This window comes from Urocitellus parryii, chromosome 10 (assembly GCF_045843805.1).
Source record: "Urocitellus parryii isolate mUroPar1 chromosome 10, mUroPar1.hap1, whole genome shotgun sequence".
Classification (NCBI taxonomy): Eukaryota; Metazoa; Chordata; class Mammalia; order Rodentia; family Sciuridae; genus Urocitellus; species Urocitellus parryii.
In genome coordinates, this window is record NC_135540.1 from 106,796,801 (window position 1) to 106,903,422 (window position 106,622).

At 39.3% G+C, this 106,622-nt stretch overlaps 1 protein-coding gene across 3 annotated transcripts; it reads right to left on the reverse strand.

Moving 5' to 3' along the window:
- Window positions 1-12,074: 12,074 nt before the first annotated feature.
- On the reverse strand, window positions 12,075-82,840 carry Dcun1d4 (defective in cullin neddylation 1 domain containing 4). Of its 3 annotated transcripts, XM_026386623.2 has the most exons (12): window positions 82,748-82,840; window positions 60,109-60,179; window positions 59,768-59,807; window positions 51,220-51,334; window positions 47,713-47,804; window positions 40,997-41,067; window positions 36,876-36,967; window positions 29,383-29,491; window positions 17,648-17,752; window positions 15,455-15,557; window positions 15,228-15,322; window positions 12,075-14,241 (listed from the first exon to the last, which is right to left on the reverse strand). In XM_026386623.2, exons 1-11 carry the CDS (start codon window positions 82,770-82,772, stop codon window positions 15,267-15,269), a joined length of 879 nt encoding a protein of 292 aa, XP_026242408.1. In that variant the 5' UTR covers window positions 82,773-82,840; the 3' UTR covers window positions 12,075-14,241; window positions 15,228-15,266. The 3 variants fall into 3 exon arrangements, with proteins under 3 accessions (XP_026242408.1, XP_026242398.1, XP_026242418.1); XM_026386613.2 differs by having other exon boundaries at window positions 12,075-15,322; XM_026386633.2 differs by lacking the exon at window positions 17,648-17,752 and having other exon boundaries at window positions 12,075-15,322.
- Between the last annotated feature and the right edge of the window lie 23,782 nt (window positions 82,841-106,622).

Genomic DNA, 106,622 nt, shown 5'->3' on the forward strand with positions numbered 1-106,622 from the left:
TTCTGTATTGAATAAAATTCCTCCAACGACTATTGATCAGTTTGCTTGGATTCAAATGGTAAACCTTGTCTATTGAGTAGCAACTCAAAATTCACTTCTGTAGATTTAACTTCACTTGCAATCTGCCCTGTACGTGTATAGTTCTGGGATCAGCTGAAGATTTGGGCAGAATTTATACTCAGAATTTGGGGCTTTCTGGGACTCTTCCTCTGTTTCTAGAGGCTGTGGTTTCCCTGAAATCTGTCCTCTGATTCTCTGAAATACTCTGAAGTTTCTATCAAAGTTTCAGTCATTGTGTAGTGCTAGGGCATGCCCTAGACTAAAAACTATATTAAAAAAAAAAAAAAAAAAAAACACGGGGACTTGAGTTGTGCCATGCACTTGATTCAAGTGCAGACTTTCCTTTGGACTCTGGCTGGTTTGATTACTTACTTTCCAGTGTCTTAAGCTACTAGTTTGTAGTTTGTCTACAGTTTACAATTGCTATCTATGGTATGGTTGCTTTAAGATAGTGTCTCTGTTTTCCAGAAATTTTACTTATATGTGCCTAAGTTTGGTTTCTTTATTTTTAACGTACTTAGAGCTTTGTAGCAATTCTAAACTGGGTCTTTTTTAAAAAACAGTTTTTGAAAATTCTTGGGACATTATCTCTTTAAATTTTGCCTCTGTCACTTTCTCTTTTTTCTTTTCTCAAGACTTCAATCACACATAGTTTAGACCTTTACACTGTGCCATGAATTTCTTGGCTCTTCTCTGTATTTTCTACTTTACTTCTTCTGTCTCTTTGCTTCAGTGTACATTTTTTTTTCTGACCTATTTTCTTCTCATTAATTCTATGTTGTGTCCAATCTTCTGTTAAATCCAGTTCACAGGGTTATTAATTGCATATATTAGGTTTTTTTCAGTTCTAGGATTTCCATTTGATTATTTTTTTATAGTTTCCAGTTTGCTAAAATTCTGCCTCATAAATTTTTCTACATATTAAGCTATAGTAATTTAAATTCCACATTTAATAACCATAATATCTGAGTCTCCTATGAATCTTTTTTTCTATAAATTTTCCTCCTTTTAAAATAATTATTTTTTGTTTTGCGGACCTGGTTAATTTTTTATGGATTGCCAACATTGTGTATAAGAAAATATAAAGTTTTTTTAACTATTGAAAAAATGTTTATTTTAAGCCTTCAATATTATTACAGATAAACATCCAAAACAAAAACAAAAACTAATACCAACAAGCAGGCCAAAAACAGCTGGAAAAATAGGTTCTAAGACCTAGAACTTTGGAGACTAAAACTGCCCCATCAATTTCTCAAGAAAAAATGTTAATCTACGATATATCTTCAGGACATTATAGATCTTCCACCTACCTACTACTATCTGAATGATTCACTGTATCTTAGTTCAAATTCCTGAGAGAGTATGAAAGATTCAGTCAATCCTATGTACAGATGCTCTTTGACTTATTATCACTCATGGATGATATATTTTTCCACAATTTACTTCTGGTTCTGGTAAGCAGTTAAGCTAGTGATGTCCTCCTTAATCCCATCCAGGATTGAACTAATTTAAAAGTGAGTTTTGGCCCTTCGAGTACTGGTCTATTTCTAGCTCATCCTTACACTCCGACCCCTCAAGGTTTTTCAGGATCCTAATCTTAAGTTTGGGAGTTTACCAAATATTATCCTCTTTGAAGTCTGTAAACCCCAGCTTCTGTTAATTTTTTAGTCACTCCACTCCACTAAGACCTTCACTTTCACAATTAACAACTGCTTTATAGGAGAAAAAGTGATCTCAACACTGGGCTCATTTATTTTGGCTTCTTTTTCAAATATTTGCTCCACAACTTTTCACTTCCTTAGTAACTTTTCAATTCCTTCAAACATTTTAAAAAACATTTTGCCTAAATTTTCCAGTTATTCTTAGCAGGAGGTTGTCTAAGATAACAGCCATTTTGGAAAGCAAAAGTATGTAATCCACACATTTTCAAAATGTCATCATTTTTAGAATAACAATCGTTCTTGGGCTGAGGATATAGCTCAGTTGGTAGAGTGCTTGTCTCACATACACAAGGCCCTGTGTTCAGTTCCCAGCACCACTACCACCAAAAAAAAAAAAAAAAAAAAAGAAAGAAAGAAAGAACAATTGTTCTTATTTCCTAGGTCTTTGGTCCCTCCCTATTATGGAGGATCTTATAGCTAACTTTCATATTAACAGTCACACCTAGTGGGTTATTTTTTAAGAGCTTTCTGGAAACACAGGCCAATGAAGCATATTATCTGCTTCTGCCATAAGGTGAGACTCCAAGATCAGCCTGAGCAACTTGTGACTATAATGAGAAACTGTCTAGTGTAATACATAGATCTTCCCCCATCCTAACCATCCCTTGTTTCTTTGATGAGGGTTGGGATTTCCTCTAATTTTCCTGGGACATGTGTAACACAAGTTAATTCCATTAAACTAATGGGATACATTGGGCAAACTGAGAAGTTTTGAGTTGATCCTGTCTGCTGTCATGATGTGGGTCTTACCTAAGAGAAGAAACCGTCATCCCTCCTGCCGTTTCCTTATATGCCCCACCCCACAATGCATTAAGGCTGGTCTCCCATAATCACAGTAAGAGAGATGATGTTTGTGTTTGTTTCACGTGGATTCTCTGGTTCTTACCTCAGGTGTTCTTTGAAATTACTCATTATTTCAATTAGTTTTTTAACATTTTGAACAAAATACCCAACAAGAACAGTTTTGGGCAGGCTCACAGTAAGAGAGGTCTCAGTCCATAGACGGCCATCTCCATTGCTCTGGGACCAAGGTGAGGCGGAACATTATGGGAGAAAGGTGTGGTGGGGAGAAACTGCTCTCTTCATGGCAACAAGGAAACTGAGAGAAGGAGTGGGTAAGGGGCCAACGGGAAGGTGAACCATTAAAGGGAAGTGAAAAACATGAGATCAAGCTGGAACAGATCCTGTTACATATGTTACATGAAGTAGCCCAAAGGGCATCTGGCTCCTGTCTTTTCTCTCCTGACCTGTGCCTATGGTGAGACATGGCCAGATATGTGATTACATATGAATTTGTGGGCTATGGCCAGTATCTTGTCTTGGTGTTCAGACTTGGAACGTGATTGTAAAATTGATGACATGGAAGTATGTCATCCTTATGAATGGGCAAACACTGTAAAGTTATCTGTGTCCTATGCAGATGCTCACTAAAGGATGACCTCAGCAGAGTTTGATTTTAATAATCAAATGGATAGGATGACCTTTTCTGTGGATTCTAGTCAGCCTCTCCCTGGTCACTCTGTTTTCCCCAATTGCCTCATAAATAAAGTGGCCATGGTAACAAAGATGGAGTTTATGTATGGGTTCAGCAACTAAGGCTGACCTGTCTGTGGCTGTGGAGGGCCAAGTTCACCATCAGCAAGGCCAACACTGGGCCCCTGATGTGGAATCATTCCTTGGGTTGGTCATCCAGTGATCCGGTGACAGGTTGATTACACTGGGCTGCTTCCATTAGGGATGAGGCAATATTTTGTCCTTATTGGAACAGACACTCTGAATATGGATTTGCCTTCCCTGTGTGCAATACTTATACCAAAATCTACTGTGTGTGGATTTATAGAATGCTGTGCTTCATGGTATTACACACAGCATTCTTTCTGAGCAGAAACTCACTTCACAGCAAGAGAAGTACAGCACTGGGCCATGCTCATGGAATTTACTGCTTGTACCATGTTCCTTGCCATCCTCAAATCGTGGCTCAACAGAATTGTGCAATGGCCTTTTGAAAACTCAGAGGGTGGAAATACTTTAAAAAGCTGGGGAAAGGTTCTCCAGAGGGCTGTCCCTGTTCTGAATCAGCATCTAAACTACCCTGCTATTCCCCTGACAGCCAGTACTCATGGGTCCAGAATTAAGGAACAGAAACGGGAGTGGCACCACTCACTATTATCCCTAGTGACTCACTAGCAAAATATTTGCCTCTAGTTCTGGTGACCTTTTACTCTGTTGGCCTAGAGGTCTTAGTGCCAAAGAGGAGAATGTTGACACCAGAAGACAGAACAATGATTCCACTGAGCTGGAAATTAGGCAGTCACTGGCCACTTGGGACTCTCCATGTCCCTGAATTGATGAGCAAAGAAAGAAGTCACAGTCGGTCCAAGCGGAACTCCTCCTCCTCCACAGTGGAGGTAAGGAAGGGACTGTCTGGAATATGGCAGATCCTTCTCTATTATTATGCTGTTAACGAGGTCAATAGAAAGGTACAACAGCTCAATCTAGGCCAGACTACTAATGGCCAAGACACTTCAGGAATGAAGGTTTGGTTACCCGGCCAGGTAAATCACCATGGCCAGCTGAGGTGCCTTCTGAAGGCAAAATAAATGAAGACTGGGTAGGAGAAGAAGGTAATTATACACACCACCTACAACCACACCAGTCACAGGAATGAGAACTGTAATTAACATGAGTATTTACTCCTCATTTTGTCACAAATATGTGTGTGTGTGTGTGTGTGTGCGTAAGTTTTAATGCTGCTATAACAAAGTTCCACAGACTGGGTATCTTATTTGTCACAGTTCTGGAGGCTTGAAGTCCAAGATCAGGATGATGGCATGGTTGGATTCTGATGAGTGCCCTCTTCTAGTCTGCAGACTCTTGACTTTTCCTTGTATCCTCCGGCAGCAGAGAGCTCTCCGAGGTTGCTTTTTGTAAAAGCACCAACCCCATTCATGTAGCCTCCCTCCTCGTTACCTAGTTACCTACTAAAGGCCACACCACCTAACGCCATCACACTGGGGGTTAGGATTTCAACACATAACTTTTGGGGAGGTCACAAGCATTCAGTCCATAACTTATTCTATGTATTTATAATCTGTTTTTTTCTTTCTGTAATTTCCTTATAAGATAAATTGAATTTACATCAGATATTTAAGTACTGTTCACGTTATATCACCATATACATCAAGAAGAGAAAACAAAATATTTGTTCTCTTCTGAAGGTGTGTATGCAGAATAGTTGTATCATGGTAAGTGTCACAATGGCCTACTATCTTTACTTGGAGCCTATGGTTTAAGGTGTACAAGTGACTGGCTTGTGATGACTAATTTTATGTGTCAACTTGACTGGGTCAAAGTGTCCAGTCAAACTTTCTGGGTGTGTCTGTAGGGTGTTTCTGATTGAGATTAACCTTTGAAATTGTAGACTAAGGAAAGAGGATTGCACTCCCTAATGTGGGTGGGCCTCATCAATGCAACTGAAGACTAGAACAGAACACACATGCCATTGAGAGTGGACTCTTCCTGCCCAACTACATGGAATAGAACATCTGTCTTGTTTGACCTTCAGACTCATACCAGAACCTCAACCTTTCTTGGGGCTTTGTTGGCCTTTGGGCTAGAGTTTATACCATTGGCTTCCCTAGTGCTCATGCCTTTAGACTCAGGTTCGAACTATACATTGGCTCTCCAGCTTGCTGACAGCAGTGCTGAGGACTTCTCAGCCTATGCAGCTGCATAAGACAATTCCTAAATAAATGAATAAATGTGTGTACATGCATACATGTGCATGCGTACACACACACACACACACACACACACACATGGTTTTTCTGGAGACTCCTCACACACCCACCCTCCCCCCATAGCTTTGAATGGTCTGAAGTGTCACTTAACAGTGTACATTCACAGGGCTCTTCCACAGTCTGAGCTTTAGGGTGGGGACCAGGTGTTATCCCTGGACCCCAACACCACGCTTAGTACATAGACAGACATGATTAACTATATGCCTGACTGTCCATCTCTTTAGCACCCATGTTCTGCTTTTGGGTTCATGGCTGATGTGATTCTGTGCTGGCATTGGACAGCTTTGGCTGGACTATACTGTGGGCTACCTTGTGCATATCCTCTGATCCTTTGTGCAGTACTTTTTAAGTCTCCCCGGGCCAGCAATGAGGGTGCGCAGGCTCTAGCATGATATGGCCTAGTGGAGCCATGGCAGCTGCAGGGATGTCAGGACTGGGTCCAGCCATCCTCACTTGCCCCTCAATTTGACTTGACCTGTGGCTTTCAGCACTAAACACAGAGCAGAACAGCGCAAGCACACCAGGCAGGGTGGGATGGGAGAAAGAACACACGGTTTAGGTAGAAGATGGAGGTCCCAGTCGTTGCCCTTTCAATTACTAAGTGTGAATTGAGTAGTAAATATATTAACGAAACTCTATGAGCCATTAGTTTTTTTGTTTTCATCTGTTAAGTGAAAAATTTAAAAAAATTTTACTTCATGGGGGTGGTAGTGTGACTCAAATGAAAGACTGTGGAAGAAAAAGCACTTTGTAAACTGTGGAATGTAATTATATGTCTTTCAAACTTGGATCCACCTGTAAATAAGTTACCCAAAACTCGAGAGAAAATCATCTCATTGGTGCTTTTTCCACACACACACACACATACACACACACACACACACACTCACTTTCTGATGACCAAATGTGATATAAAATCTTATTTATATTGGAATCGACACAGGCAGTCTCCAGTTATAAAGTTATAGTTCCTGTTCAGAGTGTCACAAAGGAGCAAGAAGCAGCCCCAAATACTGTCCTCCATAGGAAATGACCACCTTAACCCTTGATCCAGGAAACATGGTGACCACAGATCCTGTAAAGCTCCTTGGGGGATATATTCTACTTATTCAATCTGTAGGAAATATTTGTTAGAGAAAAATGAATTTACTCAAAAAGTATAAATGAATTCACCAAACCTGGGTTAATGAAAGCACCACTATAACATTTGATGTGTTTTCAAGTCAGAAAGTATGTATAGTACATACCTACTAGATAAAATTTTAAAAATTGGAATTAAAAACTTCAAAAGTGCTAAATGCTGATCAGGATATGAGGAGCCCCTAGAACTCTCATATACTGCTAGGAATGCCAAATAGCATAACGATTGTGTAAAAGTTTGGCAATTTCTTTTAAAGTTAAATATTCACTTGTTATAAGGCCTAGTAGTTACACTAAATTCCAAAAGAGCCAAGAGAAAAAATACACATCTACAAAAAGATCTATATGTGGATATTTATAGCAGTTTAATTCGCAATTGCCCAGAGTTGGGAACTCAAATGTCCATCAACACGTCGTGACACAATCATTCAACAAAACACTGCTCAGTAATAAAAAGGAATGAACCAAGAGTGTGAGACCAAATCTCAAACACATTAAAAATGAAAGTAGGAAAAAATAAAAAGCTATATACTGTAGGATTCTGTTGGTATGACATTCTGGCAAAATTGTGTGAAAGAGAGAAATACATCGGTGGTTGCAGGGCTTGAGGATGGAGGGAGGGGATTTCCTGCAAAAGGGCCCTGCGAGATCCTTGAATGAGTCAAGCAGCCCAGAGCTTACATACCTCAATTTTCCTAGTTCCTGGAAGACTTCTGTTATATCTTGTGGTCTCCCCACCAAATTGCTGGGGTGGAGACAGAACCTGGGTTTAAATATCAGCTTCCCAACTTTCTAGCTAAGTGACTTTAAAGCAGTCACTTAACCTCTGTTGGAAAAACAAACCTATCAGTTTCACCTACTATACACTCAAAACAGATCACTTCTGACATGAGATGCATAGGTGTTTCCCCACAAGCAAACAATTCTGTAGCAGTGGACACCAGCTGGGTGTCCTCGAATTTGATTCAATTCTGACACTATCTACTGGGAGTTAGCATCAGATCCCACAGGTTGGGGGCTCAGTCCCTAAAACTGCTCTTTCCTCTATCTCCCTTTAGATGCCAGTCACAAAGTCTCAGGTGGCTTCACCTGTTCTTCTCATTGACTGGTTATAAAATCAATGTCTCTACACCCACCTTCCTTAGGCTCCACTAATTACTTTGAATGGCTCTCAGAACTCAGGGAAAAACTTGTGCTTAACAGTTTATTATAAAGGATGTTACAAAGGATGGAGGTGAAAGATGCACAGGATAAGGTACCAGAAAAGGGCTTGGACTCCCGGGCCCTCTCCTGGCCTGCCACCCTCCAGGAACCTCTACATGTTCCATCACCCAGAAGCTGCCTGAACTCCTTTGGGTTTTTATAGTTTTAAAAGATTGTGTTGAGAACCAAGCAAGGCCTAAATGTTTAGATTCTTCCTGGCTTCTGTGTAGCATTCCTCTCTCCAGGGTTTGGGGCAGGACCCTCCAGGACGGAGATCTTGTGACTACCAAGGTAATTAAGAATTTTTTGTTTTGTGTACCAGAGATTGAACTCAGGGGCATTCACCCACTGAGCCACATCCCTAGCCCTATTCTGTGTTTTATTTAGAGACAGGGTCTCACTTTTTACTTGCTTAGCCATGTCGCCATTGCTGAGGCTAGTATTGAACTCATGGTCCTCCTGTCTCAGCCTCTTGAGCCGCTGGAATTATAGGTGTGTGCCACTGCACCCAGCATGAGCATTTCTTTAAGCCAGCTCCAAGACAAAAGGGCAGGGGAAGATTAGTTTCTATAACTTACCTTGGTAAGAGAAATTCTAGATACAATTTCACAGATTGTGTGACCATCCTTGGGGTGGGAGTTATAAGGAATAGAAAACCAAAAAATATTTACCATCATACTCTTCAAACCTCATCTTCCCTCTAGATCCTTCACATGAATGTTGAAGAGTGTTTAATGAGATTAGTATAAAGCATGTTGTCTGGCTGACCACTTTCCCTGATAAAAGAGTTAAATAATGTCAATAAACCACCAAATGACCTTCTTGACTATAGCTCTAAATGCATTACAGTTTGCTGGTGCATCCAGACTCTAGAGAAACAACCCTCAAGATGATCCATGAATGTGTACCTGACCTCTAAAGAAAGCTCTTCACTCATTCCTTATTTAATTCCTATAATACCCTGGGCTCCAGAAGGAACTCTCAGCTCCAACCTAGTCAATGTCTTTCTAATCTATCCTTTATAAATGGCTGATGCCAATGGATTTAAGACCTCCCATTCAAGAAGGCCTGCTTAATTCTTCAACCTGTTTTTCATTTCCCTAGTCTTCTCTGTACATTCTTACAAACTTAAATGCCTGTTACCAATCCCATACAGGAATTCTGCCTAACACCATGAAAGTTTTTGATGTCACAATTACATTCAAACCTGAAAATCAACCTTAATGTGGGAGAAATAAGGACCAGGAAAGACTTCTGAGCACTTTGTGAGACATGCAGAATAAGTTGCTAAAAGACATGTATTTATTTATCCAATGATTTCATGAGCATCTGTGATAGGATTACTTCCCTGTTCAAGCTGTTCTCAAGATGAAATAAAAAGGAGCCACCACAGATAGGGGAGCAAAAACGAATGACCAAGCAGAGACAGAAAAAAAAAAAAAAAAAAAAAAAAAAGCAAAGCCTTTCAATATGCTTTCCAAGTTGGCCCCCAACTTTTTAGTGACTTAGTTCACTGGTAATGAGTACAGCTGCAGCTCTTTTTGTCCTCACACATTTATCCTAAGATTCTAGAGAACACTGGTTTGTAATTTTAGATATTCAAATTAAGGCAATTCTGAGATGTCACTGCTGGAAAGTGTCAAAGGGAAAAAAAACCAAGCCTCTTGAGCCTCCTCCTTTCCCACAGCTAGGATTCTTCACAGTCCACTTTCCTCAGAGAATGATTGCAAAGGAATTTCTTTCAAAGTACTGAACTTCTTTGGAAGAAGAGATTTACATTTTAAATGTTTTTTTCCCCTTTAAAAATTCCATTTAGTTACTATTGTCAATTTTTGTTTTTCAATTTCTAATTCCTGGCACAGCCTATTCACAATGATTTCTAAGCAAGTACTTCTATACATGGGATCATTTTTATTTCTTCTTAAGGCGATTGGAGATAAATGCCGGGAACAAATTCAGGCAGGGGAAAAGCCGCACATTATTCTGCTGAATGTGCCAAAAGCAGCAAACGTGCCCAATGTTGGATTATCTTCTGCCAACGAACTCAGATAAGTAAACAGGGCCAGAAAGCTTGATGTGCTATTCCCCCACGGGGATAGTTTTTCTTTCTGGCTGTAACAGTTCCAAAGATAATTCTTTTGTAACGGAATCATAAGAACTTTTCTCTAATCTGCATAAAAGTTACTCTTCAAAGGAGGATTTGAAGATCCTACTCCAGTGAGTTTGGTCTGATGTGACCCATTACAGCAAGTATGGAAAGCAGGTTGGGCCTTTATGTAGGAGCAAATGAAGAAAGATGCTGTCCAGAAATAGCACATTTTCCTCCCTCTTCTATAGTCCCAGGGTTGATCCAATGAGCTTCAGTTATTTTTCTATGAGTAACGTTCTCCATTTTTCTTTCAGTTCACTTTCCTCCGTATCCCCCATTGTTTTAAAGGGCTTAAAAAAGGTCCATTAGAGTAATCTTCCTGTATCTCCTTCCTTCACAGTCATTATCTGCAGTGCATCTCCGCTGGGCTGTCTGAGTAGACATTAGTTAGTATTCTCTCACCAGTCCTTTGTATTCCAATTGCATTGCTGGAAAACATTCATTTCCTGTCGATTTCCCTGTGAACTAGTATCGTCCAGGAGAGCTCACCTTTTGTTGTTTTCCAGCACTAGATGATGTAACACATTCTATTTCTGTTTATCACACTCCAGGTAGAGAATTGCCTGTTCTAAGGCTTGTCACCTCCCCTCCTTTGGATCAGTTTGGGATTAAGTTTTTTCCATTATCTCCACTATCCTATTTCTGGATATCTTGAAGAGCTTTTCTTGTTGTTTTGGTACCGGGGACTGAACCTAGGCAAACTTAACCACTGAGCCACATCCCCAGCCCTTTTTTATATTTTATTTAGGGACAGGGTCTCACTGAGTTGCTTGGTGCCTCGCCTTTGCTGAGGCTGGCTTTATACTCTCGAAACTCTCGTTTTAGCCTTCTGAGCTGCTGGGAATACAGGAATGTGCGATTTTCTTGGTTTGAACCTTAGCTTTTGGTCTAACAACAACTGGAGGAACATCTGTATCACCAACCCAAACAGTATGCAATAGTATGCAAACAGTAGCAATCTTGTTTGCTACCTCCTCTTTCTTGCATTCAAACTTCTTAAACTCTTTAAATATGTGTTAGTTCTTTCAGGATTTTCTTGGGTGCTGACTAGTGTTTGCCCAGACTGGGAACTCTGTTAACTTGCTTCCTTGTACAATGACCATACAGTATGTGCCAGAGGTCCTGCCCTCAGGAAGCTAATCTTCTAGTGTAAGACCTTGTGGTATGTAGCCAGATTGATAAACATAGTTTAACTGGGTGGCAGCTCTGGGCATGGTAAAAACGGTCATTTCTGCCTTGCTCATGGTCCACGCCAAAGCACTCTATTATTAGCTCAGTGTACAGCACATGGTACCAAATTTTCTAAAAATCACTATTTGTCTGAGAAGTGTTATTTTTGGTGAGACCAGGGATTGAATCCAGGACTCTGTGTATGCTAGGTGAGTGCTCCTCCACTGAGCTGCATCCCTAGCCTGTTTACACTACAAAACATTTAAAATATTGTATCTGAAAGTGTTTGGGTTAAAAGAGACTAAAGAGGCTTGACAACTAAATACAATACTTTTATCCTTGGATATAAAATAAAATACAGTACTTTTATCCTTGGATATAAAATAAAATAGCTATCAAGGCCATTATTGGGAATTTTGATCAGATAATATCAGTGTTAAACTTCTTGAGTGTGATAATTTTATCATGGGAACAGAATATTATTTCAAAATATCAGGTATGACATGCCATAATGTAACTTACTCTCAAATAATTCAGAAAGAAATATTTACCTACAGAGAAAGAAGTCCACACACACACACTCAGGAATAGGTCAAGGGAATGTGGTAGAATGTTAAATTTGAAGTGACAGGAATACAGGTTGGTGTTCAGTGTGTAATTCTTGCATTGTTTTTTCTGTAGCTTTGACATTTTTCAACAGAAAAAGTTGAGGGGGAAAAAAGGATTAAAAAAAATTATACTTTAAAAACTACCCCACTCTTTGAAGAGAGAGAGAATAACTCACAAATCAGTTCAGAAACCAAACACAAATACTTCTTTATTTATGGGATATCATTTTACATCAATTCCATTAAAACCTAAAACCAGTTTGCTGTACTCAAGTTAGGTGGCATAACAGTATTTTAGTTAAGCTGGGAGTCACAGGACTTGCACACTTTTATGAATGTAATGCAAATACTGACGACAAGAAGCATTCACAGTTATAGGTTAGCTGCTGTTCATTTAACAGTAACCCCCAATAGAAATTATTTTATGAAAAAAGCAACCCACATTTTGGTCTCATTTACAGATACCCAACATTTCAGTTGGTCAATGAATTCTATACATTTATTATACAACATATGAAAGAATAAAGGATAAGGCGTACAGAGGTATTTTAGCAGTTGTAAGAATAAAAACCAAGGGCAAAAACTAACTTTTAAAGCTTTCTGTATAAACTTCAAAAGCACTGCTAGAATGGAGACTGAGAGGCAACAGAAATCTGTTGTTAAACCAGAAATCTAGAGGTCTGTCTAGTCAGATTATAAAAACTTCAGAGAGTCATGCTTCAAAAAGATGCACGTAACATTATAGTGGATGTTTGTAACAAATTAAACAATGAAATTTCTGACCTACTGCAGCAGTAAACAGGTAAAAGTTGTATTCCCCAACAACAGAGTATTGCAATATGGAGTTGAGTTCAAAACACAAGGGAAGAGAGAAAGGGTGTAGACTCAGGTACTAAAGAAAACCCAGAAGAAGGCACCCTAATTTATTTAACATTAGCCCATGCATAAGTGCTTGATGACTGTTCAATTCTGTGTGACTGAGGCAAATTTTTAAGAAGTGTCTGACCCCCTTTTCTCCCCTTCAAAGTAACTACATAAAAATCAAGAAAACAAGGGCAAGCACTCTGGACCAGCAGTCACAGAGGTGTTTTTTTTTTTTTTTTCCCCAAGAAAGTTTATAGATGATTTGGAGTTTTCTAACTGCAAGATTATCCCTTTGGAATACTTAGTTTAGTATCACATGAGATACTTGTTTTTACTTGAGAGTTCTTCTTATCACCAAAATGTTCACTGTGGATGAAATGAAAAATCTTCCCTTCATAACAACTTTTTTATTTTGGAATAACTGTGCTTAGTGTTTAAAAAAAACTCTAGATGCTAGCACGTTTAAAATAATTTCATCTATGATTTAGATATGTTTTGCACAAAACAACAGGGGATCAAATTTAAAAATTGTGGCCTTTAAAGTGTGATTTTTATGCTTCATTGGGGTACATCTGAAAATGAATCAATTCTCTATAGATCCAAACCTGCCTATGGCCAGTCAACACTGTACAACACATGCATGAACCCTTTTCAACATGTCAGTCTGAATAGCTGTTGTTTGCCATCAACATTTTCTATTCTTTCCAGATATTAATGTATGCAAATATTCATTTGTAAAGTTAAAAGTGAGACTACAAACAAGGAATGGTTAAGTATGCTTAGTCACTACTGAGTTTTTTAAACTTGTGGTTTATTTCACAGCAAACCAAACCTTATTATTTGGTAGAAAAAGGAAGTAGTTGCATTCTACCACATCATGATTTTGTATATGCACACACACTGTATATACATACAAAATTTCTGTCTTTGGTGGTTTAGTTAGGGAAAAAGAAATATGAAAATCTGAACACCGTTTGCAAAGAAACTGTAAAACTGGTCAAGAGTAGCATTGTCTGTGTGCTTTACTCATTTAATGCCATTGAAAAGTTCACATTTAATTGAAAAGATTTTTTTGGCCAATAATCCAAACATCTTCCAATCATTACATGCTCATGCCTGGATCTTTCTTACAACTACGGCATCACTTGTTCAAATGCACCATTAGCTCTTCACTTGGTTAAATCATTAGACTTTTGTGTTTTCACAAAACTTTAGGGACCGAGTTAGTCACTCAATAGCACCAAATAGTTGGGGTGAAAACATGTTATCTATACATTTCCTCAAGAAGGCAAGGTAAAAAGAAAAGGAAAGAAAGAAAGAAAAAAGACATAAAATACAAACCTAAAAATACCATCCCACTTACTCATTTCCTCATCCACATAAATAATGGCTATCACCCTTCAGTACAAATGACTCAGGTAATGACAAGTGGCCCCTCCAGGAAAGGTCCTACTGTATGATAGGATTAGCTCAATGCTGGTGGTCTGTTGTCCACTGCCTGCAATGGACACGCTGCCAGGAAAAGCCTAGCATGAAAGAAACAAAGAAAACAAAAGGAAACAGCACTCACTTATAGTATACCTTTTCCCAAAAAACGAGGAAATTAGACACCATGAAAGCTTAACTAAAAATTCAAGCCACAACTAAAAAGTGCTCTGCAGTTATAAATTGCCAGCAAACCAGTAGGTTTTCATGGGGGAGGCAAAATAAATTTGACTTTGAGTGGCACAGAAAGCATCAGCAGACCAACACTGGCTACAAGAATGCAAAGGGCGGGGTAGGGGGACCACTGAAGAAAGTTCATGAGAATTTAAGCCCCAAATTTCAAAAAAGGTGCATGTTAATTTGTTCCTTTGTACCTATATTCAACCTACTATAGTTTTAACATTAAAAAACAAAAATACTATACCTTGCATGGTGGAAATGATCTGTGGCATGTTACCTGTCTAAGTAGTCAAATAATTATAACTTTTGTCATTTTAAAAAGCTAATATTGTCAAGTAAACCAAATGATATTTGGCATATGCCATGGAAAAATTATGACTCCTACCTCCTTCCAGAAGTTGGCCTCTTAAAACAGTACGGTTAATTCTGGCAATGTTTGCTTATGGTAACAGTTGTTTTGTCTTGTTTTCTGAAATGCTACATTTGAGACCAAATAAAGTATAACTGGTTCATTTGAAAAAAGGGACTAGAAATATGCCACAAAATTATTTTTACAATACATTTTTGCAGAAATAATCTCTAGGTGAAGCTTTTTCTTTTTATACACATATACAAAATTTAAACAGCAATATACACATAATCACAGTGAGGACGTTGGCAAATTCACCAATCTGTAGTGTAAATAACAAACTGCAAAGCAGCCTTCCAAGAGAACAATGCTACACAGCAAGCAGAGCTGGCCCATCAATAGCAAACACCAAAACATCCCTGCGAAAGGGAGACAGTGCAAGAAAAGCAGCATGCGCTTTGATACAAACAGCAATTTATGGCTAATGGGTGACATAACTGTGGTAACAGTGACTCTCTCGCTGCTATGCATAAAGTCCTAGGACATCTGTTTGTCTTTATACCACTCCACGAACTCGTCCAATAAAACTGGCCCTGGAAGAGAGAGGGGAAAAAAAAAAAAAAAAGAAACCACAGTGGCTCTAAGGCTTTTCTCCGGGAGGCAGGCAGGCTATGTCCAAGGATGTGGGAGAGGGAGGGAGGGGACATTCCGCACCCAGTACTCACATGCTCCATCTTCATCATAGTTGCTGAGGTCAAGATTAATTGTTCTGCTGAATTCCAGCACATTGCACCACTGGTCTTTGTTAATCACTTTATATTTTGATTGCTGATGGAGGGAAAAGGAATATGATTACACTTAAAATGAACAAGTGAGACAGTTTCAATTCCTGTATGAACATAATAAACTTCATGTAGAGCTAATCCTTTACATTCAAACACTGATGCAGGAGGAAGCAAGGGAGAGCAAGAGTAGAATTTAAGATGACAATTTTCCTTACAAAATATGGGGCTGGGGGGTGGGGGGTGGGGAGTGGCAATTCAAGGTGACAAGAACATCAAAGAAACACAATTTCATATTCCTAGAAGTGAAATTTCTATACTGTGGAAGCCCTTTTATGTAAAATGGCAATGCCACAAGATTTAAGAGAGAACGTATAAATTTATGCAAAGCACTCTATCCAGTCCTTGGCACAAAGTGTTACATAAAGAGTAGCTCCCCTTAATAATCCTCAACATGACCAGCACAGCTCACTGCCAAGCTGCTGGCTTGAAGCACATGCAGCGGTGGGTCACTTGATGAGAACTTGTTATCAGTGCTACAAGTGACCTCAGAACTGGGGGCTTTTGCCACTGAAGAAAATTACTATTCAAATAATTAAGAACTTGAATCTGATCATAAAAGAAACTGGAATAGCTGTGAAGTAGTTCCTCAAATCCTCTTAGACAACAAATATGCTATATAGGCTTTTTAAAAAATATAGTATTCCTAAACACAGATTTTAAAATAAAATCCACAACCAATAATTTTTAACTCCTCACCACTAAAACATAGGAAAATACAAATGCATAAAAAACAAAGAGAATTAATTAAGTCAATAGTTTTGAGGATATAAACATAAGAAAAGCTAGAATCAAAGGATCACTGTCTCCTTTTAAAAGAAAATGCAAATCTGTATAAGAGCAAAGCACAGACTACAAGTTTACCTTTCTAAGCAAGTGGAATCAAAGAATAGTTTGAAAGAGCTGGTAATGATCCTGGGATTGTGCAACATCAAGTTTCCTCACAGCCAGGTCTTTCAGTAAGGACCCTTCACACTCAGCTCAACTCCTGCTCAGTAAACTAAAAGCGAGAACCTAGTTCCGTCTTTGTTCCAATAGTGAGCTTGTATCTCACAGGGTTGTCAGAGAAATGACAACAGATCGGACATGGAGGGGACCATCATATAAACAAATACTTACATTAAAACCAGCTTTTACAACTTTCTTGAGTCCCAGAGATAACAGTCCTCAAAGAATTCTATCAATTGTTAGGTTCTTCTGGACCGTTGTCCAGTTGTCAGAAAGGTTATTAGTGCAAGAAGGAAGCTGGAGTCAGGGAAGATCTAGGATTTTCTCCAAGACCCAACAACGTCTATGGTGTTCTTGCAGCAAGGGGCATTTTTAAAAGGGCTTGGGGCAAGAGGGCAAGGAGAATGCCGTAGACAGCCCAAGTAACTCAAATATTTCAGACACTTCCAGGTGCAGCAGCAGGACATTTCAACAAACCAGCTCCTCATAACTAGCAGCTCAAAAATTCTGATCATCAATACTTAAAGCAAACAAAGATTGATGGAGTAGTGCTGGTTGTTTCTAATACACATCTGAAGAAAATTTAAACTGAAGGCGACACTGTCAGTTTTCTCAATACAGTACTTAAGTTGATCTAAATTCCCCAAGTGACTTGGAGATAAGAGTAAATAAGAACAGATTACAAACTAATTTTGGTAAGAAGGCAGATGGCTGTTTTTTTAACTTTTGCTTATAATCAAAGCTGGAAATTTATCTAAAGCCATTAAATAAAGAAAACCTTGTTTTTCTATTGTTATAAAGAGCAGGCAACTAAGCAGCCATGAAGCTTTTAAAACTGGGCTCATACAAAATAAATTTAAAAAAAGAAAAAACTGGACTGAGAGGGGCTAGGCAAGGACAGAGCTGCAGCCACAGGTGATGCACCGTAAGGCAGAATGAGGCTCCACCAAGCAACGAGGACGGACGAGCTCCAGAAGACAGGGAGTGCTGACTGACAGCAGTTATGGCACCATGTTTACTATGAGTGATAAAGTACGACAAACAAAAATTACACAGAATGGTTAAGGAAAGTATACTTGGTAGTTCTAAGCAAGCAAATATACATTTCATAAAATAACAATTTGGTACCTCTAAGAATTGGTGAAAAACTGGAAAAAGGGGCCAGATTTTTCCTAATAACAGTCCCAACATGCACTTGGCAGTGTTTATGTCTAGGCTGCGCTGGTCCTTTTCCTGTTTAACAAACAAAAACAAGGATGAGCCAGATGCCTCCAAATAATAACTTCCAATAATCCAAATTTGTATTTCACTTCAACAAGAAAATTTCAAACAACTCATTTACCATACACCATAAAAAACCAAATAGAGACTAAGGCAGGGAGAAGGAGAGTAAGTAATATACAACAGAAGTCTTGATTATTTTGATATTATATAAATTTATTGTAAGAAAGATTCATGTCAATTGAATGATTACCCTAATGCAAAATTAATTATGTAGCAGTATCTACAATCATTTCATTGAATAAATAAAAATCTATTACTAACTTGCTTGTTTGACTTACGATAATTATAAAAATCATAATTGTTGATCCTGAAGCCTATACTTAACTAAATGGAGTGTAAAGGTTTGATTGCCATGCTTAGGAATCAGGTTTCCTTAATAAAAATCATTTTCCCAACAATTTTATTTCATGGGGTAAATATTTTTCTTGTACCTAAACATGCTGGAATTAAATTCCACTTAAAATAAATGCTGAGCCCTGGAGATTCTCTCCTCATCAGAGGATGTATTCAGCCACCTGTGCTGGGGGAAAGCAGGATGTCTATCATTATAATCCTTCTTACCTTGGATTTCTTAGCAGACTGTCCCTAACGAGTAACCAAGTGAAAGACATTTCATAAGGAAACGACAAAAGAAACAAATAAAGGTAGATTATGTTCACTTTCTTTTGCAATTAAAGATCCTAATGTCTCATTTCATGTTTCTTAGAAGTTTCCATTCTAGAACTACAAATAGGCAGTTCACATGAAAGGAATCGAGAGGGTCTGGGACCACAATAATACCTTACACATCCAAAGCTAGCCTCCATGTAGTACCTGAACTGTTGAAGAAATTTACAAGAGTATTACAAAGGAAGGATGTGCTCGGCTACCCCAAATGTGCAATTTAAATGCTCACCACATTAAGGGAGGATGCTGTGACCACCCTTATCTGTCACGTATGCAGCCACACATACTTTCCAACTCCACCAGTGAAGTGCTCTTTGGTACACAGTAAATTTCTACATAGGGTACTGACTTTAAAAGAGAACTTAATCAGCGAATGTTAAGAGCCTCACACAATAGCAAATGAGGGAGATGAAGATACAGAAACATGCTGTTAAGGAAAATGTCTAATAGGTCTGTTTTGCTCTCAGTCATATAGTATAATGGTCAATTCAAATGGCACTATGTCACCCTTCTCTGTTAGAGGCCACCCAACTCAAATCTGATGATGGCAGGGGCATCCCAATTCCACAATTCTACACAAACAGGAGGCCTCTTTCTCACAGCCTTCTCTGCCTGTCCCTTGGCCATGCAGATGGTCCTGCTAGGGCTGCAGTACTCACAAAGGAGAAGAGGACAGTAGAAGAGGTGACTTAGAGATTGTCTTTTACCAAACAAGCCTCATTGGCTTGTTGCATTTGTGCTTATGCTTCTGTGAAACACTGTGAAAGCAAATGGGAAAAGAAACATCCCTTAGCCTGTAACAGGTGTGGCAGACAGCAACAGCACACCACACCATGAAGCAATCCACAAGAAAAATGAGTAAATTGTTGAGAAGCACACGCGGCACCATAGGACCAGGCCAAAGTCCATTTGTCAAACAAAAGTTCACGAAGCACTGGGCTGATGACAGTGGTGCTCTAAAGAGCTTTCCTTTGTAGAGTTTGTCATCATTCACCAAATCCCCAAATCTCTAGTCTGGCTGTGAAATATACCGTGCCTTCTTCCATCATCATCAGTGCCTATGCCCCCATCACAACAGACATACACTAAGGTGACAAAAAAGAAAAGAGATACAAAAGGACCTGGACAGACTCTTTGCAACAATATAATCATCCGACAAACTGATGATCATGAAGGATTTCAACGCGTGTTTGGCAGTGATGCCAGAACATGGAGGAGAGGCATCAGACTCACAGGACCGGAGAGCTGAACAGCACTCACTCACTCCTGCTCTGCAGGGTGCCAGCCAGCAGCTCATCACTAACACCATCTTCTGCCTAGCAAATAAGAGAGAGATATTATGGATGCACTCACAGTCTGAACAGTGGCATCTCACTGACAACCAACAGTGCCTGTGTAGGGACTTGTACCTAAGTGCAAATGACCATAACTGGAAACACTCAAAAATTCCTGGGAACAACACAGTTGAGAGAGCCCACAGCAAATGCCAACTAAACATCAAAATGGAGATACTCCCCAGGGTTCTCTGACTACAATGATCCCTAAGGGCATTCTCTGCAAAGAGGTTCCAAATTTAAAAGTGAAATGAACTTCCCAGGATGCTATCAGGCAGCCATCAACATTATGGGCATCAAAAAGAAAAAGAAAAAAAATCACCTTAACCATTTCAAGGAGAGTACAGCAAAGGAATCCAAAAAACTCTTTGCAAGAAATTAAAATAGTACACTGTGCACATCAATCCTGTAACCTTCTGTTCATGCAGCACCAAGAAGTAAGGGACAGACCAACAGATTTCTGCATCCCAAGGTCGGTATCCAAGCAGAAAGTACCTTGAGAAAGCCTGCCAAGAGCCAGCCAGCATTTCCAGAAGACCCATCCAGGTTAAAGGAGAGGGAAATGAAGACTTTTCTTCCTACCTATCTCTTAACACAAAATTTATATGTGTGTTTACTAAAACTTAATTTTTTAAGATAAATAGAAAAAATAATTTTTAGTCATTTCTCAAATAATAATAGAAAATGAACTATTTTGGACAAACCAATCCTGTACAATACACAACCAGATTCTCACTGTCCTCCTTAAACATGGATTAAAGGCACAGCAGGATGGAAGGGATCAGGCCTTTAACAGTGCAGCTAAAAATCAAAGGATCCCATTAGAAATAGTGGAAGAAGTTACATTTTATATGTGGAATAAATGCACCCCTGAAGCTGAAGACTAACAACAAACAATGTATGATAGAGAATAAAGAGGTTTTATTAAGGTCTGATTTAGAACTCTAATTTTTCAAAAAGTGCCTTTGTTTACATAAGACTGTTCCAGTGCAGTTCTTTCCTAAAATGGAACAAATGAATTAAAAAATAAAAATGAAAATGAAATTTAAAAAGTTAATTATAAATGTTAAATGTAAAGTATGTCACAAAAATGGATCTTTAAATATTTAGGCATCTGTATCTGCTCTAGAGACCCCTAATTGTTCCAGGTGATCTACTTCCAATTTTCATTAAGTTTTAACAGCTTGAAAATTATCTGCAAAAAGAAGAACCTTTTATTAAAATTATAATTTAAAAAAAACTTAGCAGAAATAAAGTCCTGCAGCTTTTTAAGAGATACTAATTGGACTCAAGAAAGTATATATTAGTTATTGTGATTCCAAAAATAAATGGTGAAGACAAAGTTGGAAATTGCATGTGAAATCAAAAGGCCTCAAAAGCCTTATGGCATGCATCACATGAGAACACAGAGAAAATGCAGTCCTTCTTAATACAGCTACCTGCATCAACAAACATTAGGTAAAATAGGCTCTCAAGGCTTCAATCTTAAACACTGTGGTTCAGTTTTAGAAACTAAAAATACAGCAAAGTAGCTTTTGCATGGGTTAAAAACAAAAAGTAAAAAAGCAAAAAGTCATAAAATCCAAAAGTACCCGCCCTCCTGTTGGTGGAAAAAACATATCTAAAATAATTATGCTCTTAGAACTAAGCCAACAATATTTTATGAATAACAATATTTGCAAGGCAATTTACTAAGCTCAATTTTTTTTTTGGTACTGGGAATTGAACCCAGGGGCACTTAAAAACTGAGCCAATCCCCAGCACCCACCCGCCTTATTAATATTTTATTTAGAGACAGGGTTCTGCTGAGTTGCTTAGTATCCCACTAAATTGCTGAGGCTGGCTTTGAACTCATGATCCTCCTATCTCAGCCTCCCAAGCAGTTAGGATCACAAGCGTGTACCACTATACCCAGCTAAACTCAACTCTTGACACTTCCTTTAAAACAGAAGAGAAGTCTGTCGAAAGGCACTTTGCTTATTATTTTGTTTGGTACAATCATATTCTACTATATTTAATAAGCACTACTCTCAAAAAACAAGTCATTATTGAAACTTGAGGTTTGCAACTCCCTTACTCTAATTATATGGTTAACTTTTACCTTGAGCCAGTGAGTGTACAGTTTCTTAAACTCTTTTAATACCATCAGGATAGGAGCAATTATTATTATTACTGATTTATAAATAAAGAAACTGAGGCAGAAGAACTTAAATAATCATCAATAAATGGTAGAGATGGAATTTAAGCCAGGAATTCTGATTCCAAGCCTGAGCTCTTTCATATAATACCATCTTGCTTGCTGGGGTGGTAAAAAAGGAAGAACAATTGAAATATTAAGAGATAAACAGAGGCCAATTAGTTTAACTGCTGAGCAAATCTGAGTGGCTCTGCAACAGCCAAAGAGGAATCTTAAAACTAACAAGATTGTTAGGGGTAATGGGCCTGCAATTAGATTACTACTTCATATTACTTTTATTCCTGACCTCATCTGTTTTCCTTTATAATTTTTCCCTTTCTGTTTTCCTTATAATTACAATGAAATGTGAGGAGAAAGGGGTGGGGGGAGAAAGAGACACAGAGAAGCACAGAAAAAGAGAGAGAGGTGGGTGGGGGGAGGGAGGGAGGGAGAGGGAGAGAACGTATGCACACAGGCCTGTGCTGGGTGTTGTAGAGAAAGGGAAACTAGACAGTTAGTAAGTGAAAAAATGCTTCAAATTAGAAGAGAAAGTAATTCCAAATGTTCACAGACAAAAGTGAATGGCAGGAAGAATTTTCTTGATATACCAGGAATTGCTGAACACAAGACCTAGCAAGTTTCCTTAGCAAATTCTGTCAATAACATCCTTAATCATTTCTAGTTCAACTGTTATTTTTCTTGGAAGAGGAAGGTACTTTATGTGTCCTCTTACTTAAATCTTAAAGGTGGCTTTATGTGTCCTCTTAAATCTTCCTGAATCATCCTCAGAGACAATGAATAGAAGCCATTTGCACCTTCTGTTGGAATAGTGAGAACATCAAGAAACTAGTTTGATTTGGTAACAAACTCACTTGTCAAAAAAGCATTAGGAAAATGAGTTCCCCCAGGTGTCTCCTGCGTCCACAAGACCCCTCCACATCTGACTGCTCTAAAATGCTTTGAAAAAACAAAGATGCTACCCCCCACCCCATCTCTCATTGTTGGGCTCACTATCCTTTGCCCAGGCCTCTCCTTTGCATCCAGCAGCTTCACCTGACCCACCCTGGTCCTGTCTTGGTTCACCTTAATCACTCCATCAGGGGTCCTCTCAACTTCTGTACTCATTCTGAATGAACAAACTTCTCATTCTGAATCTGTTCCTTTTGGTATCAGGGAAGAATTACACTGCCGGGGGGGGGGCGGGGGGAGCCCTACTGTTATGTGAACTCATGGACTCTGCTCTTATCTGGTCCTTGATGCTGCTAGTCAGCACCTCACTCCACCCAACCAACATTCACCCTTCTCAAAATGCCAAGTGCCAACCTCCCCCAGACTCTCACAGTAGCTTGGCTCCACCACTGAGTATGTAAAAGAAAATCAACTGTGCTGGTATTGATTTGACTATTCCCAATCACAATGAAAAATAACTGAATTTAGTCTTTCATCTCATTCTCTTTATTCAATCTTCTTATTCTCATTAGGTCCTTTTCAAAAAATGAACCAAGGCTGGAGTGGTGGCATGTCTGCAGTACCAGGTACTTAGGAGGCTGAGTAGGGATGATCGCTTCACCCCAGAGATCCAGACCAGCGTGGGTAACCCCATCTCAAAAAAGAAAAAGAACCAAAGTGCACACGTGTGTGTGTCTGTCTGTCTGTTATTTAAAGGACTCCATGCAACAGTTTATATAATAAATATAATTTACATTGAGGGAAAAAAATCCCTATGCATAAAAACACTGAGAAAAAATCCAATTGTATGAGAGAACTGACTTTTTGGCTCTTCACATTTTTATCTCACCATCTTTCTCTAACAAGACACAACGGGGTGGTGACAGTTTTGAGTTGAGGAAGACAGCATGGCTCTAGGAGGACTCTGGCCTACATATCAAGGGCTGACCTCATGCCATTAGCTGTTCCCTTCTCTCTGGCTCTGTTTCATCATCTGAATATTGACAAGACTAGACCAGGTTTCTTTCTGCTTGGAAGTTTCATGATTCTGTGATAGTTATAAAACTATAAATAAGTACAGTTCAAAGAAAAAATTGGGGGAAAGTAATACAAGTTTATAGCCAATTACCAGTTTTAATTGGCTACAAGGTTCAGAGGTGAGGAAAGAAAGGAATACCCACTTGGGACTGTAATTTTGGTGGAGAGGTATTACAAGGTCCATTTCATTTTCTGATATTACATTAGTTTCTTTTCTGATATATTAAAGTGTAATTTAGAATACTTGACATGTTATTTTGTTGTTTGCAATATAGTATTTAGGATACAAAATGGTCAAGAAGTTCAATCTTCATTAACATTCTGATTTTTAAAAGACCTGCTGTGTTGATTATAACATATTACCTTCAGTAGTCATTTTTCTATTAGAAAAAAAAATATATTGGGGGTGGAGTTGAGCTCTGCTTCCAACCAAGACCAGATTTCCCTTTTCATTTAAAACAAGCAAAAAGCTGGACAAAAGATATGAATGAAGTGCCAGCTTTCACTCTCTGCAAGAGGCAGCAAGGGACCATGACCCCTGAGAAAAATGAAACAAGGTAAGTCCTACAGGATACCAGTTTACCCTGTGTAGGCGGTTTCCAGGTTGTAAAAAAGGAAAAGGGAAACCCAAACTGAGCCCAGTGGTCTTGTTGAGTTGGAGAAAACAGAGGTTGGAGGTCAGGGAGGCAAAGGGAACTATACTGTGTGAGGAAAAATATCAGTGAGATGGGAGGCATCAGAGAGATCTGGAGGTTTCCAGAGCAGTCTCCTTCAGTCTTGGGCTGAGGACTCATGTGCACACAAACAAGGGGAAGGAACCTGACGCTGGAGAAGGATACACCACAAACAATGAGGCAGGTACTCCCAGGGCTTACAGGGGGTGGGAGATAGTTTGTATTTCCACTAGCCAGCATGGAAGAATCTCAGGATACTCAGGGCATATATACAGAATAAAAGCTGCTCTGGCTCAGCCCTTTCAAAAGATCCAATTAATTCCAAGTAAGTTAACTATGCACCAGGGGGGAAAAAAAAGAAATTCAACACTGTTTAAAGGACTATCAAAATCTAGTAACCAGCAATGTAAAATCCATAATAGCTAAAAAAACTAGAAAAGCAAAGAAATCGAACAGTAGGACTCATAATGAAAAAAAAAAAAAATCAACCAACCGAAAGAGACCCAGGAATGACAGATTATGAAACCAAAAGGCAAAGCTGTTAAACACTCCCTAATGAACATACTCTAGATATTCAGGGAGGTACAAGGAAACATCATGATGAAGAAAGAAATGGAAGATATAAAAAGACCCAAGTAGAACCTCTGGAGATGAAAAGCATAGTATCTAAAATGAAAAATACACTGTCTGGGATAAATAGGAAATTAGATACTGCAAAATAAAAAAATTAATCCTGGAAGACACAGTAGTAAAAATTAACCAAAATGAACAAAGAGAAAACAATAAAAAGTGAACAGAGTATCAGTGCCTTGTGAAACAGTATCAAGCAATCTAACAAAAATATTTGTTGTTGTTGTTCAAGAAGAAGAAAAACAACAACAACAAAAAACTTTTGAAGAAATAACAGCTGAAAGATTTCTCAACTTAATATAAATTTTAAAACTCACAGATCAAAGAGTTCAATAAATCCCATAAGGAAAATAACAATGCCCGGAACATCACAACTACATGCTGAAAAGCAGTGAATAAATGCAGTCAGAAAACAAACAAAAAAGACATTATGTTCAAAGGAACAAAGATAAGAACAATAGGCTTATCATGAAAAACTAGTATACAATACAGAAGACAATGAGGAAATATCACTGAAATAATAAAATGTCAACCTAGAATACTTCTCTGAGAAGTATCAGACTAAATTGAAGGCAAAAATAAAAGCTTAGAAAATTCATCACTGGTAGATTTGCACTGTGAGAAATGTTATTTTAGGCAAAAGGAAAATGATACCAGATAGAATTTAGATCTATACAAAAGGAATAAAGAGCACAGAAATGGCATAAAGTTGAGTACCTGTAACAGAAATGTTTGACTATTTAATACAAAAAAGATAACATCTTGTGAGATTTATAGCAGTAAAATGTGTTATAAAAGCTTTAAGTATGGGAGGGCAAATGAACATGTTCTCGTGTTCTTACATGAAGATGTATAATAAATATTCTTTGAAGATAGATGGTAAAACTTTAAAGATGAATACTGCAAAGCCTAGAGTAACTACCAAAATAATAAAATGGAGACACAGCTAATAAGGCAATAGGGGAAATAAAGTGGAATCAATGAAACTAAATACCTTTCATCCCCCCAAAACACATAAATAGGAATGAAAAAACAAAAACAGATGGACAGATAGAGGGAACATAGCAAGATAGGAAACAGAAACTTAACCATCCTAATCATTACATTAAATGTACATGATTTGTATATCTCAATTAAGAAAGATATTTGTAAGACCCAACTACATGCCATTTATTAAAAAAAAAAAAAATCCACCTTAAATATAGAGAAACCAGTAAGTTAATAGTAAAAGGAAGGAAAAAAGATGAATCATGCAAACATAATGAAAAGAAAGCTGGAGGGGGTGTATTTGTATTTGACAAAGCAGACTTCAGAACAAGGAATACTACAAGAGATAAAGAGAGATCCTTCACAATGCTAAATGGTCATTTCATCCACAGGGAACAATACTAAGTAAACTGAAGCCTAACATCTAAGCTTCAAAATACCCAAAGAAACAAACTAACAAAAGAAATGCAGAAGAGATCATTAGAAATTATAATTGGGAAATTCAACATTCCTTCCTTAGTTACTGAAAAGAACCAGTACACAGAAATCAACAAGGACAGAAGACCTGAACAACATATCAACCAACCTGACCTAATAGTCATTTATAGAGCACTCCACTTAACAACAGCAAAATATTCTTTTCAAGTACATATCAAACATACATCACAGCAGACCATATTCTGGATCATAAATTAAATAGATTGAAATCCCAAAGGGTACATGTTCTTTGACCACCACTGAATTAAATTAGATATCCACAATGGAAAGATTATCTAAAAAATCCTAAATACTAGGAAAATAAGCAACACACTTCTAAATACCCAATGGGTCAGGAAATAAATCACAAGGTAAAATGGAAAATATTTCTAACTGAATGCAAATGAAAATTCAACATCTCAAAAACTGTGGGATACAACTAAACAAAACAAGATTCATTAACAAACCAATCTTAGAACATCCTGAAGCTGAACTGAAGTGCTATGGTAATCAAACAAAGATTCAATATGGGTGGCTGTTTTCAGCATTACATAAAAGGGCTTAATTCACAAAATTTTTTTAATGAAATCCTCCTTAAAAGCAAAGAATTGTGCTGGCTGTTGTTGGTAAATGAAAGAAGAAAACGCACAGTTTCTCAACCAATCAGGAAAAATGAAGGCCTGTACCAAACTCCAAAGCCATGCAGAGGAGACATTAGGGTAACATAACGGAAGACAATAGAGCCTTCCAAGACAGGAAGATCTGGGAGGCTGCCTAAGAGCAAAAGCATGTGGCTGGGACCCAGACAGACTGGAGATAGAGCAAGTCATGACAGTGCAAACAGGGCTCTAGGCAAGGACCCTGGATAAGCAATGGCAGAAAGCAAAAAGGCTGAGAGGCCAGGGGGCAGGCTCAGTGATCAGGCTCTAATACAATTTCCCCATGACACAGGCAATGCAAGGTGAAGCAGCTTGGGACTCGACTGGGAGGCCCAGGAAGAAGCCACAGACTAGACCTGAAGTCAAAAGACCTTGGTTTAAGTTGTGGATCTACTGTCTACCAACAAGGTAACCAGCATCAAATTCTTCCACTTTTCTACGGCCCACTTCCCTCCCTTGTGAAGTGCATGAAACCATCTCTGGCTGTCCCTGAGAGCTGCCATGAGGATAACTGGACTGTAAATACCAGTCTAGTCACATAAAGGCAATGGGAAGTTATTGAAGTCTCTGGGGAACAGGATGAGTGAAGGAAGAGTATTGACACCCTACTGATGTGAATGCTGGATGAAAAGTGAAAGAACATGGAAACAGGAGAAATACAAGAGTGCGGGTTAGGAGTAACGAGGGCCTCAACAGGGGAGGCTGCAGTGGCATCAAGAAAGAGTAGGCCAAGAGCTCCTGTAAGATGAGCCACCATGGGGTGAAGTCAGAAAAGAGTAAAACAACGTGAATCTTAAAGCATAGCAGCTATCCGGGAGAATTTTGACCCACCCTCCAAACAAAGTATTCAGAAAACAGCTGACTTAGGTGTAGGAAATATGATGCTTCTAAACGGACTTCTACCCACACCATAAACAACAGCTGACTATGGAAGGGGAGGAAAACCAATCTTCTTGTAATGAACTATTTAATCCTAGAAACTAGTATCTATTCTAAAAACATACAGCAACTAACTTCTATATACAATCAGGTACCATTTAGTCAAACACTACATCTGAATTTCACCTTATTTCTAGCATCAATGTATTTCCATGCATGTTGTGATTTTATTAGAAGGCTGCAATAAAGGAAAAATGCACCGAGGGTACCACAGAGAGCTACTAATGTGTTACTACAGAAGCATCAGCATTCACCATGGATTAAACCTTTGGTACTAAATTGGCAGAGCCAGAAAGAGTAAAAAGTGGAAAAAAAAATGATGATGCTGAAGAAAGAATAACTCATCACCAAGTTCTCTGCATTAAAGAAGAAGAAGAAGAAGAAGAAGAATGCAATCAATCAAGAAAGTCTAGTCACTCAAATCCACTAAACACACAGACTACAGAAAACATCACTATAGAAAAAATTTTAATTGTAAGGGCTTGTGTCTGAATGACAATGCCAACTGGTGCCTGAGGATTCACTACCTATGGTGACCAGGCCAAATCATAAGCCTTACTTCACACCAAAGAACCACTGCTATCACATACGTGGACTTGACTCACTATGTAGTAAACAGGAAAAAAGCTGTTTGAAATTCACACAATTTCTAAATAATATGATAGCACCAAGTGAAACTAGATTAGATGTGGTTAGCTGATTCTATCTAGTACCGTGAGGGGCAAAGGTTTATCATTCTATGAGAAGAGCTTTTTCAAGTTTACCTAAGAGACATTTAAAACAGTTTATCACATGCTGTATGTTACCTTTATCACAAGAGCTAGTAAAGGTCAAGGTCTGCCACTATAGCTTTTTGCTTATATACCAAAATCTTTACCCACATCAGTTATTTTTTTAAAATTGTACATGTATAAAGAAATACTAACTAGCATCCTGGGAGTAACTTTTTCATGATCTTTGCTGTGGTATGGAAAAACAAACCTCAAAAGGCAATAAAAAGTGGGGGGGGGGGAGTAGAAGGAAACATCTGGATAGGCTCCAGAGAACTCACCCGTGCAAAGTCAAATGCGTATCTGTAAATAAGCTTAAAGTTTGTGGAATCATTTAATAATGATCGTAAATAATCCAAAGTATTTCTGAGTTTTTCTGTTGTATCACATCTACGGAAAAAAGAAAACAGCAAATTACAATCTTTGTTTTGAAACTGGGACAACATAAAACACAACACCAAAGGAAGGAAAAAAAAAAAAAACCTTAAGTTGGAACATACCCAAAAATGATTTTTTAAAAATAAATTTCATATTTATAGACAAGTTGATAGAATAGTAAATAAGCACCTCCTTACCACACCCATTTCTGGCACATTTATGTTTTCCTCTGCACTATTTTCTATATGTGTGGAAGCTGCAAACATAATGCCACTGCCCCACTAAACACTTGGATAGTACCACCCCTCTTCAGTCTATCACTTTCACTTTCTCAGCTAACATATAGTTCACATGCACATTAACCAACTGTTCTCCAAACTTCCTTTACAGTGACTGTCATTTTTTAAGAGACCAGACCAGTTATTTTTATAGCACATCAATTTGTCAGGTAATTTCTCCACAATTCTGTGTAGGCTCAACACTTGACAGGACCACTCCATGTCGCACTGTGTCCTTCCAGGATACCCCAGGGGGAGGCTCATCTTGTCGCCTTTCTCATTACTGCTGATATTAAGTTGATGGTTAAGGTGATGTCTACCGGGTTCTTCATTTAAAGGTACTTGTCTCCCTTTGGAGTGTTAAGTACTCTGTGGGTTGACACCTTGAGACTAAATGTCTTGTTCCCCAACATTTTGCTCAATGTGTAAATTTTTTAAACTTCAATTTTCTTGATGCCCCGACATGCCCACAAAAAGACTGTTAATAGTCTGCCCAGGAGACCAGGTGCATGATGTGACACAGATGGTCCCTGCCACAAGTTCCCCTTCCTGGTCTCCTCAACTGACCTAGTGATATTGAAATGCACCAATGAAGTTCCCTCTTCCTTTCTGCTTGTGTTTTGCCTTCGCCCCCAATGAAGGCACTTGCGCATGGATCCAAGCCCACTCCCTGAGAGCACCTCCCCTATGGCCCCTTTGTGGTGCGCCTATCTCCTCTCCAGATGGGGAAGTATAATGAATCATGCCTCTCCCAGTAGTTTCTGAAGCAGTGTTGGAATGATCCTTAAAGACCCCACGAGGGAGACTTACTCCTCTATTTACAATACATGTGGTTTTAGCATTCACTGCTGGTACCTGCTTCAATCAATTAGTACATCCTTAGATACAAGATGGGCGGCTTTCTAATCTATCATCCTTCTACCTTTATTGGCTACAATTCTATAAAGAGCTCTATGCCTCACTGTTCCTATTTTCTACATTTAAATTGTTTTCCTTTTAATTCACTATGTAATGATCTGCCCCCCCCCTCACTTTTTTTCTTTGTTGATGTATAAACTGTCCCCATTTGGGCAGTGGCCCCTTAAAACTGGCTCCAGTGCTCCCCTAACATGTCACAACCACTCTCTGAGCACTTCTTTGCTTTGTGGAACAAGATGTTCCAGCTTTGTTCTTTGCCTGCCCCAGACTTAAAACCAGCCATTCTCCAGGAAACCCTGGTGACCATAACCTATTTTTACCAGTAGGTAACAGTGTCTACTTTTTGTGGGGGTTGGGGGGATTGAACTCAGGGGCACTCGACCACTGAGCCACATCCCCAGCCCTATTTTGTATTTTATTTAGAGACAGGGTCTGAGTGGTTGACCACCTCGATTTTTGCTGAAGTGCCTTGGAACTCGTGATCCTCCTGCCTCAGCCTCAGGAACTGCTGGTATTACAGGTGTGCGCCACTGCGACGGGCTTGGTGTCCACTTTTCATAAGTAGGGAGACTAATTGGTTATTTTTACAAATTAACTATTTGCAATATGCAGCCCTTAAAAATGAGAACCAAGAATCACCATTTTCACTAGCAACATTAAAGCTTTTTAATACTGCATATAGTTGCTTGTGTTTTTCTATAGAACTTTTACCTACTTGTAAAAGTAGATAATACATTTAGGAAGTATTATCAAAATAAGTAATTTGCCTACCTTATGCACTAAAATATGTTTAATAATAGGGCACATTCGATTTTTAGCAATAAATTTGTCAAAGGTTTTTTTGTAGCTAACTACCAAGTCCTCACGATTACTATATTAACAGGATAAACTCCCAGGCAAGGTGGCACACACCTGTAATCCCAGCAGATCAGGAGGCTAAGGCAGCCTCAGCAAAAATTGAGATGCTAAGCAACTCAGCAAGAACCTGTCTCTAAATAAAATACTAAATAGGGCTGGGGATGTGGCTCAGTGGTCAAGTGTCCCTGAGTTCTATCCCTGGGACCCCTCCCCGCCAAAAGAGGATTAACTGTCTAAAGGCCCAAAATTAAATATTTTAATTTCAATGGAACAGAATAATTTAGAATGTCCTTTATTTCCTTTTGATGTTGGAAAACAAACATTAGAGTATTTTAGAAGATATCAGGAAAGGTTTCTTCAAGGGGTTGACATATAAGCTCAGAGGTAAAACACACACACAGGTCCTAAGTGTTTGGGGGGAGATGGTAAGGGCTCTCTAGATATTAGGAAAAGCATGTGCAAAGGCCCAGCGGCAGAACAGGTCTCAAGGAAAACCATTGTGGCTGGAGTGGAAAGAATAGGAGGAAAAGTAGTACAACAAGAAACTGCAAGGGAGGTAGGGGGTAAGACTATAAAGAGCTTCTGTGATCCAACGTGAAGGCTTTTTTATAAATCCTAGAAACCATGGAGGCTACCTCCAATCATGGGAGATCAGGCTTGCAATCCTGAGGGGCTACTCTAGACCCTTGTGGAAGAGGATTTGGGAAAGAAAAAGAAGAGATACTGAAAGCCTAGTAAAAGACCTGGTGCAAGAATCCAAATGAGGACCAAAAGGGACTAGGAAAAACATACAAGAAAGCAGGGAGCAGGAGAAAGTCATGGAGGTGGAGCAGTAGCAGGGATTACTTAGCAGCAAATACTCAATGTTATATATAAATTATAATATTTATTACTAATAATGAAGGAAGGTCAAAGAGGAAAGAAGCTAGGCAACACTAAGCCCCTGCTCTTCACTAGAAAGGTCAAGGACCAGAGCCATAGGCCACAGGCCACTGGGCTGACAGTTTAGTTTGGTCCTGTGCAATGAGCAGCTGCTTGTTTTCATAGGTTGAAGAGCAGGGACCTCTCATGGAGGTAACTACTAAATGGCAAAAAGAAAATAAAATAGCTGCAGGTTTTGGGGCACTGCTGCAAGGTGAATCATGAAGTTAGTTCTGCAGCTAAGTCTGGGACCAAACCCCAATCCTGGGAAGAGATGTCCCTGTGCAGAGTGCAGGCAATGAAGAGATTTCATGTTTTAAACATAAAATGCACAGGGTTCCACTTCAGTACCCAGTAAGGGTGGTTACATGGCGTTAGAGTGCACACTGCCATTAAAGAGTTTAATCTGCTCTCAGTGGGCCTTGTCCATGTCTTTAGAGAGCCTCTGGATTCACCCCCCACGATGGAGAAAAGGCTGCTGAGTCAACTGTCCAGAACTAGAGGCTGCCATCTAGTGGCCATGCAACAAGGACACCTTCGACAGACTTTATTCTAGCTAACAGCCGATGAAGAAATGACGGTGAAGTTCAAGTAAGAGCCCTAGACCTGACCTTTGGAAAGTAGCTATCTCTTCAACCCCAGTTTTCTTCCCTGTGTGCTTCAGTGTACCCTACAGAATAACAGTCACAGAAGTCAGAGTGACTGTGCCACACTTTGAAGGAGTATCATTTCCCATAACAAAACATACACACATATGGGGTCATTTCTTCCATGAATGATGCTGCTGTAACAGGTTCAGAAATGACACATCAGCACAATGATCCTCAAAGGTTATAAAATCAAAAGTGGTCTCCCCTATTACCCAGGAAAAGGCCTCCCACCCCTTGACTTAGCCCAAAGGTACTTCTCCAGCCCACCATCAGTTTTACCCCAAGTCGGCTACACTTCTCCCACTCTTCCTTAAATTTAAACCCCACCCTCCACAGCAGCTTAATTCATATGGTAAACCTGCATGCTGGGACACAGTGGTAAATAAAACGGTCAGTGCTGTGCCTTCTTGGGCCAAGAGGAATGGATGTGCCCGCCAGCCAGGTGCTGTTACTTCCCCATCCTCTCTTAGCACCACCTGCTCCACACCGACAGGCCTGGGGGCAGGGGTAGTGTTGGGGAGCAGCAGGCAATTCTTGCGGATAGCATCAAGGAGACTGTTTTGAGCACCCAGGTGTAAGCCACATGTTGTCACTTTCCCCTCCCAATTTGGAAATGTTAGCAGAAACACCCAAGAAGTGACAAAATTGACTTAAGCTCCAGTTCCAAAATACATGGCCTTTCTATTCCTATCATGCCCCCTGTACAATAACCACCTCCTTTTTAAACTCAGCATTTGAAGCAAATGTACTACTATGGTCTGAATCTTTGCCCTTCCCCCCACCATTAATATGTGGAAATCTTTATCCCCAAGGTGATGGTACTAAGAGGTGGAGCCTCTGGGAGGTGACTGGGTCATGAGGGAAGAGCCCTCGTGAGTGGGAGAACTGAGGGAACTCATCTACCTCTTCACTGTGTGAGGATACACCTAGAAGACACCAACTATGAACCAAAACATGGCCCTTCACCAGATACCAGAATGCTGGTGCCTTGACCTAGGCTCTCTAGCCTCCAAATCTGGGAGAAATAAAATTCTGTTGTTTATAAGTCACCCAGTCTAAAGCACTTTTTTTCTTGGTTATTGTTGTTGTTGTTATTTGTTTTGTGTTGCTGGGCAAGTGCTCTACCACTGAGTTAACATCCTCATCCCCTTGAAAATACTGTGTTATAGTAATCCAAATCATCTAAGACATATACTAATGTATATAAATACAGGTTTATCATATATACATTAATTCTAGCTTTGAGCAAAATCAGAAAATCTAAAATGGCAGACAAAACAGATGATTCAAAAGATGAACTACTTTCCATTTAGTGTAAATCACCTGAGTTTGCTTATCTATTAGATACACATACCTTAAATATACAGGCTGATTTAATTAGCATAATTAAATAGTTAATTTAATTAGCGTAAGAAAAACAAGCCTATTCCTTATGGATCTTTTACCTGAACACTGCTTCTATGTCCCTGCCCTTAACAGACTTTGTCTTGTTCATAGGTTGTTTCCCCAGGTCTAGAATACTCTGCTTGGCATATCACTGCCTTTCAAATATTTTCTGAGCAAGTGAATAATCTAGGGAGGATTGGGGGGGGGGGGTTCTTGAAATTGTTTAAACTACAAAGAACCTTAAAGGTCATTCTAAGTAATTATCTCCACCTCATTGATAAGGAAACAGTCTCAGAGTTTCATATCACAAACAGAAAGCAGATTCCTGTATGTCTATATATAATGGATCAGGCTAAATTAAAAAGACCAGGTAGCAGCCACTTGTGAGAATCCACCTACTACCACCTGCATCACACATCATAACAAGAATTCCTGACAAAGAGCCTGTGGGAGAGTCTTGTGCCTTCAGAATAGAGCCGCAGACTTCCTCCAGGAAACTGCCTCTTTTGTGAAAGAAGCCCAATAAAAATGTGGCCCTTAAAACACAGGCAAGTCCTGACACCCAATAATATTCTTTTGTAAAGACAAAGGTAAAAAAGAGCTTAAAACTATTAAAAAATGGATATCAGACCCTCTTAAAACAAATGAAAATGGACCTGAAAAATGTTGATGGTGCTGCCTCTGAAGGCTTAAAATAAAATCCTAATATGGCCAAGCGTTTGTCGTCACAAAGACATGCAATAAAGAGCAGCCACTGGATGTTCTAGCCAGAAAGGCAGTGAGGAAAACAATCCTAAGGCTTCAAATCATAACGTGATGTTTTCTCCAATGTGACAAACATAATTACAAAGAGATTTCAGAGAATTTAATCCTACAATCCTCGAGCATGCTGACAGGAACTACTATTTAGGGCTTTTACCTAAAAATCATCTGCTGTCAAACAGTATTGTAAGAAGAAGAATGTGATTTAAGAATCAGAAGTCTTGGGTTTTCAGCTGGGCGTGGTGGCACATGCCTGTAATCCTAGTGGCTCAGAAGGCTGAGGCAGGAGGATCACAAGTTCAAAGCCAGTCTCAGCAATAGCAAGATGCTAAGCAACTCAGTGAGACCCTGTCTTTAAATAAAAAACAGGGCTGGGGATGTGGTTTAGTGGTCAAGTACCCCCGAGTTCAATCTCCAGTACAAAAAAAAAAAGTCTTTGAGTTTTCTTCCCATCTCTGTTACCTTTATGTCACTAGCCTCCCTATGCTCAGTTTCCTAATTTGTAAAAAAAATTCTGGATGAAGCCTGACCTGTCTTTTTCACAAAGTAGCCCTGAGGCTTAAATGGAAAACAGTAAAAAGGTTTCATGAACTACTCAAGTGCAATGCAAGTAAAGCACTACCAACATTAACAAGACAATATCGATATTAAAAGCTGACAAACTCAGGGCTGGGAATATAGCTCAGTTGGTAGAGTGCTTGCCTTGCATGTATAAGGCCCTGGGTTCAATCCCCAGCACTACAAGGAAAAAAAAAAAAAAGCTGACAAACTCAAACATTATTTAAATAAAATCATAAAGCCATTTCAACTCCAACTTTACTCAAGTAAAAATCAAGGTCTGTTATTCCTAGTTAAAGTAAAAAGAAAAGTCATTCCAAGTATTTTAGGTGAAAGTTACTAGGTTAAAAATTAGCATTTGATCTTCAATACCATCTGAAATGTTCAGCCTTCACCCCAATTGCATCCTTCAAGACATAATATATCAGAACAGTTAGTTTCTTGAATGAAAACCTTCACACACACATACAAGTACACACATAGATAAGCACAGATGAATACATAGAACCACTAATTTTTTTTTCTTCTTTTTCTGGGCCAAGTAACACAAACAAAAATATTATTTTTTAATCACTAGAGTAATGAAGTTCTAATTTTGCCTAGAACTAAAATGAGTATTTTTACCCAGAAAGTTATACTTCACTCAACTTAAACTAAAAACCAGAGACATGCTTATATAATAAGCCTTTTCTTTTTAAGCTCCAAACATGCACCATCTAATATAGTAGTCAACAGACACATGTGACTACTGAGGGCTTGGAATGTGGCTAATACAAACCGACCAGGTGGACCATAAACATATCATATGAGTATATTTTGACATTATACTCTAAATAAATAATGTAAAATATCTCATTGATTTATAAATGTTGGAATGATAATATTTTGGATATTCTGGGTTAAGTACGATATATTAAAGCTATTTTTATCTGTTTCTTTCTACATTTTTAATGGGGCCATTGGGAAATTTTAAATTATATACACTCAACTATCCCCTGAAGTCCCAGGGAAGAGGCAACCTCCTGGGGATGGCAGGGTCCCCACTAGGGCACCCTCAGAACTTACTGTAGAGAAGTCATTCCTTTTAACCATTCCTGTAGAGTAAAATAACCCATGTTTTGTGCATCCAATTTCCAAGCTAGGACCAGCATAACTACCTATTAAAACAAAAGACAAATTTAAATTTCAGCAATTAAGTACATCAGCATCCTGCCAAATGCTGCTAGTCCCAAAGGTTTAGTCATTGAAATTGAACAGAAAAACTTCAAAACTGAGTTCTAGTTTGGCAAACATCTAAAAATCTTGATAAAATATTTTGTGACAAGAGCCTAGGAGAAACATGTACTCTCGTGATGCCTTACAGTACAAGTAGAAAGTGCTCAACCTCACCAGAGGGCAATTCCTCAGGATCTACCCAAATTAAACCCAGCTTCTCCTCAGTATTCCACAGATATACCTGCACAGGTACACACAGATACATATTTAATGATACTTACTACAGCGCTGTTTGTAGTGACAAAAGGTTGAAACAGCCAAGTGTTGATTGATGAGGGGCTGGTTAAACACTTCTTCATTAAATATATTCCAATCAAAGGAATAATATAACACCATTAAAATGAATGAGGTAGAGCTAACTGTTCAAATATGGAATAAATTTCAAGCTTTATTAAGTGAAATAGCAAGGTCCAAAATACTGTTAAAAAAAATTAAAAGGTAGATGGCTGCTTGGAGATGTACACTGTACCACACATACTTATTAAGTCTGTGAATTGGGCCATATACACTGGGGAAAACCATCTTCAAATAGCAAGATACTCCACTGAAAGAGCATTATGCCTGGAATAAGCCCAGGATGAGTGGGATGGCCCAATTACTCCCCAGTGGGAACTAATCCCTCAGTGCCATTCTTGCTTCTATTGAGTTTTCCAAAATTCTGCAGATATCAAGAACTGTGACAACTCAGCTTATGTTACTCACTGCTTAGCAATATCTCATGCAGCTACTTAAGAGAAAGATGGCACAGAGAACAAAGGTAAGTTATACCAGACACCTGCAGTGTAAAAACAAGCCTGTATTTCAAAAGAGCACCCAGTTTCAAGTTATCCAGAGCCCTGCACAGGAACAGAGTTGAAGCCAACCATGACGGGCAGGAGCAGGAAGTCTTCTTTCTCATCCACCTCAAGGAAAGGTAAGGAACAACTAAGCAAGCATATCATTCCTAAAAAGGTAAACAAGAGGGACAAGGCCTTCTTAGGACCATCCTGCCACTCTACTGGGATGGCCATCTCTGGACAGTCATTTATACACCCAATTCCTAGACCGGAGCCAGGTATACATAGTTGGTGGACACTCAGTTGTTGCAGAAAAAGGCGCTGGGTAGAAATACATGTTTCTAAGGTGCAGTTAGCCAGGAACCAAGATACTTGCAATTTCTTAATGTGCTTTCTTTACACAGACTCTAAGGGGTCACTTCCGGAACTGGAAAAAGAACCCCAAACCACCACACCATCATCCATGTGTCCAACTGAATCAGATGACAGTGGTGGTGAAAGGAATTCGAGTGATATAAAAACATGAAATAATGAGGCAAGAAGTCATTTAGAAAATCAATTTTAGATGATTTAATGAGCCTCTGAAAGCCTACATGTACATTAAAAACTCCAGGTTAGGGAGTATTCAGAAGATGCAAAAGATCTGCCCTTTTATCTGTTGGCCACAGGCTAGTCCTCAAGCTGCAAATCCCCAGCTGTGTCTGATGCCTGAGGGATTAAGAAAAAGCCTTCAACTAGTGTTGACTCCAGGGTTCTCCACTTGGGAAATTTTATCAGTAAGAACCTACTGTATTTCTAGGACCTTTCATCAAGTAAATGACTACATTACAGTTTTTCTTAAGTCACTAGGGTTTTTTGACTTAAAAAAAAATCTAGATTATTAGGCAGATAATAGTAATGACTGTTAAAAAGATTCTTTAAAAAGTCACTTAGAGACCAATCAGCACTAAGAAGAATTTCCCCTAAAAAAGGGGTTATGAGTCCTTTAAATTATTCACAAAGCAATGGATTTTCTCCTCAGCCCTCACATTTCTTAGAATTCTGACTCCTATACATCAATTTACCCATGTGAACTAGCCCACATTTCCTAACACATACTATGTAAGTTCATGAGCTTTATCACTACTCAGCCCTTCATTAGAAAGATTAAAAATTTCATTTTAAAACTTAAGTTAAAAAACAATAAGTGTGAGGGTGAAGAAGCAAAAACAGCAAGTCTGCATGAAGCAAGGCCAACCAGCCAAGGCAGGCATTCACACAGGGAAACCGCCTTTCACCAAGCAGACTTCCTCAAGCTCACAGACAAGAAAGCCAAGTCCTTAAATAAAGGATTTTGCCCTTAGCTTCATAAATCAAAGTAGATAAGAATTTTATAGGCCTGCTTAAATTTCATAAGCTATGAAGAAGGCGAAGTGAGGGTTTTAAATATTTTTAAAGTGCTTGCTCTTCAGTGAAGACAAGGCATCGTCTGTCACCTCATTTTTCAAATGTTAACGTCTCTGAAATTGGGATGTATCCACAATTAACAGCGTATCAAAATTTATTTAGCCACACTTTTTCTTTCTTAGGAATGATATAAAATAATCTAACTTCTATCGGTGTCATCTTGGAACTAAAGTACAATAATATATACTTAGAACAATATTCTGAATTTGGTCTTTTAGTCGTCAACATGAATTTACATTTCAAGGCTTTCTTCTTACTGAAACAGAATTCTAAAGAGTTCCAAATCAAATTACCAAAAAACAAAAAAACCCCAATGGCAATAATAACTTTTTTGAGTAGTTATTACTCCCTCGAAGCACGCTTTCTTGCCTCTGAGATTAAATGCTCAGATAATCTTACACATACCTACAAACTGACTCTGGTCTCCATCTCATCTTACTTCAGGCCTGGGCCTGCTGTGGGTTCCTCTGATCACCAGGCCCATTTCTGTTTTCTGGATAGGACCCCTAGATCCCCAGCCAGGCCCAACTCATTCCCTGATAACACTGTTAGAAAATAATCAAGCTTAGCCCACCTTCCAGCAGAAAATCTACTTCTGAAAGTTGGTGAAATGGTCTTTTTTTTTTTTTATGTCCATGGACTAGATCAGGGAAAATACTATTGATCCAGTCAGTGGTCCCCAAACCTTTATGCCAAAGTGAATAATTTATCAAGTTACCTGAACTGGAACCCACTAAAATACAAGACAAAAATCCACATGAACGAGTAAAAAGATATCCCAAAGGCACTTCGGAAAATTTAAATGTTATTTGAGGCAAGACAGTGAGAGGCAGAGGACAACAGAGGCACAAAAATGGTAAAGGTACAAAAAAATCTAAAGAAAGAGTCAAGTCTCATTCCCAGTTTTAAGAGCACAACAAATATGCATGGGACCGACACCTCTTGTAAAGTCTGAATGAAGGGATGACCTCTTGAAGGCTTTTCTAGATAATACATTTATTTAGAATACATTTATTAAACTAGGGGCGTGTTTAAAACTGAACTGCATTGTTTATGAACCAGAGCACGTGTATGAGCACAATTTTTCATTTTAGTGTTAAAAGATATTTTGTGGAAACATAAAAAAAATTCAAAGATTACAAGATGCTAAGAATTAGGCAAAAATAATTAAGCATATAAAATAACTCCGATCTTTGTAAAGAAAATATTCTAGTGCATTAATACTAAAAAAAGAGTCACCTTCTGAGCTAAATTCGACTGGAAGTAAAAGATCTGTGAAAAATTCATGGTAATTACAACCTACTCAAAACCTTTATGAATAATTATTCAAAGTTTAAGACTAACTCTACATTAGATAGAAAAAACTATTGAGGGGGACCAAGGTACACAGCATGCAGTGACTTGGTTCCCCGGTTGCTCTGTCATTATAGGTACACATGCCCACACATTTTTAAAATATCCAATTACTTAATCACTGTACCTTTTAGATACAAGAAGTTAAACTAGAGGGGAAAAAAAAAAATCACCATCATTACACCATGCCACTTACAAATCAAACTACATTTTCTTAAGTGACCTCATAAAAAACTAACCTATCATTATTTCTGTATTTTTGTTTTATTTGTAAAGGAACAAAAAATTTAAGTAATAAAAATTACTGAGTCACACAACTCAGTAAGTTAGACTTACATTTTCTGGTTCAACCCCAATGTCTTCACAAAATTTTTCCATGCCTTCAGGACCCACAACATCATCAGTACCTGCAATGAATACAATCTTACATAAATTAAATCTGACCATGCACATGATTACTACTGTAGAAATATTACATCATCATTGAATAAGACTAACAGGCCCTAACTCCTTTTGGAAGAAAGAAATCAAGTATAAAATGAAAAATATTCTGGAATCCTTTATATCTTTGAGATTCTACAGAGTCTATTTGCCCAGGCTGGCCTTAAACTTATGATCCTCCCATCTCAGACTTCTAAGCAGCTGGGATTATAAGCACATACCACTATGCCCAGAAGACTGATTTCTGTTACGTTATTTCTGTTAGATTATGTTTCTGCAGTGCTGGGGATGGAACCCAGGGCCTCATGCATGTTTGGCAAGTGCTCTACCACTGAGCAATACTCCCAGCCCTTGGTATAACCACAGTCTATCACTATGTCCTTTATAGAATATGCTTAAAAAAGTTCCACTCTTACTTTGGTAATAATTTCAATATATACAATAATTATTAGGAACACAGCAAATAACCACATAGTAATCTCTACAAAATTAACTGGAAAACAAATGTTTCTTTAACACAGAAATAAACAATCAAGTACAGTTGGTTTTCTATATTTGTTCTACATTTGTGGATTCAACCAACTGGGGATCAAAAATATTAAAACAAAAAAACTCCCCTTGTGTCTAACTAAACACTTAATAGACTTTTTTATTATCATTATTCCCTAAATAATACAGCATAACTACTAATAATATAGCATTTACACTGTATTAGGTATTATAAGTAATCTACAGATGACTTAGGAGTATACAGGAGGAAGCACATGGATTACATGCAAACACTGTGTCATTTTTATATAAGGGACTTCAGCACTGTGATTTCTGGTACCTCCAGGGGTCCTGGAACCAATCCCCATCAAGTAAGAGATGTCTGTAGTTATTTTGATCTTGATACAGGCAACAAGCTACTTTAGCTTTAGCTCTATTTCCCTCTAGAAGAACTGCTCATATGTTGCATCTCTACTTTCTCCCCCATTCATTTTTTGAGTCTTGCAATTTGCTTTCTTCTACTTCTGTCTTTTCACTGACACTCCTCTAAGATCACCAATAACCCCCTAATTGTCAAGTCTAATAAATACATTCATTCATTCTTTATTTAACCTCTTTACAATCTCTGAAAATCTGAAGTGGTTCTTTAACCACAAAACTGTCTCCTCCCATGGCTTTTTAAGTGCCTTCTCATCTGGTGTTCCTCCTTCCTCTTTTGGCTTCTTCTGCTTCTCCTAACTTGATAAATTTGATGTGCAGAGTTCCATCCTCAAACTTTTTCTAGTCCATTCTAGTACACTCTCTCTAGGAAATTTCAACCATTCTTGAGATTTTTAAGTACCACCTACGTCTCTTTCTAGCCCGCACTGCCCCCCTTACTTTTGAGCTGTATGCCGGCTGATTACCCCCACCTCCTGTTTAACTGCCATAACTAGACCTCTCTTCTGCCCCAATCCCACTTCTACTGCATTTCACTTTCAAACACCACCTCACACAATGGAGCCCATCACCTATCCATATAAAATACAGCCAAGCCTGCTTATCCTGATGTAGTCTGTCCCAACTGGTGGCACCAACAGAAGTGAGAACCTGGGAGTCATCCTATATTCCTCTTCTCCCACACTGTCCATAGCCAATTGATTACTAGTTGAACTTTCAATTTAACTGCTCAATATTCTTAATGGTATCTCTCCTGTACCCCCCTGGTGGGGGCTTATTCTTTCTCTTAAAATCCCTGATCCATTCTGTAAACAGGAGATCTTCTTTCCCAAACGAAATCCCATGCATCAGTGGCTCCCCATTGCCTAAGATAAAGTCCAAGTCTTTGGCACATCAAGTAAGGTTCTCTATGATCTAGAAAACCTTCCTCTTCAGCCTCCTTTTTTCCTACCTGAAAAGCAAGTTTTCTAGCCAAATAGTAATTGCTGAATGAATAAAAATTAAGGTCCAGAAACACCCACTGACCTGCAGTTCACCATACTGTACTTTGTACCCTGGCCTGTCTCCCTCTTATCCTCTTCCTCACCTCTCCTCATCTTCCCTGGTTACCTCATTCAACCTTTAAGACTGGACCCAAACAGGCAGTCCTCTGTGATCCCATACAATGATGTGAATGGTCTCTCATGTTTAGCATCCTGCATTCAAAAAGTGCCAGCCCTCAGTATTTATCTTAGAATTCCTCAAGAGCAACTGCTGTTTTACTCCTTCCACAACCTCAACATCTGGCATTGCTCAATAAAAGTTTACTGAATGATGAAACCAAAACCAAGATCACACTCTACAATCCTTCCTTAGCCTCTAGATCTAGCAAGTTGTCAAGTCCAAGAAAATGTACCATCTTACTGTTTTATTTAGTTAACTTTAACTAGACACATCCTGGAGTGTGCACTGTGGTAATTGCCTAGAGGACAAAGAGGGAAAAACATGGCTCCTGCTCTCCATGGAGCTTAAAGCATGGAATTACTTTCAATACAGAGAAGTAAGTGGACTGCAATAAAATGTTAAGGCAGCTGTTCTCAATGAAGGATAAACATAAAAATCACCTTGAGCACTTGCTGGAAAGTCTTGTGTCACCTTCTTTTCAGAAATTTTTGCTTACTTTAAAATGAAATTGGGCATTATGTTCATGTATTAATATACCAAAAAAATCCTAAATTAAACAAACTTTTAATTGATTCTTCCCTAATGGTTGAGGTAAGAAAACTAAGAATATATAGAAAAAAATATATAAAAAATAAAGAGGAAGTTGGGCACAGTGGCACACACCTGTAATCCCAGCAGCTTAGGAGGCTAAGGCAAGAGGATGGCAAATTCAAAACCAGCCTCAGCAACTTTGCGAAGCCCTAAGCAACTTAGTGAGACCCTGTCTCTAAACAAAATATAAAAAAGGTTCAGTGGTTAAGTGCACCTGGGTGCAATCCCAGTATCAAAAAAGTAAATAAAGTGGAAAAAACAAAAATCCCAGAAAAAGGTAACAGAACTGAATATGTACAACAAAACTTTTTTTTTTTTTTGGTATCAAAATAACAAATTTGTGATAAAAAGGAACATAATGGCATGGAGAAGAAGATATGTGCTTTGACCATATTACGAAGAACTGAGTTTATACTACCAAAAGTATATTTTATCCTAAATATATTAAAACAAACATTATTTTAAATATCAATAAACATTATTTAAAATCTACCCATAATCTTGCCACCTATCACTTCTCTCTCTTTATTTTTTTTATTTATCTTTTCCATACATTTAAATCTAGTTGTGATGATACTGGTCATTGGGATCTTAATTCTATTTTATAGCAAATTTATAGCAATATATCAATTCACCTGTAGAATTAAGATGATAATTTTATCAAGCTAATGAATGCTATTGGATAACATAAAGTGGTCAAAAAATGGAGTATGAGAGACAAAAAAAAAAGTATATTTAAAGCAAGGAGCTATGGAATGCCTTGAGTGACAAGACAGTAGAGATACATTTGGAAAGGCAGACATACTAACAAAAATCTGGAAAAAAATCAATAACACTCCCACTTTCCTGCCACTGTAAGTAGGTATTAACGTAACTTTCTCATAATAGTCCAGCAAGACCTTTATGCTGAAGTTCCCATTATTACACAAGGCTGCGTCACTGAGGCAAAAGGGTCTTCTTTGGTAGTTTTTTAAAAAAATATATTCAAAATGATGTTTATTGTACCATTTATAACATGTTTATATTTATTAATTATACTATAATTATATATGTGATATATACATCTCTTCCTTCATTATCAGACCATTTTGGCACTTTTTGCAACTGTCAATGCCTAACTTTAGCACCTGTTCCTAGTCTCTGATCTCATTTTTGTAAACCAAAAGAGAATTCTGCTATAGAACTTAATCTAAAATGGATGGAGGGACTACAGTCAGGGCTTGCAGAACTAATATGACCTATGTATGTGGGTGTTAGTGTAACTTTAAAAATCAATGTTGGCACTTGTGTATTTGGCTTAACTTCTTTTTCTTAAGATGTATTTCAGAGTGGAAATTACTTGATAAATAATTTATGTAAAACTGGCTATTTTCATTCTAACGAAAATAAATGGGTTTCCTTTTTCACATGGAGGTCTAAACAACACAGATCCTGACCTCCCAGACAATCCTATCTCAAATTACAGAGAAGTGAAGTACCAAGATAGAAAAGGGAGTAAAACATACAATCAGAGAGAGCAGGTAGAGGCCCCACAAAGGGGTAGGAGGGCTTTATTTATCAATCTTCTGAGAATCCACAATTGAATTGATAGGGATTCTGAAAGGTGAGAAGCTACATTCCAGAATATGCAAAGCAGTGCTGGGGTGAACCAGCTAACTTGAAGCTGAGGCAGGCTGGGCGCAGGCTGCAAGAGCCAAGGAAATCAGGAGGCAGGATGACAAATAGAACTGAGAACTCTGGAAAGAACTGAGTGATGGACCCCAGGCTCCACATCCCTGCCCCCCAGTAAAAGCATAACGAAGTCACCCTTTATTCTCAGCTCAAACCAGCTGGCTCTCTCCTAGAGACAGTACACAGCCAGGGCACCTGGGCCTTCCTCAGGTAACCAAACAGCCAGCAGATCACAGCTACAGCTACAGCACATTCTGTCAGTTATCCTGGTTTTTCTCACAGTTCATTACTCTTAAATAATACTGACCCACACTTTCAACTCATGTGCTTGAGATATTCAAAGTAAAAGTAAGTAATTGGAGCTTTCAGTGATTCCCAATTTGAAGCAAATTTCCCTAGTAATAAGATAAAAGGAAAAAAAATGAAAGAAAATCAAGGGTAGGTATAAAACTCAGGAACAGCCATATCCATAGAAACGTTTTGCTGAGATGAATTACAAGGAGTCACTCAGCAAGAATCCCAAGGAAACTAAAAAATGTGGCTTAATTTTTACTTTCAAAATGTCACCTTTCTTCAGTCAGAAAAAAGCAAAAGGAAAATTCCACTCTATTCCCTTTTTAAAGAAAACAGTTTATACTTGCCTATAAAGGAAGACACAAAAAGTCAAAATAGCTGTGCTACTATGGTGGGGTTCTATCAAAAATTTCCTTTTTATACTATATTTTCATACAAATAAATGTGAATCAATATTGGAAAGCAAAAAATCTTCATAATTTTCCTTCAGTGGAAAAATGCTCCACTTATTCAGGACCCATTTCCTGAACCCTTGGCAAAGTGTCAAGTACTTTTTACTAGGATTACAAAATGTCTTCAAGAGACTCATGACCTAAGGAAGTACACATGAAAAGATAAATTCTAATACAATGTAAGTGTATGTACAGTGTCCATGCCCTAACAAACAAAATCCAGTTGAATCTAATTAATGAGGAGAATTTACTAGAAAGATACTGGGAAGAACTTCCCAAAATCCAAAGAAAATTAGAGGAATCAGGGATGTAGCTTTTCAAGTTCATCAGTTGGGGGGGGGGGGGACATTTGTTTCCCAGCTTAAATCTAAAAATCCCCTCCCAGAAAATATGGTCCCTCTGGACCAACCCCTGTAACCAAAGGGGAAAGGCTCATCAGAAAAAGGATAGTGAGGGTAGGAAAAAATTGCCAGATAAGATCAAGGAGAAAAATCTTCATTTTTATACTCAATAAAAAGGGATCAAAATAAGTTATAAACAAAGTCCTAATTTTTGGAAAAAGAGGGTTATTAATATAATTAAGGGGCTTAAAAGATATACAATACTAAGAATTAAATAAGAACTCAATGCAGGTTTTTCAGAACTAAACAGAACTACTACTGTTGGATAGAAAAGTGGAGAAAAATCTTCCAGCAAGAGGACAGAATTGTCTTTTATCCTGTAGGTAGCAGGAATTTCTAAACAGAGGGCAGGAGGGTTTCAGGGCAGATATTGTTAGAGAATGACATGAATGTTCTGTTCTGTTTATTTATTTTTAAGTAAGACAAGAGACCTGGTCTAGAACAGAGACTGATAACAGGAAAATTGGTTTGAAGGTTGCTGGAACTGTTATGAAAAGGGAATGAAAAACATGAGGAAGAAAAAAGGTTAAAGAGCTTACAATTCAACTTCATCTGAAAATGTTTCCTTTTCTCTTTTTTACACCATTCACACAATACAAGTCCTAGATTACAATATTAAAATATCCAACCAATTATAGTAAGTTGCAAAACTAAATTTAAGACATTCTAAATGAAAAAACAAATATTTTATGCCAAATGATCTTTCAAAATAGAGACATTTTAATATAAAGAAATTCCATTGTACTACAAAAGGAATCAACATGGCAAAGCTTATTTTAACTTCAGTGCTTAAATCAAATAATTACCCATTATCAGAATTCTAAATAGGTCTCCTAGCAATCCAAAGTATTTCTCCCAAGTGCATTTCATCTTTTCAGTTCCCTTCTAATGTTCTGAATTCTTTGGCTTAGCTGCTGACTATAAATAGGACATTTAGTGATTTGTTTCAACTACATCCCTCCCTTCCGTTCTCCCTCTCTTCAACAGGGACACAAACACAATACACAACATACAAGCACTGAATTTAAAAATTGTTAAATTCTTTAACCTCCTCTAAGGCACTTCTTTATTTTCCTAAGGGCAGTCTTCCATGATATAAATGATTACCCACCTGCGTATTCATAGAACCACTCTAAGCACCTCTTATTTGAGAAGGCTTCCTCTTCAGTCTTTATTCTAGTTGAATCATATTTTCTATACATGCTAGAAATTGAAAAGGTAGTTGTAAGTTATTTAAAGATACTGAGTTCTTTTAAGTAGCAGATAATTTTTACTTTTATATAAACAAGACATTCACTCAATCAGTATTTTAAGTATTTTAAACAGATTACTCCCTGGATTTGCAAACAGCAGCTTTTCTAACTACGGTGTTAAAATATGGTCATACACCTTAACACAAAATGAGATTTTTTTGCTGAGGAACAAGTAATCAGTAAGAAGTACATTTATGTGATATACTCTCTTCTCATGAGCTAGAACTTACTAAAGAATGATAATAAGGGGCTGGGGATGTGGCTCAAGTGGTAGTGCGCTCGCCTGGCATGCGTGCGGCTCAGGTTCGATACTCAGCACCACATACAAACAAAGATGTTGTGTCCGCCGAAAACTAAAAAATAAATATTAAAAAAATTCTTTCTCAAAAAAAAAAAAAAGCCACAGCAACAAATGTCTAAGGCGTTTTCTTCAATTAATGATCCTAAAAATCACTTGTGTCTCTCCATTAACTCTCCATTAAGTTCTGACTTCTGTCTTACAAGTCAGGCTGAGCACAGAGCATGATGTAAGAAAGACCTGTCAATAAGAGACAACTCAAGAGCACACTTAACAAGTACAAAGAAACATTAATTCATGTTCAAGCTTCCAAGGGGGAAAAAAAATTCAATCATAAGGTTGACAAGAAAAAGTTATCTTGGATGAGTCCTTGATTAGTGTTAAGTCTTAAAGCCTCAGAAGAGAGAAGCATAGCTCCCACATTCCACACTGTGGCCACATAGCCTAAGCTGGAGAACTGAATCAGGAAGCACAGCCAATGCTCCTGCTACTCCTTACCAGGGATGGAGGACCTAGAGCTTCCTCACTAGAGAGGGGAGAGTAAGTAGGCAGTGGTTTTAAAATCATGACTTGCATATAAAAAGTATAAGTATAGACATTTGAATCTATTATTTGTATATAAATTACCTAGAGAGTTATGGTTAAAAACACTTATAAATAACTTTTATTTATATAAGAATATAGAAGATGAAATTCTTTTTTTAGTGCACATTTACTCCTGACCTACACAATCAGATTATCTGTATAAACCTCTGAATAGAAATTCCTGGTTTTTATTAAAAAAAGAAACAAAAAAGGAACACAGCTATAAGGATATTTAGTAATTGAAACTGTAAACCATAGCCACATGCAGTACTGTACACCCGTAATCCCAAGGATTCAGAAGGCTGAGGCAAGAGGATCATAAGTTCAAGGCCCATCTCAGCAACTCAGCAAAAGGGCTAGGTATATAGCTCAGTGGTAAAGTACTAAGTTCAATCCCTAGTACCAAAAATCAACCAAACAAAAAAACCTGCAAACCACAATTTATAACTTTTCCTATAAAACATGGGAATACTACCTGGAAATAAAGGTAGATACTGGTCAAGGGTTAAGACAGATCTTTAATCCCGGGCTCAGACATTCCTGTCATAGCTCAAAGCCTATAAGCAGTCAAAACCTGGAGTCCTTTGTATGGCACTATAATATTTGATTCTGAATTACTTAAAAATGTTCTACATAAAAAATGGACCAAGATCATATAGTGGAATATCATTCGGCAAATGAATAAAATATGGATAACTGCTATTATTACACTGTCATGCCTAAAAAACGTAAGTGAAAAGAAGTGAGATACAAAACATCATTTACACAAAATGTCCATTAAAGCACATGTATCTGCAGGGATAGAAGGTAGATCAAAGGCATTGCATGGGGCAGTGAATAGAATCGGGAGTGGCTGTGACTAGGCATCAGGGATGTTTCTGGGTTGATGGGAATGTTCCAAGCTGGACTACAGTAATGATGTTCACAACTCAGCTAAGAAGAAACCACTTTTGTAGACTTAAAATGTATGAACTTTAAGGTATATAAATAAATTGGCTTAAAAAAAAAAAAAAGACTAAAAATTCAGAAATTTCAACTGCCAGTTTTTAATCTGATTTTATCATATTAAATTATATTAGACTGTGGTGAAAAAAATAACAAGGATTACAAAGGCACAAAATGCTAAGTGGTTATTAGAATTAAATAATTCCCTGATAATAACATTTCATACTGACAAGAAGACATCAAGTAACCTGGTTTAACAAAACTAAAAAACACTGTCCTAAAGATTATGAGTGATCCCAGCAACAAGATGCTAAGACAGAAGGACCCCATGTTGGGGGCCAGCCTGGGCAACTTAGTGAGACCCTGCCTCAAATTTTAAAAAAATTTAAAAGGTCTGGGGACATAGCTCAGTGGTAGAGTGCCCCTGGTTTTAATCCCAGTACTGCCACGCGCACACACACACAAAAACAAAACAAACAAACAAACAAACAAAAAACCCACACATTGCTACTGATTATCTTCTAAATTGTCTTCTTTTTTACATAATATTTTCTATTCATTTGAAATATGAATAGTGACATTATTTTCACATTTTCAGAGTCCTCTGTATTCCTCCAACTGAGTTGTAGCAAATATATCACAGCAAGGAAGAAACAGAAAAATCTCATCTAAATCCCCTCAATTTAAGATGTGAAAATTCTAGGCTGAATGAAGTGACCCACAGAGCCAGAATGGGGAAAGACGAGAAAAGACAGAAAAGATTAGACTACGATGTTTTACATTGTTTAAAAAAAAGAGAGATAAGGGTTTGGTGGCATGTGCTGGTAGCTCCAGCTACTTGGCAGACTAAGGCAGGAGGATCACTTAAGTTCAGACATTTAAGACCACTCTGGGCAACACTGTGAGACCCCGTCTCAAAAAGAAAAACACAGGAAAAAAATTGCTTATTAAAATCAAGGTGAGACAATAAAGATTAAACATTTAACAGGCCTAAAATAAACATTTAACAGGCCTTTGGAGTCACCAAAATTAACAGTTCACTTGTGTAAAAGGGAAGTGGTTTGAACAGTCTAGTTTTTCATGGTTTTTGTCAAATCCTCAACCATCTGAGAATAAACCTCCATGTGGCTAACATTCTGGGTAAGTGTAGAACACACAGTACAGGCGCATTGCTCCAGCCCTGTGGCTGTAGTCAGAGGGTGAGACACTATAAAAGAACAGACAATTTTGTGGTCCTCATGAGACACCAACAGTAAGGCTTTCAAAGGAAAGAAACTACTGCTACTCCAGTTTTAATGGATCCACGAATTGAGATAAAACTTTAATCTCTAAAAACTCAAATTATCTATTTTGTTTCTGTTTTATAAAACCAGACATAAAAATACATAAAAATAAGCATCATTAAATAATTTCACTTTGAAAGATCATCTGGCAGAATCAAAACAATGTTCCAGGTGGCATCTACACACTAAGAAGACCCTATCAGTATTTTCAACATGCATGTCATTAATATGAATCTACAGTCTCTGAACCATACCTATCATGTCTACTTTTCTTGGCAGATAAATCATCTCCAGAGGCAGGTCTTCTCTTTTTCCTTGGGGGCATCACTTTACTAAAGCAGTCTGAAGAACTGCAAGACCGCAGGCTTCCTATAAAGAAAATTCAGAATATAAATTAAAACATGCTGCACAGGAACTCCTACAAACTGTAGGATTGCTAAATTTAAAAACAGCCATGGCTTGTATTGTGAAGGGTTTGATGTTATCAGTAAATACTATAGAGAAAATGGTTTGTAAATCCTCTTTGAAACAATGTTAGTCAAGGAAAAAACCTAGCAATGACACAAAACAAGTGATTACTTCTCACCACCCAAATCATACCAGAAATAGAAGCAAGCTCAATTTTAATTTACTCTCCAGAAATACTAATGGAAATCACCTAAACTTTTGGTTTCTCTTACACGTCAATGTTCCTTCAAGAGAAATGCACTGCTATTGCATTTATCTATTTCATTAGGCAAGGTCAGTTCAATCAGGAACCATGACTCTAAAATACATATAAGCACATCAATCCTAACGCTCACAAGCTACAAGGGAAATGATTGGCAGAGGGGAGAGATTGGGGTATTGTGGCTCGGGGGAGGGGGGGGCGAGTCGTGCAGAATCTGATGTGACCCTGAACAAAATTTTCACAATAACTTTTCTTGTTTCTGCCACCTGAAGAAAACTCTGCCATTTTTCAGTCAGGGTTTACAGTCAGAAAAGCAAAGCTTTCGTTTGGTAAAAAGGTATTAAAATTTAATAATAGACAATAAGAATTGCAAAGAACACTCAGTGAGCACTCACTGGGAGTCTGTCCTCCTCTTAACTTTTGCAGATACTAACTCAGGTAAGTTCGTAACAAGCTGCTGAGGAAAGGACCACTGTTGCCTCACACAGGGAAGAAAACAGAGAAAGCTAAAGTGGTAAAACTGGGATTCAAACTCAAGCGGTCTTGCTTCAGATTGTCCTAAACCATTATAAATTGCAAGACAATTATAAGATAATTAAATATCCCATTTTGGCACAAGTGCCATCAGATATGTCATATGGTACCCACAATAACCCTGAATGACAGGCAGGGCAAAGATAATTATCTACTTAAGAGATGGGAAAAAAATCAAGGCTGAGGCATTCAAGTGACTTTTCAAGATTTGTGAAGCAAAAAATGGTGAATTCTGGTCCCCACATCCCTCCCCCTTTCTTTGGCTCTTGGTTGAGGGACCTGGACTCTCAGGGAGCCATGAAAACAAGAGAGCATGTGAATGCTGCTGGAGTTTGGCAACCTGCACTCAATGAACTATTGCCAGCTCTTTGCTAATGATGCAGCAATTGCTAACTTACTCTGGGTCCCTTGATTGTAATCTGAAGAATGGGACAGTGATATTTCTCAGGATATTCATGAAGAAAAATATCCTTCAGTAAATACATAGGTACCAAAGCAAGCACTGTGTTTAGGTACCTGCAGCAGAAGTGTAAGGGAACCCAAGAAGCCCTACAGCAAAGCCAGCTCTCAGCTACTATCTGCTACCACTCCTTCAAAGACAGTTATAGTTTGGATCTTTAAAGTTCCCTGGAAAAATCACATGTTAGACAATGCAGGAATGTTCAGAGGTGATATGATTAAATTATGAAAGCTGTAACCTCATCAGTGGATTAATACATTTGAGATTAATAATGTGAATGAACTACTGGGTGGTAATTGTAACCATGTGGGTGTGGTTGAAGGAAGTAGGTCACTGGGGATGTGACGCTGGACTGTATCTTGTCCCTGGCTCTTCTCTCACTCTTCCGCTTCCTGCTGCCATGAGCTAAGCAGTTTCCTCTGCCACACTTTTCTGTCATGATGTTCTGTCTCATCTCAGGCCCAAAGTAATGGAGCTGACTGACCATGGACTGAACTTCTGAAATCCTGAGCCTCAAATAAGCTTTCTTTTTACATTATTTTGGTCCCACTAATGAAAAGATGGGTAGCAAGAAAGTAGAGACTGAGAAGCAGAGAACTAAGAGCAAAGCCATGGGTAATATGAATACTAAAGGGGCTTAGAAAAGAAGGTGACAACCTGGGCAGGGAGAAAACCCAGGCTCTCCTCTCCTCTATGATGTCCTGGAAGCCCAAAGAAAGAGTTTCAAGGTGGGACTGTTCAAATACTGCACAGAGGTCCATCAGGTAAGGAGTGAAGGCACACACTGCATTTAACAATGAAGTACAACAGAGATGGACCTGGAGAGAGCAGGCTAGATGAAGGTGGTTGGGGAGGGATGTGAGGTGAGGAAGTGGACAGGGTATGTGTGCAGCGTTCTCTAAGGACACCTGCTCTGAAGACAAGGAGAGGGCTCTCAGTAGCTGAAGTTATAAGGCTGCTAAGAGCAATGATCAGGGCTATACCTGAATCCCAGGTCACATTTAGGCTTCTACCACTATGCTAAGTTTCTTTGGTGATAGCCTTTAGGGACATACCAGGGGAAAACACCCTTTCTGTTATGAGGCGAGATGACCACCCAAGTGGGCTACAGCCCAGAGCCTGTTTCTACCAGCCCCTGAGCTCAAGAAGCTTGCTCTCTCAGCCCAGATTCCATGTAAGTAAAACAAGATGACCTCCAGCTACCTTTCCCGGGGGCCTAACAAGACCTATCCTTTCAGAAAAAAAGTACCCTAATATGTCTCTCTCCCCAACAGGGGAAAAAACTGGAAAAAAAAAAGAATAACCAGACATAGAGTGCTACCCCCACACCGATACTCCATTCATCTTCCCTGGAAAACAGTGTCCTGTTTATAAACAACACCAAAATACCAAAAGGTCCAAAGAACTGCAGTGACCCAAGTTTTCACAGATCACCAATATTTAAGAAAAAGATTTATCCTTGTCTATTAATGCCTCATGACAGAGTTTACAGGAAGAAAAAGTCTACACTGCCTGACTGTGAAGCCAGTAGCACTGCCTAGAAATGAAAGAGCAGGCACAACACTGGAAGGCTTGCTTCTCCCTGGATGTGGACTTGTGAAGGAAAGCCATCTTCTTCCAAGAGCAGGCATGATTTGGTTCTGGGTGTCTAGCCTGGCGGTAACCTATTCTACCTGCAAGTACTTGCAAAACACTGAAGAAAAGGCATGCATCTCATCTCGTCAGTCCACAGGAAGTGTACATTCCAAAATAATGTCTTCTCCAAGAAACACTTCATACTAGCTTTTCTACCATCTGCTTCTTCGTGAACACTGGTATCACCTAGCTTTTGCTTACTCTTACCTTTCAAGAGTAGTACGTTTCTGGTAAACATTGTAAGTTAATTCACTTTTCCAACTTTTTCTTATTGATGAACGCTTTCTGTTAAAAGATTCACAAATCATTGTGTCTGTGTAAAACTTATTCATATTAAAGTCTCAAACCATCCCGAGTTCAGCAATATACTCTTCTATTTATTCAAAACATTATCTCCTAGCTAAGAAGCATGACTTCCTTTTTTGTCTTTCCACTCTAAGCATCAGCATAAGTGAGTGGTTGTTGTAGAGCCATTTTTACAAAGAACCCATGCCTCTTCCCCCCCCCCCCCAAGTCACCACAGCCCAGGCACTCTCTGACTTACTGCCCTGCTCACAGCCACCTCACAGCGGGGATGCAACCAACTGGAACTTGGGAAGGAAGTTCCCAAGGACCACACACAGTTCAGCCCTTCCAGGCATAACCACCTAGAACCCAGGATGACAGGAAAGTTTCAGGCTACAGAAGAAGCAATGTTTTAATGCCATGGAAAACAAGTTTACTTAAAATAATAATTTACCAAAATGAACTAAATCAACCAAATACACAGATAGCACAATTAAGGCTATTTCTTCCAGATCAGATCCCTGTCCCCACTCTACCCTCACTGGCAGATCCTAACCATGCAAGAGCAAAAACCAGAAATTTTAAAGTTATGCTGATGCATAATAATATACTAAGGTACCTCTTGGTTTGTGGGTCCTGTCTAGCTCATTTATACATACAGAGCAAGCAGCTAATGCAGTATCTTGTTACGATAAAAACATATATATGTTATTGAATCATTTGATAGTCTCTCAATAAATATTTGTTGAGTGTGTTCTCATGACACACATAAATCAAATTCTGCTTAAAAATCAGTACACGTACAAAGACTTAAAATACCAATGAGTAGATAATATGCCATCATTTCTGATTTTTTCACCATTTGTCAGCAAAACAAAGACTTGACTTTACGTTTCCTGGCAGGCAGAATTTAAAAAAAAAAAAAAAAAAAAAAAAAACACAAATATTAGCAGAGTATTTGCTCCTTGAAGTAACTCAGTGGTAATTCTTTTTATAAAAGAAATACTTAAATCTAAGTAGATATGTTGCAAAAATTTGTTTTTATTTGTATCATTAAATTTAGACTTAACCAATAACTTGTATTACTTCATCTACTTCAATTAAACTTTATCTTTCAACTACAAAAAAATTCAAAAGTAAATAATGTACACAGAATATTATGGAGTATTTATTTGCTTCAAATATCAAGACTGATGTTTTAACACATCGACAATAATTACGACACCCTCCCCTGACAACCCTGTGCTAGGATTCTTAACTCAGGGCCTCATGCAAGCACTCTACCACTGAGCAATGTCCCCAGCACAACTTTTAGAGTATTTACCTTCACAAATCTGAGAGGTGTTTCTAACATTTCTGTACTAATGGGGGGTAGATCTGAAAACAATCCTCTCACTGCTAGAGGCTCTTTCTTAATGCTGTGATATTTGTATGATCCTTAGGGATGCAATAAAAATTGTGTATAGTTTTCAACCCAAGATTATGATTGGAGTTCAGGTTCATTCTTTTTGGTTCAGTATTTCAAAAGAACAAATTAAGTATCTTATAAGTGACCATTTTTTTCCTAAATCAATCAATCAATCAATGAATATATACATAGGCTACTTCCCAAATCAAACAATTAGAAATACTGCCAACACTCTTCAACAGGTCTATCCTAGTATTTGCCCCAGAAAGGCAACCTGAGTTACCTGGATCAGTCCTTTAATGTCTATCCAGCTTGCTCTTTTGATTACAGTTTAATTAAACACATTATTCCTTAAAAAATAATGCTTCAGTAGTTGCTTCACTGATTTTACATATTTGTAAAATATGGTCTTGCTTTATGGGCCTCTGTAAAGTGAGCTCCTATCAGAATTGATTTTCTATACGACGTATCAACTCTTGTGTCCATTTTCCAATCATCCCCAAACAAATGATTTACCAAATTAAAAAGTGTTTGACTCTTCCAAACTTATATAATAAATGCATATTCCAATACAAACCTCACTGCCAAAGGGGAATAAAGGGAAGGAAGGGGGATGGAAATAGGGAAGACAGTAGAATGAATCAGACCTATCTTTCCCTTGCTCATAAATGAATACACGAACAATATAACTTCACATTATGTAAACCTACAAAAATGGGATCCTAATTGGAATGGGTGGCTCTCCATGTATGTGTAATACTCTCTACTGTCATGCATATCTAAAAGCAATTTTTTAAAAACTCACTACCTAATTTTTCATTTTAGTGAACTTGATGTATCGCAGGTTTGGTTCACTTAATGATGTTTTACAGGGCTCATTCTGCCACTTCAGTTATTTTTACATAGCTAGTTCGCCTCACTACTCACTGAACAATGCCATAAAGATTTAATAATTTAAGTAGATAAAAAGATAGCATTTTAAGATCTTTCCAGTAGCTGTTTTATTTCAATTTTTTTAACAGATCACTGCACTACTTACCTGCTTGAGTATAAAATTAATTTCTAAATGAACAATTTTTATCCTATTTAAAAAGTTTTCCTTTTCCTTTCTTTCTAAATAATACTGACTTCTGACACCTAGAATCAACTTCCTTACACATTTCTTTGTCCCGTTTTTTTTTTTTTTTCCTTTTTTTATTCATTCATTCTATTTTGGGTCACTTCTCCAAGAGTAACTACTAATTCTCTCTCTTACTTGGGAGGAAGATTAAGAACACCAAAGAAAAGTGTTAGAGAAGCCTTTTCTGACTTGGGTTTGGCTCTTCCACATGCAATTTTTATAGATGTGGCTCAGACTCTTGTGATGGGATAAGATAGTCAAAGAAGCATCTGAGCAACTAAAGCTTCTCAGATTCCAATCATCATAGTTTTACATTGTTAAGTTTTTAAGTCCATTTTGTTGGGTATGAAAATCACAAGTGATGCTTCGTATAACCAGAAAGAAAAATGCCAGACATTCACAAGTCATCAGATACTGTACCCGCCGTATGCAATATACCAACCATCAGACACAGCTGCCGTTCCCAAGGGCAAAAGAGGGGCATGAGGCCAAATGCTTTTTCCAATTTCCTTTTCCTTAAATATGACTTACAGTGATTAAATTGTCACATATCAGGTTAAATATATAATGTGAAATTACTATAATTACTCATTTAAATCAAACCTTCAAATTAACAATATAATGTGTAGAATTCAGAACTTAAGAAGATATATTACCATATCTTAAAGAAATACAACTTTAGAGCTTTACAAATGCAAAATTGTTTTAAAAACAAAAACTATTTAAAAAATAGTTTTAAAAATAATACTATACTAAAGAATAAGATGAAAAATAAATCCTCATAGTTCACAAACATCATTTCAGAATGAGAAACAAGTGTTTTTTTCCCCTTAGTTATTAAGACTGGCCCTAAAAATTTTATTCTAGCATTACTGAAAGTAGCTAAAAGTTAAACATATAAATGTGTGTTATTAAGAGCCTAGAAAAACATATTATAATGTATCTATGAACTAGAAAATTTATGTAGCCATTTAAAATTAGAGAAGATGCTTTATAAATGTGCTACTATAAAGACACACAGTGCCCTATAATACTCCTGCCCCCTTGTCTTATTCCTCCCTGAAAGCAGGAATATCTGGTCTAATTAGTGATCCACAGAGAGGAAACTGAGCAGAGAGCCCCGCCCCTTGAAGCAGCTTTCAGATCTGCTTGCTGACAGACATATGAAGCCTTCCACCATCACAGTAGGTGGTGTGAGAGGGCAGCAGATATGCTAGCCTATACTTAACCTAGTTGTGGCTAAGCCTTAAAGAGAAATACTGAAAAGCTTGATTAGTCTTGCTGCTCATTTCAGCAAGTTTTCCAACAAAACTGTTACTTTAATCTCTTTCTTACGCATAATTTTCAATTATGAACCAATTTAAGGGGGTGGGAGTCCTAAATCAATGACCTCCAAGATTAAATGAAATTAATTAAATGAAAAAAATCCAATAATATACATAGTAAATCATGGATGCTAAGTGAAAAAAACAAGCATATATACAAGTATATATGCATGCATAAAAACATCTGAAAGAACCAACATTAAATAGTGCACTGGGGAAACAGGGTGGGATTGGGAGACATGAATCTAATCTCCAATGTGTTGGTATGAAGAAGTAAGGCTTTTGGGAGGGTTCTATCCTCATGACTGGGAGTAGTTCCCTCATAAAAGAAGCCCAAGAGGTTGCCTCTCCCTCCCCTATGTGAGGATGCAGCAAGAAGAGCTAATACTGAGGAACAGGCTTTCATCAGATACAGAATTTGCTGGTGCCTTGATTTTAGACTTCCCAACATTCAGAATCATGAGTCATCAATTTCTGTTGTTCATAAATTACCCCATCTAAAGTACTTTGTTATAGTAGTCCAAACAGACTAGAACAAGCAGGAATTCATATACTGTGCAGTAACTTTCTAATTTTAAAATAGATTTTAGTAATTTTCACTGGAAGTTTAGTGACTATAAACCAAATGCCAGTTTCTCTTAACAATTTAAAGAAATAGTCTCAAAATATGGTCTCCAGATCCAGGAGGATCAACATCATCTGAAAGCTTGTTAGCAAAGCACACTCTGGGGGCCCACTCATCCCCAATCTACAGAATCAGAAACTCTGGGGGTAGAGCCTGACAACCTGTTTTAAATAAGCCCTCCTTAGGAGACTATCATGCTAGCTACACTTTGAAGAGCGCAGGGCTAGAGAGTAATTGTGAATAATCTAGCTTCACTGTTCTCATTCATAAGTCCTCATTTCCTATACAAAACACACACACACACACACACACACACACACACACCCCTACCTTTCAAATCAAATCACATTTTCAGCTGAATTAACCAAAAAATGAGATCTTAAAACCACTAGAGAATTTTTAGGCCCTTTAAAGGAATTAAAGTGCTTTGCCATAAACCAGCACCCCAGAATAGATTTCCTCTAGGAAGGAGCTGAAATATGGCTACCTTCAATACACCCTGAAAGATCTCCTCAACCAAGTACTTGTTCATGGAGTATTACGATAACACAGAGCATTAATGGCTAGTATTTCTCTTTCATAATTTGTATTAGTAAGGGTATTTAAAGTTAAGCAGTCAATACTTGGAAGACTAAAGGTGGGAGCATCCAAGTGCAAGAACAGCCTGGGCAACTAAAGAGAGACCCTATCTCAAAAGAATAAAGAAAAAAAAATTAAGCAGTGTTAGCATTTACAGATACCTGTTTGGTGATCGTCTTGGCCAACGTCTTCTGTTAAATTCTGCAAGAAATACATTCATTATTACCAAGAAATCACATAGCATACAGCAAGTTTTATAAGCAATTGCTATCTTATCCACAATTGAAATTTTTTCAGCAAATACACTTGCACAAAATAGTTCATCTTTTTTTAAAATTTATTTTATTTTTTTTTTTAGGTGTAGATGGACACAACAACACAATGCCTTTTATTTTTTATGTGGTGCTGAGGATCGAACCCCAGTCCCACCCATGCTAGGCGAGCGCTCTACCACTGAGCCACAATCCCAGCCCATAGTTTTATCTTTAAATGATTGACTTACTAGTTTATTAAGGGTGTGGTAGATCTTATGAATATTTGCCAGTGTTGAGAGATGAGAGTTCAGCTGAAAGTCTTTAAAAGAAAAAAGAAAAAATTCAGTGTCATCTATTTCCACACTACAGAGACTGTTTAAAAAAGTAAAAATAAACAAATGTTTTGATATCTCAATTAATTTATATTTATATATACAAAATGACATGCAATTACTGACCTGACTCCTAGAAATAAAGTTTGACAATAATATTAAATTCCCAACCAAATGTTAAAGTTCATGAAATTTTCGTGTGGATTCTAAGGTAAAATGAAAATACTACAGTAATTGTAAAATCCTGTCAGCAGGGAACTTGAACTTATTAGAAAGATACAAATGTTAGCAAATAGAAGACAGATCTCGAAATGTGTTCACTTTCTCCTTCCTGTCCCCAGAATTTGTGGTATAATGAGTAAGTCCTGGCAAAACAACGATAGAAAAGCACTCCAATGTCCAGTATTTCTTACAATATATTTATTTTGTGGTTGATTATACAACAGAGAGAACAAAATCTCTCCCAGTAAACAAACAGATAAATCAAAGAATTCTCCTGCAGGCCAGAGCCCAATGATGGGTCTATGGGTATAGTTGCAGGCACTGCAATGTTAAAGCGTACCACAGAAGCAGAAATCATACTCCTAAGGAAAGAGGCCTAGATCAAAAAATATACCCATGCTTCATCCCCAATCATTTCAGAATTATCCACTAAGTCAAAAGACTGATGAAGTTGCTCGATCCTAGAATCCTGCACAATATAAAACTAATAAACTGTTAGTCTTACAAATTTCTCATTTTTATAAACTATGCTGCCATGTATATTAGGCAGTAAAACTACAAGTTTATCAATAACTTCCTATTTGAAAAGGCATCAATGGAAGTATTTTCATAAAACATTAGGATTTACATTAGTTCCTTTTCTTTCTTTTTTCTTTCTTTCTTCTTTTTCAGGTTTTCTTTGTTTTTAGTTGTTGGTGGACCTTTATTTATGTGTGATGCTGAGAATTGAAGCCAGTGCCTCACACATTAGGCAAGCGCTCTACCACTGAGCCACAGCCCCAGCCTATATGAACTTTTTAACATCACTAATAAGCAGCCCCAACCCAAGTTCCTTTTCTTTCCAATATAAAGGTTAAAATCAAAGGTTAAAATCTTTGAAAAGATACTATAACTATCCAACCAACAACAATCTAATAAAAAAAAAAAAAAAAGAAAAAGAAGCCACCCTTCATTGAAATGTTTTTTGGAATGTGCATCAGATACAAAGAACAGATCCAAAGATGAGATACTACCACATTTTAAGTTGTCTGCTGGGGCTGGAGCTTCTGGTACTACTTCACTTCAAATCAAGAAAGCAAGCTGCCTCCCTGCCACTAGTTAGAAAGGTTCATCGGTTCATTTTCTAAGTCTTACTAGGAATCCAGTTCTGGGCAGACCTGTGGGGCAAAGGGATCCAGGATAGCAAAGCCCCTGACATAGGAGCAGCAGGAGCAGCAAGCCATTATTTATACATATACACACGTACTGCTCAGGCATAGTCACAGCCAGCTAGAATGGTTCAAAGAACCAATTTTGGGCAGAGAGACAGCCAGAGGAGGGCCTCAGGCTCTAAACAGGCCTCAATAATCTAGCCATGCTTAAAATTATGACATTAAATGGCACAGAATCTAGATCTTTCATCTTAATGGGTACAAATGCACAGAAAAGGTTCAGAAAAGTATTTGGGGTGTGCAAGTGTGTGTGTGTGTGTGTGTGTGTGTGTGTGCGCGCGCGCGCGCGCATGTACTTAATTACTTATGTCTACATTTAATGAACACCAATGACAATCTCTAAAACCAAAATTGACAGCCCTCTCCTGACCAAAGGAGCCAGAAAGTCCAATTTCTGCAGCCTCCCATCTACTACCACACCATAACCCCCTTTTCTTGTACTCTCTCAATTTAGAAACAGGAAGACAATACATTCCATTATCACCTTGGAATGTTAATTAAACACTTGGGACCCCCACAAAACCAAAAACTAACACATAAAGTTTGAGGCCACAATAGGAGGAAGAGAGAATGGGGCGCGCCAAAGGTCATACATGCAAGTCCTCCTGACCCCCATGCTACATTTTGTTATTTCACTGTTCTACTGTTAAGTCAGTGTCAAAATTCACATAAGAGAATCTAAGGGAAGAAGTCAAGTTGTTAAATCTTTCTCTCTCCTTTATAAGGCTATGAAAGAAATAGAAAAGAAACAGAAGTTGTCCTCAATCTGGAATTTCAGCTGAGCCCTACCCAACTTCTTTCACCACTCCATCCCACAAAACCCTTCTTTTCAACCTTCACATTCTGTCCAATGCCCTCTCTAATTCCAACAGAGTCCAATGTGCACACATATGTGCATGTGCACACACACACTCACTCTGTTCCTGCCCAAAATACCATTTTGTTTTATCACCTCACCTTGGAGTTTTAACTCATGGCTCAAATCTCAGGTCTAACAGTTATTTAACCTAAATCCCAATTTCCTCATCTGAAAAATAAAGACTACGAAATAATCCTTCATAATGTTGCTGGAAGGATGAAAATATATCAGACACCTATAATAATACCTACTTGTGTCAGGCACCCATCACAATGTCTGGGAAACAATAAATAAAAGCCACTGATGACCACTATATTTGCTTATGGTGTTCTACACACCAAACGGCCATCTAAAATAGTATCTACTTTCCCTAGGTCCAAAGTCAGAAATCCCTTTATGATTGAGGCATGTGGCCAGATAACATCTCTACAGCCTATGATAGCATTTCTATATTTATATACACCAAGTGATGTTTATAATAATAGCTGCAAGTAATCTCAACACACTGGAAAAAGTACAGGAGTATTTACAACCAGATTCTGCATGTGAAGTTTCACTTCACACACACACAAAAAAAGGTATAACGGTTCATTTCAGAAATCACGTGGTATAAGCCAGCAACTATTCATTTCCATATCCAAACCCTACTCTGACACCACCAACCATCACGTCACCCAAAAAATACATACAAAAAGAAAAAAGAAACCAAAATTAATAATCTTTCTTTAGTTTCACCAACATAAGAAGTTAAGAAGACATGAATTCAGAGGGGAAAAGGACAAAAATAGCATTAAAAGATAAATTCACAAAGGTTAACACATATTGGATTTATGGTTCATCTGTTCAGTGCTCAGGGCAAGTAATAGACCTTGAAATATAAAACAGATTTCACATCCTTAAGGCATAGATGTTAGGGGTAAAGATCAAATGCTTTACAGAGAACATATTTAAGGAAAGCACTAACTGATTCATAAAAATCTCCTTCTGCTCATATTTCAATTCCAAAGGATAAATGCCAGGTTAAGTCAACTGTATTCCATGATCCAATGGCTTTCCATAGTAAGGTGGTTTCTGGGCTTGATTCTCCTGAATGACAAGCACAGCTCTATAGTCCTACATTAAAAGCAACGACTGGCTTTGCAAAGAGGCATAGCCTGCTTGACAAATAGCTTGCCTAAATGATCTTCTGGATATTTTTTAAACTATCCACAAATGCAGACTGAGCACAAAATTATCTAGTTTATTTTAATTCGTATTCACTATGCACAATATAAAAGAAAAATGAACACCACTAAGGAGGTCAAAGTCCATTTTCCTAAACTGTCCTCTCCATAGAATGGGTAAATTCAGACAATGACTGTCAAAAGAATTAAATATGAAAGTAATTTTGTTAATTTGGCCCCTGAGGGCCAAAACCAATTTAAATATATAAAAAGCAAAAGCCTTCCTTTATACTCTAATAGTCCCTTATAAAATATAACTGGGAGAAGATCTCACTTATAATATAACAACAAAAAGGAATAAACTTCAGTATGTAAGACACAAGTGAAGAAACAATAAAAGTTTGCTGAAAGACATAAATATAGAGCCATTACATTCCTGGAATGGAAAGATTCTAACTGTAAAACAATCACTTCTCCCCCTTCATTAAACTATACAAATTGAATGCAATCAAATACCTATTCCACCTGCCCTGCAGTTCTTCAGCCCCCAAAAAACATAGGGAAAGCAGTCAGGCAAGCTTGGTAGACTGATTTTTAAAGTTTATGGAAAAACAACATGTATGATAGCCAAGAAACTGTTGATAAAGAAGAGTGAGGAAGAACTTACTCCATCTGATATCAATAGATATTATAAAGCAGAGGTTGATAAACCCTCTGTAAAGGGCCCAGGTCGTAAATATTTTAGGCTGCCTGGGCCTCTTTGATCTGTTACAACTACTCAGCCAGACATTGTAGCTCAAGAGCACCCATAAATAATACATAAATGAGCATGGTTGCATTCCAATAAAACTTTATAAATAAGCTGGGTGGTAGACTACATTTGGTCTGTAGGCTTTAGTGTGCCAATACCTGGTATAAAAATACAGTAACTATAGCAGTATGGTATGTGTGCAGGAGGATAAATCCATGAAAGGAGTTGATAAACATGTTTGTATGTTTCCATGTATGTATAAGTAAGCATATATAATTCATGTAATTAAATATCATGTGAAAATCAATAGAAAACAGTAATTATTCAGTAACAGATGGGTAAATGGCTAGCCTGTGGAACAAACTAAAATTAATCCTAATCTCATCCCAAAGTTACAGATGAAAGGGGAAGCTATTCATGGCAAAAGAAAACGCCCTATCACAGGCTCAGGACCCTGCACACTCTGCTTCTACTCATCTTCCCCTTGTTCATTCTGCTTAGGCACAGTGACTTCCTGCTGTTCAGTGGACACTCCCAAGCACACTTACACCTCAGAGCCTTTGTACAGTTGTTCTCTTTGCTTTGAATGCTCTTCCCTCCAGTAACAACACAACTTGCTCTCACACATTATCAGGTTGCCATTTAAATACCACCTCCACAAAGAATCTTGGTAGGTCAAAAAACAGGATCCTTTCTGCACTCTACCACCACACCATGTTTTACTTCTCTTTATGGCATTTGTACACCTGACACTATATCACATATCTGTATTATATGTATTATTATGTTACTTCCACAAAGGCCAAGGATTTGATCTTGTCCACTGCTATGTCCCCAGTGCCTAGAATAGTACCAGCACATATTAACTGTTCAATAAACATTCAGTAAATGATTCAATGCAGATATAAAGGTACCAAGACTTGATATGTTCAGAGGATTTCAAGTGACTTTCAGATTTAAGAAGTGTCAGGTTAAGAGAGAGAGAGAAAGAGATTCAAAAGAAAAGCAAAGATCAGAAAATAAAGAACCTGCTTTTGAGTTTAGATTGAATATCCTTAAAATATATAATTCTACCAGAGGGATGCAAATTTAAGAGATAAACATGGCACATTCAAGCAACACCAACTCTACTTAATGGTAATATACCTACAACAATTTTACATGATTATGGCATGAGACTATAAAGAAATTTCAACACGCTGAGTGCATACATAATTCCAGAACCCTGGGAGTGCCTACCTCACAAACCTGTGCACTGCAGAATGTTGGTGGAGAAGTATGAGAAGCACTCCTGTGGAAGTCTGGATGCTGTGGGAGCATTCTAATCAGGAATCGGCTAGAAAGACCACTCTAGGACAAAAGTGTAACATGGATGACAGGCAACCTGGATCTAGAGTGGCCATTTATGGAGAGAACTGGAAGTGACTGAGGTGGGAAATAAATAAGTAGGGCCTCGAGTTAGACAATGGCAGTAAAAGTGGAGAGGAAAGATCCTCCATACACTGGATTTGCAGAAAAGAGCCACATAACTCAAGTAAATTCAATTTTATTCACTTTGGGAGGGAGGGGCATTTCAGTTGTCCCATTAACTGCATTAACTGCCCTCTTTTCTATTTAAACCAAGATGTAACACATGAGTAGTCACTCAGTTTCAGTTTTTACAGGCCAATCTTAGTGCATGACAACACTGTATGAGTCTAGTATTTAAAGAGATGCATGTTTCATAAAACATGGTCCCTAAATGTCTGCCAGGTGCTTCAACTTAGGAGCTAGTGATCTGTTACAACACTGGAAGAAGGAAATGACTGTGCTGGATTCATCCAAGCTATTCTCCAATGGGGTGCCTTCTGCAATTATTTTCAGTGGTATTTTTAATACAGGTGATGTGCACCTTAAATAGGAGCCTTAGAAACAATTTCTATATAAAATGTGATTGTAGTGCAAGAATAAGACCAATTGAAGTGCATATGGGAGGTGAGAGAGAAGACCTCCTCCACGCCATGCACTTGCATCGGATTCTCTTTGTTGTAGTAGCCCAAGCAGGATCAGATGGCTAGCTGGCTGTGGCCAGGCTGGGAATAAATCACATCTTCTAACTGCTAATCCAAAGCTATTTCTTTCATTCTAGCTTAACTTTTTTGTTAAGCTATTTTCACACTCCATGAAGGGAAAAAAGCAGCAGCATTTCCTACCCAAAGTTGTTAATCATCAAGTCCACAAACTTAAAGTAATTAAATATTAAAACTTAAAGTAATTAAATTACAACTGGATAAAACAATCTATCAACTTTTTTAAGAAAAAAAAAATGGGCAAGAGTAATAAGAGAAAGAAATAAAAGGCACCCAAATAGAAAAGGAGGAGGTTAGATTATCCCTTTTTGCAGATAATATGATATTATTTATAGAAAAATCTAAGGATTCCACCTTGCCATGCCATGATTAGAACTGGCATGAATTCGATAAGACTGCAGATACAGAAACAACATACTAAAAGCAATAGTTCTTTTAGGCCCCAATAACAAAATTATTGAGAAAGAAATCAAAAAAGCAATCCCATTTACAGCACTACAAAAAATAAACAACAAAAACCTAAAAATAAATTTAACCAAAGAAAATGATCTTTAGGATGAAAATTACAAAATTCTGATGAAAGAAATTGAAGCACACACAAAAACACGGAAAGACATCCATGTTCATGAACTAGAAGAATTAATATTGTTAAAATGTCCATACTACCAAAATGATCTAGAGATTCAACACAATTGCTATCAAAATATTAATGACCTTCTTTACAGAAATAAAAAACAATCATAAAATTTGTGTGGAACCACAGAAGACCCTGAATAACCAAAGTAATCTTGAGCAAAATGAACAAAGCTAGAGATTATAGTACTTAACGTTAAAACATAGTACAAAGCAACAGTAACCAAAACAGCACAATACTGGCGTAAAAACAGACACAGACCAATGGAAGAGAACAGAAAACACAAAAAGAAATCCACACATCCACAGCAAACATTTTCAACAAAGGTGGCCAGAGCATACATTGGAGAAAGTCTCTTCGATAAGTGAACATGATGCTGAGAAAATTAGATAGCCATACTCAGAAGAAAACAACTCAATTCTCACCATATATAAAAATTTAACTAAAAATGGATCAAAGATTTAAATATAAGGTGCCAAAACTATTGAAATTACTACAAGAAAACACAGGGGAAATGCTTCAGAATACTAGTCTGGGCAGATTCTTTGGATGACCCCCGAAGCACAAACTGACACATGGGATTACATCAAATTTAACAAGCTTTTGTAGAGCAAAAGAAAAAACAATCAACAGGAGAGAAAAGACAACCTACGGAAGGAGGAAAATATCTGCAAAGTAGTCATTTGACAAGGGATTAATTGCCAGAATATATAAGGGACTTTAGTCACAGCAGCAAAAAAGAAGAAAAACCCATATAATACAATTTTTTAAATGGGCACATGAAAAAGAAAAAAAAATTAAGAAAAAAAAATGGGCAAATAACCTGAAGATACTTCTCAAAGAGATTATAAAAATCACTAATAAGTATGTGAAAAACTGCTCAACATCACTAATCATTCAGGGAAACAAGAATCAAAACCACAAAGAAAGGGCTGGGGATGTGGCTCAAGTGGTAGTGTGCTCGCCTGGCATTCGGGGGGTGCTGGGTTTGATCCTCAGCACCACATAAAAATAAAATAAAGATGTTGTGTCCACCGAAAACTGAAAAAAAATAAAATTAAAAAAAACACAAAGAGATATCTCACTCCAGGTAGAATGGCTATTATCAAAAAGACAAAAAAAAATTAATGCTGAGGAATTGAAAAAGGGGGAACTTTTATATACTACTGGTGGGAATGTGAACTGGCACAGTCATATGGAAAACAGTTCCTCAAAAATCTAGAAATGATATGTAGACAAAAGGAAGGTTAGTAGAGGAGGGGTAATAGGGAGAGGGAGGAAGGGAGGAAAAAGAGAAGGGAATTGGGGATTGAAATCAAGTTCCTTCCATGTATGATTTTGTTAAAATGGAGCTAACATCTGGTCCAGCTATCTCACTACCAGGTAGGTAGGTAAGTAGGTATGTGTATGTATGTGTGTGTGTGTGTGTGTATATATATATATGTATATGTATATATACATACATACACACACATATAATCTCCAAAGTAAATTAAATCAAAATGTCAAAGAGGCATCTGCGTTAGCATATTTACTGTGGCATTACTCACAACAGCCAAGTTATGCAATCAATCATCATCAAAAGATGAATAAAAATGTGGTATATATGTGTAGATACTCATACACATAAGCATATATACATAAGGGAATATTATTCGGTCATAAAAACAAATGTAATTCTGTCGCCTGCAGCCAACATGAGTGTAACTGGAGGACTTTCATGTTTAGCAAAATAAGTCAGCAGAGAGACAAATACTTCGTGTTCTTACTTATATGTAGAAGCTAAAGAGTTGATCTCAAAGTAGTACAGAATAGAACAGTGGTTACCAGAGACTGGGAAGGATATGGAGAGGGAGGGATGGATGGAGAGAGGATAGTTAAGGAGTACAGGGGTACAGTTAGATAGAAAAAAATTTACTGTTCTATATGACAGTAGGATAAATATGGTTGACAACAATCAATAACTAGAAGAGAAGATTTCAAATGTTCCCAGTGCAAAGAAATAATACACGTGTAAGGGTTAGATATGGCAATTACCCTGATCTGACCATTATACATTGAATACATGTACTGAAATGTCATCCCATAAATGTGTTCCATTACTATGTGTCAATTAAACACAAAATATATTTTTAAAAGGCATGTACTTGGTATATGAAAATAACATATATTGTTTTTCTGATAAAAAATGCTGTCCATTTATTTCTGAACCAAACAAATAAAATTATTTAATAAAGCTAATAAACATTTTTTTAAAAAGAGGGTACAGAAAAGATATATAATACCAGTGTTATAGATACTTTCTGGTCACTAAAGGTTCATCAAAGTATTATTAGCTAAACTCCAGCTAATCTGTGAGCAATGTTCTCAGATATAAACATCTTAAATACAGCACTATGCACTTAATAAATGCTTTTTGATGACAATGAAAATGATGAAACAAACCTCTAAAGTTTGGTGGTGGGCAGGGTAAAAGTAGTAACTGTTTTAGCAGTTACTCCTCAATTCCCCCCACTCCCTTCCGCACTAGGCAACCATTAATCTACTTTCTAAATCTATAGATTTGCCTTTTGTGGATATATACAGTATGAGGTCTTTCATGATCCCAACACTGTATTATGTACATTTACATAAAACAGGTAAAGGTAGAGTAATGACCATGTTGTTGCCAAAAAAGTAAAACAAAACTGGAAAAAATTAAAGGTTATCAAAAACAGCATTCATTCTAAATGTCTCTGGGACAGCACAAAACAATCTAGCAGTGCAATGCTATGCCTCTCTAACTGGGAATAGACATGGAATGCTTAAAGGGTGCTCCAAGCCATGGGGTATATAGCCATCTTCCTGACAATTTTACTATGTGACATGGAAAAACAAAAAAATTGTTGTTAAAGCCAAGGGTGTACTATAGTTGAGAACCACTGTTCAGGTTTGCCTTGCTTCTTTAAGTCCTCTAGAAACACAGCCTTCTTTCCTGTGGGTTTCAGATAGACCCAGGATAAGGATGTCAATGATGTTGAGTGGAGACCTTGGTGCCAACTCACAAAGGACATGTCACAACGTGATTTCAATTACTGAAAATCTGGATGTCTTAGTGCAGCATAAAAGAAAAGAAATCAAGTCCTTATGAGACCCCATATGATGTCTTATAGAACCCCACTCTTTTGTCCTTGTTCACTGTTATTCCAGCTACACTCTTCCTCATATATTCAGGAATGGCATTTACTATGTCCTTTCCTTCAATGACACTTGATATTGACAAGGCATAACAGTTGTCTTTGTCTTTACTGAAATATCTATTCAAATGTCACTTCATCAGAGAAGTCTCCTTTACCTTCTCTATCCAAAGCAGTACCTTCAACCACCACTGGATTCAGACTTTGTGGCATTTATCACTTCCTGATATATTTTTAAAAGTTTTCTGAAGGTTTAATTCACATACCATATTGCTCACCCATTTAAAGTATATAATCCAAAGGGTTTTAATATATCCAAGAAGTTATACAACCATCACCAAAATCTAATTATGAAACACTTACCACTGCATTAGCAGTTACTTCTCAATTCCCTCCAACTCCCTTCCATACTAGGCAACCGTCAATCTACTTTCTAAATCTAAAGATTTGCCTTTTGTGGATATCATACAATATGAGGTCTTTCATGATCCCAACACTGAATTATGTATATTTACATCTTTGTCACTATCCCCAGAGTCAAAGTTTCAGGAGGACAAGGACATTTTTCCTTTATTCACCACCCTATCCCAATACTTAGAACAGCAAGAGCCTACCTAGTACACTGTAAGTATGAATAAATAGGGGAATTAATGCTTCAAAAAGTCACTGGATTTAGCAACATGGAGGTTACTCCCATGACCTCAGCAAAGATTGCAATGACAGAACTGAGGTCATAATAAACTGAGATGAGGAAACAAAATATGCCAACCATGGACAACCTGTTCAAGAAACTTGGTTTTGAAGGGGAGACTAGATATGCTTGTGGACTTGATGGTATGTGGAATACAGGTTTTATATGACAGGACTTGAGCATGTTTAAAATGCCAATCTTAGATTTGCTTAATATCCTGAAAGGCTACCATAGCCAGAGGATAAAGAGGCAGGTCAGACCACAAGTCAGTGCAGACCTGTATCTGAGCTCAACAACACAAAGCATTATGTGTTTAAAAAAATTACATTAAAATAAAGATATAAACTGGTATGAACATACTTTATATACAAAGATATGAAAAATTGTGCTCTATACGTGTAATAAGAATTGTAACGCATTCTGCTATCGTGTATTTAAAAAATAAAATCAATAAAAAAAGTTCTACCTCAAAATGACTTAAATATAAAATCTACTATCATAAAGTGAAGCATACTTTAGTTGAAACTATAAAAAGGAGTGTTTTAAATGATATACAATACCAATTTACAATTTTGCATACCAATTGATAAGTTTATATGAGATGGGACAGGTCTTAGTTTCATTTGTAAAATAAACATTCATATTTGAGGCTAAGTTATTAAAACAAAGATTTGAAATGACTTTTCCATACTGCAAGACAAGAAAAATCCACAAGCTAGGTTTATGGGTCAGTTTCACACTACATGGACTTCATCTAGAATTAACAATTTCTTTTTCTATAAAAAGCATGACAGTACCTGCCCCATAAGGATGTTGGAAGGATTAAATGAGTTACTGCTAACATGTGCTTAAAACAGAACCTGGCACAGAATAGGCACTGCCCTGGTATTGGCTATTATGTCAGAAGGTGAGCAGGAATGGTCTGCCTACCTCCCAGAGTGGGGACACTGAAGAGCTGCTGCACCTTTTCAGCCCTCTCCCTTAGGGCCAAACCAAACCCATCTCACTAATCTCCTTACAGGAATCCATACAGGATTGGCTATACAGGAGACTCACCTAGGGAGCTCACAAACACTGACGCCAAGGTCCCAACCCAGATCAATTAAATACAAATGGAAGTGAGTGGTCAATCTTTTCTCAAGCAGCCCCAGGTGATTCTAATGTGCAGCACTTGTAACTCAATTCTATCCTACCAGCAGCCAAGCTGCCCCTAGGACAACCTCTGTGGAGGCCCCACAGGACTCTAACTCAAGCGGGGGGGGTGGGGGGGGGGGTGGGGGGGGTGGAGATCCTATCAGTGCGTGGAATAAAGGTCAAGGTCCAGGGGAAAGGCTCAGGACTGAATAGCCAGGTGACAGCAAAAGAAAACAAAGGTAGCAGGGGAAGGAGGTATTAGCTTCATTTACCTCATCAATAAATATTTGCTACTTACAAGGCACAAAAGCCAAAAAGGGGTGCTTAGAGAAAGGGAAAACTGATAAGGAAACCAGGTCATTGCAGGTGACTCAGCATTTTCAACAAGCACAACATCCAAAGTGAAAGCCATCCAAGCAAACCGCACCTGGCTTTTTCTTCCCAAGTCTCTCACAAAACCCACAGAAAAGGACAGGAGAACCAGCCACCCAAGAGAAGGAGGTGCCCACCCAGCACACTGCCCTGCTGGTGCCATATTCAAGGAGACAGTCACCTAAGGACATACAATTTGGTTACATTCCCAATGTAACAAGGTAAAAAGGCTCTAGATTCCTTCCCACCCCACCTACCCACTGAAAACACAGATCCATGGGTCAGAGGAAAAGTCATACTGAAATCTTGCTAATATTACAAGGTCCCAGACTTAGCGGAGAGTAGGTGAGCTGTGGCATCAGAACCTGGATTAGAATCCCAGTAGTGCTGTGTCCTAGCTGAGTTCCCCTGCACATGGTACCCAACCTAACATAGCCTGCCTCCATGTTCCCCAAACACAGCTGGAGTAACTCACAGGCTCCTCTCCACAAGGATACTCAGAGCATGAAATGAGATGATACAGTCAAAAACACTTAGCACTGTGCAGGCCCCTATCACGCACCAAATGAGGCTAATTATTTTAATTCCTACAAGGTAGAAGAGACTAAGACACACAAAACCTAAAACAGCAAAAAGCAAAGACAGGGCAGAAGAATAACAAGATGATGCATCTTTAAAACTATTAATTCAGTAACCACTAGACTTGACTCTGTACAACCATCTTCAATTTCCTGTTTAATTAAGAATGAGTATTTTGTAGTCAAATTTTGGAAATGGCATCTATAGAGAAGAGATATTAAGAGGGGAAAATACTTAAATTTACCCTAAACTACAGGAAGAAAATAATTTCAAAAATGTTACACAAAAGCTATTAGCAGCTCTACTAAGAAATCTTACATTTTCTAGCTTTTCTGCAAGTGAGATATCTCCTGAATTTAAATATAAGTTTCAAGAGTATTTCAATACACATCTAAAATAAATAAAATCTAAGAAGACAAAAATGACTATTTCATCAGCAAGTTAATATAGAAATACTTTTCCTTGCCATAATTCTTCAGTTGCCCAGTGAGTTCTGTTTTTTTAAGTGCCTATTGTCTTATAAGCAGACCAACAGGAAAGGGGATGAAGAGGAATATAAAAGAAGGCATCTGAAATCCCAATCCTGACCATTCCAAGAAGAATAGAACCAAAGGCAAAATGGAGATAACCGTACCAACCTGCTCTGTTATCATCATTCACAAGCCAAGAAAAAAAAATGGAATTTCAAAATGCTCAAGGGGTTACACAAAGTATTAAATGGAAAGCACAAATAAAATGTCAAGAATAATTTCATTGGTGGTGGAGAGACACCCCAGATCCTGGAGTCAGAATGCCTTAGAAACTCAGTTTCCCACTTCCAAGCTATGTGACCTTGAGAACAGTACAACTTTCTAAACCTGTGAACTGGGGATAACAAGAGGCCCAAATCCACTTTGAGGGTCGGGGGGGGGAGTGTGTTGTGAGGATCCCATGCCTGTGTTTGTGCACCGAGGCCCTTGCACCCTCCTTTTCTCCTGCGCCCCACCTCGGACCACCCTCCCCCCCAGCTTCCCCTGCCCTGCGCCCTTCCTCTCAGCCAGGCCTCACCCTCCCCTGCACTCCAGCCTCCAGCTCACCACACACTCTTCCCGCTGCCTCAGCTCTCCTTCCCACCCTTGCTGTTCCCTCAGCTCAGGAGCCCACCCTCCTACCCACCTGACTCCGCCTGACCCAGCAGCTGTCATCCACAGAGACTTCACCTGTCCATTACTTCTCGGTCCTAACTGAACTCCCTGGAAACAACACTCCTTAAACACTGGCCCCCACGCTCCTTCTCCATCTTGTTTGTTATAGCAGCACTGGCAACAAGAACCCCTCAGATGTTTGCTGAATGGCTGAGTAAGGGAATGTCTCACTTGAGTCTTCTTTCTTTCCTGTAACCTCTTTTCCTCTCAACTGGCTCCTTGGAAGGCCTTTACACAGTAATCAGCAACAAAAACACTTCATGTGTTTTAGCTCATTTACTCCTCAGGACCACTTCTGATCTTGCCTCCTACTTCTTTCCCCTCCACTCTCACCCAACTACTCCCAGCACATCATCTCCTTGCTGCCCCTCATATCCAGGACTCTCCCTGCCAGAGCCTCCACAATGATGCTCCCTTTGCCTGGAGTGGCCCCTTCCCCATCAAATTTTAACACCTTGTTAGTGAGGCCTTCCCTGAGCACAGTATTTAAAACTACAAACCCCTCTAAAACACACACACACACACACACACACACACACACACACATCCAGGTGCCTGTGCTCACCCCTTCTCCTCTTTACCTCTCTATACAAAATTTACCATGATTTATTTACTACCTGTCTCCTGCCTCACACAAGAATGAAAAAGTCTTGAAAGATGAAGAACAGGACCTGGTACAGAGCAGATGCTTGGTATTAACATTTGGTGACAATACAACTCCATGCCCCACCATAGACAACAAGTAGTTTTATACATGAGGACTCAGCGCACAGAGTGGTTGAGTAACTCACCTATAGTCACATAGCTAATAGACAGCAGAGCAGGATATGAATTGACATTTTGACTCTAGTGCCCACACCTAACAACTAAGCTTTCCAGCCTACAATCTGATTCACTTGGCAATTAAAACACATTATCGCATCAAAAGAGCAAGTGCTAACAGTGCATATCTTTGGGTCACACAAAGGCAAGAAAAGTCATCCACTGGAAAACCTTCCAACAGAGCAAGTGATCCAACTCAAGACAATCCCACACAGTAAAGACACTAATTATCAGATTTACCATTTACATAGCACTGATAGTTTTTCTTTAGATTTAACAGTTCAGTTAAATCTAAACTGAGACTTATCATTCCTTTTAGTACTATAATTAAGAAGAACAAAATGACAAATCATCAACTAACATAAAGGAAGCCTCAGGAAGCCAAAAATCTGGTGGTGGGGCTGGAGCAGAAGTACTGGCCTCAAGAGGACACACATACAGAACATGTTCTGTATCTCAATAGTGGTTACAACAGTATATATTTGTCAAAATCCACCCAACCATAATTGGTACAATTTTATAATATGTACATTATACATCAATATAGTTGACTAGAAAATCATTACAACTATCAGACACAGTTTTGGCTAAATGAAATAAATATTACACACACACACACACACACACAAATATTTCCACAGCTGATTTTCCCAAGTCTGACCCCAAACAATGCTCTAGCTCCTGAGCATCGATCCATAATCAGAAAAAACAGTTCCATCTAATGAGATGCAGTGAACTGGTGAACATGTGATTCAACCTGTCTGAACCCAGCAAAGGCTGCAGGAACCACCTACAAGTGACATTACCTTTGTGCCCCCTTCAGTCCTTTGGGTAACCTCTGAACAGGGCCCACAGGTAGCCAGAATAAAAAAGGAAACCACTACTCTTCTCCACAAGGGCTTCTACTATGTATTTGACCACTGACAGGTCTAAATATTGAAGTATCTGAATTCTTAGTTATCAGCATCAAATCTAACCCTGGATAGTTTAAACAGAAAAGTGATTTTTCTTAAAAAGGGCTATTGGAGAGCTCACAGAATCTCTCAGGAATACAGAGAACTAAGCCTATCAGTTATACAACGAAAAGAACATTGTGGACACATAGCAAGGTACCCCACAGACAGTGCCAGAACTGGCCTGGGCCACTAAAAATAGAAAGCTACCACCATTGAACACCTTCCAAAATGGCCTCCATTAGCTCCTGCCTTCTTCCCATCATCTGTCTCCACCTTTAGGTTCACATTTGGGGATGTGTACCTAACCCACCTGCTAAAGGTAGGAATTCCCAGAGAAAGAGCCAGGGTCCCAGAAGACTGATAATGCACACTATACACACAAACCCCTGCTCTGCAAATCTTACTGACATGGGCCAGCAAGTAAAAAAGGTTTCCAAAAATATTCATAAGGGGGAAATAAAAAGAAAGAAAGAAACCTCAATCCAGGCATGGTGGCACATTCCTGTAATTCCAGCAACTCAGAAGGCTGAGGCAAGAGGATCCCAAGTTTGAGGCCAGTCTCACAACTTAGTGAGACCCTTTTCTCAAAAAAAAGAGGAAGAAATCTTCAAAGATGAAATAAGAAAAAAAGTCATACCTAGAGGTAATGCTATTTGGGGCAGGCAGGGGTCTTTTCCTAACATTTAGTGGTTTATTCAGCATATTAGTTTCAAAACCCACAAGCCTACCTCCCTACGCTGAAAATAACCCATTAACAATGTTTTCTAAAGAAAAGCAATTCAAAACTGGACTAGCAGGCACTCTAGGAAAAAAAAACAAATTCTTGGATCTAAACTGTCATACAACGATTTACTAAAACACATAATTCTATCTAAAATGTTTCCATGTCTTCTTAAAACACAATTTTAAATGCATGTTCTTTCTGCTTTAAAGAATAATCCTCAAGAGGTTCCTCTCATAACCTGAATTTCAAAATAAGAAAAAGAACAAGCTATGAAAAGCTATTAATACCAATTCAGGCTGACCAACTGTAGAGTTGGCAGCAATGATGTAGAATTCACTACAGATAATTTTACTTTAAAAATTTACCTCCAACTCATATTTTAGTTTCTAAATGAAAGCCTTTTCATGTTAACTTAAATAAATCCTTAGGAACAGGATATAGTGATAAGACAAAAAGCAAGAAAAGCCTAAATACTCTAGACTTCCTAAACAAAAGACCTGCCATCATCACCCTAACCTTCTGCACACAGGACTCTGTGACATGAGATTAGAAATGGACACATACAGACTCCTTCTGTTCCTCCCACATGACCAGCATTTCAATCTCTCCACACCTTCAAGACGGATAACTTAAATAGTATTTTTAAAAAATACTATTTAAATTAATTTGCATATGGCTGACTTTGTGAAAAAAAAGGCAAAGAATGAAAAAGCAAGTTTGCATTCCCTGGGGGGGGGGGGGGGGGAATGTAAGATAATGAAAGAAAAGATTCAGAAGCATGCAAAATTTTATAGATAATTCACTAACTATTCAGTAGCTGTTTAAGTTCAATCCAATACATATAAGCACTAGGCAAGGCATCATGATAGACACTAAGTGGACACAGTCCCAAATCTCAGGGGGTAATAATCTAATTAGGGAGAGGAGAAATTAGTAAGCAAGCAGTCACTGTCATGTAACATGAAACTGAGCAACAGAATAGAAGTAGCCAGAAATTTGGAGATCTAAGGGCGAGAGTCCATGAGAGAGAGGGCAAGGTAAAGCAGCTCCACAGCAGCAACGGAGGGCAGTCAGCAGAGGCTGTTCATCCACACCAGAGTCCATATTTAACTAAGCAGCTGGGAGACTCCAAGTTTCTCAAGTAGGCAGGGGGAATCCTAAGCACAAAGATCACTCAAATGGTAATAGAGAAGACGAAACAGAGGTTGAGCCTGACAAAAGTACAACTGATTATCACAACAGAAAAATGGGTCAGACCAAAGGTAATGGCCATAGGTGCAGGAAGAAGCATCCTCTCCTTCTCACTACTGGCCAGGGAAAGAGAGGATAAAGAAATGCCTAACTAAGGTTACAGTGTGCCTTAATAAAAGTTACTGCAGTTTCATTAACCAAATGAACAAAATTAATTGGTTTTGGTATCCTCTTTGACTACTGGGAAGCTCAGAGCCAGATACATAGTCTATTTTCAACAGACAGCAAGAATTTTAGTGCACCTTTTAAGTCCATATGCAATTTATTTTCCTTCACTTGATAGGATTTAATATTTTGTAAGTCATCCCTAATTCTTTTAGAATAAAGCAGAAAATACATCAGGAAGATTAAAAAAAAAAAAAATGAGACCAAGCCAGAGAGAACCTTGTTAAGTAGTTGGCTTAGATGTGCACCTGTTGCCAATCCAGAGCCATCTGAGCACCATTACTCCAATCTAGCAAAACCCACATCCTATCATAGAAGCTGAAAAATGCCAGTCTTTACTTTCTCTGCCTCCCTCACAACTAGGAGTAGCATGAAATCGTTCTACCAATGACACTGGAACAAAAGTCTCCAGGGCGAGCTTTTGGGGAAAAAAAGCCCTAACAGGGAACTTTAAGGAAATATGCTCCTTCCTTCCCTTCTTTCTTACATAAGCATGATGTCTGGTGCTGCAGCAATCATATTGCAAATGTGAGGCAAAGAGCTTGGATCAAAAGTCAAAATACATAAGAAGAAATGATGCAAAAGAGACAAAAAAGGCCCTCAACAATGCCCCCCACACCTCTAGGAACCACCCCCACCCCCATCAGTAAGCTGCCTTCAAAAGATGTTTCTACAAATGACCAGGATTGGGAGCTGCTACTCCTCCCCCAAGCTTTCTGCAACACCCCACCATAGAAAGCCTGCCAATATATACAACCTTTATGGGCTGGTGGTAGTGAGCACCTACCTCCATGGTCTTTTGTGAGTTTAATGCAGGCAGGCCAAAAACACATGAGCACATCACTATATCAAACGCAAACCCCCATTCTAAGTTAAAAACCTGACAAGATGTGTGCAGAAATAGTGGCATCATGTGCGCCTGCAGGAGCCCACTCTTTTTGTCTACTCAAGCTTTACCCCTCAAGTCCTTGGAGAGCATGCCACAGGCCCAATGCTGTTTTCCATTTCCCTTCTGCTTAAGAATAAGCAACAATAAAGCTCAGATGGTTTTCTTTACTGGCCTCTTCATGATCTCTATCTGGAGCTGAGTAAAGAACCCAGGGCTGAGTTGTGATACTAAGTGCTGGGAAGACTCTGGGAAGCACAAAGAGCCCCATTCTTAATGACATCGTTAAGCCACTGCATCAGTCTAAGAAACACCTATTTCTATACTTCCTGCTGCTGGACAATAATAAGCCCTATTATTTAAGCCATTTTTAGTTGAGTGTTGCTGCTTGCCAAAAGCACCCTGACAATATAAACTATCAGAAGGTCAGTTTCTGACAAACTTGATTTTTATACTGCTGAGTTAACAGGATCATTAAACATTAATTATTAGCTAAAATTATCAGGAGGAGGATTATTATTAAGATGAGAAAAATGCAAATATATATCATACACAGGAAGAAGGCAATATGTTAGTAAGAGCTGCTATAAGTAGGTAAGATAAAAGCAGAAAAGGAGACAATAAAGTTTGAAAAAATGATCTGATCAAGTCCAGTAGAGGCACATCTTGGAGCCAGGAACAAAGAATGAAGAGTAAGTAAGTATACAGAAGTCCTCTAAGGTAGAGAGAATGAGGGAACTTTCTTCTCTGTTTCTGTTACAGATAAAATTACCTAAAAAGCTTCCCATTCTAAAACTGTCAAAACTGCTAAGTAAGGTATAAGAAACACCTGTTTAAATGCAGAGTAAATTCACAAGAAAAAAAAGGACCTTTCCAAGGAACCAAAATCAAAGAAGATCCTAAAAACTAGAGCAGAAAGTATAAGCTGATATTGTGCAAGAGTTCAGGCCTTTAGGGCTGGAGACAGGAGTTAAGCATGTGCAATGGGCACTTCTCCTTTGAGATATACTAAAACCAAAGAAAAAGGTAGAAATGACTAGACTAATCTTTTCTTTAAATCTTGAAAACAATTATAGATAGCTCTATATATTTTCAACCATTTTGCAAGAGCAAATCCCAGAATTAAATGCATGTTTTTGAAAAATGTCTGTATTATACATTTACATATTTCAAAGGATTTTTTGGACATTTTAACCACAGACTTAAATCAAATATGACAGAAAGATACTCATTATTTCACACACTGACCTTTTTAGACATTTAAAGAACCATCATGCAGTAAATATGCAACTTGAGTATATTTATAACTATATCAAAAGGTTTCCAAATCTTAGGATTTCTTGTTAAGATTTTACTCACTAGGATCATTAGACTATGTTACCAATAGTTTCATATTAGCTGACATATCACAAAAATAATCTATTATTTCTACCTCATCTAACTAACCTCTACATTAGATTTGGGAGTTACCACTGTAAAGGGAACTGGCAGAAGATGTTATGGTTGGGTATCTACAAACTGAGAGGAACGTTTTTAATACTAAAGACTGAAGGAATTCAGCCCACAGCTAAAAAGGAAACAAACAACACTCATTTGTTTTCACACTTACTGAAAGATGAAGACATCACATATTACCTTTACTTACTTTCTTATTTTCTGCTAGCTTTATGTATGGGACAATTCCAACCCAAATTCCATTAAGCCACCTCCATCACTCAATTCAATTCAAAAATTCCCCTTATCCTTGGGCAATCGAAATAGCCCAAGAAATAACAAATAGTTTATATCGTCTTCATAAGCGATACAACTGCCTCTACTGTGTTCCCAGGTTTATATAAGACTGCGCCTTTCAACCTAGGCTAGCTTACATACAAGATGCGGAGAAACACACCTTCCTAAACGCTGCCTTGCGTTGCTTCTTGAACCTATATGCTAGATGGTTCTAGACTAAGCATTTATTCTACAAGGGGAAATGCAGGGGAAAATAAACTCGGAGATCAAGAGCCCAAGTAAAAAAGGACTGGGCTTGGCTTGGGCTCGCTCTCTCTCTCTCTGGCCGATACAGTCCCCAGGGACTGGAGCGCCTCCCGAGAGCGTGCTCGGGTCGCTGGGGGAATAAAGCACGAGTTAGCAGAGCGGGGAAGCTCTGAGGGGCGCGCTGCATTCTGGGACTCGTTTCCACAGTTACCCACGTGCACCCAACCCAACCGCGGCCCGGCGCGGCCCGGACTACAAGTCCCAGAATTCCGCGAGACTGCCTTTCCCCTTCACACCCGGCGACTGAAGCCAGACCCTAAAGGAAACCCCTAAGCGCCCGCCCCGCGCTAGGGGTGAGGTCGCGCTCCCCAGAAGCTGAGCCCGGCCTCCAGCTCGGCCCTCTCTCCAGGGAAGCAGGTCCCAAGACATCAGCCTCCACACCTGATGGCCACAAATTAGACAACTGCGTCACAGACTGCCAAACCCACGGACCGCCAGGGACCCCGACACCTCCCCAGCGCAAAACCCTCGCCCGGCCTCCAGGGCCCGACCCCTCCGGCTCCCGCCGCGGAAAACCCGCAGCCCGCGCCCCTGCCCCGCCTCCCAGTCCTGTAGCCCGAGCCCGCGCCAACGCTGACCTCGCTTCCCGCCGCTCGGGGAGAACCGTGGCCAGAGCCAACCTCGGGACACCTCCCCCGTCCCCTCCACCCCAGCCCCGCCCCCTCCTCTCCGCTTGCCCCGAGGCTCTGGGCTCCCCCCTCAAAAGGACCCTGGCTCGACCCGGGGGAAGAAGCACCCCTCCCAAACACACAGTCCGACGCCCCCCGGCCCGGCGCGAACCCAATCTGGACGTGACAGTACTCCCCCTGCCCCAACCCCTCCCTACCTCCCCTTCCTAACTAGCTCTTCACCCCCACCTCACCGCCCCCACCCCTGCCCCCACCCTCCCACCCCACATCCTCCCCACGTTCCTCTCTTCCTCCCGATAACCCTACCGTCCCAACACCAACCCCCCAAACCCTTACCACTCTTAGTTACCCAACCACCCTTCCAGTGCCCCTCCCGCCCGCCGGACTCCCCAACTATTCCATCACACCCCAATGCTTCCCACTATCTCGCTCTCCCGTTACATCAGCCCTCGTCCCTAGCCCGCCCTCCTGCCCCGCACGGCCACTGCCCCCGTTCCCCCACCCCATTGTTCCCCCCACCCTCGCCATCCAGCCCTTCTTCCCATTGTCCCCGCCCCCGCGCTCCCCTCGCACTCACCCGCCTTTCTCACGGAGCCACCCGCACCGCTCAGCTCCTTGGAAATCCTCACCCCTGCGCCCCGCTCTCTCGCTCCCTCCCTCTCCCCCGCCGGTGCCACCCCCGGCCCTGCCCGCTAGCGCCCGCCGCCACAGCCTCCACCTCCATTCACCCCGGACACTCGGGTCCGGGCCCTTCATCGCACGTCCCGCCCCCGCTTCCCCCAACATTGAAATGGAGCCAGTCCCCACCCCCCTCACCTCCTCCCGCCCCCGGCAGGCCGTCCCCTTCCCCCCACGCCCGCCCCCGCCCCACGCCGCCCGCGGCGTCACCGCCCGCCCGAGCCCCGGGAGGGGAAAGGGTGGCTCTCCGTCAGGGGCTCCCGGCGCTTTTCGGGACAGGAGGCGTGGGGCGAGAACAGAGGGAGCCTAGTGGAGAGTGCTGGCAATAGCTCGGGCCGGCCTGTTGGCTCTCCACTACTCACTGACAGCTGCGGCATCCGAGTGCATTTTCGGGCAGCTCACACCCCGCTCGCCGCCCAGGCTCCCGCGCTCGCCTCGCGGTCCCCCCACCGGCTCACCGCACCTCGGCTCAGAGCTGAGGACCCGCCGCCAGGCACTCCGGACCCGCCCATCTCGCCCTCTTCATTGGCTGAGCCGAGACCAAGGGACCTCCCCTCTTCGTCTCTCATTTGACAAAGGGTGTGCCGATAGTGCCGGTCTGGAGCTGGCAACGAGGCCCCGCCCCCTGATGTCCAATACGATTGGTCCGGGCCCCTCGTCCCCGTAACGCCCCTGGCGGAGGCCCCGCTTTGGAGTAGCAGGTTGGGCCTGACTGCTGTCAGTCATCCCCGGGGGTCCGAAAGCGCGTGTAGGGGCGAGGCTGGGGAATTGGTCCACCTTGACCCTGAAGCCCCGCCCTGAGGCGGGCGGGATTGGTGGAGCTGGAGACCAACCGAGAAAGATGGGTTGGCGTCTGAAACAAAGCACGCGAAGTGTTCCCCTAAGAACTGAGAAGGGGAAGCGCAGTTGCGGGACCTTGAATCCCGTTGCTTAGAGTAGCGAAGCCCCTACATCCCTAGCGCCCAGCGCTTCTCGGTCCAGTCTCCCACCACTTGTCCCGCACGCCTTACAGCAGCTTTCTGCAAGCCCAGTCCGCGCCCAACTTGGACTGAGACTTCTCTGGCCAGCTGTTTCCTACCGCAGGAAACTGGAAAAAGAATTGCCGCGTCTTCGTTTCTAGCAAATCCTTCGCTGGAAACACCCATCTTTCCCACAACGAGCTATCTTCTTTCCACTTTCGCAAAATGCACTTCTTTTCCAAAGTCAACGCACCTTTACCCCCTTCGTCACAAATGGACTGTTTAAAACGCTTCGAATGCTACAGGCATTGTCCGTCAGAAACGTCCGCATGTTCCAGACAACGTGCACCAAATCCAGGGCCACTCTGCTCCGAGGTCAGGTTGGCACATGGGCAAGTCCAGGGGCAGATCGCCAACCCACGAAAGACAAGTTACTCGTCTAAGAAAACCTAAGTCATTGACGCGGAGAGGCCATCCTGAAAACGAAACTGTCAGTTTGGCAGAGAGAGGCGTTAATTGAGATGAATTCTGATCCTTGTTTCCTAAATCAAAAATTTGCACCATTCGTATGAATTTCGACGTTTTCCCAACTCTTGAAACCAGTTCACCACACTCACCACATTGTGGTAACAGAATAATATTTCGAGACATTCACAGACAACCGCCCACCCCCCATCCCCAAGTCACACACACCATTTCCCCCAGATTTCTAAATGCTGCCAAAGACAGCCCGGGCATCTTGCAGATCCCGCCACAGAGCATGGATGGCACCACAAATGACAGGTACAAAGGGGCAGTCGTTTTGATTTCTACAGGCCAGACTTTTGTTGCGAGTTTCTGAAATGTAGGTTTCGAGTCAGGACATAAGTGTTAGGCCAAAAACAAGATATTTGAAGTAGGGCTCAAGCAAACCAGTTTCTGTTGCCCACATAACTCTCCTTGTCATATGCTTCGTCCCTCTTAATTCTTAATTTCTTTTTAATCAATGGCATTCTTATGATTTTATCTCTTTCATTATCATTCAGATACTTTGCTTAATCACAGAATCTCAGAATTTTACTTGAAGTTATTACTTAAGGTTCCTCCTTAAGACAAGAATCTTTCATAGAGCATCTCTATATATGATAGAACTTCAGCTAGGCCCCACAGAGATGAGTAACTCTGGATTCTGAGATAGTTTCTTGTTGGACAACAAAGCCTATCCTTAATCTGAGCAGGCATGCTGCTCCTGCATTATTTATCCCGTTTGTTTTAGCCTAATATACACACGGGGAATAAAACATATATGTTTTATGTAAGTCCTAATTTTTGGTAAGTGTAATATTTGTATGTGTTTAAATTTTTTGTTTGTTTTACTATTTATCATGGGGTTTCAAGGCTGAGACATAATATTTTGCACAGAAAAGGGCTTGCTTCTTGACACTTCTAAACTAAAATAAGCCCATAACTTGTTTTAGCAGTTACTATATTGACTTATTTGCAGCAAACTTTATAATTGAATACTGGTTAAGCTATATGAAGGACCTGCCAGCTGATATTTTCCTAGCTCTTAGCACTCCTTTGAAACATAAATGGTATCCATAAAAACGTACAGAATGGACAACCTTTGCTATTTCTCAACATACCTTTCAGTTGAGCCAGTATAATTATTTTCAAATAAAATACAGACTTAGAGTAATTTAGCCAGATCTTTGAGGTACATCAGGTACAGCCTGAGGATTGAGAGGCAAAACTCATTCTTAATCTGCTAAGTTTCACTGCCCCACATGTTTCATGAATAATGAAACAGTATAATAAAATGACTATATAATGCCCTGCAAATATTACCTGGTCATTTTAATAATCCACAAGATTGTGTGCTTTTTGTGTGTGGCACTGGAGATTGAACCCAGGACCTTGTGCATGCAAGGCAAGCACTCTACCAACTGAGCTGTACCTCCAGCCCATATTATATACTTTTGAGGTCAACAAACTTGGTATATTTATCTTTTCATTTCCCTAGTACCTAGTATGGTGCTTTCAAATAACAGGCACTGGTAATTGTTCCTAAAAGTGAACTGAATGTTGACTAATGTGAAATTGTATATCTGGAAGGAAACTTGAAGACTATCAGATCCAACTTCCTTATTTTAAGAAATGAGACTTGAGGTTCAAAGGAATTGAATGTCTAATCCAAGTCACTTGGCTAGTAAATAACAAAAGCATACTCAAAAATTCAAGTTTCCCATCTCCTGGTCCAGGTCTTTCGCTGCAACACCATATTGTCCAATATCAAAGCTTCAAATTCCAAAGATAGGCAATCCACTCTTTCTTCCTATTTGAAAGTTTTTATGTCAGCATATTCTATGCTTCTTATTTGGAATATCACCTTTTAAAATGTAAATAAGGAATTTTTTCAATATGTAATATATTGAATAATATAATATACATTATTTCAATTTTCTCACTGGTTGTATTTCTAAATAACCCCTGAGGGGAGGCTTACTAAAATAATAATGTTATATTTCTGTGCATTTATATTCAAATTCAGGAGAGAATTAATAATTGAGTATCTTGGGATGTGATAGGTAGAGATTTGGGGATACAGGTATGCCATTTCATTTCACTTGGTTACTGCTTTAACATAATGCTTTATTAAAGAAAGTTACCTCATGTTAACTGATATCTAATTTATTAGGAAGTTTCCTATTTTAGTTATATGGTATTAATTTTAATCATATATATTCTGAAGTGCCCTAAGCTTAGAATTCTATATGGAAAGCCTGGTAAGAAAAAAGAACAGCAGAGCTCTGCAATCAATCCTTTTTTTTTTTTTTTTTTTTTTTTTTTTGTAGTTGTAGATTGACAGCATGCCTTTCTTTTTTTGATTTTTTTTTTAATGTGGTGCTAAGGATCAAATCCATACTTCACACATGCTAGGCAAGTGCTCTGTCACTCAGCTACAGCCCCAGCCCTCTTCAAATTTTAAACTTTCCCCCAAATTTGATAAATCCCACTATACTGTGCTTTTGGGTTTGGAGTACAAAATGGAGAAAGCATAGACCTCAAGGCTGAAATGAAATTGGGTCTGCTTGGACGTATAGATAAATGTGTCTCTGGGAAGATTTGTAGAGAATAAGAAAGAATACCCAGCAGGGAGGAATTAATGCAGCCTAAGATTACAGTAAAAGACTGTGTGGAAGCCAGCACAGTGGTACACACCTTAATCCCAATGACTTGGGAGGCTGAGGCAGGAGGATCCCAAGTTCACGGCCAGTCTGAGTGATTCAGAGAGGCCCTGTCTCAAAATAAAAAAATAACAAAGGCTAGGGATGTAGCTCCATGGTAAAATGCCCTATGGGTTAAATCCCTAGTTAGATTTTAAGAGAGAGAGAGAGAGACAGAGATAGATATACTATGTAGAATTCACTAATTGTGTAGAATTCTTCTAATTATAAAAAGTCAGTGGAAGTCAGTATCCACAATATGGAAATAAAAATGACAACCTTTTAAAGTGTTTTCCAAAATAAGCACTTTATTTGTACATTATTCTACCTAACTTCATTTGCTTTACTTGCAAACTATTCTACCTAACCTCATGACAACTCAGTGGGGTACTAATGTCATCCCCAATTTACAGATCAGTTAACTGAGGCTTAGAGAGCTCCAGCAACTCACCACCCAGCTAAAAAGTAAAAGTGCCCCTAAGTAGCCACTCCTGCATGTAATATTTCCATTGCTGGGCTTTGGTTCTTTCTCTCTCTAATCAGGTTAGAATATGCCCTACAGAACTCAGAGATTTGTTTATAAAATACAAGAACATAGATACGAAGGTGTTTTTAAAAGTTAATGAAACCAGGCCTCTTACCGGGGTTGAACATTTAGCCTCTTGGGGGTCTTTGTAGATAAGTAACTATATATTATGGAAAGTGTGAGTTAGAAGCATTGCTTCCAGATTTCTAAGTCCTTCTTCATTTTGCTCTTTTGACATTATTTCAACAGCAACTCTCTACTCTATGGTATGTTCTTAATGAGATTATTTATCCAGGGTACCTAATGAGACTCTGCTGAACGTAGTAAATTCTGTCTTTTGGTATTTTCTCTGAGAAGGGGCAGCCTCTTCAGCCTTACTGGAATTAACCTTTTAGCCAATGAGGCCTGTGTTATTGAGAACCAGTTGCATCTTTTAAGCTTTTAATAACAAAGAATGCCACTGTAGCATGTTGCTTTTCAACATATATCATAAAACAGTCTTGCACACAGCCACTTGCCAGATACTACAAGGGTAATAAAACTGTTGGTTTCACTTTTTATTTTTAGCTTTTATTTATGTATTTATTGTAAGTTGGGTTCTCAATTAATTGGATTTTTTTCTCTTTCACTTCTTTTTTTTTTGGTGCATTGCAGTTGTACAAATGATGGGATTTGTTGTTACATATTACATATGCACAGTAGTTTTGCTTTTAAATATCTGCATATAGACATGTCCTAATTATCAGGTCAATGGAGAATAGAGGTAAACATTTTTTTCATTGTACAAACAAGGACATCCCTGCCTCACACTGGCAGTGACCAGCCCATGAAAACATGGCATCATTTGCTGTCATCCTTTACTATACTAATTCTTTCATTAGTTTCCTCCCCGCCTCACCTCCCACTTGTCTTATTTACCCTAACGATCAGAAAAGTGAATTTTAGCACAAGAAGTGACCTATTTGCAATCAGTACTAAAATTCTAAAATTTGTATTTTCCTGTAATGTGGACTTACAGTGTACATTAATGGGACTTACATTTTTTTTTCATCAGACTCCCTTGGGGGCAATACTGTATCCCCAAATAAAAACTTTAATACATGCAATGGAGACGAATCTTCTAAAGGCAACTCTTTGCTAGACATTTGAACCTGTGGACCACTTTTGCCATTTTTTTTCAGAAGTAGAACATAGTCCTTCTGGAACAAGATGGCCTGGGTTAAGATCCCGTTTGCTCCTCCATGTAAGAAGAAATTGCTTCTGTGCTTCAGTGTCCTTATCACAAAATGGTGAAAAAGATAGGCTCTCCCTCATCAGGACATTGTTCGCATTAGATGAATGAATATAATAAGGCACATACTAATGCCCAATGCATGCTGTGTAAGCAATGTTGTTGTAACACTACAGTTCCATCACATTCTGCAATAAACCCTTCCCCATCACAAAGCTTTTCTTTTCCTCTAAACTGCCCCATGACTTGGCTTCCTTCTTGCCTGAATTTTAGAATTTACAGTGAACTGAGTTAGGATGCAAAAGCATCCTTCACCAGGACATGCCACCAATGTGAAATTTGCCTAGTTCGAAGCTGAAATATGAGACTTCACATGGAAACAAACTGTGCACCACATATTAATTACTGCATCATTCAAACTCTCTGAAAAATAGCTTAACAACGACTGATTGATACTGGGAGTTCAGACAAATATGGAAAATTCCTATGAATATAGAAAGATGGCATCCTAAAAAAGTAAACAGGTTGTAGTAAATTACAGGGGACTTGAAGTGAATAGAGACACATTGTATTCCCATAATGAATAATTTCTCTTCCCTGTACTTTGAAGTAATATTACCCTTCTCTGAAAGCATAAAGCATTTTTAATCTGCTATGCCCAAGGTGAAGGCAAATGTCTTTAAGTATTGCCTTTGAGCTAGTCTGGATTAAGATGCAGACCCTACACTTACAACCATTGAACAAGGCATTAAACTTGTCTGGGCCACAATTCCTTCATCTATAAGAATAGGAATAATATCCTCAAGGGATGAATAAGGGCTAAACAAGATAAAATATGTAAAAGCATTTATAAGAGTAGAAGAGGAAGGAAGCAGGATTGAATGCAGGAGCTTCCAGGTTCCCTTGTGAACATAATGCAAGCCCCTGAGGTACAGCTGACTAATTTTCCCGCTTAGGGAAAACTCCAAATAAAATTGTGCATGTACTTTAAAATTTTCTAGCTAATTCTGCTTTCTTTCTTTATAAAGTAACCATCTAAGGGATCCCTTTGAAAAAATAGGGATTTTCTAATTAGATTCGATATTAGTGTTTCAATTTTAATTTCGTTTAACAACGATTTTTTTTTTTTTACTTCTAGCTCTCAAGAAATTTTCATTTATTTTTAAAACTAACTTTCAAAATTTCTTGGTACATAATTATCAGGATAGCATTAATTTTTTTGCTAATCTTTTTTTCTGGCACAGCTATAGGATGCTTAAACTCCTTTGTACCCAGGGCCTTTACTTTACGGAAATCACACCTGCCTGGAGAATTCACAGAGTATTTGAATTAAAATATATTCACTCATTATCACATGTTCTTCTCTGAATTGGGTCTTTTCACCTTACTCATCGAGCTAATCAAGTCCTAATGATGCTGCATTTAATTCCATTTCAGAAGGTATAATTTTCCAATTGAATCTAAACAATGCATGACCTTTATGGTGGCTTCCATAAATATAGCATTGCTTCAATTACTCCAGCTAGAGGGAATGGACAGAAAGAATAACCATTTTACTTGGACAATGGCTTCTGTGTGTTGTCAGGCTCTTCATTTCTCCTCGCCTCCTCTAGCCTGCTTCCATGAATACAATGTCTTTTCAACATCCCTCTCAGGGCAGTGCAGGAGACCCCATCCATCTCCAGACGTCAGTGGCTGCTCCGCAGCTGAGCATCTCATTATGGCAAAGTGAAGCATTCTGGGAGAGTGGATAGAGAAGGCAGACAGCAGTAGGAAAGGGGGAGGGAAGAGAAGGACAGGAACTGTGGAAAATCTATGCTCACTTCCGTGGTGATGGGAACAGGTTATGGAAGTAAGGACTTCCTATTCTAGAGAGGAAGAGTATATGGGATGTCATGACTAAGCAGATTCCAGCCCCTACAACCTGGTTACAGCTGCCTCAGCCACCTCACACCTCCCAATACTCACCCTTGAACCCCCTATTAAAGCTACCACTAGAGCCATGTTAGTGGGAGGAGAGCAATGAATTTAAGCAGTTTTAAGAGAAAAATGGATGACTTCAACATTGAAAAAGAAAGGAATTTGGAGACATACATATATGTGCACATTCAGGCATGCACACCTATGCACACACATGCGCACACACACAAAAAAATCACTAACTTACCTTATTGAAAAATATTTTCTTCCAACTAACCTGAATGCTTACCCTTCTGCTCTGTTGCCCTGCCTTGGTCAAGATGGGTTAAAGCAAATGCCCTTAACATTATGGGATCACAGACCCCTTCCTTTAAGATCATTGAAATGATGATCTTCTATGAAAAGCCGGCAACCCAACCATGCCACCCCATCAGGCCCTCGCACTAGGCATTCATTGGAGTGAGCAAGTATTTCCTTTTTAAAATCCAGGGGCTTTCAGCAATAGTCAGTGGCTCTCAGTAATTCCGTTAGTGGAAGGTTAGTTCCACTCTGTTAGTTTTTTCCCCTGAGTTCAGCAGACATCTAAGCCTGCACTCAAATAATGGGAATTTTATTGGGAACCAGTGTATGAGGTGAGCAGAGGAGGAAGGCAGAACTCCGGAACAACATCTTCAAGGTGGTATGAAGGTACTGCACTTGGAGCAAGAGAAGAAGAATGCTTTTTGAAGAGGAGATGCCAAGAACAAATTTCATCTCTGCCTCAATTTGTTTCACCTCCACTTCAACACTGGATCCTAGGGAAAACTGCTTTTTCTGGTTTAGATATAAGGTATCCTCCCCAAAGCTCATGTAAGAGAAATGAGAGAAAGTTTAGAGGCAAGATGATTAGGTAATGAGATCATTAACCTGATCAGTGCATTAATCCCTTTAGGGATTAACTGGGTGGTAACTGTAGGCAGCTAGGGTATGGCTGGAGGATGCTGGTCACTGGGAGCTGCCTTTGGGGATTATATTTTGTCCCTGATGGGCAAAGCAGTTTCTGTCTGCTTCCTGATTGCCACGTCCACCTGTTTCCTCCTCCACATCTTTCCACCATGATGTTCTGCCTCCCTCCAGCCCAGAGCAATGGAGTCAGCCTTCTGTGGACTGAGACCTCTGAAACCCCGAGCAACAAAGAAGCAAAAGTTTTCTCCTTGAAAATTATTCTTGCCAGGTCTTCCGATCACAGCAGTGAAAAGGCTGCCTAAAACAAGGACCCAGGCTCTTGGTTCCCATGTCAGTCTACCTTTGCCTTCATTCCCATTCAGTAGTTCTATCTCTCGCCCCCTGAGCCCAGGCTCTGATCAGTTCTTGAGCCCAGTAATGTCGCCCCCATCACCATGCACACACTCTTGGCCTCCCAACCGTCACTTCCCCAGCCCTGAGTACAGTCAGTCACCCTGAAATTCCAGCTCTGAGTCCCAGCGACTGCTTGCATTTTAACCTTCATCCCTCCCTCTCAACATCTCTTTTTCTGGCTTCAAAGCTCTGTCACCACAACCTGAGTTTGTTTGAAACTTCCATTCACATTTTAAAACAATCAGATCTACAGACAGCTGGGGAGAGACGTCAGCAAACACAGAACACTCACTTTGCATCAGGTACCATTCTGAGTGTACTCATGTTAACTCACTTAATCCTTCTAACAATCCCAAAAGGTAGGAACTTTTCTAAAACTGATTGTACAGGTGAGGAGACTGAAGCACAGATAGGTAAAGTAAGTTGCTCGACATCACACAGCCAGTGAGTGGTGGAACTGGGAGAATTAAACCCAACATTCTGGCTTCAGATCTGTATTTTTAATCACTTGTGCTATGCTGCTGCTTGGTATAGTATTTTACAGAGTGCTGCTTGCCCACCTTTGTCTCCCTTCCCTCACACACTCCAAGTCTTTAGATGTGGAACTGTGTCTATTTTTCTGGTCCCAGTAATGTACAGTCCTTGGAGCCAAGGTGAGTCTGTGTTCTCTGCCCATCATTAGTGGCAGCATGAATCACAGTTTCCCCAATTCCAGGGTATGAGCTTTTGCTCTCTTCCTTGTTAAGTGGATTAGAGGAACCAGACACAGGACCACACAGGAGCATTTAAGAGTGGAGCACAGAGTAGCAAAGGGTTGTTACAGACACTGCAGGCTTAAAGGGTTGCCACCATCCCTGGGTCAGAGCTGCACCAGCCCCTGGCTCCTTTCCTCCCACACCCTCTTTGTCAGTTCTCCTTTTCTAGCTCCTCACTGTTGGTGCCCAGAGCCGCTCACTGTGGTTCCTTAGTGAGTGAGGCAAACTGCACTGTCTGTTCCCTAACTATGTTAATAAGCTAAAGAAGACTGAGATGAGTTGTGTTGCATCCTTGAAAAAAGCCACAGAGGGGTAGGTAGCATGAAGACCTAGAGGGAGCCAGACAGCCGCCCAGACTTAATGATGCTGGGAAGGGTTTAGGACCAGGTGTGTGTGTAAGAAAAGCCTCATGTCTTTTTAGCATCACAAAATGGAGACACTTCCTCCTTCCCTGAATCCCTGAGTAACCTTGCTATGGTTTTTATCTTGAATGTCTTTCGAGGCCCATGTGTTAAAGGCTTGGTCGCCAAAGTGGTGTATTGGAAGGTGCTATTAGAACCTTGGGGAGGTAAAGCCTAGTGGGATGTCCTTAAGTTACTGGGGATGTGCCCTCGAAGGGAATATTAGGACCCTGGGCTCTTCCTCTCTCCTGTTTTCTCCCTGGCTCATGATGTGAGTGGTTTAGCTCTACTAGGTACTGCCATAATATGTTCTGCCTCGCCACAGGCCCAAAGCACTGGGGCCAACTGAGCATGCTATGGAATCTCCAAAACTGTGAGCTAAAATAAACCTTTTTCATTTTTATCTCAGGCATTTCATTATAGTAACAGAAAACTGACTAACACAAACACTCAGTTTGTGCTACTGGAGCACAAAACACCTCCAGAAAAGTATAGACCCCAACGAGAGCAGCCTGAGTCATTCACCCTAGAGAAGCTTCTATTCTGGACCTATTGGGACTAACTAGACTTATCAAAACTTGCCTGTCCAACGTTGCATCCCCTCAGATCCTCGTGGATGACCGGCTTGGTGTTCTTGCATAAGCTAATTCAGGGGACAACACAGATAAGTTAAGATTTGATCCTTTACAAAGGTATCTACCAGAAAAAAAAAAAAAAGATTTTTTTAACAAACAAATGGCTCCACACTAGCCCCCAATGCTCTTCCCCAAGCCAGGCTCTCCACCATTAGAATCCCCCCCCATCCCCCTCAGTATACAACTCTTAAAACTCACCTCCATTAAGCCTTCCTTGACTGAGGCTGCCCACAGTCATGTCTCTTTCCACTTGTTGCCTAAAGCACTAGAATAGAACTTGGCAACAGAACCAGAACCAGAACAAAAGAGAATGGAATGTTGGGGCCAGGCCATCTCAGAGGTAAGCGTGGCACATTCCTCCATTTCACAGATGAGGAAACAAAGACGCAGAAGTGACCCTCCCACGTCACACTAGGGGTGGTTGGAGGACACCAGGAGTTGTTTCTGTTTATCTTTCCCCTTTTTCACTGGGAAGGACCCCCTTCTTCTGTTGGGGAACTGCTCAGCTGCCATTTATCCAACAAAGTTGGGCTGGGGAGTGCCAGTCACTCCCAGTGCACACTGATCTCATTTGGGCTGATTTATCTCCTTCCCTGAAAAACTTAAAGTTAGAATTAAAGCAGCCTTTTCTGTCTGTGGACTCCTAGCTGCCAGCAACTGTGGCCCCCACCTCATAGAAGAAGCCAGTCCTAGAGAAATAACAGAAACACTCATTTGCTTGTTCATTCATTCATTCATAAAACAAGGGCTTTTGATGTGACAGACACTGCACTCAGCTCTAGGAATGACCCATTAAGCCAACACAGTCTTGGTTGCTGTCCTCATGGGTCTTAGGAGCTTGCAGGGGCAATCCTTAAATAATCCTGAAAGCAAAGTTAAGCCACCACATCAGTAAGTAGTGAGAACAGGTACAGTTTTTCAGAGAGCATGTAATGGAAACTCTGGCTCAGCTACTGTGCACAGTTTGTACATGCACATAGGAGCACAAGATAAGGGGGCAGGTGGGCCCAAATCCCACCTTGACTCTGCCCATCAGGCCATGAGCCCTGGTGTGAAGCTATGTTTTCCCACTCTGTTCACACCCTGGCACTATCCTCCAAACAGGTCACCTTTTTCTGGTTTCCTTTGAAGACTTGACTAGACCAACTGAAACTCTAGGGTATGATCCAGTCAGAGAGATGAGTTGGTGGGAGGGGCAGGCTTCCCTGGCGGGGGGTGGGTAACTGGAGTCACATGAACTGTGAGTAGTAGATAAGTCAAGTGGAAAGGAAGAGCTTTCCAGACGCAAGGAGCAGCACACGAAATGGCCTTGTCAATGGCTCTCTGGTCCCTGGTTCCAATCACTGGTGCCCTGATCTTCCAGAGGATGGTCTCATAGCAAAACATCCCCCACTGTTGTTCAAATCAGGTGTCTGTTCCTTGCAATTAGGAGAGTCCTAGCTCATAGAGCCAAGCTTATCTGGCTGTCCTTTCCCTATTCCAGCCAGCCTTCATTATCTCTGCCAGGCCCCATCCTTTAGAGAAGTTTCCTTAGAAACTTCTACTCTCACCTTCAACACTAGAGCTCTGTCCTTGATGGATTATCATTGTCTCCAGCAGAGAGTAGAAACTCTATTAATATTTCATGAACCAAGAGTTGACCAAATCTTTACTGGTGGTCATTTGTCCACCATGGCTGGATAAGTGATGAAGGACGGAAGGACAGGTGCCTCTTCTGTACATCTCTTGTCACCAACCGAGTTCATGCATGGGTTTCCACTGGCCCTGGGCATATGTGGTCTCAAGCGGATGCTTACGTGATTAGTTGGTTCTTATTTGTCTAGAATTTGACTATGGATAGCTAGAGGGATTGAGTCCATAAGGAAAAGCGTCAGTGGCTTTTATTCTGCCTCAGCATGTTGAGAGCCAGTGGGCCGCCTTTGAGATGAGGCACTTTCCAGACCTGCAAGTCTATAGCTGAATGTTCAAACTGGTTTTCAGTCTGTGTTTAATATTTATGAGGGTGCTGTAGCAGGGAGTCAGGCAACTTGAAATTCTCTGTGATTCCGTCCACTGGGAGAAGTCTGTTTTCCCACTAGTCTTTGTGTTGCTACCATATTAAGGGCAGCCTCTTCTGGGCAGAGCCTTCTCCTCTAAGACTCCAAGGCCTGAAGCTCTTCAGCTTCCTGCTACATCTCCTGCTGCTACTATTAGTTTTGTTAGAGAAGCTTGTGTTTGAGGCTTTGTGGATTCATATCCCTTTTTAATAAGCCAGAGTCTGGCTCGGAGACCTAGACAACACTTATGGGTCTGCAGAATAAATCAGCATTTGGGAATAAGAATAAGAGATATGTTGCTTTTCTTTGCTGTATCTTGGGTTACGAGGGTCCCCAAAATCTCTGCCATTCTTTCTGCAGTTCAGCAGAAGAGAGGATGCAAAAATGATGCATCCACCAGATTCTATCTGCTGGTTACTCACCAACACTCTAGAAACCAGGGGAAGGGGCTGCAAAAAGCATTCACACTCAGATTTTGGAACAAAGCGGCCAAGGATTGAACATGGGTTCTTCCACTCACCTTGGACCTCTCTGGGCAAGATTTTCTTATCTTTAAAATTGGCCGTGTGTGTGTGTGTGTGTGTGTGTGTGTGTGTGTGTGTAGTTACTTGGTTGCAGATGGACACAACATCTTTATTTTTATTTGTTTATTTATATGGGGTACTGGGGATTGAACCCAGGACCTCATGCATGCAGAGCCAAGTGCTCTACCACTGAGCTACAACCCAAGCCCCAAATTGGGCCTTGTCTTAGCCCATTTCTGTTGCTATAACAAAAGCCCTTAGACTAGGTAATTTATAAAGAGCAGAAATGCACCATTTCTGTTCTGGAGGTAAGAAGTCCAAGATTAAAGCACCAGTAGTATTTGGTGAGGGCCTTCTTGCCACATCTCCCACAGTGGAAAGAGTAAAAAGAACATAAAAGCCAAATTCTGTGTCCCTTAAAGGCAGAAGACAGAAAGAACCTGGCAAATTTCCTCAAGCCTTTTTATGAGGCACTGTTCCCATTTATGAGGGCTCCACCCTGATGATATAATCACCTCTTAGAGGCCTCACCCATGTGGGGTGGGGGAGGATTTCAATGTATGAATTTGGGGGAGACACATACATTCAAACCATAGCTGGCACAGTAACACCACCAACCCCACCAAGGCCCTTTAAAGTGAAAGAAGGAGGCAAGAGAGTCAGCATCAGGGATGTGATGGGGTCAGAGTGAGGTGATCTCTGGAGGAGCCATGCACCAAGGAATGCAGGCAGCTGCAGAAACCCCCCAGGAAGGCAGTGTGGCCCCTGCAGCTGCAGAAAGGGTAGTGCTGACAACACTTTGATTTGAGTCCATGAGACCCACTTGGGACTTCTTTTTTCTTGTTATTCTTTTTAGATAAACATGGCACTGAAGTGTATTTTGCCATATGATACATACATGGAGTATAACTTTTCCTAATTAGGATCCCATGGTGTGGAGTTTCCTTGGTGGCGTATTCACATAAGAACATAGGAAAGTTATGTCTGATTCGTTCTCCAGGGTTTCCTATTCCCACCCCCCTACCCTTCTCTTTAGTCCCCTTTGTCTAATCCAGTGAACCTCTATTCTTCCCTGTCCTCCCCCAGTTGTGTGTTAGCATCCACATATCAGAGAGAACATTCAACCTTTGGGGATTGGCTTATTTCACTTAGCATAATAGTCTTCATATCCATCCATTTACAGCAAAAGTCATAAAGCCATTCTTTCTTATGGCTGAGTGATATTCCAGTGTGTGTGTGTGTGTGTGTGTGTGTGTGTATACACATACCACAATTTCTTTATCCATTCATCTGTTAAGGCACCTAGATTGGGTCCATAGTTTAGCTATTGTGAGTTGAGCTGCTATAAACACTGATGTGGCCGTATTACTGTAGTATGCTGAGTTTAATTCCCTTGGTATATGCCAAGGTACGGGATAACTGGGTCAAATGGTTGATTCCATTGCACCACTTGGGACTTTTGATTCAAGAACTATGAGACAGCCAGGCACAGTGGTGCACCCCTGTAATCCCAGGAGCTCAGGAGGCTGAGACAGAAGGATCACAAATTCAAAGCAGCCTCAGCAAAAGTGAGGCACTAAGCAACTCAATGAGACAGGCTGGGAATGTGGCTCAGTGGTTGAGTGCCCCTGAATTCAATCCCAGTAGCCCCCGACAAAAAACGAAGAATGATGAGACAATACATGCATGCTATTTAAGGCCACTAATTTTGTGGCAATTTGTTACAGTGGCAGAAGAGCCCAGTACAGCGCATGAAGCACTTGTTCTAGCACTGGTTATTTTCCATGCGTTGTGGAGGCTGTTACTTTTATTTTCGTTCCCTTTAGTCAGATCTTGTCTTGGTCAGCTTTTTCGCTGCTATGACTAAAAGACATGACAAGAACAGTTTTAGAGGAGGAAAAGTTTATTTGGGGGGGTCACAGTTTCAGAAGTCTCAGTTCATAGACAGCCCCATTCCTTGGGGGCTCTGGGGTGAGGCTGAACATCATGGTGGCAGAATGTGTCGGAGGGAAGCAGCTCAAGACATCATACCAAGAAGCTGAGAGATACCCCATCTATGTATGGTATATCAAAGTGCATAAATGCATCCTACTGTCATTAAGACAAATAAAAATAGAAGGAGAGAGAGAGAGAGAGAGAGAGAAATCTCCACTGAACAAGCACAAAATATAAACCTCAAAGGCACACCCCCCAGGACCCACCTCCTCCAGCCACACCCTAGCTGTCTTCAGTACTACTCAGTTAATCCCTATCAGGGGATTAATTCACTATTTGGATTAAGGATCTCGTAACCCAGTCATTTCACCTCTAAACCTGCTTGCAGTGTCTCTCCCATGAGCTTTTGGGGGATACCTAATATCTAAACCATAACAGATCTCTTTTGTTATAAATGGCTGACGTTCGATCTATACACCTTAGGTTAAAAGTTAGGGTAATTTCTTTTTAAATTTTGCTCACATAATTTGAAACAAACCAAAGCAGATATAATTCATTTCTGACTAATATTTATTGAGCACTATCCCTGGCACTAAGAGGGGTCTTGGCAGCTGACTGGAGGTCACATTAGAAAAAGATACTGCTCCTGCCTAGGAATTGGTGTCTTAAGAGAGTGACTAAAGGTGTGAGGAGGATTAGAGATGGTCACTTGCCTGCTGTGAAAGTTCAATGGCAAAGCCGGGAACTCAGGAACAGCAGGGTCCAGCATGGTGCAGGAATTGCCAGTGGTAACATCCTAAGCAGACCATTTCTAAGGCAGGATTTGAATTGCTTAGTTCTTGCTTAAGCTAGGGGTTTCCCCTGCATTCTGCAAGCTCCCAATGTCCTTCCCCCAAATTCTTCTTCTGCATAAGTGACTCTAGTTAGAGTCACATTTGTCATGTGCAGCAAAGAATTCTGCCAAGTTCAGAAGAGATAATCCAACTGTAGTGTCAATAGGATGCAGAAACTCAAAGGACTCTGCCTTGTTCCTCTTCAAACTGTTTTGACTTGTTTTGTTATCCTAAAGGTCTTGTTTGTTTCACATGCTTCTCAGTCTAGTGGGGATATAGTCTCCTACAATTTGGGTTCATTCCTTAAAATGAGTGATCTCAGAACCCTGATTAGCAGGCTCAAATCACAGGCTTACACCAAGACTAGAGTATGGCAGGGGATGGGATAGATTGGCCAGGGCTGAATTATATGCTTTCTTCTGGGGTCAGGAGTATTAGATACTATGTTTGGGAGCCCCCAAAGAACAACATGAAGTTACTAAGGGAGGAGCAGTTCCCCAGAGAAAGTGAGAGTGCTGTTTCCCGAAAAATATAGAGAAAGAAAGCTAAGCAGAAAAAAATGTAAGATATCTATTTTATAGGATATCTACTTTAATTATTGTCATTTTGTGAGAATATATTCATTGGTTCATATAATACTTTTTCACCCCTTACTATGCACCCTAAAAGCACTGTGTGAGACTCCAGGGGCATAGCAATTAGCAAAACAAATAAAAAATTATATAAGGAAATTGATGGGACTCTGAAATGCCAAACCAGAATGAAATTGGAAGACTCATATTTACAGACTTTAAAACTTACTACAAAGCTACAGTAATCAAGACACTATGGTACTAGCATAATGACAAACTCATAGATCAGTGGGATAGAATTGAGAGCACAGATATAAAATTATGAGTGTTTATGGAGGGGTGATTTCAACAAGAATTCCCCAAGTGCTCAATGGAGAAGGATGGGCTTTGTAATAAATGTTTCTGGAACAACCAGATATCCACAAGCATCAGGATAAAATGGAGCAGCTGCCTCACACCATATAGAAAAATCATGGACTTAAATGTAAGAGCTATGACTATAAAATTCATTTTTAAAAAGTCATAAATCTTTGTGAGCTTAGACTATGCAATGGTTTCTTAGGATGACCCCAAAAAGACAAGCAACAAAAGAAAAATTGTAAATTTCATCAAAGTTAAAAACTTTTGTGCTTCCAAAGATTCCATCAAGATAGTAAGACAATGACCTCCAGAATGGGGGGAAATATTCTCAAGTCATGTTACTAGCAAGAGACTTGTATCTTGACTCTGTAAAGAAGTCTCATACCTCAGTAACAAAAAGACAACACAATTTAAAAATGTGCAGAGGATCTGAACAAGCATCTCACTAAAGAAGACATGCAAATGTCCAAGAGGTACTCGAAGAGGTACTCAGCATCCTACTTATTAGGGAAATGCAATTCCCAACCATATGAGATACCATTGCACCCCTACAAAGATGGATGTCATCTAAAAGGGAGAAAATAACAAGTTCTGGTGTCAGTATTGGAGAATGAGTGTTAGAGAAATCGGAACTCTCATACATTGCTAGTGGAAAAGTACAGCAGTTTTGAAAAATGGTTGATAGTTTTTCAAAAGGTCAAAATAGGGTGGCCATATGACCCAGAAATTCTGCTCTTTTGTATGTACCCAAGAGATCTGAAGACACAGATCCACATAAAAACTTCTATAACTTTTCATAGCAACATTATCCTATTCATTAATTGATTAAAGGATAAATAAAATGTGACATGTACATGCAATGGAATATGATTTACTGATGAGAGGAAGTACTGATATATATTGCCACTTGAACCTTGAAAAGATGATGGGAAGTGAAAACAACCAGTCACCAAAGGCTATGCATTGTTTAATTCCAATGCCTTGAAATGTTCAGAATAAGGAATTATACAGACAGAAAGATTCTCTGTTGCCTGGGGAAGGCAAGAAGGAGAAGTGAATGGGGTTTGGGGGGGAAGGGGTAAAAAATTCTAAAATTGATGATGATGATTGTTGGATAAATCTTTGATTATATTAAAACCCATTTAATTGTACACTATAAAAGGTAAATTGTATGGCAATGTGAATTGCATCTCTAGGGATATTTTTAAAAAATATATATCCTCTCCTGGCGCAGTAGCACATGCCTGTAATCCCAGTGACTTGGGAGGCTGAAGCAGAAGGATTGCAAATTTGAGGCCAGTTTCAGCAACTCTGTAAAACCCTCAGCAATAGCAAGATCCTGTCTCAGAATTTAAAATTTCTAAAAAGGACAGGGGATGTAGCTCAAAAGTAAAGGGCCCAGATTTCAACCCCACTATTAAAAAAAATCATGCCCTTCTGGAATTTGTGTGCTAATGGGAGCTATGAAAAATAAACAGATACACCACACACACACACACACACACACACACATAAAGGAATATATAGATTTTCAGTGTGGCTAAGACAAATGATAAAGCAGAATAGGAAGTTCCAGGGAGAGGGTTAGGCTACAATTTAAATAGAGTGTTTGGGAAGGCTTCACTATGAAGGTTTCATGTGACTAGAGTCTTAGAAGAGGTTATGGCACAAATCATATGTATATCAGGGGAAAGGGTACACAGGAATAGCAAGTGCAAAGGCCCTGGGGCAGGAACATCTTAGTCATGTTTGAAGAATAGAAAGGAAGTCAGTGTGACAGAGGCCAAAGGAATGAGGTCAGAAAGTTAGGGGCGGCAGGCATAGACAGATGATGTGGACTCTGTGAACATCTTGAACTCAGGAAGTGAAACCTGCCAGTCCAGCAGAGGATAGAGTCAAGAGATAGAAGGAAACTATGTCGAAACGTCATAACTGAGAACTTATCACAGCACCTGAGGGCAGGCCTATGTAGGTCACTTTGTTTTGTTCTCACTAAGCCACCTTGGTTTGGGATTTGAGTCTTAATGCAATAGAAACTCTTAAAACATTGATCAGTGGTTCCCTCCTTGGCTTTAATGAATGTGATCATCTTCTCCCCAAATTCCTGTCACCTGTGTCACTGCACTGTCGTGACCAGGCTGGCAGGAGAAGTTTCCATGACTGAATTCCATGAATGAATTCCACTTCTGATGGAAATGTCAGCAGAGCACGTGGAAGGTTGTTCAGACACTTTGCTTTCAATTAAAGGCACTGCTTGCCTAGGCGAGGGCAGTGAGTGGGTGTCCCTCATGGCTGGAGTTTCCTGCTTCCATTCCAGTCTGTGGTATCCAGGGATCTGCAGTGCAGACTCCTATTCTTGAATCTAGGCACTTGGTCTTGGAAAGTGGTTCTCAATCTTTTTTTTCTCTATTAATAACCCTGAAAAATTATGTTCCCAATAGCAACTTGTTTCTAAAACTTTAAGATTAGGAGTGAGAATGGGATCCTAATTAGCATAAGTCATACTCCATGTCTATATAATATGTCAAAATACACACTACTGTCATGTACCTCTAAAAAGAACAAGTTTAAGAGAAGATTAGGAGTGAAGTGGTGTATAATATAAGTTTTTATATACACAAGACCCTAAACAAGTCTTTCACTCAAAAAGATCAGAAGACAAGGGAGTGAAATTGTTAGTAGAAAGATAATTTTAAATCTACCAAATTATTTTTTAAACAAAAGTCAACTTTTGCTTATTATTATTGTTATTATTATTATCATTATTATCTTGGTACCAGAGATTGAACCCAGAGGCGCTTAACCACTGAGCCACATCCCTGGCCCTTTCCAAATTACTTTTTATAAACACAGAGAATGAAAGAAAATATTGGCAAAACATATCTGACAAGGGCCTAGTATCAAGAACACATAAAGAACTCTTACAATTTGATAAAACAAAAAACAAACAAACAAATTTTAAACTGGACGAAGGACTGAAAAAGACATTTCTTCAAAGAAGATTCACAATGATCAACAAGCAAATCAAAAGATGTTCAACCACGTTGGTTATTAGGTAAAGGTAAATCAAAACCAGAAGGAGATACCACTTTATACCCACTAGGATGATTGTAATTTAAAAAAAAAGAAATACAAACCAGGCGTGGTGGCACATGCCTGTAATCTCAGGGGCTCAGGAGGCTGAGGAAGGAGGTTCTCAAGTTTAAAGCCAACCCCAGTAAAAATGAGGTGCTAAGCAACTCAGTGAGATGCTAACTTAAATAAAATATAAAATAGGTCTGGGGTGTGGCTCAGTGGTTGAGTGCCCCTAAATTCAATCCTTGGTATCCCCCTCCAAAAATAATGATTAAAAAAGAAAAACAAACCTAAAATAACAAGTATTGGTGAGGTTATGGAGATGCTAGAGCCATACCCATTTCTTGTGAGAATGTAAAATGGTTCAGCCATTCTGGAAAATAGTTTGGCAATTCCTTAGAAACCATTTGATGCAGCAATTCCAATCCTGGATATATACCCCTAATAACTGAAAACAGATACTCGGGTAAATGCTTGTACAAGAATAATAGTAGCACTATTCACAATAGCCAAAAGGTGAAAATACTCAAATAACTAAAGGTGGATGGTGTATACAGACAATGGACTACTACCAATCATAACAAGCAATGAAGTACTGACACATGCTGCAATGTAGATAAGCCTTGGAAACTCTTTGTTAAGTAAGAGAAGCCAGATACAAAAGGTCACATATAATATTATTCTATTCATATGAAACATTCAGAATACATAAATCCATAGAGGCAGAGAGTACCTTAGTGCAAATTATATATGAATAAGGGCCTGGTATCTAGAATATATAAAGAGCTCTTACAATTCAAGAACAACAACAATTAAAAAAAAAGAAACTGAGGAGGAGAGGGTGGAGAGTAACTGCTTAATGGGTACAGGGTTTTTTTTTTTAATTTATTGTGAGGTTATGAAATGTTTTTGGATTAAATACAAGTAGTGATTGCATAGCATTGTGAAAATACTAAATTCTCACTTTAAAATGGTTAATTTGATGTTTTTTGAATTTTGCCTTAATAAAAAACATAAAATATTCAAACGTAGACATTTTATTTTAATATAACTAACCAACTAACAAAACTCAAACTGTCAAGACACTGTCATCTAAAGCGTCCTCCCATAAAAATATGGCTTCCATTTTTCTTTAATTCTCAACCAAGTGCTCACCACATGTAGAGGCATGGGTTGTTATATAGGTGTGAACTTTGAGATATGAATTCATTCCGCTCCCCTCACATCTGCTGGCTTATTTTGAAGGTAATACCTCTCTCCGATGTCTTTGTTCAATTATTCATCCTTTTTCACCAAGTTTCAGAGAATTGTAGGTCTTATCTTTCCCACATTAATACCCAAAGCCCATTTGGTTTACTACCATGCCACTGCGCTAGTGTTTCTCAAAAGGGGAATCTACTCCACCTGTGTTAGAATCACCTAGCCTCAAATCCTGACCAAATGGATCAAACTACATAGGGGTTGACCTTAGGAATCTGCATTGTTATCAAAACCACTGACTTCATGTATGGACATTTGAGACCAGTAGCTTTGTTCTTGCATCTCCTTTAATAATTATTCATTCATTCAATCAAACATTTATCAAGTGCCTCCAGGGCATTGTATTAGATACTACAATGAGAAAAGAATGGAAACCACAATCTGCAATGAACTGACATAACTTGCAAATAAACTATATCAAACCACAAGGTGCAACAGAAACTATCTAGACTTCAATTCTTTTAACAGCAACCCATTGAGACCTATGTATTCTAAGGTACAACCAGAGTAACAGTAATTCCACATGAACTGATGTGTGCCGAAGACCATGGACAGTTCCAGAAATTTGCCAGATCTACAAATTCTATCAATCCTTGCCCTAACCTTATGCCTTACTTCAGTGTTCCAAACCCTGAAAGTCCCCTTCTCTAACTTCCTTGGAGATCCTGCTGAGACTCTGACAGTTCTCTTTGTTTTTCTTTGCTCAGCCAGTTTTCAACAGAATCAGCTTGTATAATCAGTAGGTTTCCCCGGTACATTTTCTATGGAGTGTCAACAGTAGGTCCAGCTATAAAATAGTTATTATTTATCTCACTTACTGTTATTTTGCATTCTATTATTTGTGATGCTTTTCCTAGCATCTGAAATTATTATTTCATGGGCATTTTCCCCTTGAAGCACATCAATCAAGATACCATTCACTGGCTACTTGTTCTACGCTTTGACAACAGAATATAGGAGCTGTTATTTCAGGAGTTTGGGTGCTGAAGCAAAAACTCCCAACCCCATAATCTTAAGCAATTTAAAATATTTTTGAATCCTGTGGCAACAAGGGCTGTGGTTTCTGAAGTACTGCTGTGGTGTCTCAACGTGGATTTGGTCTCATTCATCCTGTGTAGGATCTGAGCGTCGTGTTCCATCAAAAAATTCCTTTCTTCAGTCCTGGAAATTTTACTCTCTTGTTTCTTCCCCTCCATTCTCCTATGGTTTACTTCTTTACTACTTGTGCACAAATGCATGAACTTCTAAATCTACCCACCATATGTCTTACAATGTTTCCCTTCATTGATTCTTTTTAACTTTCCCCATTGCGTTCTGGGGATTCAATCTCTCTCTCTCTCTTTTTCTCTTCTTTTATTTTTCCTACCCAGGGGTACTTAACACTGAACCACATTCCCAGTCTTTTTAATATTTTATTTAGAGACAAGGACTTGCTGAGTTACTTAGAGCCTCGCCAAATTGCTGAGGTTGGCTTTGAACTTGCAATTGTCCTGCCTCAACCTCCCAGACTACTGGGATTACAGGTGTATACCACCTGCCTGGTTGGAAAAAATCTTTTGATTTTTCAACTTACTAATGCATGCAATCTCAGGCTGTGTGCTATTTATCTACTTTTTTAATTATTATTTTTTGGTACCAGGGATTGAATCAGGAGAACTTAACCACTAGCCACGTCCCCAGTTATATATATAAATAAAACATATATATATATATATATGTTTTATTTAGAATCAGGTCTCATTAAGTTGCTAAGGCTGGCTTTGATCTCAAGATCCTCCTGCCGCAGCCTCCCAAACCACTGGGATTACAGGTGTGAGCCACCACACCTGTCTAGCTGTGTGCTATTTAATAACACATCTTTGAGGGCTTCCCCCCCCCTCAATTTTATAAATATAATATCTTTTTAAATCTCTCAGAGTCATTTGCTTGGGAAGTTGTTACATCCTGTTTGTATCTCCCCAAAATTCATATTTTGAAATCTTAACCCCAAATGTGATGGTATTAAGAGGTGGGATCTTTGGTTGGTGATGGAGTTACCCCTTTTCCTCACAAAGGGGATTATTGTCCTTTTAAAAGAGACCCTTAAGATCTCCCTTGCTTCTCTCACCCCACGAAGACACAGAGAGAAGACTTCACCTGTGAGCCAGGAAGCCAGCTCTCATCAGATACCAAGTCTACTGATGCCTAGATCTTGGCCTTCCATCCTCCAGAGCAGTGAGAAATATATTTTTGTTGCTTATAAGTCACCCAGTCTATAGTATTTTGTTATATCAGCAGTCTCAACCAAGACCAGCTCTATCCCCCAACCCCCAATGCAATGGCTTTTTGAAGTGTGCCTTTGAAAGGCACTTAAACATAGATGAAGTGGAGATGATGGGACCCACATGACGGAATTAATGTCCCTACAGTCAGAAGTGTCTCCTGTGTCTCTATCACATGAGGTGGTAGTGAGAAGGTAGCTACCAGCAATCCGGGAAGAAGACTCTCAACAGGAACCAAACAGGCCAGCACCTTGATCTTAGACTTCCCAGAGTGCAAAGCTGTGAAAATAGACAGCTGCTCTCTAACCCACCCAGTCTGTGGTTTTCTGACCTAACAGCCTAAGCTAACAAAGACAGGAGTTAAAGACTCCTTTCTGCACTCGTCCTGAAGTTTCCTCAATGCATATTGC

Coding starts and splice junctions, on each gene's coding strand:
- Dcun1d4 (XM_026386623.2), bottom strand. CDS start 82,772: ATGCACTCGGATGCCGCAGCTGTCA. Junction 47,805..51,219: donor AAGAAAAGTAGACATGATAG/GTATGGTTCAGA, acceptor TTCAATTTCTAG/CATGTATAGAAAATATGATT. Junction 15,558..17,647: donor TTTTTCACCAATTCTTAGAG/GTACCAAATTGT, acceptor TCCCTCCATCAG/CAATCAAAATATAAAGTGAT.